Here is a 135,874-nt window from a genome sequence, read left to right as displayed (position 1 = left end):
TGTGAGGAAAACATTCAGTGCTTCCCACAGGCATATGCCCGCTTCCTTCTCTAAGCCACAATGTCTCTGAGGCTTTTGAGTGTTGCCCACCCGCTTGAGCAGGTGGCACAGGGGCCACATTTCCAGGAGTACAGAAGGGGGCCCAAGTGTAGGCTGAAGAGAAATGCTCCCTGTGACCTAACAGCCACAGCATGCCAATCACTGAAATGACAAGGTTTACAAAAGAAAGAGTTATTGACAGGCGGCGGGGAGAAAGGAGAATGAGTCTCAAATCCAGCTCCCTGGGAATGGGGTTTGGGGCTGTCTACAGGCTGAGCCTGGGAAAAGGTGATCAGAGGACCCAGGTGGCAGAGGTGGTAGCTGTAGTCCACTAAAAGCACGTAGCTAAGAGCAGGCGAATCAGGTTAAGTTGAGAGTCACAGGTAACAACACAGGTGCTGGCCCGGATTCGTCAGCCACCAAGAGCAGGTGAGGCAGGTGAAGCCTCAAGGTGTAGTCAGGTTTCCACTCAGGTTCCTTTTGGATCCCACCAGCCATCTGGGACCTGACCCCAGGCAGCCAAAGAGGAAAAAGCCAGAAAGGCCCAGGGATGCGGCTTCCAGGAAGACCCCAGATACGGTACAGTCCCACCTCTGCTTCTATCGGAATAGACGGGAAGGAGCAAGGACAGTGCCACCGGGGGGGGGGGGGGGGGGACTTGGAACCACCATCCCACATGAGTATTAAACACACACGAAGGAGGACTTCTCACAGGCCTCTGTCCTCGGCTTTCCTTGTGAAATGCCCACTGGGAGAGGAGATCGGGCGACATCTTCATGCTTCTGTGCTAGTGATTCATCTGAGCTGGGCTGAGGGCAGGGAATGAGGCTCAGAAGACTCACTGCAGCTCCTGTCCCCTGCTGCCCCAGCCTGAGTGATGGAAACTTAGGCAGTACCCTGGCCACACGGAGCTGCCCAGGGCAGGGAGTGAGAGAAACCAGATTGCTTCCACAGTTTTGCAGCTGTGTGGCCAACTGCAGTCGGCCATTCTCTTCTCAGAGTCTTATTATCTCATCCGGGCACTGAGCATCCTGCCTTATCTTCTCCCCACAACTCCCCACTTGCTGATCAGGGATGGTGAGCTTGCCGATCAAATGAGACTAGAACTGTGAAAGGATATATAAATGGTGAAGGACACCATCAGCCTGCTCTACAGCCCAGGAGAGCTAGACCTGGTCCTAACCTTCATGGCGCTCCCAGCCTCTTGGCAGGGGAGGCCCACTGCTAAATCATGCCAGTACACAAGAGTGAGAGTTGGAACGGAAGAACATGTCAAGTGCTATAGGCATGCCAGGCACAGTGGCACACACCTGTGATCGCAGCTACTTGGGAGGCTGAGGCAGGAGGATCATTAAGTTCAAGGCCAGACTATGCAATTTATTGAGACCTTGTCTCAAAATGATAAATCAAAAGGGCTGGGAATGTAACTCAGTGGAAGAGCACCCCTGGGGTCATTCTCCAGTATTGCATTTAAAATAAAAAAGCTGGGGGTGAGGGCAGAGGGGGGAATCACCATGGTGAATTGTAGGAGGTTTGAGGGTGGGGCCTGGAACACAAGATTGTGGATCGGCTAAGTGCTCAGTCCCCGCCCGTCCAGCCGATGATCAATCAGCTCCACGAAGAATTTAGTCAGCTTTGCTGCTGTCCAGAACACAGCCTGGCACATGGCAGGTGCCTAATAATTGCACATTACATCAGTGAATGAATGAACGAACAGAAGAGGAGAAGGGAAGGATGGACCACAAAGGATGAGTCAGAGGGGGAAGAGACAGCATTCCAGGGAGAAGGAACAGCATGTGCAAACACTCAGAGGCACCATGGTGTCCAGCCCATCTGGAGGTGGCTTCTAGAAGAGGGAGATGATGGCCATGACTCTAGGTTTGGGCATCTGGGTCTTTACCCTGAGGATGCTGGTGGTGGAGTAGCGGGTAGCTGCTACATAGATGTTGCAAGTCTGGTCTTTGGTATACATTTCACAAAGCATATTATCCACCCATTTAAAGCATCTAATTCAGTGGCTTTTAATATATTCACAATTAATTTTAGAACACTTCATTACCCTAGAAAGAAACCTCATGCCCATTAGCCCTCATCCTCCCACCCTCCCATCCCCTCAGCCTTGGGCAAGGCTAATCTACTCTCCATCTCTCTAGACTTGCCTATTCTGCACATTTCATATAAATGGAGTCATACGACATGTGGTCTCTTATGACTAACTCCTTTCCCTTGGCATATTTTCAAGGTTCACCCACGTTGTAGCATGTGTCTTTCTTTCTTTCTTTCTTTCTTTCTTTCTTTCTTTCTTTCTTTCTTTCTTTCTTTCTTTCTTTCTTTCTTTCTTTCTTTCTTTTTTTTTTTTTGTACCGGGGATTGAACCCAGGGACACCTAACTATTGAGCCACATTCCCAGCCCTTTTTATATTTTATTTAGAGATAGGGTCTCCCTAAGTCACTGAGGGCCTTGCTAAGTTGCTGAGGCTGGTTTTGAACTCAGGGTCCTCCTGTCTCAGCCTCCCGAGGTGCTGGGAATGCAGGCATGCGCCACTGCACCCAGCTAATACTTCATTTCTTTTTATTGCCAAACTATAATCTGTTGTGTGGATTTACCACATTTTGTTGACCCATTCACCAGTTGATGGACATTTGAGTTATTTAGATGTGGGTTTTGAAAACATCCTCCAGTGGTTAAAATGAACAAGACTGACAATGCCAGAGGCTGACATAGATGTGGAGCAACCAGAACTTCCACCTGTTCCTGCTGGAGTTCATAATGGTACCGCCATTTTGGAAAAGTTGGGCAGTTTCTTATAAAAATAAACATATATTGACTACACATCCCAGCAATTCAACATAGAGCTATTTACCCATGAGAAATAAAAACTTGTCTATGAAAGGTCATCACAGCATTGTCCAGAGGAGTCAGAATCAGGGACAGCCCAATGGATAAACAAATTGAGTTCCGATCATAAAATGGAAACCTACCCAACAATAAAAGTCACAAAGATGAATGGGGGGGGGTGGGAAATGCCCTGGGTGAAAGAAGCCACACCTTCGGGCATATTACTATGTAACTACTGTGAAATTCCGTTCTTTGTGCAAAACTCATTTGTGATGTAGAAGTCAGCAGGGAAGTTGTTTGGGATGCAGGCTGGTTGCCTGGAGGGGTACAGGAACTTTCCCGGGGTGTCGGTTGGCCAGGGATAGGAATTCGTGGAAACTCTGTAAGCTCTCCCCTTAAGATCAGTGCATCTTACTGAGTGTCAATCATCCCTGAGCACGGGAGGGGGAAGTGCTCCTCCCGGAAGCTCCGGGCAGGCGTTGAATTGAGGGCTAGGGCTGGAGGACAGCAGGGCTCCTGCGGGGTGGAGAGGCCACAGCCTGGACCTAGGGAGGATGGGCGGCAGGCAGGCTGAGGAGGTACCGAGGGCACCGCGGGCTGCCTAGTCTGCAGGAGAGGGAAAAGGTGAGGGAGGTGAGGGTAACTGGAAGTTTCCTCTCCTGGGATCTCTGCCCAGTCCCACTCCGTGAGCTTCCTGCCTGAACCAGCCCAGGTCATGACTGCCCCACAGATGACAAGGAGGCCTCACCAGCTGTCACCTGTACCTGCATCTTGTGACGCTCCCTGACTCATGGGAGGAGGAGCTCAGGTGACTTTAGCTCCATGAGGTCAGCGGACCGAGCCCTCAGGCTTTCCAGATGTGCTTGCTGCTGGCAGAGTGGTGGGGCCTGGCGAGCCCTCTCAGCTCCAGGGCTCGGGAGAACCACCTGGAAGGTGCAGCACAGCCTCCCTGAGTCACAGAGGAGAGGCTGGCGGGGCAGGGGAGCAGCTATGGCGCTCCTTTCCCCACCTACTCCTACCCACCTCTGATTTCAGCCGGGCAGCTGGGACAGAAGCCAACACAGATCCTCCCTCCCAGGAGCCCCGTAGGAGAGCGAGGTGGGAAGCACATGAGGGGTCACCACCCTTTGAATGGAACTTCGAGGGGCAGGACAGGTTGGCACAGAAGCCCCTGACAGGCTCCCTGCATGTCTCAGCAGGGAGGTGTGTGTGGCCAGAGGCATAGCTGGTGGGAAGGTCCCAGGTGTGTGTTACCCAGTCCTGATCTTCCCCATCCCGAGGACTTCCCTATAGAAGCCTCTTCCTCGTCACCTGATCCAGGACTTGCCTCGGACAAAATTCAGCCTCTTCCCACAAAATTCCTCTGAGATATCTTGTGCTGAGTCCTCCATCTTTGAAGGGCAGAGATAATGCTGCTTTGGGCTCCTTGCTTTTCTCTGCTGCATGCTGAATTCTTCCAGAATAAAGGAAATGTGCCTGTTTTTGAAAAAGTTTTATTGAGGTCTAACATAAAAATACAGTGCATGCACACATCATCCATTGTCAAGTTAGAACACTCACACACATGCACACCACCCAGATCAGGATGGTAGCATTCCTAGGACTCTCAAAGTCTCCCTGTGTTCTTTCCCAAGATCCCCTTCCCCAAAGAACCACTACTCTGACTTCTGTCACCATAGATAAGCTTTAGCTATTTCTTGTACTTCCTGCAGATGGAATCATGAAGTATATATGCAGGTTAATTTTCTTCCTCGGCATTATGTCTGTGAGATTCATCTATGTTGCTACATGTATCCATGATTTTTCTTTTTTATTGCTAAGTAGTATTCCATTGCATAGGAAGTACATTTATTTACATGTGTCCATTTTACTAATAATAGGCATTTTGATTGCTTCCAGTTTGAGGCTCTGATGAATATTCATGCACACTATTTGTGGGGACAAAGATGCTCATTTCCCTTGGATACATGCCTAGGAGAGGAATTTTGGGGTCATAGGAGGTATATTTTTAGCTTTACTAGATAAGGGTCATACAATCCTCCACAATGATTGTACCAATTTATACTCCCACAAGCAATGTAGGAAAGTTCCAGTTACACCACATCCCCACCAACCCTTTTTAATTTGAGCCAGCCTAGTGGGTCTAGAATAGTATCTCACTGGGGCTTTACTTGGCTTTTCCCTGATGATTAATGATGCTGTGTACCTTCTCACATGCTTGTGAGTCATTTGGATACCTTTGTGTGTGTGTCCGTGTGTGTGAAACTCCTGCTCAAGTCATTTGACTGCTGTCTACCAGGGCGTTTATCTTTTCTTATTGATTTATAGGAATTCTTTACATGTACAAGATACCTTTGCTCAGATGTACATATTGTGAATATCTCCTTCCACTTATGACTTCGTTTCTTTTTCTTTTCTTTTTTCTTTTTTTTTTGGCACTGGTGATGGAACTCAGTGGCATTTTTTCACTGAGCTACATTCCAGCCTTTTTTACTTTTTATTTTGAGAGAAGGGTCTCACTAAGTTGCTGAGACTGGCCTTGAACTTGCAATCCCCCTGCCTCAGCCTCCCAACACGCTGGGACTACAGGTATGTGCCACCTTATCCGACTCATGGCTTCATTTATTAATTTCATTTCTAAAATGAGGTCTTCCATGGAATGGATGTTACCAGGGTTAATGAAATCAAAGTTGTCCACCTTTTCTCTTGAGTGCTTTTGACGTCCTCTGTAAGAAACCTTTGACAAGCCTAGGTTTTGTGCCAGTCAAGGTCACACCAGCTTCCCTCCTATCTTCCCTCTGGCATCAGAGTTATTTACTCACCCATCCTGGTCCATGCAGCCATTTGTCCATCAGTTCCCTGCTCACCCATCATCCACGGGCCTCCATCCATGCGCACACTCATCCATCTACCCACCTATTGATCTAGCCAGTGTTTATTGCGACCATCCTGAGCTGAGTGATGACAGGCAGTGAGAGTGGAGTCAGTGAGAGGAACAAGACCCCCAGGAGCATCAGACCTGATGGGGGGAAATACAACATACACAAAATCCTTGACAGGAGTCTATCTATCCTCATGCTGTCCTGAAGTCCTTAGCTTTCCTTTGTCTCTGAAACTTTCATTTATTTGTTCCTGTTCTATGTCACTCCTTTCACTATTTGTACATAGTCTGATTTCTGCAGGTCTGAGCTGCAAACAGAAAAGATGGTTCCTTCTTTCCTTGTTTCAGACACGTGGGCTTTATGGATGTGGTCTGAGATGGTTGGTAGCCCTGGCCCAGCATTGGCTTAAATCTTGCTTGTGACTAGGCTGTGCTCAAGAAGTGACCCCCAGAGGGCATCTCTGACTGATCAGTGTGTGTGTGAGGGCTGGCCCTGTGGGATGGGTAGGCAGCCTAGACTGGCAGCAGAGAGGCAGGCAGTGGACCTGCTCAGGAGTTTCAAGGGCTGCAGAGCAGGCCAGAAAGGAGACAAGAAAACATGGGAGGAAGAACGGGAGGGCGGATGGGGACACAGACTGCCCTGTGAGGGTGCAGATTCCTTCCAGTCTTGAAAATGGGGTAGTCTCCAGCTCTTTGCTGCTGTGCCTCAGGTCAAGCTGGGTCCTAAAGGCTTGAAGTAGGGCCAGGACTGGGAGTGGGGAGGGAAGAGAGCCAGCGTCCCTCCTTGGGAGGCCCCCGTCTGGCCACTGGCCACCATCCTGGCAAACGCACCTCAGCTCCCTGGCCTGAGCCCCAGCCTGCCTCCCTGACCTCCTCCTAGGGGCAGTGGCTCCAAACCAAAAATATCAGCAAAGAACCTGCCAGCCCTGTCCTCGACCTGACCAGGCCCTGGTTCCTGCTCTGATGTCTGACTGCCCAGAGCTCCCTGCCAGGCCTGGCCATAGTCCTGCTTGGGCAGCACCTGCCCTTCCAAGGACACTGGCCTTTTGTTGGAGGAGATGGCATGTGGGGACACCCTGAGGAAGGGCTGAGCTGCGTGGGACAGGCTGGCGCCAGGCAGGACCTGGAACTTAGCAAACAAGGCTCCTACACAGTGGCCAGTGGGCAGGGGCAGGACAGGACTGTGAGTGACTGTCCAGCCACAGAGACCGGGGGACTGGAGCTGGGATCAGGACCAGCGGGGAGCAACCACTCGTGCCCAGAGCAAGTTCCTCCCCTTCCCCCCAGATCTCTCTACACTGAGCTCAGTCCCTCTCACAGTGGCTCACCACCTCTGGTTCCAGGACCACACCCACGCCTGTCAGGAATGCCAGGCCCCCATCAGGCAGGGAGGCTAACAGTGGACACTCTGCTCGCTCTTCTGAGCACTTTACCTGTAGCCTCTCCTTGGACCCCTCGCCATCTTCAGAGAATGTTTTAATAATAGCAGTGTCCAATCACTTCCCCAAGGTCATCCTGAAAGTCAATGTGGACCAGCTGTAGGTCAGGCTGTCAGAGGCCCACAATCCACTTCCCTCCGTGGTAGTGTAGCAGCGGAGGCTGGTCAGGGAGGAATGTGCCCTACTCCAGGAGGCGAGGAGTGTTCCATGAGTTTCCTAGGGAGAAGGCTGTGCTTTAGAACTATTGCTCTAGGCATGGAGTTTGGGCAGAGGCGGAGAGACCAGAGAGAAGATCGTTCTGATAATCCAGGAGGATGATCCACAATAACCTATAGCAGGTGGTCCCCGGGGTGTCCCTTCAGAAAAGAACTCACTGCCCACCAGCAGAGTGCAGAGAGCCAACAGCACCTTTAGGAGTCACCTCGAATGTGAAGTCAGGCTCTCCTGGCAGCCCCCAAACAACTGAGCCATGGGCCAGGCCATCGGAGCCCAGGGTAGAATGGCGCTCCTCCATCATAGCCTGTATTCAGGGGGGCCCAGGCTGGGACAGACCAGCATCACCTTCTGAGACTTCCCTGCCCATCCCTGTCTTCCAGGCACAGCCGCACGTGACTGACCAGGACTCAGGACAGGAAGCCAGTCCATGGGTGGGTGTTAGCAGGGCCCTTCCAGAAAGCAGACACCAAGGCAGGAAAGAAGGCAGGAGAAGAAGACAGAGAACAGTCACACAGAGTCAAGTGGGACTTTGAGTGACGGAGAGAGTGAAGGAAGGAAGGAAGGAAGGAAGGAAGGAAGGAAGGAAGGAAGGAAGGAAGGAAGGAAGGAAGGAAGGAAGGAAGGGAGGGAGGGAGGGAGGGAGAGAGGAAGAAAGGAAGGAGGTCCAGTGTGTGTGGTGCGGATCATAATCCTAAGAGACGATCCTGAATACCATTCTCTTCAAAATTCAAATTCCGAAAATCATAATCCTGGAAGATTAAAATCCAGAATATTGAAAACCTGAAAACTACCATTCTTGAAAACCTTAATTCCTATGGGAGGAAAAGTCTGTAGAAAAGAGCAGAAAACTGGACCCCACTGAAGGCATTGGCCATGCCATAAGCCAACTATGAAAACTTCAGTTTAAAAACGCATCATTTGTCTGCATTGATGTTTCTTCTAGCTGATGAGATTCTGGGGACTTTTAATGAATTAAAGTCACATCTGCCTGAAGCCTCCAGTGAAGTTACTGACTGGTTGAAAAATAATTATGTGCACAGTAGGATAAGAAGACACTTTGCAGTGATGTTGCAGACCCATCACCGGGAGGGTTCTAGGCACATTCTTGGTCTGCACGTGAGCGCTTGGGGTGGGGGATGGGGGTCCATACCCACAACCACAGAGTCATGGCACAGAAGACGCAATATGTAATAGGAAACACTCATGTCAATGATGGAATCAGAGAAGAATGTCAGAAAGAACAGCACCCGTTCAAATGAAGGTGAGCAGACTCCCTGAGGAGAGCCATGCCTTGAAAGAAAGGGGGAGAAGCAGGTATCAAGCAAGACTTTAAAATAAAATGATCCTGAAAGTCCACCAGCTCTTGGGAATAGCTCTGTGTAGTTGCCCATAATCTATCTCTTGAATTCACTTTGCCATAGTTAGAATGTTCTTTTGGGTTTTTCCTTTTTTAGATTTTTCCAATTATTTAAATTGTCAGCATTCAAGTTTACAATTCTCTGTGCTACGTATTTCATCTTTGCATCATTCCCAGTACTGAAGATATAAACTATATAAAGATTTTAGAGAGTTCTAATTCATTTTATGCATTTTTTTTTTTTGCAAATTTGGCCACACAAAGGGCATTATCACAATGTTGACTTTATGTCCAAGCACTGTGCATGCATGTAAAAATGTCAAAACTTCTTTAGTAAGTGAAGAGAAAATTTTTGTGTGTATCTACATTTGTGAAAGATAAAATTTCTTGAATACTCAGCTCTTCGGGCAATTGTACATGTAGTAGTGACCCATTAAGGTTTTTGACCAACCTCATTATGAGACTTGGGCTGCATTCAGATAAAACCAGTTATAAAACTGGGTGCACACAATTACCAACTGTCGTGAGAGAGTGTTTCCACATGTTACTCTTTAACCTGACTCTTTATGAATACAGTTCATCTGCTCATAACTGTTATAGCTGTGTGACTGTTGTTAGTATACCTTGTTGTTAGTATACCTATTGTTAGTATCTATGCTTGCAAAAGTCTGCATGCTATTTTTGCCTATATTATTGTGTAAAGTGGTCTATGAAGAACTCAGTCATGTTTTTATGTTTCTCAAATCAATTTCCTTTTTACAAATGTAAACAAAGTTTTTTATAAAGATTTTTAAAGATGATTCTTTCCTGAATTATATTTTTGGGATTTTGATCTTCCTGTATTTTAGACTTGATGGATTTTGCTCTTCTGGGATTTCAACATTTGGCATGATGGTGTTTTGGGATTGTATCTTTCAGGATCATGGCCCCAAACTGGTTGGGTTTGGGTATCCTTTGGGGAGCCCACTAGCTCAAATCAGCCATCAGAGGGATCTGTGTCTCCCAGTAAGGGATGCCTTAGGATGCCTGCTATACACAGCCATTGGCTCAGGGGCAGACACTTGGGTCATGGATTTCAGAGTGCCGCAGCCTGGTCGCTTCTTATGGGCAGGGATCTGAGTGATGCATCCTCACAGCTGCCACATCGGGTGGTCACAAAGGGAGCGTGGGCTGCAACAGAGAACCCACAGAGAACAAGCATAAGGTATTTTAAAGATAAACGACAGACACTGAAAAGGGTCAGTGATGCCCAATGACATCACATCCCTTTCATGGACATTGCTTTGACTGCCAGAGGGTTCCAACATTCTCTTTCTAATGATTATTGGTCATTGATATTTTGCATTGTGTGGATGACCTGATCATGCTCTCTAGGTATTTCCTACCATAGTGTTAACATTTTCCTTATTGATTTCCATGAATCATTTTGCATTAAAGTTACACACATATCACAGATATCTTCCCTGGTTGCTTGAAAGCCCTTTTAATCATGCAGTCCACAAATGTAAGTATGCAAGAAACCAAACTAAATTGACTTTTCTATAACTATTTTACTCAGCTTTTTTGCTGTTATGACTAAACGATCTGACCAGCACAATTGTAGAAGAGGAAAAGCTTATTGGAGAGCTCACGATTTCAGAGGTCTTAGTTCATAAAAGGCCGGCTCCGTTCCTTGGGGCTCGAGGTGAGGCAGGACCTCATGGCGAGAGAGCATGGCAGAGGGAAGCAGCTGGCATCATCAGGAAGCAGAGACTCCACTCTCCAGATACAAAATATATACCCCATAGCCACACCCCAATTCCTACCTCCTCCTGCCAAACCCTACCACTTCAATTAATTCCATGAGGGATTACTTCGCTGATTGGGTTAAGACTCTCACAACCTAATTATTTCTCCTCTGAACCTTCCTTCACTGTCTCACATGTGAGTTTTTGGGGGACACCTCACATCCAAGCCGTAACAATAACTGAACTGATTTTCTTTGGAAAGTTAAGTGATTTGGGTGAAGCCCTATCCCTGTTTTTTCTCCAGCATTGCCTCTCAGTTCCTGGGGGGACTCCAGGGGCGCCCAGATGGCAGGGCTGAGGGCATCTGTCACAGCTGTCCTTCTTGATCCCTCTGGTGTCATCTGACATCCTAGTTCCATCTGGCTCTGGTCTGTTGGCACAGCCCCCACTGTTATCTCCTAGGCCTTCGGGTCTTTTGGCTTGTGGGTTGTTCTGGGCCCTCCTAGGTCCCCAGGAAATCTGTTTCTTGCTGCCTCTGCCACACCATGGCTGGGGGAGTGCTGGAACTGACCTTCCCAGATGCACCACGCAACATTCCTAAACGCGTCAGGAAAGGAGGCTCCAGCGACCTCTGCTTTCAGATTTCTCATCATCTGGGGGGCCCTCATGCTCCCTCTGTGGGTCTCTTTCCATGCTCTTCTTCTTCCTCCAACCTGAGAGTCTCTGGCAGGTTGGGGGAAGATGGAGGTAGAGGGCAGGTGGGAAGACTGGCTGAACATCCATGCATAGTTTCCAAAGCCAATCTAGGCCCTAAGAAATTTTTTGAAAGTTCAAAGCCAAGTATTGACATCCTTGTCATCATTTTTGAGGTACACATGCCCCAGTGATGGCTGTGGTGCCTTTGGAAGCACAGGTGTAAAGTTATACCACCAAATAGTTCCACATTTTTCCTTATATTTTCTTCCATTTGCTTCTATGCTTAGAAAATTTGAACCATTTTGAAATCAGTAACCATATATCAATATTTTCTTCTGGCTTTTATGTCTCAAGTTATACTTTATTGACCAAGCTGTCAATAAAGGACTTGGATATTGCACTTGGAGATCATACCCTGGACTTCCTTCTTCCTCAGGCAGCCATGACTTAGGGGGACTAAATTACAGAGTCTCAAAACTAGAAGGAATCTCCTGGGTCACCGGAACCTACCACCCACTTCTCTGTTGGCATCTCTTCACACACCTCCAGCCATGGGGAACATTACTTCAGACTGTTGTTGTGCAATACCATTGATGATAGAAAGCTTCCTCATCTAAATTAACCCAAATCTGGCTCCACTGGACCTGGCTGTGGGACCTCGTGCCATGGCCTCTGACTCAAGGCACCTCTCATCTCTTTGGAGGTGCAACTGTGCCCACCCCACCTGCTTCCCTAGTGAACAGAGAAGCCAGCTTCCCTACTGCACATCCCTGACGCACAGGATCCTTGCCCCCATCTCCTTGGATCTTCTGCTGAATTTGCAAGGCTGTCCCCATGGAGCTGAGGTTCTGCTGTGCTCCCCTGATGTGCCTGGACAAGCCCAACATCAGGACCTGTGGCATGGACATTGTCTTAGGAATGCAGCCTGTGAGGCAATCAACTGTTTAAGCCACTGCTCACTTAAAATCTTAGCTATTTGTCACATAAACAGATTTCTCTCAGCCTGGCCTGCTGACATTTTATACTAAAATTCAATGACACTAGAGATCATGTTCAAGGCAGGAGCCAAAATCTGGGCTTAGGCAGAGCAGGACCAAACACCAGCTACTCAGTCACTTATTTACTGAGGGAAGGCCCATGTAAACCTGGGATTGCTTGTGCCACTTCTGTCAGCTTTAGAGGCCACATTTATAAAGAACAGTTAGTGCTAGTTCTCCAGGGCCATGCAGGGATTAAGAAATAACATTATAAATGCTTGCTGTGTGCAGTTTATTAAGTTGCAATAAAGGTTGCTGTTCTTATTGTTATCAAGCACTTAAGGCTGCAGTGCTTATTTTAATTAGAAGAAAAGATAAACACCTGTGATCAATGGTGGGCAATATCGATTAGAAGGCAAACATCGTTGATTAGAAGAGGATTTATTTTAACAAAGGAAAGAAAGTTCTCAGTATTAGTGAGTAGAGAGTAAGAGGGTCACGTTCCTAGACTCAAGAAAATTGCACAGATCAACAGACCAAGAAAGGGAGAGGAGACTGCAGAATTACGGGCTGTTTGCCTCCCTGGGTGGAGAGCCCAGTCAGGTGAGGTCTGAGCAAGTCAGGTTTGGCAAGGGCTTGGGCCCTTTCCCTAGATAATGAGGTGTTGAGAAAAGCCACTGAAAATCAGTAAGCAGTAAATAAGGGTGGGGATGAGGCATGCACAAAGGGTCACTCTAGGCTGGCTTGGGGACTTCTTGGGTCCTGCTGACCAGCTCCTTTTCCTGTTGACCCTGGGTGGGAATTGTGTGAACAGTTCAGAGCTGTGGGTTTGCCTACAGTTGAGCAGTACACAACCCATAGCACCTAGCTCTTTACACAATTCCAGCCCAGAGTGGGAGGCTGGCACTGCAGGGCTGAAGGCCAAGGGCAGACTCCCTGGGGCAAGAAGACCCAGGCAGTGGGCGAGAGTGCAGACTTTGGAGTCAGCCAGTCCTGGGGTCAAGTCCAACTCAGCCACCTGAGATCTATCACATGGGTACCAAAGACCCTCCCATGCCGTTATCATTGGGAGGTCTGTATTACTAAGCACAGTGTCAGGCTAGCTGGAAAAGGACTTCATGGAGTAAATGATGTCTGCCATAATCCATCTCAGAGGCACCACCGGAAGCCCACCAATCCCACGAGTCAAGATGGAATTCCATTCTCTGCTTTGTCCTGGTGCGAACTTGGGCAAATCAGTTACCCTCTCTGGGCTGCCATTCCTTCACTTGTAAGACAGGGCTAACAATCTCCACTTTGCAGTGTCATCCTCTGGCTCAGAGGTGACATTTTTGTATGGAACCCAGGACAGAGTTATAAAATGAGGCTTGAGCCCCCTCGCTGAAGATTTCCTCCAGCTCCTTCCCTCTGGTTCCATTCATTCGTCTTTGGAAGAATGAGACAAATTAGCCAATCTACTCCCTGTCTTCACAAAGACAAGGAAGTCCTGTCTTGCAAGGCCAGTTCTTCCTGACTGTGCCTGTGGAGTCTCAGAGGCAGCTGGTGACCGAAGCCTGATGAGATGGCAGATCAGCTACTGGCTGTATGTGAGGCAGTGGACTCATCAAAGGGCTGTGGCTGGAGTGAGTGGGATGCTTTGTGTATTAGCTGTCTGTTGCTGCCTTGCAAATGATCCAACGCCTAGTGGCTTAAAACAACAAATGTGGATTATCAGTTTCTGCAGAGCAGGTATCCAGGTGTGGGCTAGCTGGGTGCCTCTGGCTCAGAGCCTCTCAGGAGAAAGCAGCAGAGCTGTGGGCTGGGACACTGGAGCCTGGAGCCAAAGGATCCACTTCTAAGTCCATTCCTGAGGCCACTGGCAGGCTGTAGAAGCTCCACATCCAATATCACTGCTGGCATGCATTGGGTGCTCACTATCCTGACCTCCCCATAGGCTGCCCGGTGTCCTCATGACATAGGAGCTGGTGATGTGAGAGTCTGTGTATGGCGAGACGGGGTGTGGGGAACATCCAGAACAGGAATCGGTCACTTTACAACCTAATCTTTGATGGACCCTTCAATGCCAGTTGAATTGTATTCCTTAGAATCTGGATCATTAGATCTACCCCACGCTCAAGCCAAGGGACTGTCCCAGGCTAACTCCTCCAGGCAATGCTGGGAGCCACTTAGAAACTGTCAGTAAGGGTGGGAAAGAGGAAAGGGGGCATGACAACGTCCTCTCTGTAAAGTGGAAAGAACCCAAATCTGAACTCTGGCTCTTTGGGCTGCCCCCCAACTACTTGGAGCCCCATCTCCTCCTTTATCAGACAAGAGTGCAGCCTCACCCAACTAGCCTCATAAGCTGTGTGGATCAAAAGAAGTCACCACACTGGCTTTCAGATGAGGAAAACTCCAAATGTCACATGCCAGTCAGAAGTAGGGATGGCATTAATAATTCACTAAAAGCCTGGGTGGGAATAGTAAAAATTCACCCACAAACCCCCACAGGAACCCATTCATAGAGTACAATGTCATCCACTCAAATCATCCTTCTCTGAATCCTCAGCTGACCTTGGCTGGGCTGTGTTCATTCATTCATTCACTCACTCACTCACTCATTCATTCATTCATTAATCCATTCATTGATTCAATGAGCTCCTAGTAGGTTCAAAGCCCTTTGTAAGGTCATTCTTCCTAGTATGAACAATTCAGTAAAGTAGGTGTTATAAACTCCTCGTTGCATATGAGGAAACTGAGGCACAAACAAAACAAAATAAAGAGAATACCCCCTTGAGCTCACACAGCCACCTGTAACTGTGTCCAAACATCTAGCATGGAGCCCACAGCAGGGGCTAGATAATACTGTGGAATGAGGCGATGGACTCGCAAAGGAAGGAGCAGGAGCCAGGTCTCCGTCAGAGTTCTGCTCTCTCCAAAGCCCACACTGCCAGGCCCTGGGCCGGTGGACAGCTGCCCTCTCCCAGAGGCCCGCCTCTCCAGTCCTGCCAGCTCTTCCCCTAGGTGGAGGCTTCTCAGGAAGTCTTCTCGGTCCCTGGGGCCACCCAGCTCACAGTGGACATGCTGAGACCTGGAAGGGGAGTGCCCAGACTTCTAAGTTTGGGGACCTGGGTTGGGCAGATTGGGTCAGAACTGGGCAGCTAGAGTCTGAGCTTCCCTGGGGCCTGCAGGGACCTTGATCACACAGGTGAGTGACTCAAGGCACAGCTGGACTCTTCCCCTCCAGGATCTCCCTGGTTATTGTGTTCATTGCCAACCTGGGCCTCAAGGAGGACCCCGGCTCCTGGCCTCTCCCTGCCTTCCATCCTGATCTGGTTCCTGGAAGCCAGCACGGACTTTGGCTTTCATGTGAACTGCACAAAGCCAGGAGATGCCCCAGGAGCAGCGCTGGAGAGAAGCTCTCACAGTCGCCCCAGCAGGGTCACCAGGAGCCTCTGGGCCAGGTGCTGTCTCAGACCCCGAGCCCCTCAAGCAGGACCAAGAGAGATGAAGGCCTCCTCAAGGGCTACTGTGTCGGCAGCAACCCAGGGCATGACACTCAGTCTGATACTGACACGCTGCCTTCAGGACAGCCCCTTGCCCACCCCAGCTCGTCCTGGAGGGCCTCTCTAGCACAACCCTAACTTCACCCCACAACGACCACAGCATTCACCCCTGCTGTGCAAACTGCCACCTGCAGCCACAGTCACAGCGCAGTAACTGCCTGTCTCCAGGGTGAAGTTCAGGGCCCCGCACACAGGATGTGAAACTCTAAAAAGAATCCTGGCAAGAGGGAAGACAGGTGTGTGGCCACAGTGCTGGGACTTACTGCTCTGGTCGCTGTGCCTCTCTGAGCTTCAGTTCTCTCTCTCATCTGAACAATAGAAACAAGAACTATGAACTCCTGTCCCAGAGGCCTTATCTAGGTTGTAGATACATTGTGTGTGGCTCATTCGTGGTTAATTTTATTTTAAAATTAGTTCCCAACATTTAAAAATTAGATTTTCATGACACCTGAAGTCTTCAGTTTTTACTGGAGAATGAGAAGACCTGGCTGGCTACTCTGGGCCACAGTCTCACCTATAACTGGCTGACCTGGCCGCAGCAACCCTTTAACTGCCTTAGTCATTTGAATGCAGTGCCCCCTCCCCTTGTTACCTGTGTCTTCCCCACCTGTATCACAGTTAAATCATCTGCCCAGCGCCCACAGGCACCTGAGTTTGCAGGTGCCCAACATGAACCTGAGCCCGGCACAGCCCAACCTTCCATTCTGTGAAGTCTACAGGCACTGTTATAGGATCACTAGGTGACAACAAACATCAGCACCCTGGACAAGAAGTCACTTGGATTGAGTGGGAAAAACCCTGCTGTTTCTGAAGATGACGCAGAGTCTGTAAATAGCTGGGGAGCCAGGTAAGTGTCAACACCTGTGTGATCTCACCTGGGCTCAGTGTCCTCAAGGCCTGGGCATGTGTTATGCATTCAGCCATGGCTCAGCCTGGGGACTGTCTCTCTTCCTGATGCCACTGAGGACAGCACAGGTAGGGATGACATCACAACCAAGCCTATGGGGAAGGTGGAGCTTTTCTCTGGCTTAGATAGGAGGCAATGATGATGTTTGGTTTTCCAACGCGGGAAGGAGGATTAACATGAAGGAAGGAATCTGGGGTTGGGGGTATAGCACCTTCTATGACTCTCTAGTTCTATCCCACAATGTGTGACCTCAGCCTGACCTTCAGGCTCTGTGATTGGGCTTCTACAACCCTTTGAGCTCATGCTCAAAGTGCCGTGACCTCTCCTGGTTTGGGCTGGCAATGGCTTATTCCCCTCTGGAACCACCTCATTCTATCTTTGTGTCTCTGTCTCTCAGACATAGTCATGTCGGAGCTGATCCCCAGGTGGACATTTCTCCCTGATCCTTGAGATCCACAGCCTCTGGCTACCTCTTTAGCTTCAATATTTCTGTGTTAAAAAAAAAAAAATTTCTTGCTGTCTGTCCCATACTTCTCTCTTGCCCACCCCACTCTGTCCCAATTCCCAGCTCCAAGTTGATGGTAAGGAGGACTGACATGCAATAACCCCAATCCTGATGTCAGATAGACAGGGTGCAGCTCCAAAACTGCCTTGGGCCATTCATTTCCCCCAACTCTTGGGACCTGCATTCCCCATCTGCAAATGGGGTTGCCTCTCAGGCAGACGTGACAAGCAGATGAGCTCAGGGCTGGAGAAAGACAGAGTGGAAGTGGTTGCGTGAATGAAGAAGCTCTCCTGGGGCAGGGCTGCTCATGCAGCAACAGGGTGGGGATAAACTAAGGCCCCAAGAGCATGCTTGAGAGATAGCAGTGAACCTACCTGCAAGTGCTGTGCATTTGGGCAGGAGCTCTATTATTCTAGGGCGAGTGTTGGTGGGAGGGATGCCACCTGGCTGGCCTGAATGGTGTGGAACAGAGCTGTCAGTCTTTGGGTTTGGGGAGGAAGAGTCAGCCCCAAAGGGCTTCGGACCTGGCAGGAGCGCTGCAGGGCCACAATGCATTTCTAGTATTTCTGGAAGAGTGTCTGATCTCTAGAAGCAACTTGAGAGAGGACAAGATTAGGCCAAGGAGGCCCATGGTCATTAGTGAAGTAACTTGGGAGGTGTCTTTGCTTATCTGCTTCCTCCTACCTGCCCTCTCCCTCTCTAATTCGTTCTCTGATCTCCACCTTTCTTTAACTCTCAGTGCCTTCATCTTTCTGGATTTCTGTCTACAGTGCCTCTGGGGAGAGGGATGGCAGGGGGTGGTTTGGCCTGAGTCATCGATGTAGAGAAAACACAAAAGTAGACTTCCATTATATTCGAATAAAAGCATGGATGGTCATATTTTGCAGTTAATCATGTTTCAGCATTTCTTCCTTTTAAAAAAGTCTGTTGAGGTCCTCACAAAAATGAAGCTGGCCTTATCTTGCACGGTTGTGTTTGTCCCTCTAGGTCTCTGGCTCCTGTTGGGGGCCCATTCAAAAAACTTGGCTGCTCCGTCCGATACGGCCAGTAGGGGTCGCCCGCAGACAGGCCCGGAGGGGGCGTGGCGGAGGCGGGGCCTCGAGGTCGTCCCGGCCAATAAAGGTGGCGGCGCGCGGCCATCAGGGACCACTTCCTGGGTGCGTGCCCTTCGTTGCCGCGGTCTTTTCTCCCACCACCTCCCGCCCCGATCGCGCCCGCGATGCTGGCGCTGCGCTCCGGCTCCCGCCTACTCGGCCTGCTCCCTGTCTCTCGCTCCGTGCCGCTGCGCCTCTCGGCGGCCCGCACCTGCAGCGGCGGCGGCGGCGGCGGCCGCAACCCATCCTCTTCCTCCTCTGGGAACCCGCTTGTGTACCTGGATGTCGGCGCCGACGGGCAGCCACTCGGCCGCGTGGTGCTGGAGGTAAGACCACTGGCCTGGACAGGGCTGGCCTGGGCGTGGGGGACCGTCCCGGGGCAGCCCTGTACCCGGCCCTCCGCTGTGCCTGGCGCGCTGCATGACCTTGAGCCTCCCACCTCGGGCTCTGGGCCTCAGTTTCCCCGTCCCTGAGAAGGGTCGTCAACTTGGACTCATCCAGCCTCCCTTGGAATGGTGGAGGCGGGAGGAAGGGCAGGTGTGGAGGCGAAAGCTCAAGGTCATACGGTAGAGGGTGAAGGCCGAGCGCCCCGCCGCTGGCCCGTGCTGGGGGAGGGGTGCCGAGGCCCGAGTCTGAGCGCAGACCCCCAGGTTGGGGTCGTGTCGGGAACCCGCTGCGGGCCGCTGGGCTGACGTGGAGGCCCTTGCATAACAGCGAGTGCTCCCAGGGTCCGCACCACGTCCAGCCCATGCGCGAGACGCGGAGTGCTGGGTAATGGAAGTGAGAAGTGGCTTTAGGCTGTGGCCCTGCTCCTCTGGGTAATTGAGTACCAGGCAGGCCACGGCCCGACCACCAGAAGAACACGAACCCGGGGTGGCCCTCCTGAGAATGGGACAAGAATGGGGCAATGTACCGGGAGCCCCAGTGTCAGCCCCCTTCTGGGGGTGGACACTCAGCACCTGCCTCTCTCGCTTTAAGATGCAAAATAAGAAACACTTAGTCTACAAAGTAATGGAGAGGAAGCCCTAGTGTATCCATACTTTGAATCAAGGGGCCAATTAGTATTGATTATCTTGTTTCCTGGAACTGTTGGTATTTGATCCTCAGCTTCCTCTTTTGGAAAATGGGGAGTACCTTCCATGCTCTCATTTGCTGTAAGAATGACCCTTGTAAGAAGCCGAGAGGCAAGATGCCTCCTTGGGTGGAGCTCCAACCTCCCCTTCCTTACCCATTCCTTCCTGCCTTTCTCGGCCTCAGTTTCCCATCTGTGTGTCCAGGAGCTTGGTCTGGTTTCCTCCCTAGTCTAGGCCCTGAGTCTCTGATGCTTTGGGCCCAGCCCCTCTGTCATTTTTGCCCTGGAAGGGGGAAGTGGGCCAGGGTGATATTGTCCTCCCTTCTGATAGATTAGGAAACTGAGGCCGCCTCCTCCCAGCCTTGGGTTCAGGAAGCGTCTGCCAGAAATGATAGCTGCTTAGGCTGCCTCCCGGAGGGAGGGAAGGCTGGAGTAACAGGAGTGGAATGGCCATGTGGTTCCTTCTCACACTTCCTTGGCCACTGTGGGCTTAGGGTGGTGAGGACGCTCCTTCCGGTGCCTGCCTCTGGACTAACCATCTTCTTTTTCCCTCTTCTCTCCCCACAGCTGAAAGCAGATGTCGTACCAAAAACAGCAGGTAAGGGTAACTGCGGCCTTCTGAGTGGTCCAGATGGAAGGGAGTGGGCAGAGTAAGGCCTGTGGGCTGGTGGGAGGGGTTTGGGCTCAAAAACTGTGACTAGGTGAGAGTTCCACTTGAGGCTCAGCTGCTGGGTGCCATGGGGTGACCTTCTATTCCTCTGAGCCTCATGTTGGCTCTGCCCACCTGTCTAGTAGTAGCTGGGAGCCTCAGAACCAGTGGAAGGCACATATGTAAATTCTCAGACAACTCCCCACTCCTGCCCAGTGGGCCTATATCTCCTGGAACTCCTGCCACAAAGTTTCGGCACTGGAATTAGGGAGGGAAGCAACTTCTCCCAGTCATAGGTGAGTCAGCCAGAGCAGAACCAGGAGGTGGGCCAAGGTCTTTCCACCCCCAGCTCACCTCCTGGGGGACCCAAGGGTGCTGGTCCCTGGTGCTGGGGACTGGTCCCATTGATCTGCCTCTCCCTCTACCCCTCAGAGAACTTCAGAGCCCTGTGCACTGGTGAGAAGGGCTTCGGCTACAAAGGCTCGACCTTCCATAGGGTGATCCCTTCCTTCATGTGCCAGGTAACACAGACCTCTGTGCCTCCTCTGTGTGTGTGGGTGACAGCAGGAGCTGCCTCCCAGGATTGCTATGAACATTATAGAGTGGGTGCCTGGTGCATAGAAAGTCAGGGACAGAGGGCTGCTCTTTCACACCGAGAGGCTTGTCCAGGTCGCTGTGACCCTTGTCTGCCCCAGAAGTTAAGCAACGGCGCCAGTGGCAGGACAACCCTACCTAGCTGCATGGGGAGGTTAATGGCCTCAAGAGACAAATGGGGTTGGGGTATAGATGTGCACAGGGAATGGACCTTAAGGCTTTGAAGGACCAGCAGACTCAGAGTCCCTGACCTTGACCTTTTATATACTCCCTCGAGCCCGGGGCAAAGGAGACAAAGAGAAAGAGGTAGGAGGAGGAAGACAGGGCCCAGAGAGGAATGTGCTGCTCAGACATGGAGCTTCAGTTTCTGTGAAGGGCATTTTTCCCTGTTAGGTGAGTGTGCTTTTTAGTAATATGTCCTATCTGTTTTTCAAAAGAATTAGTATTGCTGTGTCAGAGGCTTGGGGATCAGTGTTGACAGCAAGGACTTCCCCAGGGGTCAGGACCTAGGCAGTGTTGTTGGGATTGCCCTGTATTTAGGCAGACTTTCAAAGTCAGGGGTTAATGTCTAGAGCCAGGGGAAGCTAGAGGCAGGAGCATGGATGGTGTGATCTTTCTGAAATTCTGCCCAGAATTCTGTCCCCATTCCCTCCACCCTGACCCAGTGACTGACATACCGTGTTGAGTGGCAGTGGATTGAGGCCGAGACTCCTGACATTCTGTGATGCCTAGATGTGTGTTGAATGGGGAGGAGCAGGCAGGGCTGTGGCTGTGGGCCCAGCTGGGTGCAGCCCTTTGCCTGCAGAGCTTACAGTTCTTCCTTTGGGTAAAGGGTGAAGCAGGAGCTAAGGTGACTAAGGCCAAGATAGGGCTTCCAAATTTGGAGAGCTTTCTGTGGCATGAGGTAGTGGCTCTCAGAGATCCAGACCAGATGACTGGCAACTGGATGCTTTAGCTGGACTAGGTAGGTTGCCTCTCTCACCTGAGTATCCCATCTCAGGAAAACTGCAGTGTGACCATGGCCAGAGACTGGCACAGGGGTGGCTACGAGGTTCTTCTGGTCACAGCACTCCGAGGAAGTCCTGGATCTTAGGCAGTCTCTGAGGAAGGATGTCAGCCCCGGGGGACCCTGTTCGGGGTGTACCAAACTCAGAACCACTGGACTTAGTGAGGGGGACGTGATGCCAGGACAGGAAGTGTGACTTAGTCTGGGGAACTGACCTGAGCCAGCTGCTGTTCCCCTAGGCCAGAACATGGCCCCTGGCTACTTCCTTGTTACCTCTTAGAGTTGTATGTTGAAAATTGTGGGTCACTTAGAAGCAACTCAGAATGAGTTATTTGAGGATTTAACTTAAAAATCTGCTCAGACAAAAAAGTATATTGTTCAGAAAGCAGGGTTGTTGTTACGACAGAAAATACTTAGCTATGCCTCATTGTTGCTCATTTTCCTCATTATTTTATTAGCCCTTATTTTATTGGATGCTTATTGGGCTGGGTGGGCCTTGAGTGGGTTGGGGGCTACTCCCAGTGCTACAGAAGCAACTCCCGCCATCTTGGTGTGGAACCACTCAGAAGGTGTTTTTGTGCAGGCAGGCGACTTCACCAACCACAACGGCACTGGGGGCAAGTCCATCTATGGGAGCCGCTTTCCTGATGAGAACTTCACACTGAAGCATGTGGGGCCAGGTGAGTGGGTGCTGCTGTCCTCCTCCATAAACTCACAGCAGGCTCCTGGAGGCTGCATCTGACCTCAGGGTGCCCCTCCTTCCTTCAGCACCCCTCGGCTCAGCACTTCTGGCTCCATAGGTCTCCTAGAGCTTCTCATTCCAGGCTCCCACTTTGGAGGACAGACTTCCCTTTGGGAACTTGGGTGGGGGAGGGCCTGTAAGCAGAAACCCTGCATGTTATTACCTGTGAGACCCCCGGTGGAGTATGGAAAAGGCTAGAGGTCAGGGCTGGGGATCCTGCTGAGCGCCTCCATTGACAGCTTCCCTAAGGCCCTTTCCTGGAAGGCAGCAAGGGCAGACATGCCCCTGGGGATCTGCCATGGTAAGCTGGTTGTCAGCCTGCTTCTCTTCTGGTTCTCTGATCAGCAGACTCAAATATCCTTGATGTGGTTTTGAGCCATCTGCTCTTCAGAGTGCCTTCCTAGGTGAGATGCCCCCTGGGGTGTGGCTCACCTCTGCTTGTTTTTGCAGGTGTTCTGTCCATGGCAAATGCGGGCCCCAACACCAATGGCTCCCAGTTCTTCATTTGTACCATAAAGACAGACTGGTGAGTTTTCCATTCCAGGCCCTCTGAGAGTGAGGGGTGCCCTTTCAGCTTTGTGCATGTCTCCTCTGGGACACCGGCCCCCTCCTATGTGTCTGTATGAGAAAGAGAGTTAGTGAAAAAATTGAGGGAGAATTTGGGTTATCCTGCAGCTCTGTCATTATTAGACTTCCTGTCATTGCTGTTGGCTGCTGTGTGTTCTGCACACGCACACAAAAGGGTTCCTCTGCCACACACTCTTGGAAAATGCTGCAGCTGTCAGGCCTCACGGTGGCCTGAGTGCAAGTGGATTCTGCTGGCTTAGTCCAGCATTTCCCAGGCTACCACCTCTCTCCATGGGCTGTACCTTGGAAAACACCGTGGTGGATGCGCAGATTTCACAGTAGGTTTTCATTGAGCATCGCATTAGCTAAGACCTGCAGAGAACTTCTTCGGCTCCCTTTCCCACATGCCTGTGGGCTCCAGGGATGTCTTTTCCCTGGAAAATTTTCCACTAAGAGATAAGTTTCTTCACTCGGAGTCCCTAGTGTCCTAGCTCTGGGGCCACTGAGATTGAAGGGACAATCGCTGACTGTAAGACTTAATCAGGCCCACTTCCAGGATCTCCTAGGTGAGATGGACACCAGCTAGTCTCTCCCTATCCATCAAGAAAGATGGGACATCCAGGCTGGGCAGGTCCTCTTTCTCCTTCCATGGAGCCTTTAATGGGCCTCGCACTTCTACCCTTGGCTGTTGCTGCTCTTGGCTTCACTGGAGCAGGACTAAGTGCCTTTCACATTCTTGGAACTTTCTCAAGTCAAGAGCTGCTCAGGGCTTCTGTGTCCCTCCACACCTGTTATGTTGGCTCTCTCTTCAGAGTTCCTGACTGTTAAAGAGGTTCCCTTTGTATAGACGTCTTACTTCAGCGTAGTTCAATATCCTGTCATCTCCTTGGGCAGAACAAAGAACAGCTCACTTGTCGTAGAAAGGTTACTAGGGCTCAGGCCAAGTGGCCTGGGGCAAGGTCACAGTGTGTGGCAGAAATATACTGGGAGCTGGGCAACCTCTGGAGTGTGTGCGGGGAGCTCAGCAGGGCTTGGATGGAGAATTGGGTGAGCCAGCTACTGGGGTTGGGGGTGCCTATCAGAATTGGCAGATGTTCCCAAGACAGAGTGGCTGGGCTGTTGAGTGACCTTGTGCTGCTCTTGTGTCTGCTTGTCCTGTTCCCCCTCCCCACAGGTTGGATGGCAAGCATGTTGTGTTTGGCCACGTCAAAGAAGGCATGGATGTTGTGAAGAAAATTGAATCTTTTGGCTCTAAGAGTGGGAAGACATCCAAGAAGATTGTCATCACGGACTGTGGCCAGCTGAGCTAACTCAGCCAGGGTGCTAGGACGGCAGCTAGGACTTGCCCAGGTTGCTGCCCAGGGCCCTTGGTGAAGGTACCCCCATGAGCTGCCTGTGCTGGCTCCACCGCCACTGTGTGTGTGCTTGAGGAAGGCTGCCTGGGACATGCCCCTCTGCAGGACCCCAGACCGCTTCCCTGACGGTCCCCTTCCTCACCACCCTGTTTCTTGGCATCTAAGATGACTTCATGCCACACACCCCATCAGGCATTGCTGATGATCACCTTGCCCAAGTTCATCTGCAATGTAGGTGGTGGAGACAGGTCAGCATGCAGTAAAGGTTTCTACCTTATCCTTCACCTCGGGGACAGCCGTTTGCTGTAAAAGGGCTTTGATACCTGTTCAATATTGTCTTCCTAATTGTAATAATTTTATAAAATTGCCTGGAAATGAAGCTGTGACACTATACCATGCTGTGATGTGACTGAGTTGGTGGCACAGGACTCAGAACCTCAGAGCCTGGCCTTTGAGACACAACTCGGGGCTTTTATAGAAGCTCCCAAGATGCCTTTCCTTCCATCACTGTGAATCCCATTGGTTTGCTGCTCTCATTTTTGAGGAGGATCTGTGGGTGGAAGCGGGTGAACCTGGGAACAAACCTGTTGCTAGCTGTGCCTAGTCAGTGTGAATCACTGTCAAAAATGGAGCCTGTAAGCGCCCTGTGCTCAGGAGGAAAGTATTTCTTGGTGGGCTTTGCTTTTTATGTGTGTTGAATAAATTTAATCTACTGATGATGTATATAAAAGGTTTCTAGAACATTCTGTGTTCACCTTAAATGTGATAATAAATCCTATTTTCTATAAAAGATTCGTGTTTGTGATTTTAGAAAGAAACTGGAGCAAAATTTTGTTGTTTCAATTTCTTTGAGTGTCATGTACTATGCTAAGGACTTTTTTTGTTTGTTTTTGACAATGCTGGGGATTGAACTAGGACCCTAATATGTACTAGGCAAGGGCTCTACTGCTGAGCTACAGCCCTAGCCCTGTGCTAAGGACTTCTGTGTGGACTGTCATTTAATCACCCCAGCAACCTGGGAGGGAATTTTTGTTGTCACCCTCCTTCAGAGATGAAGCAGATCCCAGACATTATCTTACCATCTATGCCCCACTATGAGCACTGGTTCCAAGTAAGTCCTGGCTCTGCCTGTTAGTGTAGGGGATGGTGGGGATTAGGTATGATCCATGTGAGGTGCATAGCACATACTGTGATTAGGACTCAGTGGCAAGGATGGTGACATGTCCAATGGGTCAGGGTCTTAGGAAAGGAGAGAAATGCCTAAGCCAAGAGCCTCCATCATCTAAGGTAAAGAGTGGACTTTCCTTTTGTGTGTGGGTGTGTGTGTGTGGTGCTGGGGATTGAATCCCGGGCCTCATGTGTGCTAGACAAATGCTCTACCACTGAGCTACATCCTTAGCCCTTTTCCCATCCTTGATGTGCGACTCTTAACTTGGAATTCAGTTGTTTCTGAATTCACAGGGAGGGCAGAATTGGGGGTATGAGGGGCCGAGTTAAAAGTTTTTAAGCACTAGAGCGCTATGTGGTCAGGGAGGTGGGGGTTCAAGCAGGCAGTCCTCAGAGAAGGACTTGCTTTCTTGAGGCATCTAATACAGTCCTTCCATGCACAGTTCCCTGAGTCAGGTTCTATGAGGTCACTGGCCAGTGCAGTCACTGAGGTCATGGTGATAGGTTGGGTCCTTGAGTCATGGAGTTCCCATGAAGTCAGGGTTCAGCTGTGTGGGTTGGGAGCTCAATGGGACTGGGAGTTTTCAAGAATTTCTCAAGGGCCTTAGAGTAGAGAGGGTAATGGGTCCTGCGTTCCATTCACGATCATAGATATTCTCCATTTTTCTTACTTGGGGCCCTGCAAGGGATTTCATTTGAAGAATGGGATCTTGAACCAAATAATTGGTAATTGTTCATCCAGTCCGTGTTACAGATGAGTAAACTAAGCCCCAGGAGTGATGGTAATATCCCCAGCTGACCCCGTGAGTCCATTGGCAGAGCAATGGTTAAAACCCTGATTGTCCAGAGGGGTGGCACAGGCTCCTTTTGGGGACATATTGCCAAAGGTTTGGAGTCACACACGTTCAGAGTACAACCTACTGGAGGTCAAAGCCATGATGTTGCTCTTGACTTGGAGCACTCCAGGTAGCAGAGACAATTTGAGGGGCAACCCCTTAGAACCTGAACTACTGGCTCCCTACTAAGTTCTGAGGGGTCTCTGGATGACAATCCCTGGAGGGCTGTGGTGAGTCACTCATTTAATCACCCAATGTTTCCTTCTTACTGAGGAGGGGGTGCATTTGTCTCCATCCAGAGGTGTCTGGCATGGGGTGGGGTGGGGCAAGCATTTTCTTAAAAAGTTCCCCCAAAGCAAATTCATTCCCTGCAGTTCTCTTCCTGGTGCTCTGTGCGAAGTCCTGACCCTGGTCTTACTACTTATAAAGGAAGAGCATAGGTAATACACAAAGCAAGTATTGGCTTGTTGTTGGCCCTATGTACTCAATACTTAAGGCATAAAAGGAGCAATGAGCTGTACACCTGCTCTGGTAGATATAATCATATGTGACACCATGTAAACATGTTTTTAAAAGTCTGAAATAGCATTTTTTTTTCTAAGACAGGATATCTTTTCAAAATGACTTCGCTGAGGTACAATTTACATATAATAAAATTCGCGAGTTTCAAGGGTGCATGTCAATGACTTGTCAAGCACATACATTGGTTAATCAGTACCATTTAAGATATAGAACTCCCCATCTTTCCAAAACGTTTTCCCCAATCTCTTCCCAGGTGTCACTGAATTCTGTCATTATAGGTCACCAGTGCCTGTTATAGGACTTTGTAGAAACATCATCAAACAGGATTCACATTTGCCTGACTTCCCTAGCATAGTATTGGTGACATTCTAACACACTTCTAGGTTCTATAGAATTTTGCTGCATGAAAGGAATTTCTTAGATATTTCCTAGGCCTGGCAAAGCCTAAAACAATGTTTCTAGGAATCACAGGTCTGGTACAGCCTGCAGATTCTTGGGCCATGCTTGGGACCTAATGAATACCAAACCATATGTGACTTATCCCAGGGATGCAAGGTTGGTTTAATGTCTGAAAAAATCAATTAAAGGAACACAATGTATTATAATATATTAATACAATATTAGAGTAAAAAATAAATGTTACATGGCATCATAATAGATACAGAAAAGCATTAAAAAAACCAACACCCTTTCATGATATAAAAAAGAAATCCTCAACAAGCTAGTAATAGAAGAAAACTTTCTCTAATAAAAGGCATCTGTGAAAAACCCATAGCTAACATCATATTTAGTGGCAAAAGATGAAAGATGATGTTTTCCCCTTTTACAATCAGGAACACGACATGAGGTCCTCTTGGAACTCCTATTTGAAGTTGTACTGGAAGTGTTCTTGCCAGGGCAATTAAGGCAGAAAAAAAGACATCTATTATGGAAAAGAAGAAGTGAAACTATCTATACTAGATTTCATAGTATTATGTATAGAAAATCTTTAGGAGTCCCCTACAAAATTTTAGAACTAATGAGGTTCCTCAAACTTGGAGGATATGAGATCAACATACAAAAATCAATTTTATTATAATATACTTGCAATGATGAATCCAAAAATGGAATCAAGAAAATCCTATTTATGATATAAAATGCTTAGGAAAAAATTGACAAAAAAAAAAAAACCCAAAACATTTTGAAAACTATAAAACATTGCTGAAAAATTAAAGGAATCTAAATAAATGAAAAAAACCCATATTCATGGATATGAAGACTTTACATTATTAAAATGACAATATCCTTAAACTGATCTATAGATCCAGTGCAATATCTAATACAATCTCAGATTTTTTTTTGTACAAATGAATGAGCTTATTTGAAAATTCATATGGAATTATAAAGGACCCAGAATAACCAAAACAATCCTGATAAACAAAAATAAAGTAGTAGGACTAACACTTCCTGATTTCAGATCATACTACAAAGCAATGATAATTACAACAGTGGCATAGACAGAAAGATAGACATAAAAGTCCACGGGATAGAACTGAGATTCCAAAAACAAACCCATTCAGGTGTGGTCAACTGATTCTCAACAAGGTTGCTGAGATCACTCAGTGAAAAATGAATTAACTCAAAATGGATCAAAGACTAAATAAGAGCAAACATTACAAAATTCTTAAAATATAGAGGTATGTGGGACCTGAGGTTCACCAAAGAATTCATAGCTATGACACCAATGCATAAGCAACAAAATGTAAATGGGTAAATCAGGATGCATCAACATTGAAGCAAACTTGTGCTTCCAAGGACATCATCCAGAGAGTGAAGAGTCTAGCATGGTGGTGCACACTGTATTCCCAGCACCTCAGGAGGTGGATCGCAAGTTGGAGGCCAGCCTCAGCAAATTAGTGAGACCCTGTCTCAGAATAAAAAATTTAATAAAGCGGGGACTAGGGATGTTGCTCAGTGATTAAGCACCCCTGAGTTTAATCTCTGATAAAAAAAAAAGTAAAAAAAAAAAAAAAACCCATGCAAAGGAAGAAAATATGTACATATCATATATCTAATAAGGAATTTGTATCTAGCAGGTATAAAGATACAAGTAGAACTCAACAATTAAAAAAAATTTAAAATTGGTCAAGGGATCTGAATAGACATTTATCTAGAGAAGACATACAAATGGCAAGTGAGCATATGAGAAAATACTGGACATTGTTAGTCACCAGGGAAATGCAGATCAAAACTACAACAAGATGCCATTTCAGGGCCACTAGGATGATTAGTATAAAACAGATAATAACAAGTGTTTGCAAGGATTTGGAGAAATTGGAACTTTTACACTGATGGTGGACTATCAAATGGTCCAGATGCTTTGGAAAATAGTCTGATAGCTCCTCAGATAATTAAGCGTAGAGTTACCATGTGACCCAGCAATTCCATCCTAGATACATACCCAAAAGAAATGAAAACATGTTTGTACAGAGTTGTATGTAAATGTTTATAGCAGCATTATTAATAATAGTCAAAAGGTAGAAACAAGCCAAATATCCATCAGTGGGCAAATGTGCAAACACAATATGGCATGTTCAGATAATGGAATATTATTTGGCTATGCAAAGGAATGAAATATTCATGCACGCCACAGCCTGGCTGGATCTTGACATTATACTAAGTGAAAGACTACACATTAGATTTCAGTGCATATGAAATGTGCAGAACAGGGATATCTACAGAGCCAGCAAGCAGATTAGTGGAACTCAGGGATGGTGAGGGTAGCTGGGGAGTGTGTCAGAGGGAAACAGCTCAAGTATATGAAATGTCTTCATGAGGTAGAAAAAATGTTCTAAAATTGACTCAGGATGGTTGTGACCACAGGGTCAACCATTCTGAAGGGTGAGCTGTATAATATGTGAACTCTTTCTCAATAAGTCTGCTTACAGACATGTATTAGCCAAGTCTCACAGTTCTTTGGGCTGTGTCAGCTGTTTCCTCTGGAGTTCTGTTTTTCCAAAATATGCTCTATTTACGTAGAGGGTGATTGTGGTGGGTCATAGTGTGCTTTCTCAAAGCATCTGCCCCAGGTGAGGTTATCACAGTATTTTTAAACAAAGAAGTATATTCTCAGGCACAGAAGAGAAAGTTAATTCCACTGGCAAGGGAGGACCAGAGTTACTTGAGGGTTCAAGCTGTTGCTTTCATTTGGATCCAACCAGATATCCCCATTCCAAACTTCAGGATCCCATTCTTTCTTGTCAATGCCCTTTCACATGAAAAACTTGATAAGACTGAATTCAAATGATAGTGTGACTCATCGACCTTCACAATTAAGTTTTTGTTTGATTTCACCTGTTATCAGCCCAGTGCCTACGAGAAACTGGAGAATCTTTTAGGGTTATCATGGAAGATTTTTGGTCCTCAGACTATTATTTACACTGAGAATTAAAGGATATGTGTATTTCATTTTCATTTGGTAAGCAATCAAACATCCACAAAAGAATTCACCACACATCATGGTCTCCCTGATCATTATCAGTCACGATGGTCAAGTGCTGCAGCCGACAGGCCTCAGCAGGCACATGCTTTTGACACTTAGCCAGAGGTGGTGACATGACTAATTTGGATGTCACTGCATGCTCTGAATTATTAGGATACTATTTCCCATTGGCAGGTAGTTCAGCTTGCCTTCAAGTTCAGGGGGACAACCAAACAAATCTCTGAATCCTGGGACCACCCCTGGTATCAGTTTTATACAGTCAGGAGACAGACAACACAGTAATTTGAAAAGGAAAGTGTAACACCCAGGAGCAAACAGAAATGTTGAAGATTCTCTGCAGTGCCCTCTGCTGGTAAAGCATGATATATTCCAAGTGGCAAAGGAGAACTGTCAGGTCACAAATGGGTGCCAAGGATGGATCTAGAGCCAAGAGACGGTGGAATCAACAGTGAACTGACAGCCACTGTGTTGGGCATTACTTTCTTACCCAATCTAACATTCAACTAAATATTTACCCATTTATATTTAATGCAATTGTACATATGAGTAAATTTAAATCAACCACCTATTTATTTTCTGCCTTCTATTCTCTTCTTTTGGATTAAAAATTTTCCCCAATGATTTCATTTCTACCTCCACTATTGACTCATTAGATTTAATGCTTCATCTTATTTTTTAGTGATTTCTTTGGGGTTAATTACATATTGTTTAATGTACCACAGACTTATTGCAAATAACAATTTAAGTATAAAATGTAGTTATACATTTTACTTAAATATAAAAAATAGTTTTATATTCAGTATAGGAATCGCTGGACCCAACGTTAACTTTATCTTTAGCTTTCATAGGAATTGTCAAACTGTTTTCCAAAATAGCTACATCTTACAATTCTACCAGCAATGTGTGAGGATTCCAATTCTCTACATACCTCCCAACACTCGCTATTACCTTTTTTATCCTCGCCTTTCTTGTGGGTGTGAAGTGGTTATTATTAAACCACAGTATTAGTATTGTGGTTTTGTTTTTCATACCCTCCAGTGGCTAGCGATGTTGAGCATCTTCTCATGTGCTTACTGGACATTTGTATATGTTCTTTGAAGAAAAGTCTATTCGTATCCTTTGTGTGTTTTTAAATTGGTGATTTTGTCGAGTTGTAAGATCTCTTATTTATTACACATACAATTCCTTACTGGATACAGATGGTCCTCAATTTAGGACGGTTTGACTTGTGATTTTTCTGAGGTTACAATGGTGTGTAAGCAGTATGTGTTCAGCAGAAACCATACTTGGAATTTGGACTTCTGAACTTTTTTCTGGGCTAGCAATATGTGGTACAATACTCTCTTGTGATGGGGGGCAGGGTACCAAAATCTGCAATCAGAAGGTCAAACAACCAGTGCTTTAGTATACCAAGTTGCTAAGCTATGATGTTTAGTAGGTTACATCTATCAAGTGTATTTTCGAATTACAATATTGTCACCTTACAACGGAGCTGTTGGAACGGACCCTATCATAAGCAAGGAACTTTGGTATATGACTGCTTATATAGTCATGCCTCACTTAATGAAGGGGCACATTCTGAGAACTGCATTGCTGGGTGATTTTGTTCTCGTGTGAATGACAGAGTATACTTACACAAGCTAAGGTGGCCGAGAGGGCCCGCGGCAACACGATCCCATGGGCCCATTGTTGTGTATGAGGTCTGCCCTTAACTAAAACTTCATTGTGCAGCACGTGACTGTATATGTCTCCCAGGCTCCTGAGGCTGAGGGGTTTGCAGACCCTCAGACTCAAACTACGCGGATGACCCCAGAGCAGCCTGGAGGCTCCGCTCACTCCTCAAAGATTTAATCACAGGTCAGGAAGATTGCCGGGGGAAGAGTTCTACCTGGAGCCCAAAGCCCTAGTTAGATCAGTGGGGAAACTGAGACCTGGAGGGGAAGAGGGATGTGAGCTGCCCCTCTGAGAGCTGCCAAGTTGAACCCTGGCTGTTCTGAGTCTAGATCTTTCCACCATGCCAAACAGAAAGGTGATTAAGAAAAAAAAAAAGATTGACTTTTACAAACAATAATGGTTCAATAGGGAACTGATAAATAGACTGTCAAACACACACAGCTGTGAGACAAATGAGATAGATCTGTGTGCTAAGGAAAGATGATGAAGACCAGTAAGTTTACAGAAGAGCATATCAAGTATAAGCCATTAGTATATGTGTGAACAGCACACACACACACATTCCTATAAGCAAAAAGGCCATGGAAAGTCATGGCCAAACTCAGGACAGCGTTCTGTGGGAGAAATTGGACTGCCGGAAGTGTTCCACATCTTTCTGCCTATTTTTGCTGTTTTCGCTTCGCATTATGCATGCATTGTTTTTATATTCAAGGGGAGAAAGCCCAATATTACCACTTGGAATTTTACTCAAGCACAAATGCATGAGACCTGGGGAGTTCAGGGCTCACCTGGGATTTGGGGGAAAAGAAAAAAAAAAAAAAATTGCTGTACGTCTCCTAGCCAGTACAGGCTTGCCTGCCGGCAGACAGTTGCAGGTCTCAAATTCTGCCACCAGAGGTCAGCAGGGGACCGACTGATGGGTGCAAAAGGAAAACACAGAAATTTCGGGCTAGCTAGTTTGTGGAGGGGGAGCAGACTGCACGGTTTGAAGCAGTCTCCACCACAGTGCAGGACGATGGTCAGGTTTCCAGGACACGGAGGACCAGAAAGTTACAACTACAACAGAACCAAGGCAGAAGCTCAGTCAAAAGAATTGGACTAACAGAATGTGGGTACCTGGGGAATGGAGGGGAGTGGCCTATAGGCCAAGAAGAGCCAAAAATCCAAGTTCCTGCTCTGGGACAAGGAGTGGGCATGGTCCTGCAGCCTGTCAGGGCACAGAGTTAGAGTGCATGGCTCAAGAGGTGGAGGGAAGGAGGCAGAAGCAGAGAGAAATCCCGGGGCCGGGCGGCCATCACCTCCTCTTTGATGAGCACAGCGTAACAGTTCTTTAGCGTTAGGGACCAAGCTCTTGTCGGCCTTGTCTAGTTTAATCTTAACCACAACACTCTGTTAGGAAGGTGGGTATTATCATTTCCATTAACAAGGGAAGAAACTGAGTTAGGTGATCCAGTGTCCTCGCCCAGGATGCGGGTGGAGAAGCGGAGACCCAGGTTACAGCAGGTGACAAGGTCCTGGACATACAAGGCAAGAGGTGAACCCCAAACTGTCCAACAGGATGCAGGAGTTGGGATGGCAGAGGGGCTATGGAGCTGGACTCAGCTTAGCAACCAGAATGGGGAGCTGGGGATGGTGAGACGTGGAGGAGGAGATGCTGCTCAGCTCCCAGCTCTGAGGTCTGGAGGCTTCTGCACCAAGGTGGAGACCGTGGGAGGGCGACTGGTTCACTTCAGGGCTCCAGGAGGTGGAAGGAGAAACAGAACAACACCTGGGCTTTGTTTCCAAATAATCCATAATGGTGGGAGTCCAGGTGTTGTCCTGTGTTCACCCGTAAACTCCAGTGTCAAGGACTTCCTACAGGATCCCGATGCCATTATCACACCTCACGCAATGTGAATTCCTTCAAGTGTGTGAAGTGGGGGCACGGATTTTTGCTTGCTGAGTCAGGCTGAGGTTTGGGGCTTGGCTTCTCTCACCTACCTGGGTTTTTCAGCTTTCAGTAAGGGACACAGGCCTGGGGGAAGGAGGTGGCCAGGTTCACAGGAAGCTCCTCTCCTTTCTGACTAGGTGATTCCTCATCCCTAAAAGTGAGCATTGGCCAAGAGGGGTTGAGGGAGGGTTGCGGGGTGTGGGTCAGGGACCTGCCCTTAGCAGAGCCTCACTGACCCCTGATGCAGCCCCAGGCTCTCCGCATGAATGTGTGTGTCTGCTTGTGTGGTGGTGTTAGCGTGTGCCAGAGTGGGAGGAGGTGAACGTGTGTGTGCACCCGCAAGTGTGTCAGGCGTGGCGGGGGAGTGCTTCTAACCTCTCTGCTGGGAACCCAGCTTCAGATCAATGGTGGAGCAGAGTTGGAGGGGCCTTTGCTTTAAGGACAGGCTGTTCCTGGCTCAGGCTGGAACTCTGGGGAACAGCCAGAATGCCTGACTCGGAGAGGCGAGCCCACCCCCAGCCATGACCAGGCCTCCTCTTGGCCCCTCCTTGCACCCAGACACCCGGGGAGGGTGACAGTTTGAAGGACAGCAAGCCTTTGGATGTCTGGCCCTGGGTTTTCCAGGCCCTGGGGAGCCAGGGTCAGGAAGTCTGAGGGCAGGTGAGATTCTGACTGCCTAGCCCATGGGGGGCCAGCCCTAGCCAGGCACCAGCCCTGGTCCTGAGGACAAAGGGCTGATAGATGGCAGTTCATGGGAGACCCAATGGGCTCATAGACAGCCACTCAGCCCCCCTCATCAGGGTCAGAAAGAGCAGACTGTGGAGGTTGGAGGGTGAAGCAGGGGGCTGTCTGGCTTCCCCAGCCTCAGTGTCTCCACCTGTCCTGTTGACATATTGTTCCCCCACCTGGGCTCCTGAGGTACTGTTAGGAGGCTGCATGAAGCCAGAGAGTATGGATGGCCATCTAGGCACAGCCTCCTGGTATGAGGCACCGCCACACCACAGTGGGAACCTGAGGGAAGAGGGTGGCCATGGCTGATCTGCGGGCGGGAGCGGCCTGGCTGTCCACTGCAGACCTCAGGGTGCCTCAGTTGCCCCCAGTGCCTGGGGACCCTGAACCCCCAGTGGTGGCTGGGGCTGTGGTGGTTGAGCCCTGCTCATCCACCGCCCTGGCCAGGGTACTGGCCTGGTCTCTGGCTGTGTGTCAGAAGCCAACACAAAGGGGCTCCATATGACCTTACAACCATCACAGATTAGAGCTGCCTGCCCCCTCCTCTTCTGCCTGGTCTTGTTCCTCGAGGTCACCCCTGCCCCTGGGGCCTTTACTCCTTGTCCCACCTTAGCAATTCTGGGTTTGAGTTGCTAGCTGGAGCTTAATTCCAGATCTGTCTCTAAAACATTGGACTGGGAAGTGAGAGCTTGAGAAGTTCCAGTTTTGGCTCTACCACATGTCCATGGGTGATCCCAGGAGAAGCCTTCCCAGAGCAGGGCCATCCTCCTGGGTTCCTGAAGCCCCTTCTCTAATGGACTCTCTCTCTCCTAGGCCCCTCAGCAGCTGGCTGCACTGGATGTGGGCATTAAGTCCAACAGGAAGTTCTTCCCGTCCAGGGGAATTACTGGTTTCCACAGCTCCACCAGGCAGGAGATGTCGAAATTCGGGCTGTGTTTGCCTTAGCTTTGTTTTCTGGGAAAACAAAACACGCAGGTGCAGGCACGTGGAGGCACACACTCAAGGCAGCACAGATGACCCCACCAGTCTGGAAGCCTCGGGCTGGGCATCTGTGAGGGCTCAGGCTGTGTCTGAGGTGAGCACCATGGGGTCCTGGGTTTGAGGCCTGGCCCCCCTCTCATTCTCCTGTGTGATCTCTGGCAAGGTGTTTGTGCCTGAGCCACAGCCAATGGGAGCAAGTGTTCACCCCCCAACCCAGGCCCATCCTGGGTGCCCAGCAGCATGCAGGTGCCCTTCACTGGGTGTTTTATCTCATAGATGTCGGGGGACAGCCAACGTCACACATCTGGGGGAGGCAGAGTCCTGCTGGCAGGAAGGAACCCTGCAGAGGACTCAGCACTCTCAGAGACGGGCTCTGTGTCCTACGTGCTGCAGCCCTCTTGGAACTCTGGAGGGTTCCCCTACTGACAGGGAACTGCTGTGGAGTCCCCTCCTCTCACTCTGGCATCGGGGGTGTCCTCTCCACTCACACATTTGGCTGGATTGGCTCCTTCTGCTTTGGGGCCTGCTCCAGCCCTGCCTGCCTCTTGTGCCCTGAGGGCAGGCACCGGATGGGAATTGTACTTATGCCAATAAGCAGAAAGGGTCTGGGTGGTCTCTGCACCCCAAATCAGGCGAGGGCTCCTGTTTCTAGAGCCAGGGATCTGTTTCTGCCTGTCCCACCTGCTCCTGCATCCTTAGTCCCTGACCCCAAAGGATTTGTATTTTGTTTTTTCTGCTCCATCTCAGAGGCTGTGGTCAGGAGGCCTGGGTTTGTCCACAGACAAATGCTTTGCCCTGAACCCGCTTTAAAAACTTCTGTCAACTCGTTGCCAAAACGTAAAACTTGGAAAATTTCACGTCAACTGGGATTTCCAGTTCTCTCCCACTCCCTCCCCTCGGGGTAGTACCATTCTTAGATAGCGACAATTACTGGTCTGGGACAGGATGCCCCTCAGTGGGGCTGGAACCCCTTGCCCACGGGCCTCCTTGATGACACCGCCATCAGCCCCCATGGAACCTGGGGGGACTGCCTCAAATCCAGGGCTGATAGATGGCAATTCATGGGAGACCCAATGGGCTCATAGACAGCCACTCAGCCCCCCTCATCAGGGTCAGAAAGAGCAGACTGTGGAGGTCAGAGGGTGAAGCAGGGGGCTGTCAGGCTTCCCCAGCCTCAGTGTCTCCACCTGTCCTGTTGACATATTGCTCAGAGTTGGAGGCGCTATGTACTCATCTGGAGACCCTCTGAACCCAAGGACATGTCCAGACCGATTTCTCAGCATCTCTGGGGTGGGACCAAAGCCTTGGCATCTTTAAGGCCTCCCAGAGGTGACTCTGGTGAGCGGGAAGGTCGGGAAGGCCAAGAGCACTGATCCTGGGCTGCAGGGCTTTGCAGACAGCTGGTCCTGTTCTCTGTGGCTCCCGTCTGTGGCACTCTACAAGAGCCCCACTTCTGAGAGTCCTGCCAGTCCTGGCCTTGCTCCTGGAGGAACTCCCTGTTCCCTCTCCCCTGGACACTTCCATGGGTTCAGTGTGTGATGCCCAGTGTCGGGGGCCCAAACCCCCATCTCAGCCGAGAGGACCAAGTGTGAGCAGCCGCAGTGGCGCCCAGGACTGCCCTCCCCGTAGCAGATTCACTCCTATATATGGTTACCCGGGAGTCCCATGGCCCAGCTAATGTGTGACCTAATCTGCTGACAATCTCTCGCAGTCTGGGGCCTGACTTGGGGAGAGCCCTCACCCTGGCGAGCGTCCACTTGGGGGCAGAGGGGTTGAGAGGTGGCAGGTTGGGCCGTGGAGGCAGGGCAAGGACAGGCTGGAGGGCGGCCCCAAGCCCCTCCAGCACGGCTGCGTCGTCCAGCTTCCTCGGTGCTTGGCGTAAACAAGGAAACCCCCAGCCTCTTTGCTTTCCAAAGTCTTTTTAATACAGCGCGGAAGGCTACATTTCCTTAGGCAGGCGTACAGTCTCCAAGGAGTAAGGCACACAACGGAATGCCACCCCGCGGGCGCCCGAGGAAGCGGGGGCTGTCCCTCGCACCCTCGAGCAGGGCCCACGGGTTCTGTTTGTCTTTTTAGCTGGACACACACACACACATGAACAGACACGGACACGGACAGGGTCACCACCTGGGGTGGAGGAGGTCCGACAGTGAGTTTGGCCATGAGAGCGATGATCCCCCCTGCCACCAGGCCCCCAGCCCCAGGGTGGGGGCGCTCGGCCACCTCCTTGGAGGCCGGAACACCCCACAATTCAGGGTTAGTTGTTGCACTGGCTAGAATGTAGTGAGGTTGGATTAAATATTTGTTTAGAGTAGGTTCAAGTTGATTAGATGCTGGAGGGCAGGCGGAAGGGCTCCGTGGACAGCTCCAAGTTCAAAGAGCATGAGGCTGGGCTTAGATGAGAAAGCTCCCGAGAGGGGCCAAGGGGACCGAGCATCCTTTTTCCTCTTCCCTCCTTGGGCACTGCCGACCAGGCCAAGGGGTAGCAGATCCCAGAGGGGCTGGTGCGTCAAATGCTTCCTCTTCTCCTGTCCATTCCCGCCCAACCCGTGAAATTAATAAAACCGTAATAAATTCCTAGCAAGAAGGAGGGGTGGGACAACAGATTACAATGCTTGTGATCCTCGGCGGAAAAGGCACAAAGGGGTCACCGTTCCCTTTTTCCATTTGTATCTAATAATAGCTCCCCTTTAAAAAGGCAGTACTTTCCAAAATACACATATGTATAAATACAAGAAAAGCGCATATTAATAAGTCTAAACATTTGAATAATATGCTGGCTACTTAATACTGATATTTTCATCCATGGAAAACAATACAGAATAACAATAACATGGCTTAAAGAATTGCAAAGATTTTTTTCTCATCAGAATTATGTACCAACTTCATATAATATTCTATGTAGACAATATTTCCTTCTTAATGTAGTTCAGTTGCATACTTTTTACAGACCAAAGCATAGTAAAAAAAAAAAAAAAAAAAAATCCAAAAACCAGTAACAGGAAAAAGAAAAGTAAATTTATCACCATAAATATTTTCTTGTTTCTCAACCAGAAGGTTGGCAAAATACTTCCAGAAATTTTTGTTTGATAGATATTCTATTGCCCTCCTGAAAGTTCTGAAATTTTGAAAATGCCTCCTTTTATTTTTTTTGTCTCAAAAAATCAAGCAAACATATTTTTCTTTTTCTTTTCTTTTCTTTTCTTTCTTTCTTTCTTTTTTTTTTTTTTTTTTTTTAAAAAAGGCCCTCAAATATATACAGACAAAAATCACTGTGAAGATTTTTCGGGAGAAGCTACCAAATTCAGTGTTGTGAGAAAAACTGGTAACTGTGCAGAAATTTTAACATCTATGAGTTTTTTTTTTTTTCCAAAATACACACATAGTATTTTTGTTTTTTAAAAAAAGGAATTCTGTGTCAAGTATAACTCAAAATAAATACAAATTCACAAGTAGAGCTACCGAATACTTCATGTGGGGTAAACACCGTTATCTCCCAACTAGATCGCTAGATCTACTGACTGCAAGCGCTGTCCCTTTTGAACATACGAAAATCCTGCCACTTTCTTGTCTCCTGGGCTCTCAGCTCCACTGAGCACTCAATTCTCACAGCACCGGCCTGGGCAGCAGTGTCTCTTTGCTGACCTCAGAGACCGCCCCCCCCCAAATTCAGCCAGAACAGTGCAACTAGGAATGCTGAGGGGCCACCCCAGGAGGGACAGCCCAGCCCCTGCTTCACAGATGGCAGGGCAATGGCTACCAGCTGGGCAAGCCCACCAAAAAGGTCACTTTGGGGTGACAGTCTGTCTCTTGTTGGCCCTGACCTCCTGTGCTCTGGAATCCTGGTTCTTTTTAGGGTGTGGACTTCCCCACCTTTGCAGCCCAGTTGGCAGTCCCCAGGCATCCTTGGGCCAACGCTCCCCATGCCTGGCATGTCCTCCCAGAGGAGATTAGCACACTGCCACCACTGCAGACTTTCTCTTTGGAGGCCCAGGAGGATGATTGACAGCAACAGCTTTTCCTTGGGGACAAAAGCTTTGGGCCAAGGCCACCCAGCTCACCCAGACGCAGCAGCTGGGCTGGGGCGTCCCCAGAGGCAGTCCCTAGAGGGGGTGGGTGCTCAGTCCATCCCCCACCTCCACACGCTGGCCCTGGTGGGCAGCAGGGAGGCAGCTCACAGACGGCTTTTAAGTGCTCAGAGGATGTGGCCCTGAAACCTCCCCCGCAGCCACCAGGCTGCAGATCCTCTCCTTCTCGTCCACTTGCTCCCTGGACCCTTGCTTAACACTTCACTGTAACTCTTCAGTTGCACAAAGCATTTTCATTTGAAAACAGAAGGCGACGGGGGCACCGGATGGGTGTCCTCGAGCCGGGTAAACACTGAATTTCAAGCCCATTTCATGGTCTGATTTTTTCTTTTTCTTTTTTTTTCCCACAGAGGCAAAACATTGGGGTAAAATCAAGCGACCCAGTCCTGACAGCGACTCTCCCTCACCCCAGGGGAAAAACGAGGACAATAGGAACGGGGTTCTCACTGGGGAGAGAGGAGGGCGCGCTCCTGCCTGCCAGGACGCTCGCTGGTCTCCCTGACCATGTCCTGTGCCAAAAGGCCTCTCTGATCCCTTGGGAGGTAGGCAATCATTGTCCCCTTTTTCCAAATGAGAGGTTCTGTGGCTTGTCTCAGGGTTGCCCCACTGAGGGCTGGGGAGACCTAGGTAAGGACGAGGGGGATGCCCCCCATTTTTGCAGGGGAGGGGACAAGAGTCAGGGCAGAGCTGCAAGGGCAGCAGGGGAGAACTTGACTTCCCAAGTGACACAGTGAGGGGCAGTGGTGTGGAGTACAGGGCTCCTGGAGCTGTCCCCGACCATCCAGGGGACACTCTCCAAATAAAGCTCTCTGTTCTGGAAGATGGCCTGGGGCCAGCCTATTCGTGGAACATCAGAGCTGGGGACACTTGGAGGCATTGTAGTGTCACTCTCTCGCTTAATTCATGGGTAAACAGGTTGGAGATAAGAAGTCCTTGCCCCGGGTGGCATGGTACATCTCCAGAGTGCCAGGCCTGTGTCCTTCCTGTCAGAGTAGCTTCTCTGTTACTGCCAGCAGCCCGGTAGGATTGCAGCACCCGGTGTGGGCGGGAGAAAACCGGAAGGAAAGGGAAGGTGCTCATAGAACGCGGCCAGCAGGGCAGTGTCAGCTGGGGGTCGCGGGAGTCTGCCCCAGTGCCCCATGACATGTCTTGGAGCATCGTTCAGAGCCTCCCCTATCACAGCCTCTGCCCTCTGGGTCCACAGGGAGCAGGTCCTGGGTGTGACGCAGGGACATCAGAGACGGTCAGAGTTTGGGGCTCAATGTGGGCAGGGGACAGAGGCCCACTCCCCAGCAGCTGCTGGAGGATACCTCTGCTCACGGTGGTTAATACCTTAGGACTGAAGGATAGGGTTTTCCAAAAGTGGCTTTCCACACAGGGCAAATGTGAAGGTTCTGGGTGGGGGAAGCTGGCCTGGCTGGTCTTGGGGAGACAGTTCCCTGCAGGCTTTGGGATTCACAGTAAATTTAGTGCACTTGTGGCCAGTACAAGGCTGCTCACTCCAAAGGGACTCTCAGAAGAGAAGAGCCTGTGGGAACACCAAGGGCTCTGTGGGACCTGCGGCTCTGGCCTCCAGCACCTCCACAGAGCCCCCGGGCTGTGAAGAGCCCAGCGCCCCTGCCTCCCGCAGCCTGTCGGGGCAGCAACGTCAGTAACACTGTTTGTCAACACATATGAGACAAAGAGCGGAAGAGCCCCCTGCCCAGGGGACACCCCGCCCCTCGGAGCAGCGCAGGGAGGCAGCGCGGACGGCAGGGGGCGCTGCAGGAGGCTCACTGGACGCGGCGGCAGTAGTAGCCCAGGACCTTGCACTTCTCGCAGAGGTGCTGTGGGTGCTCCTTGCTCTGGTCAGACACGTCCAGGCCATCGGGCTTCTCCAGGGGTCTCTGCAGAGAGGAGGAGGCAAGGGCCCGAAGGGTGCAGAGACAGAGAAGCACAGAGACACACAAGAGAGCGAGACAGATGCAGGGAGAGGCCCAGGAAGAGAGGTAGAGATGGACAGACAGACACAGTGACAGAGACACAGAGACAGAGACACATACAGAGATACACACCCAGGTGGCAGGGGAGGGGGCGTGAGAGACAGAGAGAGAGAGAAAGTGTCACACAGGCAGTTCAGCCCCGGCGCCCAGGGCCCTCCTGCCTCTGGGGTCTATGATCAGGTAGGCGTGGGCTGAGGCCCTGGGCTGGGTATATATATACACCAGTTTGACCTTCCCCCAGTGCCACCACCTGAAGCTCACAAAAGTCCAGGATCAAGGCACAACAGGGGTCCAAAGACATTTCCAGATGAGGAAACCACGTTTCCAGGGGACCCCAACCCCCATCTCTCGAGTCACAGCATCTAGCACATCTTCCCTGGCCAGGAGCCACACCCACACCCGACACAGGTGGCCTTAGGATTCAAGGAGAGATTCATCTGAACACGGTCACAGCCTCTGGCTCCAGTCAGTGAGCCATTGGCTCTGTGGAGACAGCAGCCAGGGCTTGGATTCTCCCCACAGCCCAGAGCCAGCCCTGTTCGTCCAGTGACCGTGTACCTTCACTGTTTTTTTTTAACAGGGAAACTGAGGGACCGTGGGCGCCTCAGTTTCTGCATCTGTAAAGTGGGCCACCACGGCACCTTGTTGGCAGGGTCTGGGAGGGTCCAGGAGGCCTCCGGCTGTTTGTAACTGGGCAGGGTCAAGCAAATTTCTGACAGACAGGGAGCTTCCCTGCTCCCTCGTGTCCTCCCCTCCTGGCCCTCAAGAGCCAGCAAAGACCTGTCTCCCTGGAAACATCACGGAGGCCCTTAGCAGTGCCCCCAGCAGACAGCTTCTTGGCTCCTTCACAGAGACGTCGCTTTTCCTCTAGTGTAGCCCCTTCCCAGACCCTGCAGAAGGGTCCCTTGAGTGGACTCAGAGGAAGCTGGTCGTGGCCAGCTAGGGCCACTTGCCAAGGAGAAGGGCCAGGAGCCGCAGGCCAGCGTGGGGGGAGGGACCTTGGACTGCAGTGACAAGGCCCAGGTGGTCAGGGGAGGGCGACTGAGGTAGCAGATGGTGATCTGCTCGGAAGTAGCTTGCTGGCTTTTCTGCTCAGTCCACTCCTGGCCCCGAGCTGACACTGGGAACGGCTGGGGGATGGAAGGGCCGGAGTGTTCTAGAAGGTAAGGCTGAAAATGAGGGTGGAGAGGGTTCGGTTCACAAAACCCATCTCTGTGCCTCCAGGCTTTAAGCCACCAAGGAAAGGCCCGGAGGAAGGCGGGAGCCTGGGCCCCAAGTCTAGGGCTTTCAGAGGATCGGCCTCCCCGTCTGGATGCTTTCCTGGCCAGTGCAGAGGACGGAGTTTGACTTTGTGTTGGATCTCAAACGCGAGTTCTGTCCCTGCAGGACAAGTTTCCACGCCCCAAGGGCTGGGGAGCACTCCCTGGGCTGAGCCCGCTGGCTACTCGCTGCCGTGCTGTAGGAAGGGCTGCTTGACCTTGAGCTGAAATCTGGGCACTTGGCCCGCATGCTGGAGATCCCAGACACGGGGGCCACATGGGATTCCCACTCAGTCTCAGGAACATCTGACCATCTAGCCAGATGGTTCTGGCCACCTTTGCGCCCCCTTCTCCCCCACAGCCTACTGACCAGGACCCTCCCTCAGCCAGTGGCTCAGAAGGGTCCAGAGAGGCTGCAGTGAGCAGGCCTGACCCTGCCTTATTCCCATGGCGTATTCTTTACATGGCTAAGAGGTGCCACCTAAGTCTGGCTGCCCAGCGGGTGGTGTATGGCCGTCAGCCTTACAGATGAGGAAACTGAGACGCACCAGAGACTCAGCCAGGGCCTGCAGGGAGGAAGTGTGCCATACCCTGTTCCACGCCCCTAGCTGCCCTGGCCCGGGTTTCAGGCCTGGCTTATGGCCAGGGTCCACTCCAGACCTCACGCACTCCTCTAACTATCCCAGGTCCCTGGCTTCCTGTCCCAAGGGCAGCATCCTCCTTGGACACTGCTCTGCCACCTGTGCTGGGAGGCATGTCCCCTTCACAAGCACAGGGCACCCCTGGGGTTCACCAGCACCGGCCCAGTTGTGTCCCCTGTGGGACATCTGCCTTCCGGTCTCATTCCAGGGGCTGGCAGTGGCTGAGCAGGCCCAGGAGAAGAGCAGAGCTTCCCAGGAGTGTGGGAGACTCTTTCCAGCTCATCCTGAAGACTTTTCTGGAAAACTCCTTTGTTGGTGTCTTCTGCAATGTCTCCATATGACACAAAACCACTAGACTCAGGCAGAACTTTGCATACCAGCTCAGCCACCCACCTGCTGAGGGCTCCTGGGAAGGACTTCTCCTCCAGAACTTTAACTTGCCTTTCTGTAGCCTGGGTGGGAGGTTCATAACATTGGCTGCCTTTTGCCTAGGTGTGTATGTATGTGTGCGTAATAGAAGGTGAATGAGATGGCTGTCTTAAAGATTTTATACCCACAAAGAGCTCTCCAAGACTTAGTAATTGCTGTGTGACCATAAGCAAGTTACTTAACCTCTCTGTGCCTCAACTGTCTCTTCCATAAAATAGGGCATAAGAATATCTACTTGATAGGGTTGTTGTGAAGAGTACATAAGGTATACAAAGTGATTGGAACGGTGCCTGGCATATGGAGAGCATTTGGAATGTTGGCCAGTATTAAAACCATGTATTATCATTAGTATTATGTAGGATTAGGGGCAAGATGGGGGCAGGGGAACCCTGGAGTCCCTGTGGAAATGCTCTTGTAACATCCCGGCCCGCCCCAGCCCTCAGCTCCTCCTTCCTTGGCCATGACCTACTGGGGCCGCTTTCCTGTGTGAGCCCTGGCCTGCCTGCTCAGCCCTTGGCCTGCTGTGCCCGTGGGAGCTTGGGGGAGCCCTCAGGATGACTTCCCTCCGCGGAGGGAAACACGGCAGCTGGGACTGATCTGCGCGGTCACCCCACCCCTGCGGGAGGCAAGCCCATTAGTGTTTTCTTCTCCTGGGGGGCAGGGTCTGCAGGGGGAGCCACAGCTGGAGCCTGACAGGAAACAGATGTGGCTGGGGCAGGCAGCAGGGCTCTCAGGGGCTGCTGCCCTGGTCAGCGGGGACGGGGCAGGAGAAGTCCGCCACACCCCTTCGCTGGGGGCAGAGGGAGGAGCCCTGCCCCTCCCCTCGGCTCTCCAAAGGCTCCTGACTGCCGGGAAAACAGGAGGGGTGCCATCCCTGAGCCTCCTCCAGCTTGCGACTTCCTGAGCGAGAAGCTCCAAGGCCCAGAGGAGGAGATGAGGACAACAGAACTGGGTCCCCTCTGAGCTAGCTGGCTGGGTGCCCCTGTTCAAGGCCCATCTCTTCTGGGGTCTCAGTCTTCCCACGCACACAGTAGGTGCTCCATTAACACTGACTGAGCGGCTGAGAGAGGGCAGGCAGAGCCACGCGCACTGGAGTGATCCTTCTAGATTGGGCTTTGAAGGCTCCAAGCCTGTGGATGGAGATGGAGGTAGGGTGGTCCCCCAGGCTGTGCGGGCAGGACGGAGGTGATGGGCAGACCCAGGGGTGGTGTAAAGTCCGGATTGGGCCGCCCTGGTAGAAGGGACAGATGCTAGCACACATGATCCAGGGCAGGGGCTGAGGAGACAGAGCCAATGCTGGGGGCAGGTCCCACCCGCCGCAGGTGATTAGCTGGACCTGGTTGGTTCCCATCTCCCCTCCCCAGCCAGCCACGTGGCCTGTCCTCACTGCTCCCAGGTCCCATCTGCCTCCCCAGGTCCCACGCTACCCTCCAGCCCTACACTTGGTCCTTCTTGATGAATCCCACCTTCGCTCCTGATCTTGAGTAAGTCCCTTACACCCCTGTGCCTCGGTTTCCCCCTCTGTGAAATGGGGAAACAAGCCCTACCCTCTGGGGTGTCTGAGCGAGAACACACAAAGTCTCGGAGTGTGCCTGGGAGCGGCGAACACCAGCTCACCCAGGTGCGCGGCGGCGGAGCCGCGATACATACCGAGGCCCGTCTGGTCTCCGGGGCGCCCAGTTCAGTAGACTTCCCAAACACAGGTGCGATTTCAACTCAGCAGTGCCCTCTCCCACCTGGGGACCCTTCCCAGACTAATCTCTGCACACCCCCTAGGTAATCGTCTTAAAATGAAGTCGAAAGTCCCGTGCTCGGGTCCTTGAGGTAGCTGCCCCAGCTCCGGTGACCTTTCCATTTAGCTCTCCACTCCATTCCTCTCCTTCTGCTCCCTCACCCAGATTCGGGCTTCAAGTCCCCAGGTCCTAAAGCCTCGGACCCTGGCTCCTACTGCGCTCTTCCTAGGATGCGCCCCCAGCCACTTGTGGCAGGTCTAATCCCCTCCCCTCGGTCCCCAGGTACAGAGCCCTCCTCTGAGCGGCTGTCTCTTTGCCGCTTGCCTTAGGTCCCCGCCACCCCTGCCACCCGTTCGCACGTGAGCACGGGATGGGCACAGAGGTGGACGCTGCGCTCTGCAGCACCCTGCTGCCCCACCGGCCGGGTTGTCTCAGGGCGGCACCCCATTCATTAGGGGCCTCGGCTCTCAGGCTTTTCCTGCCGTCGCCCCTTTATCCTCATTTCTGTCCTGGGGAAGCGGCTGTCCCTCCCCTTCACCCATTTCAGATGAAACAAGGGAAGAAAGGACGATCTGGCCTCGTCCTCACTGCACGAAGTAGCAAAATGCGGACCAATGAAGGAAGAGTCCCCCGCCCCCAGGGTCCTCGGCGTGCCCCGCCCCCTGCGGCCGCGCCCCCCGCCCCGCCCATCAGGCCGCCGCTCACCTGCTTGTGCGGGTACACGTTGATGTGGCACTTGATGCACTCCTGCCCCATGTTGGCCCAGGAGTTTCCGCTCATCCATTTTCTTTTGCACTTGGGACACTTGTACTCGCCAAAGCAGCGCTTTTTGCCCTGGTAAGGGGTCAGACCCTCGCCTTTGGGGCGTGCCTGGAGGACAAGAAGCAAACACGGGATTAGCATCCATGGGTCCCCAAGTCCCCACGGGGTCCCCATGGCCTCCACTTCCGTCTGCATATCCTGTGTTTGTGTGCGCAGGCCCCTTTTATCCCCAATCTAGAGATTACAAGGTCACCTCCTGAGCACGGTCAGGAATCTCACGCCTGGGAGACCCCTCCACGCACACAGCATGGAGAACGGGGCGGGGTGGTGGGCAGAGGAGAAGAGTACTCAGGGATGGCCAGGGGCTACGTTTTCTTTTCTTTTCTTTCGTTTTCCCTTTTCTTTTTCTTTTTTCCTGGTGCTGGGGATCGAACCCAGAATCTACTGCAGGGTGAGCGAGTGCTTACTCTACCACTGAGTTACACCCCATCCAACTAACAGTCTTAATTGCAGTCATTTCCCCTTAAATGTAGTTTTGCTTTCCTTGGTTTCAGTTATTTATGGCCAATATTAAAAGGAAAATTACAGAAATAAATGTTAAATCACACGCCATTCTGAGTGGCACGATGAAATAGCCCTCTGTCCTACCCTGAACATGAATCATTCCTTTGGCCAGTGTATCCATGCGGCATATGCGACCCACCCATACTGGTTATCAGGTTGACTGCTGAGGTACCAAAGTGACTGTTCAGGAAACCCTCATTTTACCTAATAATTGTCCCTAAATGCAAGAGTAATGATACCAGCAATTTAGATATGTCAAAGAGAAGCCTTTAAGTACTTTCTTTAAGTGAAAAGATGAAAGTCATTAAGAAAAAGAAAAAAAAAATTATTCTGACGTCCCTAAGATCTATGGTAAGAACAGATCTTATGACTGACCATTGACCTGTGGAGAAAGAAAAAAAAAAAAAAAAAAAAAAAAATTCATGCTGGTTTTATTGTCTCAACTCAAATTTTAAAAGTTAGGGCCAAAGTACACAAAAAGTGCTTAGTTAAGATGGAAATGACATTAAATTATAGGATCTGGTGCTGTCCATGGAATCCACTGAGGACCCTGAAATGTATCTCCCTTAGGGAGGGGGGACTATGATCTCAAAGACAGAAAGTCTTCTCAGAGCTGCTTTGACTTGTGCATCTTTTATGATGAGCAAGAGGGAATTTTAAATGTATTTAAGAATCATCAGACAAAAAAAGGGAATAATGGTGGAATGAACCTGACCTATGTACATATATGAATCTACACAGTGAATATCACCTTCATGCAGTTCCAAAAGGCACTAACTAACTTAAAAAATGATAAATAAATAGCAGAAAAATCAGTAGAGTAGAGGGAAGGGAACAGGGAGAGGGAAAGGGGAAGTACTGGGGACTCAATTAGAGCAAATTATATTCCATGCTTATAAAATTATGTTAAAATTAACCCTAATATTATATATAACAAAATGAAACTAATTAGAAAAAGAAAAAAAGGGAAGAAAACTTTTTCCTTTTTGAACTATTTGTTCATATTCTCTGTGATTGTTTTCCTGTTGGGGTTTACTTTTTTTTCTTGTTGATTTGTAACTGCACTTTACATATTAAAGCAGCTAGTTCTCTCCTGCACAATGTTTTTAAAAATGGCTCCATTGAAATGGGATTCACATTTCCTACATTTCATTCATTTAAAGTGGACAATTTACTGGTTTTTAGTATATTCAGAGTTGTTCAACCTTCACCACAGACTAATTTTAGAACATTTTTGTCGGTCCCCAAAAGTAGCCCTGAATCCATTGAGAGTTACTCTCTATCCAAGCCCCTTCTCTCCACATACCCAGCCTTAGCCAATCATTAATCTATGCTGTCTCTTCATATTTCCCTATTTTAGATATTTCATCTGAGTGGAAACATACAATGTTTGCCCCTGTGTCTCTGGCTCCTCTCGATTACTGTTTTAAGGTGCTTCCGTGATATAGCACATGTCAGTACTTCATTCCGAGTTGCCAAATCTTACTCCACTGTACAACTATGCTGCTTTATTTACCCATTCATCAGATGAGAGACGTTGGGTTGTTTCTAATTTGGGGCTATTATAAGTAAAACTCTTCTGAGCAATCAATTATGCATTGTAGTGTTTTTAAAAGATGGCTTAGTTACCCCTACATTTAGAAATAGGCGATTCCACATAGAAACAAGACCATGCTAATCTAGTACTCTTGCTGGCTGAGGCCGAGGAGTGACTGACCATCCGGTGGCTCACGTGCATCCTCTATGTCCCCTCCTCTCCCACCAGCGGCTCCCTGCATCTCTCTTGCCTGCTTGGCCCTTGCAGGCTGTGAGTTTGGGATGAGTTTAAACACAGGCTCTGAACTGAGACCACGTGTGGTTCCCAGATGGCAGAGACAGCATCACCTCATAGCCTGTTAGAAGTGAAGGCTCTCAAGCTCCACCTCAGATCCATCGAGTCAGAACCTGCATTTTGAGCCCCAGGAAATTCCCATGCCATTAAGTTTAAGAAGGCTTGGGCCACGAGATGATCTGTGTCCACAGTAGTTTCCCTGAGTAATTACCCAAATGCTAAGCAGTGCATTGTGGTTAAGAGCACAGACCCTGGATCCAAACCTCAGCTCTGTGATCCTGGGGCAGTTAGCTCCCAAAGATAAGCCAAGTGACTATCACAGTAGGCTGTTCTGAGGATTAAATGAGATAATACAGACAAGACGCCAAGAACAGTGCCAAGCACACTGAGGGAAAAACAGGAGCATTAGCACTATGATTATTGTGTATTACTATAGAACAACAGTGGTATAGAAAATAATAACTTCTTCCTCTGGTAATCATGTTTTTTTAAGTTTTTAATTTTTTTTTTTTTTTAATTTCAGGAGGCATTATACCACTCGATGATGGCCTACTAGAATTTCAAGCAAAATACTAACAAGGAACATATGTGCTGAATGTGTAAATCTAAGCTTAGAAAGTGGGCAGCAACCCTGCCCTGATTTGGGCCCACTTCCTTCTGCCTCTGTGATCCACGGGCGAACCTCCTGGCCGCTATGCTACCCGCGGGAGGAGGCTCAGTCTGAGCTGCGGGCAAGTCTGAGAGGGGTGGGTGGAGCCACAGGGAGTAGGCAGCCTGCAGGCAGGGCGCTGGATTTGTGGCACAGGGGTTAACCTGGATCTCTGATGAAACCTGATCTCTGCAGCAGTCCTGTTGGTGGGTGTCCCTCTGACCCTTCCAGGGTCACCCTCTGCACTGGGGCCTGCTACCCACAGCTCTGAGCAGCTTCTACAGCCTTCCTTCCCCTCCAGTCTACTACAGTAAGACACCACAGCTGCTGGCTCTCCTCCCTGCTCCCAGTAGCACCTACCTGTTAAAAGGGAACAGGGGTGGGTCCCTTAAACGCAGTACAGTCTGAGACTCCTTGAGGAAGGCAGGAATTTGGGGCAAGTCCTCTGCCAGGCCTGCTTCCGCAGGGATCTGCTCTGTGGACTTCTTGGCTCACAGAGCCGACAGGGCCTGGCGCCTCACACAGTCAGGGCAAAGGGCAAGGGTCAAGGTACCAGAGGAGAGAGGTCAGGTCATCCTAGGACTCCCAGCAGAGCAAAGCATGAGGACTGGGGCAGGATTAGAGATAGACTTCATAAACTTGGATCCCAGGACTTTGTGCTTCAGAAATGACGGGGAAGGAAACCACACAGAAAATGGGGTGCAGAGTGTGGACCAAAGGGAGAAGCAGGAAGATAAAAGAGCAGAGTGCGGGTGGGCCGGGAGCAGGCCCCACCTCTGAATTAGATAAGCTGCCCTTCTAGCCGCTGGGTCCAGGCCCTCGGCCTCCCGCAGGCCCAGGCATCCTTGGCATGCTGCTCCCATGGCCACCAGGCCAGGCCCTGGGAGGGCCCTGCACTGACACCCCATCACTCTGGACGTGGCTCAGATCCTACGTCACAAGCTGGCTTCACATGTGAGCAGATTGACATTGTGTCCCTCAGCAAGCCACTGGACAGCTCGGTGCCTCAGTTTCCTCATCTGGAAACTGGATGACGATGGCGCGCCTGCCTCCCTGTGGTGCGGGGGCATTCAGGGGTGTGACAGCTCAGCTCAGCTCAGAGCCTGGCACACTGCAGCCCCACTCCCTCGGCTGCACAGGGGAGCTGAGGCTTTGCAGGTGCTGCAGAAGCCAGAACTGAGATCTGCAGCCTTTGTCCTAAGAGGAAGGTTCCAGAGACTCGTGGGACACCTGGGTAGCAGGTGGGCTACTTATCCCAGGGTTGGAGGGGAAGGATCAGGTGTCTTCACCTTCTGGAATTCTCGGGGAAGCACCAAGAAAGACAGAGGGAGCTTGGAGATGTGCTGGCGGAGGACAAGAGGGAAGGGGACTGAACTGTGTGGCTCCCTCCCTGCCAGTGCCCACACCACTCTTCCAGAACCCTGTGGGGCAGGGAACAGTGTCACGTGGCTTAACAGCTGGAGACACGGAGGCACAGGGCACAGGCAGGACTGGCCTACCAGCATCCTTATTGGGAGGGGCTAAGCTTGCAAGCGCTTCCACAAGGCCACACCTGGCTCGCCCCTTTGTCCACCCCTCACACGTGTATCCCCCCCACCCCCCCGTGCAATGAGGCCACAGCCTGCACTTGGGAGAAAATTCCCAGGGCCTCCAGCCCAGCCCAGACAGGGTCAGGCCTTGGTCTCACCCTCTGCAGGACAGAGGGGTAGGTGGCCTGCTGGGCCAGGAGGAAGAGGCAGTAGATGAGGGGAAGACAGGCCAGTCCGTGGACAGAAGGTCAGTCAGTGGACAGCAGCAGTGAGGAGCCACTTCCTGGAAGGGCCCGTCCTGACATTGTTTACGCTTCCCAGTGAGGGCAGGACCGAAGACAGAAGGCATTTTTAGCAGAACAAAGGCTTCTCTGCCCGGACACCCTCCCCTTGCCTTTGTCCAGAAACGCATGACCTCTCATAAACTTCAGCAAGAAACATACAGTCCTGACTCTGCAGGGGCCACCACTGGCCCAAGCTGGGGAAAGCTGCCAGGCCTCCTGACCCAGGCCCCTGTCACATCCCCCCTGGGGAACCACTCTGCCAGGAGCCTGGCACAGCTCACTGGGGCTCAGAAATCACCCCTGATGGCACAGACAGGCCCTCTGGGGACACAAAAGGCAAGGGGACTTGCTTGAGGACACACAGTGAATCAGGGACAGAGCGGGTTGTGGGAAGTGACCTCTGATCTTCAGATTGGGGCTAGAATGGCTGCAGCAGGGCAGCCTGGGAAGTGGGCGGTTGTGGCTGGGGAGGAGCAAAGGAAGGCAGAGTTGGGCCGGGGACAGGGAGGAGCCACCCAGGCAGGCAGCAGCCTGGGATATGGTGGAGGATGGGGACACTCTTCGGAATTCAGGTTCCATGCTTTCTTTCCTTTGGTGCATGGCTCTCTCGAGGTCGGCCAGGTGGTGGGGAGCTTCCTGTAGCTGGAGGTAGGCAAGCAGAGACTGGGTAAGCAACTCTCAGGGGGCCTGCAGAGGGGATGTCTGTCCTGGTCAGGCAGTTGAGCCCGGTGAGGTCACTTCCGCTAGGGCACTTCCAACTCCATCATCCTGACCTTGGGGCTGGTGAAGGTTGCCGGTTCAGGTGGGAGAGTGGGCACTGTCAGATGCTACTTGGGAGGGGGCTGGCCAGATATATTCTCCTACTCTATTTCTATCCAGATACTTAGCTAAGAGGCTTCAAGCTTTAAAAAGCATCCATTCCTCCTTCCAGGAAAATCCACTTCTGGGTGACTGTCCTCATGAGATGATTAGAGGTGTGGACCAAGGGGGTGCTCCAGATGTTTGCCACAGCACTGTTTAGAACAAGGAGACCCTGGAACAAGCACCACGTTCCACAACAGTGCCCTGGTTCTCTAAAGTGTTACACCCATTGGACGGACGACAACTTAGCCATTAAAATGGTTAGGATGACTTTTGTTAGAACCACACCATGGAAAGGAAGAAGCAAAGAAGGCCAGCAGGAAGCCAGCCAGAGTTTCAGAGGTCGCCTCCAGGAGCCAAGGCTGCTGATGGCGTTACTTCTGCTGATGGGTCTACCCTAATGAAGGGACTGTCTTCCATGAGTGGGCTCAACTCCTTGAAGAGGGTGATTGACCAGCCCATGTCCTAGTCTTCAGACCCTTCCTGCCCACCAGGGGGCGCCCTGTCCTCTCCCTGTGGTGGGAACCCTGTGGGGGCAGTTCTGTCCTCACTCCTGCCCCTTGCAGTGTGGACACTGGGGCTGGTGTGGGGCACTGTTGAACCTCTGTCTGCTGGTTCTGCGGGACCGTATTCATGTCCTAAAGCTACCCCGCCCCCAGCACAGAAGGTAGCCTCCACCCCTCCTGCTCCTGCCAATGTTCAGGGAAGCCAGAAGTAGTCTCCTTTGTCCTGTGACACAGCCTGGTCTCTCAGCTGGTCATGATGTCCTTCCAGAGTCAGCCATTCTCAGGGTGTGGTTGGACCCCCCAGGGGCCCTTGGGACTGGGAGTCCCTTTTTCATAGATGACCTTTATGGCCTTTGGTGGCTTGGTGTGGAGCATCACAGGAATGCTGGACCCAGGAGCGGGTGGCCGGAAGTTGCTGAAGGCTTGTTACTGTCTGACTTGACTTTCTCAACTTCCGGAACCAGGGTCACACAAAGGAAGGAGTCCAAGTCAGGATGGGAAGAAATTGGAGAGGGCTGCTGTCACTGGTGTTGGCAAGCTGGGGCATCCCTTCCCCGCTCTGGACCTCAGTTTTCCCACTTCCAGAATGAGGGGTGGAACTGACCTCAGGGCAGGGCCACTTACCTCCCTAGAGGCCTGCAGCTCAGCACGTGCCTGGCAGCCCTAAGGTGCTCCCCCTCCACAGAGCATGAGGTGGTCCCCTGCATCCAGCTGAGAGGCTCTGGATGAAGCTGAGAGTGTCAGGGGAGGAAGCAAAGATGGGCTTCCTGCAGCCCCTGCCCAGCCCCTCTGTGTGCTCTCCTGTGGCCCTGGCCTTGAGTCCAGCATCCCAGACAGGAAGAGCCCTGGGTATCAGGAGTCTCCAAGGGCTCTGCCCGCTGAAGACACAGAGGCCAAGGGGTCGGGACCTCTGGCCCACTGCTTTGAGGGGTATCAGAGGAGGTGGAGGGTGGCCGAGCACAGACTCGTGGCCCAGCCTGGGGCTCTGTGTGGACCTGCTGGCCCTTCTTAGAGGCCTCCCTAGCAGAAGTAGAAACTTCCTCTCTGGAAACCCTCTTCTTGCTCTCCCTGCTAACTCTCCTTGAGCCTGAGGTGCTGGAAGCTAGATGCTCAGCTGGGCCCTGGCTCTCCCAGGTCCACCTCAGAGCCTCAATTTCATATTCTGCCAGGTGAGAAGACTGCTTTGGAGGAGCTGGGGACACTAACCTTCAATGAGCACCTACTATGTACCAGGCACTTCCTAAGCTGCCACTTTACCACCCTCCGCTTGGCAGGAGAGCAGAGGCCCAGGGAGGCCAAGCAACCTGCAGAGAGCCCCAGTACTGATGCCAGAGTGTCAAAGTGTCGCTTTGCACCTAGTGAAAGCCAGACAGCCGGGCCCTCTGAGGAACACAACCCACCTCTGACTGACACCTCAGCATGCATTCGTTCGTTCAGGGGACATTTTTTGTGCACCTCTGTACCAGGCTTTGTGGGCAATTCCAGAAATATGGGAATAAGCGAGGCAGCTGAGAAACACTGTGCCTTCAAGGAGCTCAGTCCAGGGCCTTCCAAAGGGTCAGCTGGCACCTTTCCCATCCTGACCCACACCCATCATACACCCCTCAGTGGCTCACCCCCAGGCTCAAGCCTGGCTCCGACTCGAATATGTGGAAACGTGTTAAACCCACATCCTCAGGCAACGGCCACCCAGGGCCCCTAGGTGATAGGCACGGGGCCAGTCCATGACACCCGAAGTCATCTCTAATCAGTGCAGCAACCCCTCAGAAGCAGCACTCTCCGCCCTAATGGCAGGTGAGGCGCAAGGCGCAGGAGGGCGGGCGGCCGGCTTCCGACATCACATAACTGGTGAGCAGTGGGGACAGATCCGAAGTCAGGTGGGTTAGTTACCAAACCTGTGCTTCCCCCTCTTCTCTGCGCTCTGCTGCACTGCCTAGGGACCCTCCCAAGACCCCCACAATCATGTGTCCCCACAACACACGTCCTGGGACGCCGCCTGGCTTTAGCCCGCCCCAGGCAGCTGCAGGCTGCAGGCTGCCCCAGAGGAAGCAGCCGGTCGGAGGGACAGGTGGGCTGGGCCGCCGGGCCCGCAGGATGCCGGGAGGGAGGAAGGACGCAGTGAGCGGCCATCCTGGGCTTCCTCCCGAGCCTCAAGGGCCTCCTTGTCTGAGCGCAGACGGCCTGGCCTCCTGGCTGCAGGCCCCCTCCCCTTCTCTGGGTTCCTGCCGCAGCCCAGCATGGGCCCGGGAGGCTCAGCCTCCTCGGCACCCCTCCCACCCCTCAGCCCAAAGCCACCGCAAAAAGGCCATCCTGGTCCCACAACGCTAGGGTTTGTCAAAGTGCAGGGAACAATGGGAGCTTTCACAGGGACAGGAAGGGGCCTCAGGAAAGCCCTGGGGAGGGGGCTTCGCTGGGGACGGGGTGGCGAGGAGGGAAGGGGCCAGATAGAGAGGAGCAAAGAAGGGAGAGATGAGGGGGGAAGAGACCCAGGAGGGGTGGGAGCCAGAGCAGCCAAGGCTGGAAGGAGGGACAGGGTGGGGGCGGGGCTCCACAGAGCAGAGGGGACCTGGGCGTGACAATGACAGGCAAGAGGTGATGGGGAGTCAATCAACCTGAGGGAAAGGGGACACAGACACAGAGACCAAGAGGTGTCTTCAGGACCTGGGGCAGGCATGCAGGGACCTCTCGCACCCTGGCATGTCTCCAGGTGCCGTGCCCAGGACGCAACAGGAACCCCTCACTCCAATCCCCCCACCCCCCACCACCACCGCCAGGCCATCTGCAGGACTCTCAGGCAAAACCTTTTGGAAAGTGAGGACTGAATCACACGCACAGGCAGGCACCCCCGGGTTATCTGCTTCCTGCCTCTGGCTTCCCTCCACCCGCCAACCGGGGGAGCAGAGCCGAGGGCAGGGAGGGGGAGAGGGGCCAGGCCAAAGGGTGGAAAACATCAGAATCACAGGCGTTGCAAAAGACATGGGCATCCTCCCCTCGTGACTGCTGACTGTGGTGGCGGCACAGGGGTGGATCTGAGATTTGCAACCGCCCTGGAGTTTGTCGATCCCTTCGGTGGCGCTGAGTGGAGAGCCAGGTCCCTGTGCATCCTTGTCAGCATCCCCATCTGCTCAGCAAGACCTTCCTCCTCATGGTACCCCTCTCTCCTGCTGCACCCCAGTCCAGCCAGGCTGAGTCCCCCTCAAGTACTCTGACAGCCCCTTCAGGCTTCGGGCCCCCATCACCGCGGGACGGAGATGAAGTGCCCAGGCTGCTGGAGCCCCTTCTCCATCTTCCCCATGCTGACCTTCTAACCTTGGCCGCTGCTGGTCCCATCTACAAAACTTAAGCTTGAGTAAAAACCCAAGTCACTATCTCCCCCCATGCCTTTGCTCTTGTGGTTCTCTACGCCCCCCACAGTGAATGACCAGATGTCCTTCAAGCTCAAGGGCACCCCTTCTCACCTCCCCATCTCAGTGTCCACTGCCCTCCTGGACGTCCTTACTCCTCTGAGTCCCATGCTAGCTCTCCAGCTGAGAACCTCCTGCAGTGTCCCCTGAAGAAGGCTGGGCTCCCCAAACTCCCAGGAGACAGTGTGGCCTGCATCCCTTGTTTGGCTATGGGTCATGTCCTGCCCTGACCTGGCCCTAGCACATCAGGCTCACAGATTTCATCTGAGGTTAAGGAAACACCGCGACCTTCCGTGCTGCTTCCCAGAGCCTCCTTGTGCGTGTGTGGCCCCCTGGGGCCCTCACTGCCTCCCCCTTCTCTTGGGGTCCCAGGCCCGGGTCAGATCTTAGAGCCCATCACCAGCTAGAGGGGTGCCCAGACCTGGGCTGATATGATGGGCCAGGTGCGAGGTGGACAGCAGAGGCAAGGATCAGGCAGGGGCCTCTCGGGCAGGAGGTTGCAGTGTGGGGCTGACCCTGGAGTGGGCCCTATCCTCTCACAGGACGCCCCTCCTGGGCTGCACTGAGCACTCTGTATGGCAGCACCATTTCCATAAGCTGCCTGGCCCTGGGTCTGTGTCTGAGGCGTCCCTGGAGAGGCCTGGAGAAGGTGGCCCAGAGAAGCCCAGCTCTCTCTGCCGGGGCGCCTCCACACAGCAGCTCCCAGGGGCAGGAGGCGGTGGGTGAGGAGGCAGGCCGTCCTCAGTCTACAAGGAGGGCCACAGTGAGGGAGGAGGGGACAGGGGAGCTCAGCTGAAAATAGCAATGGGGGAAGGGCGTGGAGGGTGGCCCAGTGCCAGAAAAGGGATCTGGTCTGTCCTGGCTGGCGAAACGCTGGAGTCAGCAGTTTGGGGCGACTCTGAAAGGAGCGGGGGGCTGGGGCTTCTACGGCTGCCTGGTGCAAGGCTGTAGGTCTGCCTTCCAGACTCCACTCCGTCCTCACATAAATCACCTCTTCGTGGGGCCTCTATTTCCTCATGTGGCCAGGGAGGGGTAGACAGAGAAGCAAGCCTCCCACCTCTGAGGACTGGTGAGCTCAGCTGTCAGAGCTCAGGACAACTGGACACCCAGGGGTACCGGCAGCACTACACCCACCTTGTGCAGAGGCTGGCCATGCAGTAGACACTAGGCAGCTCCAACGTGAACTGGTTCCAGATGAGACATTGAAGGCCCAGAGAAGTTAAGTCACCTGTCCAAGGTCACAAAGCAAGGACCTGCTCTGACCTGGCCCTAGCACATCAGGCTCACAGATTTCATCACAGATTTCAGGCCTTGGAACCTGGTCCTTCTGGCTGTTGCCCAGTTCACTCATTACTGCATGAGCTACCTGAGGGCCAGAAGGCCAGGCACTGGCGTCCAGGTCACCTGTGGTAACTGGACTCAGGCAGAGCAGGGGTTAAGAGGTTTCTATGGCCTATCCAAGCATTTGCCAGCTCTTCCCATGATTCCTTGGAGTTGGCTGGTGTTGGAAATCAGAGATGGAGTTGTGGGGAGCCACGTGTGCAGCACAGAATGCACAGTGTTCTTCTCCCCCCCCCCCCAGGGTGGGGCCCGGCAGAGCAATGACCTTTCCAGGGGGTCATCTGACATTCCCTGCCCTGCAGCTTGGGCTTCACCTGACCCTACTTCTTCACCTAAGGGCTGGGAAGTCATTGCAAAACTGACCCCTTCCCACTGTCCCCAAAGGCCCCAGACGGTTCCGTGCAGGCAGCTCTGTAGGAAGCAGGAGACTGGAGTACCCCCGAAATGTCTGGTTCCCCTCCTGGGCCCCAGGTTTCCCCAGAAGCAAAAGTCCCACAGCTGCTGTGGGCAGGGTCACCTTCAATAGCCATTCCATCTTCCCTACAGTCCCTTGAGATGAGGAGTCCCAACAGAGAGGTTGGGAGATCTTCCTAGGGTCACACAGCCAGAAAGTAGTAGGGCTGGGATCCAAACCCAGGCTTGGTTGGCTCCCACAAGCTTCCTGCCTGGTCTCCAGCTCTGACTTTCTTTGTGCCCTTGTCTGTGAGCAGCGCCAAACCACACATAATCCTGCTGGTGCCCCCACAAGGGAAAAGAGAGAGTGTATACCCATCGTAAAGGTGAGGGGTGGCTGGCTGGTGGTCACTCTTACATCTGCTTTTGCACATCCCATCCCCCTAATATCCTGCCCCCAGCCAAATTCAGTAGAAGTTCTAGAAACTTCCTTGACTGTCCTCCCTGTTGACTCCTCTAGTCTCTGCTCTCCCTCGGAGCCCCTAGCACCTGCCAAAGGAAAGCGTCACACCCTCCTCCGCCACCTGTGCCCAAGCTCCTCTGCTGAGGAAGCCAGCTCCTTCAGTGCTGGTGTGGCCATGAGGCCGCCAGCCACGAGCGTAGGGCGCCTGTCACAGAAGAGCACCCAGGCCGTGGGAGCTGGGCCAACCTGGCTGGGTGCTGACCGCCTCCCAGGGCCAGTGTGGTCCCTGTGCCACGCACCGTGGAGGGAATTTCAGTCCACTTTCCTCACCAGGAAATAGGCTGGCTCCTTCCCACGCCACACCGCCGCGAGGTCTGCTCCTGTCTGTCTGACTCCAAGTGCCCGAGGTGTGATTTTAGGGCACAATTTGTCCCTCACTCACACTTGAGCCTGTACCTGAACCAGCTTGTCTTGTGGCCCTGCTGTCACATGGACGGCTGGCCTCACCAGTAGGTCTGGGGTGGTCTTGAGAATCTGCACCTCTAATCCCACTTTGGGAACTATTGACGAGTCCGTGGAAGTAGCAGTGTCTGTCAGGAGCTGCTGTCTCCACGCTGCCCCCAAGTGCCCATTCTACAGCTCAGGAAACAGTCACAGAGAAGGCAAGTGACTTGCTCAAGCCTTGCAGGAAGTCAGGGTGGGAGGGAGCTGGGAATGGGGCCAGGACTCCTCGCCCAGCAGCAGGCTGGTTGCAAGTTTGGGAGGGCCACAGCCCGGGCTGGGGCAGAAGGGCCAGCTCTGTAGTGGCAGGACTGGGGGAGGTGGAGGTGGTGACTTGGCAGCAGGGTGCTGGGAGAGGGCTGGCCTGGCACTCCTGGCCCAATGCCAAGCCTGGGACTCCTTGTCATCTGGAAGCCATCGCTGCCAACGACGATCATGGAGCAGACCTGGCTGCTGGGGGCCGCGGCTCCGTCTGCTTGGGACAGCGAAGGAACGCAGCCTGCAGGCACCTCCTGCCTCCACCTCTGCCAGAGATGTTTGCCTTGGCACTGGCACACACAGCTCCCAGTAGGCCCAGCTGTCGGGAAAAATCAGCCCTGGAGTGACAGGCATGGGGGCTGCTGGCCAGGTCGGGTGCCCAGGGGCCTGGACCAAAGCCGGGAAACCCAGGCTTAGCTCCCTGCTCTGCCTGCAAGTCTCTGGCTCTTGACTTAGCTCCTTGGGCCTCAGTGTCCCTGCAGGAAGTTCAGGGGCTGCCCTGGCTGGGCTGGAGGCTTTCCACATACTGGCACGTGTCTGATCAGCCTGGGCCCAACTTGCCCCAGGGGTCCTGTCTGTCCTCTGCAGGCCAGTGGGGACTACATGACCAGCAGTGGAATGGGGAAGACCCTGGGGTGACTGTCACATACACCATTATCTCACTTTCCAGGTGGCCCTCCATTCGTAACCTCAAAAAATATATATTGGGTACCACTAAGTGCAGGGCCCGAGAGTAAGGTGGTCAGTGAGACAGACATAACCCATCCCCGTGAACTTACAGGGAGCCAGAAAGAACAAAAACAAGTATCTCTTGCAAATAAGCCAAGTTGTTCTGAGAGCGAGGAAAGAACAGGGCGCTAGGGCTGAAGCTTATGGGTCCTTCTTTGGAGGGGAAATCCACATTGCAGGGTCTGTCCAGGGCGATCTGGGCCATTCCCAGTCTCTGAAGTTTTACCACTTCAGCCACTTAAAGGTGAGAATTTCTTACCTCCTTCCTGCCTGCGACACACCCACCAGCACCCTCTGTGACCGGGGACGAGTCCCTTCATGACCCGGGCTCAGTTTCTCTGCCCATCCCCGAGGTGACGGGGTAGGCCAGGGAAGGCAAGCCCTTCGTGTCAGGTGCCCACTCTGATTGCCAGTATGGGAGCACTGTGTGGTTGGCACGGGTGGTACGACTGGGACGCCCACCTCCCCACAGCTGGGGGTCGGTGCTGAAGGCATACATGGCTTGTGTTGGCATTCCTGGTTCAGCAATCCTAAAGATCCTTCTGGAACAAATATCCCACCACTGGACAAGGCCCAGGCTGGAGAAGGGTGTGAGTCCTGGCAGGGGCCTGGCCATCGTGTCCTTGGTGCTCTGGCCCTGTGACAAGGCTTGCTCTCGCCCTGCTTACATGTGGGTGCTAGGCCTTCTGAGCCTGACCCTGGCTGCAGAACGGCTTCACGACTCTTCCTCCAGGAAGCCTTCCTCCCACCTCCCGCACATCTCGCCTGCCCTCGCAGGCCCTTGCAGGCCTCTGCACTCTGTGCCTCGGGTAGGAAGCACGGGGATGCCCCAGGAGGCTGGTGTGTCTGTGGCTCCTCCCCAGCCCCCGGGCACAGAGACCACGCAGGGCCTCTGCTTCCCTAGTCCAGCATGGGTGTGGCACAGGGCAGGGAGCCTCTGGGGAGCAGGTAGGGGGCAGAGCGGTCATTCTGACATTACTCAGCCCAAGACAAGGAGCTAAAGGAGAGAGCCAGAAAGAGTTGGGGCGGCTCGCGGAAAGGGGGCAGGCAGCGGCCTGGCGACTTCCTGGACAAGCATGCCGGCCGATGTTCCCGGTCCTCAGTGTGGCTATTGTCCCTGATGGTCCAGAGAGAGGGCTCAATAGGCCCTCTGTCCCTCCCTAAGCAGGCTGTCCTGGCTTGGTGGCGTCCCACTCAGGCAGCTGGGAGGCGAGGGCCGACACTTCCTGTCCCCACTGCAAGTGTTCAGAGTGGCAGGAGGAGGGGGGAGCTCTCAAGACAAGCACCCATCTGTGTTCCCCAGAGAAGAGCTGCCCAGCTGGGGGAGGAGGCGGGAGAAAAGAGGGTCAGCGGTGGTGGGGACTTTTCCAACCCTGCGCCTCAGCCCCTCCCAACCAACATAGGCTCTCTCTGAGCTGGAGCTGTCAGGCCATGCACATCCTGGCCATACCTCAGTGCCTTTGCACTGACTGTTCCTGCCCAGAAATACCCCTTCCCCAGATCACCATACCATTTGCTCCTTCTATTTGTCTCTTCCTAGTTGTCCCATCTTTGGGGAAGCCATTCCTGGCCGCCCTACTTGAACTTGACCTACAGCATGGCATATTCATTTGTGTGTGTTTCTTTACTGTCTGTCACCCCACAAAAATACTAGCTGCATTCTTTCCTCAGGGCAGAGCTAGGTGCATAGTAGGTGCTCAGTAAACACATGATGAGTGAACAGATCAAAGTAGCACATATGAGCATTGGTTTACGTGCTGAGGGACATGCTCAGGAAGAGCAGAGCCCTGTGTTTGGGGAGCTGGGGAGGCCAGAGGGGGTGCAGGAGGAGCCAGGTGAAGTCACAGTGGAGAGGGCTCCATGTGGCCAGAGCAGCTGCTATAAGGGCTGCACTTCAGAATGCCTTGGGGTAGCAGCGGGGGATGGGGAGGCCCCTGGGACTGAATCGCAGGGTTGGATTTTAGCTCAGCAACAATGGTGAGCCAGTGTGGCTACTGTCTCTAATGGTCATCTGAGCCTGTGCAAGGTGCCCTGGGGTAGGGTCCACGTCAAAGCTGCAGGGGCCCAGGCACCGGCACAGTGTTATATTGACATTCTCTCACGCCCACATGTGTATGACACACTCACACACTGCCCTGCAGGTGGGCACAGAGGCTCCGGGCAGGAGAGACCACCCTAGAGACAGCCAGGCCACAGGAAGAAGGGCCCGAGGCAGGCCCAGGGCTTTCCCTACCGTTCCCAGCTGCCCACCAGGCCCTGGAACATTTCTTTTGAGCCAAGTAAGAGGAATGGATGGAAGCGGTGCCAAGTACACAGTGGAAGAGAACCCAGGAGGGAGAGAGCAAAACTGGAGCCCAGAGGGCAGGACAGCCTAGGCTCTGCTGTGGTCACCCGACACAAATGGGGCACCTACAGAGTGGGAGACCATCAGGGTCTGGCTGAGCTTCCCACTGGCCCTGCGCTCAGCAGACAGGGTGGCTGAGGCTGGGGTGGTGAGAGGCCTCCAGCACCAGAGCCCGTAGGTGGCAGGAGTAGCTCAGGCCTAGACCGAGCCCGGCGCCAGGAGAGAGTCTGAAGCAAACGTGGGGAGGAAGGGAGGAAGGGCCAGGCTCCTTCCAGACCCTGACACCTCCCGGAGCTGCCGTGCTCTGCGGGGACCCTGCCACAGGCCTGAGAAGGCCTCAGCCCCACAGCCTGCCAGGCCGGGCCACAGGGGAGGGCTCTTCAGTCTCCACCACCCACCTCTCCAGGAGCATGTGTTCTTTCCCTGGCTGGCACCAGGACAGAGACCTGGCAAAAGTCCCTAGCAAAGCCAGTGTCCCCAGACCCTGGAGCTCACCCCAGGTGCTCCTTACTGGGCCCCGACTGTCTCCAGCCTCCGTCTCACTCCCACTGGCTCAGAAGACTGGAATCCCAGGAGTGGAAAGAGCCACTGGGGATTCTCGGCACGTGGAAAGGCTGGAGCCACATGGGGAAAGCCCACATGGGGCACTGAGCCTATGCCCAGAGCTGAGCCTGGCCAGGCACGCAGGTGCACATGCAGGGAATGACATCTAAGGCGCTCCCCGAGCACTGATCTTCAGATGACCGGCCAGATTCACCATCATCACCACCACCACCATCACCACCGTCATCACCATCACCAGTGGAAAAAGGAGCACGTGGCCAAGCACAGAGCAACCGACTCCAGGACCCCAAGGGAGGTGGGAGGTGGAGCTTCCAGCTAACCTCCAGATCCAGGCTGGGCTGTGAGGTGTGCCAGGGTGACCCCTGGGAACGCACACAGGTGTGCGGGCGAGGGGTGTCCAGACCCACATACACTCTCACCCCTGTGTGCATGTTTGCATGCAACCCCCTGTTCTGGGCCCACTGTCACCAGCCAAGGCAGGCTGGGACTAGGCTCAGGACTTGTCAGTCACAGGCAGCTCTCGATTTCAAAAATGACAAAAAGAGCCACACAGAAAATTGAGGAACATGCTGAAGGACAAAATGCAATCACTCCATCTCTTCTGAAAAAAAGTCCTCTGTCTCCATGGTGTGTGCTGCTGTGGCCCCACTGGGAGCTGGCCATTGTCTACCTTGTGGCCCTGCATCCTCCCATCCAACCACGGGCCAAGGGAAAAGAGCTCTGGCTGTGTAGCTCTGGAGACCTGGGTTTAAATCCTCTTTCTGCCATTTATTGACAGCAAGCGCTTGGGAACTTTGTGAATCTCTCTGAACCTTAGTTTCCCAACACTCAAGTGGGGAAAGCAATAGCTATCAGGGGGACAGTGGAGAATTTCTACACTTATGAGTGCAAAGCACTTAGTATGCATTTGGAAATTTGGTAAAAGTGGCCATTATCACCACCATCTTCATCATCGCCACTACCACCATCACTACCACCATCATCGCCATCATCACAACCATCACCATCACTAACACCACCATTATCATCACAACCATCACCATCACTACCACCACCATTATCATTACAATCATCACCATCACCACCATCACCACCACCACCACCATCACCACCCCCACCATCACCACCATCACCACCCCCACCATCACCACCATCACCACCATCACCACCCCCACCATCACCACCATCACCATCATCACCACCACCATGACCACCACTACCACCATCATCGCCATCATCACAATCATCACCATCACTATCACCACCATCACCACCACCATCACCACCATCACCACCATCACCACCACCACCACCATCACCACCACCATAACCACCATCACCACCTCCACCATCACCACCATCACCACCACCACCACCATCACCATCACTACCACCATCATGATCATCACAACCATCACCATCACGATCATCACCACCACCACCCCCATCACCATCACCTTCACCATCACCATCAATACCATCACCACCATCAACACCATCATCACCACCTACCATCATCACCATCACCACTACCTGCATCACCATCGCCATCATCACCAGCAATGTCTTCATATTTGCCTAAAATCTCAGCTATCCAAGGCCTTTTGACCCCTCCTGTGCTGGCCCGCTAGCCTTTTGAAAACCCAGGGGAGTGTGAGATGCCTAATTGCACCTATGACGAGCATAAGTGAGCTCACCCAGTCTCGCAAATGCAAGGCCCTCTTCAAGAGGGGCTCTGCGCTGAGAGTGGCCAGCTGGCGGTGGACATGGCAGCCACTGTTCCCTCCTAGAGTGCCAGAGTTGCCTGTGCGGGGCCTCGTTATATCCTCACACTGATCTGTGAGTTATGATCCACCAGCCCCCAGCAAGGAAAAGCCCAGCAAGGTGCAGGGACTTTCTCCAGGTCACACAGTGAGTAAGGGGCAGCCCACACCTGACTCTTCCCAGCCCACCTGTCTCCTGACCTCCAGGCCAGACGTGTGCTGCACACCCGTGCACCAGTCCTGGGGGAGTGGAACGAGGACTGTGTGGCCGGTTGGCGGGAAATGCCCAGGAGGTCACATGGGACTGCAAGATCCCCTCTTGTGCCTGGTGAAATCGCCAGGCTATAGGCTGTACGTGAGTAATCCTGAGTCATGGGGCTGGTTTCTGTCACCTCAGGTGGACCTGAAGGTCATCTCTACAGAAGGCCGACAGTTCTGTACAAATGATCTGGCCCGGGAAGGACTGCATGCAAAGGGCCATACCATGATAGCCAGGTATTGGGGTCCTGGGTTTGGGCACCAGCTCTATCAAGCAAGTCACCTCCTCTGGGACCTCAGTTTTCCCATCCAGAGTCAGGGTGTGTGTGTGTGTGTGTGTGTGCAGGGAGGTCTCAAGATGGAAAAGCCTCTAATGTCTAAGCTCGACCTGCCACTCTGGGGATTGACAGTTGTGCTAAAATGGAACAGATGCAAAAAGCAATTGAGAGATGATGCTGCACATCTATCCTACTGCCTTCCTGCTGCATGTTCAAATGTGCCCCTCTCACTTGCTCTGCCTTTCATTCCTCCATTGCCAGTGATGGAGGAAGAGCCAAAGCCATGGGGTCTCTGCTCCCCGCCCCACGTCTTCCCCCAAGAGAGGCCCTGCAGGCCAGGAGGGAGGGGGCTCGTGTCTAAGCTTACACAATCACCACCTTGTCTCAGGGAGACAAAGGCCAGGCCCGAGGCCCTGGCTGCCTACTGCCCAGATGGAATGATACATCGCAGAGTTGCTGAATTTAGAATCTCACAAAATGTTAGTGCCACAAACACTTAGATTCTTGGAATCTCTAGAATTTAGGCTAATTATGTGTTAGGATCACAGACGGGGAGAATCTTCATTTCAAAGAACAATAACAACAGCACATTGGACACCCAGAAACACACGGAGAATCACACCATCTTGATGTGTATTGACGACAGAACACAGACTCAAAACCACAGGATGCAGAACAACTGTGTGTCAGAGTCACCCCGAGTGGGCAGCCCGGCTTCCCAGAGCGATAAAACTTAGTGATCACACAGTCTAAGAATCTGGGATGAACATGGTGACAGAAGTGGGACCCCCCTGGGACGATCACTTCTGAGTCTCGCTGCCAGGAGGATATCATGGCTTTTGTTTGCCTATAGAGCCCTGATCACCCCTTGCCTGAGCTCCACCCCCTTTCAGACCTGGGCATGTGCTTTTGCCCAGCTGCACATCAGAATCACTCAAAAAGCTGAAAAAATGCCCATGGTCAGGCCTCCCCCAGATCTACTGAATCAAAATTTCCAGCAGTCCCCCAAATAAACAAACCAAACACCCCAGGATATACTGATGTGAGGCCTCAGCAGAGAATCACTGATCTAGTCCCACCTCTCCACCGTATTACAGATGGGGAAACAGACTGCAAGTAACCGGCCCGAGGACCACAGTGACGTTCCCCAGCCCCTACATCAAGATCACCCCCTAGGCCTCTTGCTTCCTTCACCTGTACCTCTTTGGCTCCAGGGGTTCTATCCTCAAATCACTGCCTCTGTCTCAGAGGACCCCTGCCCCAAGGGTGTTCCTAGGGGTCTTAGGTACCAAGCAGGCCAGATCAGAGTGGGCCACAGAGAGTCAAGAGGCTCCCTCTCCCACCCACATGCTCAAAGCCCACCAGGAGGCCTGGGGTAAAGAGGAGCCCAGGTACGGGCAGTCAGAAACCAGGGTCCTGGCCATCCACCACCAGCTTACTGTGTGGCCACGGACAAGTCACTAGAGTTGCCACCCCTAGGTCAACAAGGTCTCAAGGTGTAAGGTTGGACAGAAGCCTGCTGGGAACCCCTTGTGCCTCTGCCTTCCAACCTCTCACAACAAGGCCAATATTTAAGGGGGTGGAGCCCTCAGGATCTTTTACTGCTTTGTTCCTGGTCAATTAGGAAGTTGCTCCTTGTGTCTAACCTGAAACATTCCAGCTGCAGTTTCTCTGTGCCCTGCTGCATGAAGATGGAGACTATGTGGGCAACAAATGACCTTGGCTTGCTCAGAGGCAGCCCTGCCCTCCTGCCCCCAAGTCCCAACCTTGCAGCCTCATTGACTCTGGTGGGGGCCACACTCCCAAGTAAATGGAGGCTTCATTAGGGACTGCTAGATTGACAGAGGCTGTCCAGGCCTCTGGACATTTCAATTGCACTCTGACGCAATCCTGGTTCTTAAATGGCTTCCAAAACAGGGGTCCTGCTGAGCCAGGGTGTATTCTCCAGTGAGATGGGAATTTCCAGCCAGGATACCCTATTAGGCTTCAGAAAGAAGGCCCAGTGGGGTTGCAAATTAGTGCAGCCACTCTGGAAAGCAGTATGGAGATTCCTCAGAAAGCTTGGAATGGAACCACCATTTGACCCAGCTATCCCACTCCTTGGCCTATACCCAAAGGACTTAAAATCAGCATACTACAGAGATACAGCCACATCAATGTTCATAGCTGCTCAATTCACAATAGCCAGATTGTGGAACCAACCTAGATGTCCTTCAATTTATGAATGGATAAAGAAACTGTGGCATATATATACAATGGAATATTACTCCGCCATAAAGAATGATAAGATTATGGCCTTTGCAGGCAAATGGATGAAATTGGAGAATATCATGCTAAGTGAGATAAGTCAATCTCAAAAAACCAAAGGACGAATGATCTCGCTGATAAGCGGATGATGACATATAATGGGGGGTGGGAGGGGTTACGGTTAGGGTTAGGGTTAGGGTTAGGGAGGGGGGACAAGAATGGAGGAAGGAAGGACTGTACAGAGGGAAAAGAGGGATGGGAGGGGTGGGGGGAAGGGAAAAAATAACAGAATGAATCAAACAACATTACCCTATGTAAATTTATGTCTTTACTCCATGTACAGAGAATCAACATGTATCCCATTTGTTTACAATAAAAAAAAAATGTAAAAAAAAAAAAAAAAAGAAAGAAAGAAGGTCCACGAGGTGACCCCCGGGAACAGGGAAGTAGGAGCCAGGGTGCTGCTAAACTTGAATGCAGCCCCGAGCGATCCAGGAGCTCATGAAAGCCTTGCTCCCGCAGCCTGGGGGGGTGTGTGTGCGGGGGTGGGGGTGGGGGTTGCCCAGGGCTCTGCATCTCCGAAGAGGATAGACTCTGAGACAAGACTTTGGATGTCCATAAGTAAAAGTCTTTTCTTCTGAGGATCCCTTCCTTCACTCAGCTTTGCCTAGGACTCACACTCTAGCTGTAAGCTCAAGGGATCCACACAGCAGCCCAGGGGACAGGCTGGGGGCATATTCCTGGGTCCACTATACAGAGGGAAAACTGAGGGGGAGCTAGGGGCTGGAGGTAGGAGGGCTTATCCAAGGCCACCTGGCTCTCCTCCTACCTCTAAACTCCCTCCTGGCTGGCTGGACCCCAGCACCTTGGCAATGAGCAGCCTGATTCCCTAACTCCCTGCCTGCCTCCAGCTGGCCGAGGCCTCCGGCAGGGACTGTGCTAGCAACTGCTCTGGCTACCTGAGCTGTGGGATGTGAGGAGGGAACCAGGACTCGAGGCCACAGCCAGGCTCCTGAGGGCCTCGGGTGGCTGGGGAGGGAGGACACCAGGGAGGTGGTTCAGCTGGGCTCTGGAGGGTTAGGAGGGAGACATTAAGGAAGGGTGCTGGGGCACTCCAGGCAGGTGGCAGAGCAGGAGCGAGAGCCTGGAGGCTGGGAGGAGCCCCAGTGCCGCACCTCGCAGGTGCCTGTGCTTAGCGCTGCTGGGCAGGAGGACAGGAAAGGAAGGGGAGTGCCCTATGCCGGCTGATCCCAGGCTGCTTCTCATGCCCTCGCGCTGACCCTCACACCAGGCCCACCAGCCTCAGTTTACAAATGGGGTGGATAAGACTTGGGAGGCCCAGTGGCCTCAGGTGTGATGCTACCAGCGAAGCCACCGCAGACAAGTGCTTGCAGGTACCAAGTGTTGCGTCAGCATTCTGCAGAGGTCAGTCCCTCGCTGACGGCAGATCAGGAGAAACCAGAGAAAGCTTCCGGCAAGAGGCACGGTTTGGAAATGGCCAGTGTCACCACTGGTCAGTATGTTGGCAGTTTGGTCGTGGGGGTGGTGGTATTGGGGGTGGAGCCTCAGGTCATTGAGGTGTGCCCCCGAAAGGCATCAAAGGAGTTCTCCGGGACCCCTTGCTGGCTCTGAGAGGGTGGTTATAAAAGGCTACAGGCCTGGCCTCTCTTTCCCGGCCCTTGCCAGAGCCCGCGCTGTGCCACCTGCACGTCCACCCTCCAGGCTCTCTGCCCAATAATCTCTGTATAGAGTCAGCAGAGTCAGGTGCTGCATTAGAGCAGCAAAAGCTGACCGATGCAGAGGCAGTCTCTGGACCCAGGGCCCCACGCCCTCGGCCTTACAGGTAGTTTAAGACCAGGGATGGATTCCAATGCCCAGACTCTGCTCACGTTCCTGTCCCTCCAGGCCTAGGGCAGAGGATGGAGAAGGCGAGACCCTGACACGTTGCAAGTCCTGGGAGCTCCTCGCCATCTGTGATCCTTTTGAAAGCAGAACTGGCAGCTGAGGATGTGAAACTGGCCCTCCTAGGCTCTTTCCTGCCCTCGCGACAGCAGGAAGGACGGCCTGTGAAGCCCACGCCCTGCGCTCCACCTCTGCGTCCCCTCCCCCACCCGGCAGCTGCTCCCTCTTTCTGCGCCAGGCAGGGTGGACACTTGGTGAGCCCACCCTCGGCCTGGCCCAGAGGGGCATGACAGCCACAGGCAACACCTTCCAGTCATGCCCCATCTGCCTCCTCCTGAGACACCCATCCCGGCCAGAGCAGAGCTTCCAATCCATGTCCCGGCAGCAAACCTGGGTGACCTGAAGTCACCAGAGCCTTCCCAAGTCCCTCCCAAGCCCCCTAACAAAGAACGGCCTCATCACAGGGCCTCCCTGCTCACCCATCCCAGAGTGGCAGGCCCCTTCTCCAGGAAGGAGGGTATGAGGGAGCCCGGAGGCCCCTCTGTGGACCCCCAAGCCCTGAAGTGCTCTCTGTCCTTGGGAACCTCCCAAACCTGTAAAAATGATAGTACCTGATGGAGTGCACGGGAGGGGCCAGGCACTCCTCTGAGTCACCTGCCGGTGACTCATCAGCCCAAGCCTCCCAGGAGGCAGGATTTTTGCCTTTGTTTTATTCAGGGGGACACTGAGGCCCAGGAAGACTGGGCTGCTTTCCCCCGAAGGCACACGACGAGCGGTGCTGGGTATCATGCAGGCCGCGTGGCCCCAGGAGCAGAAGGCCTCCGTGGGGGTGGGGCAGTGCCCACAAACCTCCACCTTAGCACCTCCGCCCAAGCCACCACCTGCCACGCAGCAGTCACCCTGCAGCCCCCAGCAACGCCCATCCCCACTGACATTCTCCAAGTGCTTAAGGCATTCCAGGTCCTGTGCCAAGTGCCTGCACACCACAGCCCGGCCCCTGGGCCAGCCAGGATCCCCAGCAGCACTACCTGCGGAGTGACGGAGTGCTGCTATGCTATGCACCGGCCCTTCCTCCTCCCTCCTCCCCGTCCTCTGTGTGTTTTACAGCGTGTAGAGAGCAGCTGTAACACTTTCTCTGCTAATTCCATTGTCTAATGGTAAAAGGGCCTTTGTCTGTGGTTTTCTTTCTTCCTCTACTTCCCTCCATTTCCTCCTTCCTTCCGCCCTTCCTTCCTTCCCACCTCCCTCCCTCTATAGAATTTTTTTATAACTTGCAGTCCTCCCAGGCTCTGTGAAAATACCCAGTTTTCCCACAGCTTCATTGATGGGTCTTGTCTGTTTTCTGTTACTATAATGAAATACCTGAGGCTGGGAACTTCTGAAGAAAAGAGATTTACTTAGTGCACAGTTTTGAAGGCCCAAAGTCCAAACAGTCCGGCCCAGGTTCTGGTGAAGGCCTTATGGTGGGGATACCAAGGTGGGAGCTCAGAGGGAGAGACCACAGGGCAGCCACAGGAACCAGAGTGAGGGGAGGGGCCGGGCTTGCTCTCTTACAAAAACCTTTTCCCAGGAGAGTGACCTTAAGCCCCTCCAAGGGCAGTGCCCCAGTGACCTAACCACTGCCCACCAGGCCCCACCTCTTAAATGTCCACCACTCTCACCTCACGACACTGGAGACCAAGCTTCCAGCACATGAACCTGGGGGACACACTCAAACCAGGTCCAAGCCATAGCAGGTCTGAACTAACCCAGGGCTTTAGACTTCTTTAGCTTGAGAACCTGTCCTCACTTGGACCTCACTAAGGGACTGATGATGTGTGAGGCAGGCTGCAGCCCTGGGCCCAAGTTCTGCAGGGGAAAGCTCACATATCCTCAGTTCCTCTCTGCCTGTCCCTGGCTGCAGCCCCTCTGAACCCAGAGAATACCCAGGGATGCCCTGAGGGCTGGGTCCAGGCAAGGGTCAGATGTTGGTTAGCCAGCCCTGCTTGCTGTCCCTGGACACCTCAAGGCTTCAGGGGCCAGCCTGCCTGGGGAGGAGGCCTGGCCAGCTTCCTCTCTGCCCCTCCCCCAGCAGAACCCTGCCACCATTTACACCCCTCACACCCCGCCTGGAAGGTTTCAGCTGCTCTGGGATCCAATTCTCTCCCTGCTCTATTTTTCTTTTTCTTTTGCAATCTCCAAGAAACCCGAGCTGCCAGATGGGTGGGGGTGATGATTGTGTTCTCTCTGACATCTGGATTTCATTAGCAGCCCTGGGCAGGCTGACTCAGGAATGGCAGCTCCCCTGGGCTTGGCCTTTCCCCATGCCTCTCACGGTGCTTGTCTCTTAGTGGGACACAGGAGACACAGGTGACAGCCCCCCGCCAGACCTCCCTCAAACCTCCCTCAAAAGAGTAACCACTATTCCCCCAAAATACCTTGGGCCTGATGGAGGCTGAGGGTTTGGGGGATTTTCGCTCCCAGCTTAGTATCTGAAGGGTGGCCGCCAGGTTGGAGGTGGCGGGGAGGAGCAGAGGGAGGACTTAGGGAAAGGACACTGGATTACTTCCCCCAACCCACCCCAGGCTCCGTTCTCACACAGGTGGTGAGTGCTTCATCAGCTCCGAAATGGAGATGAGGAAAGGTGGCCCAGAAATGTTAAATGATTTGTTCAAGGTTGCAATATGCCGAGCTGGAATCTAAACTCTAATCTTTGGTCTATAAATCTGAGGCTGTTTCCTTGGAGTGCAACAAGATGCCCCCCTCACCAGCATCAGGGTCCTTACTAGGTGACATGTGGACTCTGAGTTTTAGAGGAAAGGTAGCATTTTGAGTTTTCATGTCCTATCGACAGAGAGGCCCACCATATAGAGTCGTCTGATAGAAAGCAGCCCTTCAGGACGGCAGCACGAGTGTGTGTCCCTAGGTACTTGTGTCTTTGTGGGTCCCTTCCTCCATGTAACATAGCTCCTGTCTGTGTAAGTATAAAGACAAATATCCAAGTTGGAGTCATAATTCTATATTCATTATTGTTACAGTCACTTTCTCTTCTGGCTTTAAATACAAATGGAAACATTTCTGTGGAACCCTGAAAGTGTCCAGGGCTTGGGCACTGTTTCTCTAAGGAAACCACCCTGGTAGGGCCTATCCAGCAACATTTTCACAGTCTCCATTAGATTTGATATTTCCTGTTTTCTTCTTGATTTGCACTTACGGTCCAACTTCAACAACAGAGCACAAACTCAAGAGTAGGGACCTTTCCTTTTCTGCTTATTGTGATATTTCCAAATGCCACTCCTCCAACCTCTGTGCACCCTGCCTTGGACCAGGTCTGACCATCTCCTACCCCTGCTCACGGGCTGGTTTCTACCCAGCTTTCTCCCTTCCAGCCCAGCCTCCGACGGCCACCATCATGATCTTTCAAAATCCGAATCCAAGCCTGTCACCTAAAACCTTGGATGGCTTCTCCCTGCCCTCCAGGTTCAGTCCAAGCTTGTGCAGCCTGGCATGCAGGCCCTTCACCACCTGCTCCAACCACACCTCCCACTCCCCCTGCCAGAGTGCCAGTCATGGCCAAGGGCTGGCGCTGCCCAGAAAGCATATTCCAGTTATTTACAGCCTGGCCTGGAAGGCTGCCCCACCCCAGGTCCCGCCTCCTCCTCTCAGAGGCCTCCCGGGAAGCCTAGGCAGAGCTGGTCTCTCAGCAAACCTCACTGGTCACCCAGAACGGCCAACACTGCTCTGCGTGTCTCCCTGAGGATGAGGTCGGGCCTCCTCCGGCGAAGGTTCAGCGCCCAGCAGATGCCCAGATGCCCAGGAGGGCTGCATTTGAATCCCACTGCACATTCACACCACACAGGCAAGTGCATTTGGGTCAGAGCAGGACATTACACCTAGAGTCCTTATGGTCCTGCCCCATCGGTGTGCAGAAGCCAAGGCAAGACACCCAGGAGACCCTGCAGGCAGCCAGCAGATGCCAATGGTGCCTCCCTGCTGTTGATGCATTTCTGCTGCCACCAGAGCCACAGTGTCAACCCATCCCTGACCTCTATGACTCTATGAGGGCAGAAGTCACCCTGGTGTTGGACCATTATTGAGCATGCAGACTGGATCAGACTCGGGTAGGTATGGCTTCTGTGGACATAGTCCTCAACCCTCTTTATTTCCAGCAGCTCATTTTTCAAGAACCCCAACTTTCTTGGAATAACAGTGGAGATGGATGTCTGGATGCAAAGGATGGCAGCAGGATGTAATTGAAAAAATTTGGGCTTTGAGACTGGCAGGACCAAGTTCTAGTCTCAGCCTTGAGATTCACTTGCTGCGTGACCTTGGGCAAATCGTGTCTCTGGGCCTCAGTTTTATCAATGGCAATTGGGGATCACTCTACTTGAGAGGCTTATTGAGGGAACTAAATGAGCTAATGCATATAACATGCTAAACTCAGTGATGAACTTGTTCAGAGGCTTGTAGTATTGTTCAAATACTGTTACCTCTAGGCAAGTGGCTTTCACATCGTGTGGGGAGCACAGAGCTTGTTTTTTTTTGCAAGAATCAAGAGGTAGACAATCTTGGCTCCTGAGACTCCTTGGGTCAGTGCTGACATTAGCTAGAGATGGACATGGGTCCAGGTGCAGCCTAAACCCATGAGGACAGAATATCCTTCAGCAACATTTAGAATTGGTCTCCAGCACCTTCTACCTCTTCTTTAGGGGCTCCCTTTGTTCCTAAAGTATCCAGTCCCCATAACACTGGCCCTAGGAATGTGAGACACCCTATTCATCAAATGACACCTTTATCCTATTCTTAAGGTTGGAAAAGAATCGATTCACAGGCCACCAGCCCCGGCTCCTGGGCTCCACTACCAGGGCCGCTGCCGCCAGTGCGTAGGCCTCACCTCTGCAGCCTCCCTCAGACCCTTAGGCTCATGGGCAGACTCAGTACTGACCAGGGGAAGGCGCATTTCACCCCAGTTAGACAACTGAGGATTCTAAGAATAATTGAATCATTTAAAAATCACTCCACAGAAGAGAAGATCTGATGGAGCAGAAAGAAAATTTAAGGAAATAATGGCTGAAATTTTCCCAAATCTGATTTAAAAAAAAAAAAAAAAAAAACTTTAATCAACACATCCAAGCAGCTTGACAGGCTCTAAGTAGAGATGCCCACAAAGACTCAGCACAGTGAGATGACTGAAAGTCCAAATAGAGACTAGAGCTAGAGAGCAGAGCTATGTAGGAGTGATATGTCAATATGTCACTCTGGTAAGTTAAGATGTATAAGATAAGCCCTATAGTGACCAAGAAGGAAATAACTAAAATAATCATTAAAAAAAAATTAAAGAAATTAAAATGTTATACTAGAAAATTAGTGACAAAGAAAGCAATAAGGGAGAAATGGAGGAACAAAAACATGAGTGATTTAGGAAATGAAAAGTAAAATGCTAGCTATAAATCCAACTTCATCAATAATAGCATTAAATATGAACAGATTAAAGAATCCAATCAAACGGCAGGGATCTTCAGATTATGAAATGGAGCCCCTTTAACATTGGAAGCTCTGAATTGTTTTAGCTCCTGAACTTCCTCATGCTGAGAATGGAAAAGGAAAACTACCCCCTGCCCCAGGTGGGCATCAAGGAAACTGAACTGGTCCCGTATGCTCTCTGACTCTATGCCTAGTTAAGTCTACATATGTGGATCTCCTGGGCTTTGTTTCTACAAATAATAACCACTTCAGCAAAATCAAGAGAAACAATCTGTTTCTCTCAGGTTGATCAAACTGCATAAAATTCATTTTTCATTTTTGCATCCTTATATTGCAAGAAATATTGCTTATTTCTTATGTGGTGAGGGACATGGCTGGAAGAGCTGAATCCAGTCAGCTGGAAGGCAGGCAGTTTCCCTGGTTTGGTTGCCAGTAACAACGGAATAACAAAAAGCAATTGCTATATGATGTCCCCAGGAGACACACTTTAGATTCAAACACATGTATAAGTTAGAAGTAAAAGGATGGGAAAGGCCAATAGTAACATTGAAAACTGGAAATATTGCTATCAGACAAAGTAAACTTTAACACAAAAAATGTTACTGGCGATTAAAAAAGAATATTTTAGAATGATAAAGGATCAATCAGGAGACAAAACAATCAAACATATGTGCACCTAAGAACAAAGCACCAAAAATACATGAAGCAAAATATGGCAGCATTGAAGAAAAACAGATACTTCAGAAATAATAGTTGGAGACTTCAATATTCCCACTTAAAAGAATGGATAGAATGGACCAGAATATCAACAAGGAAGAAGGAAACATACACAGCCCTCTAAGCCACCTAGTCTCCACAGACATCCTCAGAACACTCCACCCAGTAACAACAGAGTGCATTTGTTCCAAGTGCACACAGAACAGCCTCCAAGACAGCCCACATGCTAAGCTCTGAAGCAAACCACAATCAGTTTAGAAGGGATGAATAATACAAAGTATGTTCTCTGACCACAATGGAATAAAGTTAGAAATCGTTAAAAGATATTTGGAAAATTCACAAATATGTGGGTAGTAAACAATACACTCCTCAATAACCAGTGGGTCAAAGAGGAAATCGCATGAAAAATAAGAAAATACCCTGTGCTAAATGAAAATAGAGACACAACATACTAAAACTTATGGGATGCAGTTTCATGGGAAACTCCTAGCTGTAAACATCTAAATTGAAAAGGGAAGGGTGCAAGGTTGGTAACCTAATCTTCCATCTCAAGAAACAAGAAGAACAAACTAAATCTAAAACAAGCTCATGGGAGGAAATTATAAAGGTCTGAGTGGAGAATCAAAAGTAAGGACTTGAAGAGATATTTATACACATTCACAGCACCACTATTCACAAATGCCAAAAGGTGGAAGCATTCCAATTGATGAATGGATAGTGGGCAAACAAATGTGGTATACCCATCCAATGAAATATTATTCAGCCTTAAAAATGAAGGAAATTCTGACATATGCTAAGCCATGAATAAACCACGAGGACATTGCGTTAAGTGAAATAAACCTGAGGACAAATACGGTATGATTTCACTTCTATGAGGCAACTAGAGAAGTCAAACTCATAAAGACACAAAGCAGAATGGTGGTTGCCAAGGGTGGAAAGGGGAAAGGGGGTTGTTTCAGGGGCTCAGAGTTTCAGTTTTACAAGATAAAAAGAGCTCTGTGGATGACAGGGTGATGTTTGCACAACAATGTGAATGTATTTAATGCCACAGAACTGTGCACTTGAAAATGATTAGGATGGTACATTATAGGTTATGTGTATTTTACCATAATTAAAAAAAAAAAAGGTTAGGGTGGAAAGCAATGAAACAGAGAACAGAAAAACAACAGAGAAAATCAACTAAATCAAAAGTTGGTTCTTAGAAAAGTTCAACAAAATTGGCAAACCTTTAGTTAGATTAGTCCAAGAAAGGAAAAGAGAGAAAACTCAAATTACAAGAATTAGAAATGAAAGCGGGGGACATTATTATTGACCTTACAGAAATAAAAAGGATTATAAGAGAACGCCAGGAATAATCATAAGTCAATAAATGAGATAAATTAGATGAAACAAAGTCCTAGAAATACACGAGCTATAGCAACTGAATCAAGAAGAAATACACAATCAGAACAGATCCAGAACAAGAGATGGAATTAGTCATCAAAAAATCTCCCCACAAAGGAAAGCCTAAGCTCACATGGCTTCAGAGGTGCATTCTACCAGATCCCTAAAGGAGAATGAATTATCACTCTCATCTCTTCCAGAGACTAGAACATGATAGAATACTCTCCAAACCACAGAAACTGGTGCATGTGGCAAGGACGAGCCTGGAAAATGTCATGCTCAGTGAAGGCCAGTCACCAAATACACATGTTATTATACCACTCCATTTCTCTTGAGGGAAAGAAAGGAGGTGAGCAGTTGCTAAGGATGGACAATCACGAGATGATTCCTAAGAGTATGGAGTTCTTTTTCTGAGTTGACAAACATATTCTGTAACTAACGGTCATGGTTTACACAATTCTGAATACACTAAAAATCACTGAACTATGCAACAGCTCCAAAGGGTAAATTACATGGTGAATGGATTCTGTCTCATTAAGGCTGTTACCAAAAAAAGAACATTCTAGAATCTTTTCATATTATTTATGTCAAACTCATATAATCACTCATTTGAAACACAGGCTTCCTTCTGTGGTTTTATAACAACTTTGTCAACCCCATCTTTCCTTCATGAGCACTTGTGCTGAGCACCTACCTGCTGGGTGATGTATCCTGGGCTGTCCCTGAGGGTCAGACAGCAAGGTAGAAGGGATGAATCTAGCCCAACGCCAGCCCTACAGCTTGTGGTCTGGTGAAGAGTGGACACAGTCCACTTAAATTCAGCCTTGTCAAAATAGCCAGTACTTTGCAAGGTGGATGCACTCTTCAAGGTGACCCAAAGGAGAAATAAATTAAGCTAGCCAGCATTTATTGAGTGCTTCCTGTGTACCAGGCACTGTGCTAGGCATTTCCTTGCATCTTCAAGCACTTGTGTGGCTTAGTGTTCTTACTAGTCCCATTGGACAGGGGATGAAAGAAGGACTGTGAACCTCTGTCCTCCCACACTCATGAAGTGGGCAGGGGATCCTCGGGCCTTCAGGGTTCCAGGCAGAATCAGGTTTGGGAATCAGGGGCCAGGAAAAGGTCTCAGCCAGCTCAAGGAAGAGACTGAGGCTTCCTAGACCACAAGAGACAGCTTGGAGTGGCATGGGTGCTCAGGGAGGAAGAGCACAGAGGCCTCAAGAACAGAGTTCTCATACCCATCTTTCCCGGTCCTCAGCACTGCATCTCTTAGAGACTCAGTTTGTTCAGCTGTGAAATGGGGCCACTACTCCTACTTCTGACATTAAGAGATAATGATCCATTTATAGGAAGAACCAGTGTTAGCACTGGGCTGGGAAGGGAGGGACCCTTTGCCCCAGCTTTTAGAAGACCCGGCCTGCCCAGGTCAAAATTCCAGCTCCTCCATTGACCAGCTCGAAGATCCAGGTGTGTGAGTCCTTACCTGCCCCTTTGCCCCCATCTACCCAGAGAACCCTGGCAGGGGGTCAATCTCTGCAGGTGCTCCTCACGCCAAGGGCCTCTTGCTTACTGCATCTATTGAGAAGGAGATGGCGCAGCAGGGGTGCCAGTTTTCGAGGAAGGCCACTGTGGGCAGCTCCCACTGAGCAGGGTCCAGGTGCAGGGAGGCTGGGCATCTCACCCAAACGCAGGTCTGAGTGGGTCTGGGTGTTTAGCAAGCACCCAGGAAACACTGGTGCGGTGGTACATGGGCTGCATTCTGAGTAGCAAGGACCCAGAGCCTGGTATGGCCGTTCCTGAGGAGAGCTTTGGGTGTGTAACAAACCACAAGCACATCTCAGCCTCCAGTGGCTCTGGACCCAGTCCCATGGGGCCACACGTGCACTCCCCAAATCTGGAGGCTAACACTATGTGGACCTTCAGAGTCTCCAGGACTCCATTTCCATTACAAATCAAACTAGCACCGCATCATAAAAAACTGGAAAAAATGAAAAAAAAAAAAAAAAAAAAAAACCAAAACACGTGAAAAAATCACCGGTAATCTCACACCATATTTAAAGACAGCTGCGGACTGCTTCCCCCAGGATCCCAAAGTCACATCTATGGCAGAGTCAGGGGATGTGCCCCAGGGGCCCCCCTTCATCACGGTGAAGTACTGCTCCCCAACACCTTCCATCTCCTGGCCCCCATGCACCCCAAGAGAAATGCCCAACCCGTTGGTGCCTGAGCCTTCCTAGACCTGTCTGGGGAGTGGGGAGAGGGGCAGGACCCCCTTTCCTCATCTTTACAGGCTGAGGAAGCAGAGGTGGGGTCCAAGGGAGGGGGCGCACATCTGGCTTCCTGGCCTGGAGCCCACATTCCTTCCTAGTGAGTGTGAGCAGATGGGGCCTCCAGAGAGCAATGAGGAGGCTGCTGGCCCCGTCCTGCCCCACCGTAATGGGACCCACCCTGCAGGAGCTGGTGGAGACGAAAAGGTCCAGAACCTCATTTGGGGGCCCAGTTTGGGTTCAGGATCCCCCACTCATTTCCGCCCACTAGTATAGGTCCAGGCTGGGCCTCTGTTCCATCCACACCAGCAGCAAGAGCAGAGGGGACAAACAGCGGCAGCCAGAGGGCCGTGGGAATGCTCTCTGGGAGGAGGGCTCCTGGGGAGGCTGCTGTGCCTGCCCACGGGTCAGCGCTGTCCTGGCTCAGCGAGGGAGCCGGCGAGGGCTGCCTTACCTGGGGGCAGTCCTTGATGTAGTGTCCTTTGTTGAAGCACAGGTGGCACAAGTAGTTGGGCGGGGGCCGCTTGCTGGGCTTGCGGGCCTCGGCGGTGAGGGTCAGGTCCGAGAAGTGCTCAGTGAGGGAGCTGAGGCCGTCGGCGATGTTGCTGAGGGAGCCATAGGGCGAGCCACTCTTGTACACGCTGCTGCTCAGCGCCTGCAGGGGACAGAGGCACACGGTGGCGGTGGCAGCCGGGTGAGGGGATTTCCATGGCCCAGCACACACACACACACACACACACACACACACACACACACACACAGGAGCTCATGCTCAGCCCTCAGATGCCCAAGGGCTCTGAGCCCTGAGTCCAGATCCCAAATCTACTTGTGTGTCCAAGGAGAGTCAGTGACCCCATTGGGCAACAGTGGCTCTGTCTACAAAATGGGCACAATGACAGCACTCTCCTAGGGCTTCTACAAACCTTACGCAAGGTCAGAAATGTTTTACCTCATGCCAGTCACTTAGGAACCTCTCAGTACATGGTGACGATCACAATGACTGTTATTATTATTATTACGATTCATTCTCCTTCACACACTGCCACGAGGTAAGAAGGTAGGGTAGAAAGCAACCCATCAGATCTGGGGTTCTGCCACTCGCTGGTAGAGAAGCTGTGGTCAAGGCCCTGCTGACTCAGTGTCCCCATCGTGTAAGGAAGAGCCATGGCAGCTAGCAGCGTGGTTTCCATTTTACAGGAGTTTGGGGTCCGGGCCTCCAGCTGACCTCCTGTGGCGTGAAGCCTACAGTCTGCGCCTGGGAGCTCAGCAGGCCCAGGCCACCTCTCCCACCTCCAGAGGACAGGAACCAGACACGCTGCTGAGCTTCACAGCGGACACGGCCCAGGCCCCCCCTGGTGCACACAGCCTCTATTTATAGGAGTCATGGGCTCCAGGCCTGGCATACTGGAATTTAGAGAAGGTGGAGCCCCGCCGGGAGGCTGGCAAAGGATGGCCATGGGTTCCCTTGCCTGTGGAGAGGCCAAGGCTAGAAAGAGGGAGATTCCACAGGCAGCCCAAAAACAAACCTGGGCGTGGGGCTTGGGCATCCCCTGGCTCCAACACAGGTGCCCAAGAACTTGCAAGGGTAAGCTGTGGATCCTGGGGAGCCGTGGATCTGATGGGAAGATGAGGACTGGTCCTTGGGAGTCCTCGGGCTGAAGGGGAAGCAGGGTCCCTGGAAGGAAGAACCCCAGGCTCCCTGACAAAGATAGGGCACACAGTGGCCCAGAGTGGGGACAGTTCTTTTTGTGTCCCCTCAATGTAGGAGGGGGAAGGAGGAGAGTTGAAGTCTGTGCCCAGAGCATGAGCCATACCCTCCTCTACTCCATCCCCAGTGCAGCTCCCCACCTCCTCATCTGACTCCCTACAGTTTCCATCTTTAGAGGTCTGCTTCTCCCCTTCTGGAAGACAAAGCCCTCATCAACTGGGTGCCACTACTGATCTTGGTTCCTCAGGACATTTTGCTGTGTGACAGTGGGCCAACGCTTTCCCTCTCTGGGCCTCTGTTCCTTGTACGACTTTTCCATCCGATCCTGGCATGTAGAAGGAAAGACACAAACAGCATACCTGAAGCAGCCCAGGCCCACAAACAACCATCCTACAGTGACTGGAAGATGGAAGTCAATGGATCCTGACACCCCAACTGTCCACCAGGACAGCCAGCACAGCAAAGACCGCGCGGGCCATCGTTCAGTCTAGAGTGCCTCCTCCAAGATGAGCCCAAGATGGAGTGGTCCACCCCAGGGTCAGAGGGCCCTCTGCCTGGAGAAGTCCACCAGGATCCCCTTGCAGGGTGCCAGGAGGGCTCAGATGGATTTCAGACTGGATCTCGGTGACAATCAGACTCTTACCCCTGCAGCACTGGAAACACCACACATATTCAGATAACTGGCCTCACCAACACTCTGTGAGTCACTGTCCCCATTTTATAGATGAAATGAGTATGTCCAAACTTCTATTGGATGACCTGGGAAACCTGTAACACAAACGGTTCTCTAGGCCCCACGTCGGACCCAAAGCAGCCACTTGGCACTGGGGCCTGGAATCTGCATATTTCACTGTGTGGCCGGATACACATGACCAAATTAGCCATTTTAACCATTTTAAAGTGCACAGTTCAGTGGCATGAAGACCATTTACACTGTTGTGCAACCATGGCCACCACCCACCTCCAGAACACTGCCATCTTCCCAAACTGAAACTCTGCACCCATCAGACTAACTCCCAGCTCTCCCCTCCCCCAGCCCGAATCTGCAGTTTTGCAGGCTCCCAGGGCAATTCAGGTGCCAGCAGCTGGGTCCACCCCTGGGGAGCGCCTGGACTTTCCAGTCTTCAGGCCTCTCCTTATCTTCTCTCTGAGGCTCTCTGCAGACCGGAGACCCCCACCCCCACCTCCAATCAGCCAGATGGAGCCCAGCATGGCCCCAGCCTCTCCGAGAAAAGTTCATCCAAACAAGAAACTTGAAGCTCCAAATGGTGTGACTCACCCTCATGGCCGGGAAGTGCAATTTCACAAATAACAACCCTCTTATTTTTCCCCCCTTTTCCTTTTTCTTTCTTTCCTTTTTTTTTTTTTTTTTTTTTCTGGAGAAGGTTTAAGCAAGTCCACAGGAATCAGAAGTGTCTTGGCAGTGCACTGTCTTGAGGAAGGGGAAGTTTGGTGGATGTCCAAAAGTGCACTAATTATACCCAGGAAAAAGTTCTGTCCCCATCTTGTGACCATGCTCCCCTGCCCACAGTGGCCTCTCGGGCATCCCGGGCAGCCAGAGGCCTTGAGCAGGCTGCCCTGGCCTCGCAGCTCCACACCCCACCCGCCCCCCATCATGAGGATCACAACTTCTCCCCTGCCCACAGGCAGCTTTATAGGCAGAGAAGGGAGCTCCCCTCCTCCCAGCCTCCCCCACCCCCAGTGTCCTTCAGCCTGTCCCGGTGACTGGTGCAGCTCTCTGTCCCTAGCCCAATTCAAGACAAACATCAACTATAAGCTGAAAGAACAGAGTGATCAGCTGACCTGACATCATTTCCATGTTATGGATGGAGAAACTGAGGCCCAGAGAGACAGAAGGAGGCAGACCTAGCCAGACAGAGTCAGGAGAGCCGCCCGCCCAGCCAGTGCAGGGCGGGTGGGGCAGCGGGTGGTTTCCTCTCCAAAACCCTGTTTGAGCTGAGGCCATGGAGGTGAAAGGCGAGCCCTTGCTGTTTCCACAGCCTGCAGGGACTGGACAGAGCAGAGGTCAGGGCCTGGCCTCTTGGGTTTCCCATCTTCAAAACATAAAATGGAGTAGCAGGAAAGGAGGGCACATTTGACTGTCCCTGTGGTCCTGAGATCTTTGGGTACAGACAGCATGTACTGAGAGATGGCCCAGGGCCCAACATGCAGGCACTCATCCTTCCAGCAGGTGGAGGGCAAAGTGGGCATGGAAGCCTCTGTCAGTCTCCCCTAACTCTGCAATGCCAAATGACCCTGTCGGTGTCCCCACGGAACAACTCTGCTTTTCTCCTTGTGGCTCTGCACATGCTGCCCCTTCCCACAAAGCCCTTCCACCAAACACCCGCCACCACCCCATACCTAGCTCCAGATCTGGCTCTCATCCAGTGTCGTGCCCTTGACCCAGCCCTCCCCCTGACCCAGGCCTCAGCCTCCAGGAACAGTGTGCAAAATGTCCATTTGGGGGATCCTGAGGCCCTACTGCCCGTGTGCTGCTGTTCTCCTCCAAGGACCTCCCTGGGCCCTCACCCCTGCCCTGACTCTGCCTACAATTGATTCCACATCTCTATTCTCTGCATATGTCATGTGTCCTCATCTGTCCTACAAAGCTGGATGTCCCTGAAGGCAAGATTCTGTGGCCTTCATTGCCCCAGAGTGCAGATGGGTTTTGCTGCTCCTTACACCCATTACTATCCTGGGTGCAGTGTCCCAGGTGGGGAAGAGCCTGAGTCTCACTGGCCAGGTGAGGTGACACCTTAAAAGGATTAAGCTGGGTCTCAGAGCTTTCATGAGCTGGTTAGGCTGCTCTGGGTACTGGGAGAGGTCAGCCTCACATGTTAGGTGGAAGCTTCCAGGCTATCGCCAGCGCTGGGGAAGAGGTCACATCTCCTCCTCTCTGGGTCAGTGATCCCATCAGCCAGCAGAAAGCCTGGGGACCTTACATCACATCTGGGGGACTGAGCATCAAACTCCTGCCCACCATTGGGACTTCTCCAAGATTCTCACTTGGCTGACGTGGAAGATTAGATGGGATAACACCACAGTTTGTTCTAGTCGTATGACTACTTAACCAGATTCTTTCTCTTTTTTATTTCCCTTTGCCTGGCAAGAACACATTTAGATGAGTAGAGCTGGTTTCATTTTACAGAGCTGGAAACTGAGGGTCAGAAAGGCTGAGTAACGTGCCCAAGGTAACACAGCCAGTATGTGTTGGCCTGTTACATTTCAGCCTCCATACAGCCTTAAGGTTTGGCTTCCCCTACAGGAAGGGGAGCCAGAGGAAAATGCCAGGTGTGACATCATATGCTAAGCCCCTTGGCCCTGGCAAGATGAGGCACCAGCTTTTCTGGGCTGCATGAGAGTTCTGGACCCCAGGGATGGTGCCTGCACTGTGGAATATGCAGTGCAGAGGCAGAGGTTTCCACAGCTGACTCCAGTGTTCACCAGAGTAAGCCTGCCAAGCTGAGGTCGCTCCAGGGACAAGAGGAGGGCAGTGGAGAGCAGGAGCAGGTCAGAGTTCGCACAGGTGGGAGAAGATTCTGAGAGCAGCCCAGAGGAGAAAGATCTGCACAGAGATGGGGCCAGAGACAGGCAAGGACAGCAGGGACAGCAGGCAGACCTGGGGAGCAGCAGCTGCCAGCAAGGACATGGATGTGTGTGAGCCATCAAGGAGTCAGTGCCCAGGACCTGGCTGTGGCAGGGCAGTACCCAGGAGCCCAGCAGAAGCAAAAGCTGAGTCCTGCTCCCCAGGACTGACAAGGAGGACAGACTCTGAGTCCAGGCACCAGCTTGCAGGGGTCCCTTTGGACAGCAGACAACTTTCTTATTCCCCAAAACCACCCCTCACCGTAGCACACCCACGGATGTGTGCACACGGGCACACGTACCTGCACCCCACTCCTCTGTTTCAGACAAGAAATCATTCATTTCACAAATGACTCACCCCTTCTCCCAAGGGAATCTGTACTTCTTCTATCCCTAGGGCCTATCTGGAGTTGAGCAAGTGCACATGACGCACACATGCACACACAGGTGGCCGGGGCCCGCCTCAGGGAGAGGAGACCGCCTGTGGACCCAGAGGAAAATGCAGCCACAAGCCGTGTGGGGGTTTCCCTCCTGCATTCAGTCGCAGCCCTGCTCTGGTTTCCAAGGTCTAAAGCTGACCTGGGGGTCAGGAAGGGGCAGGGCTGGCCACGACAGGGAGGGCAGTCCTTCAGCAGGACCCTGAAGGTGCCGCCGCCCATTCACCGAGGCCCATGCACCGAGCACAGGTAAGCACGGCGCCCTGCACACCGCCAGTGCCCGTGGAAAAGATTCTAATCTAATCAACACGCAGGTGTCCTGATGACGGGAGTGGGCAGAGAGAAACAGGTAAAGGACTAGGATCAGGGGGCAGACGGCGGCAGCAGGACAAAGCAGAGAGGACTCAGGGGGCCCTCTCTCCCCTACCTTGGTTCCTCTGGCCCCTGGGGACCAGGTGCCTCTCTTTTCTATTCATATTTGTCAAATGAAAGCAGAAAGCATAGATCTAAGAACCCATGACTGGAAAGGATCCTAATATTTAGTCCCAGGTATCACCCAGGTCTGTAGCCTCTATAGCAGGGGGCCTGGACCTGGGATGCATGGTCACATGAGGGTGTCCATGACCCACTCCATCTGAAATCACATGTGAACTGTGTGGTCACGTGTGCACACGTGCTGGTGCTCTGTGCCCTGGGCTGACAACAGGAATTTCAGCTGTCTTCAGATTCTCAAAGAAGTCCATACCAAACAAGGTAAGGGCCATGAGGGCATCTGAGCCTGAGGGGACACCTCTGGGGCCGGACTTCACTATCTCCCAAGTCGGCTCATTCCAATTAATCAAACAATAAACATTTCTTCCTTGAAATGAAACAGGAGCCTAAGAGACTAAGGAGAGCGTTCAGACTAAGACTGAACATGGAAGCAAGGAGAGGCTTCAAGCCAGCCCTTCACTCACCCACCCATCTGTTCAGTAAACATTAGCTGATCACCTAGTATGTCCCTGTGCTGACTGAGCATCAGATACTACAACTGCTAAGTGGAAAAAGACAAGATTCCAGATCTCAGAGTGCTGACAATCTAGCTACTGAGACAGATACACCTGTCGCATACTGTACAGCAAGACCAGCTGTTAAGACAGGCTGTGCTGGAAACGGCTACGACTCACCTGTCCCGAGGCCAGAGCAACTGGAGGGATGGTTGCTCCCCAGGGCATCCAGGTAGAACCTTTCAGAGGAGGGATCTGTCCACTGGACAAGGGTTGGGGATGACCAGGATGGCCACAGGAGAACTGAGTGTACTCCATATACACACAGGACACAGCAAGTGTCCTGGTCCCAGGCTGGAATCCTGGGTCTGCTGCTGACATTCTGGATGCAGCATATTTGTGGGTTTTGTGCCTTCGTTTCTCTATCTGGATGATGGGGCTGCCACACGCAGGCTGCAGTGCAGGAACAAAGGTACTAGAGGTGGTCCTCTCCTCTGCTTTTCCTAAACCAGGACAGCCAGAGCAAGAACATGGGAAGAAACCCAGCACCCATGACTGCCCACCACTCCTCAAACCTCAAGGATTCAGGACAAAAGGTCAAAGGCACCTCTGCTTGACAAGAGGACCCTGGTTACTGCCTGCTCTGCAGGAGCAGGACCAGAGAATGATCCGGGTGAGAGCCAACCTGGGGACCAGCTGCAGGCTGGACCATGGACACAGCTCCTGGCTGGAACCTGGAAGAGGTCTGAGTCTGGCTCTGCCACTGGCTTGCTGGGTGACTTGTCAGGCCTCTATTTTGCCTTCTATAAAATGGGAATTATGAGGGAAGAGATGCCAGAAGGAAGCACCACCCGAGTACAGACTACTGACAGCACCCTGCTAACTGCTAGTTACTAATGCCGCCTGCTTTGCTCCCTCCCACCTGACTCAGAAGACCCATGAGGTGTGACCCCCTTCTTAACCCACAACTGAATCTGGTGGAAGGAGGGTCAGGCTTCTTGGCCAACAGACTCCCAAGCACTGGCCTCCTTGCCTGAGTCACCATTCAGCTTCCCGGCTCCTTGCTGGGCTACCATGACCATTCCTCCCCAGCTCCAGGACTCCCTCTCCACCCATCCCACAGAGATCACAAAGGCTGCTGGGAACCAACCCTAGTCCCTGGAGACCACTCTCAGTCCCTGCCAGGCAAACTTATACCTTTGGCAGAAACATGACTTCATTTCACACATCCGCACCGCTGGCCCTCTGGCTCATCTCCATCCATTGCAGGCACAGGTGTCCCATCTAAACTCTAAGGAAACTATCCAAGTTAGGACCTTTTAAAGCAGTTTGCCATAGCTGCTCCTCTAAGGGCTATAATAGCCGTGTCTGTAGAACGGCTAAAGATCCTGGGAAGTGCCACTGATCAAGCCTCACCACAGCCTTGCTGCCACTCCCAAATTTCCATCAGATGGACCACAGAGGCAAATAGGAAGGGACCAGTGGTGCAGAAGACACTAGAATCTGGGAGGGCTTCAGAGTTGGACTCCAGGAAGAGCTTCCTGCAGTTTGGATCTATGCAATGAAGAAAGGAGATGTCTGGCTCCTTGTAGCTTCCCGGGGTCTGGAGATGTTAAAACCCGCAGGATTTTTCAGGACCATGCCAGCAGGCATTGTGTGAATCCAAGAAAGGACAGCATGCTGTGTTTTCCAAACAAATTTCACCCCAAAGCCCTTCCCCCAATCACCCTCAAAGTACAGATCACTTGACAGTAGGGCTACGCCTCCCAGCTACTTCTGTCCCTGGAAGGAAAGGGAAAGAAAAAGACTGCCCTGATCACCAGACCTGAATGGAGAGGGACAGCCATATTGTCCCCAGTGGTGGTGGTGGTAGGGGTACAAGAACTAGCCAGGGCAGGATCTGGTATGCCTTCAAGGGACCCAAAATGTAATGCTCAACTCTACTTTTTGCAGAAGTGGAATCCCACAGTCCCTACACTGCTGTGAATTTAAATTCCAAACAGAACATGGCAGGGAGGATCCCCGCCTCACCCCGTGCAGCCCAACCCCCACTCCTAAGAACTGCCTTGCTGGGCACCTGGAGAGAGAGGAGGGGCTTAGCCAAGGACCCAGGAGTCCCTCTCCAAAGACATACTTGTTGCCACAAATCAGGTTTCTGAAACAGGATTCACATGGCCTGGTCTGTGGACCCAGAGATCTTTTGAGAAGCTGTATGAGATGCCTGTTCTGCCTTAGGTCACCTGCTGGTACTTGCGCCTACACTTACATGTGAACTCTGCCATCTCCTTCTCGGTTCCCAGGGCCAAAGTGCCACTCAGAACCCTTGGCTTATCTTCAGCTACCAGGGCTGAGGTTCCAGGGGCACAATGGGCTTCTGTGCCCCCATGTCCTCACCTCCCCCCACCCTGGGGTGCCAGCTGCATTCATGGTGTTTTGCTATTGTGGTGGGAGCAGCCTGGGGGCGGTACAGGAGGGGGTGGGCTCTTGGCACAGGGGCTGGCGCAGACAGGCTGTGGTCAGCGGTCAGCATGCAAGTCACATCCACAGGCACTGCCACCGGGCCTGCAGGCCTCTCACAGAATGGCAACGCTTCTGGGCCCTTAGGTCCCTTCATAGAGTTGCCTCTAGCCCACACAGGAATTGACGCTTCTCTGACTAGCCCCTTGGTGGCACTGAGGTGGTGGGTATTTCTTCTTGTCTTCTCAGCCAGTTGCTATTCTGAAGCCATATTAGGTCACTAGCTAAGCCCTATAGGCAGGAAAGGCCTGTCCCCAAGAGCACAGCTGGGACTCTGAGAGGGTTTAAGAGGCGCAGTGGGTGTGTGTGTGTGGGGGGGGGGGGGGGGGATAAGGGAGACTGAAGCCAAGAGAGCCTTCCGGAAGTCTTCAGGCACAGTCCTCTAGCCCCTCTAAGGAAGCCACTGGCCTGTAAGTGTGAGAGAAGCCCTCCTTGCCTCCCCAGCCCAAACCATCTGCAGGCACATCCTCGCTCATTTGTACAGCTCTCCAGTCTCAGACACACCTCCCTGGGAGACAGGAGGGACTAAATTTAACAGACAGGCAATCTGAGACCCAGGGAGGGTCAGGAAGCTCCCTAAAGCCAGTCATGAAAGAATCTTCCACCATTGGCCCTTTATCTGCTCCTTCCACATTGCTGTGCCTCTTCATGGGGAAACTTAGGCACGCAGAAACGAAACAGCAGACAGCTCGCACTGAGTCACAGCTGGGATCCTGGAGTCCAGAAATTTCCAAGAAGAGGCACAACATCCTACTACCACAGGAGACCCCTAATGGCCCCAAACTCCCAGGACCCTCTTAGCAGAGACCCACATGTGGAACACAAGGCCACCACAGGGTGGGAATAGAGGGAGGCTCCTAGGGGTTGATAAGGGACCCTGCTTGACCTGCAGGTGGTGATCATCTCCTCCCTGGATAAGACACTCTTGGGGCACACCCCCATTCAATCACCCACCATCACAGCATCACCATCATGGCCCCCCACCCAATCACCTGCCACCATGGCTCCCATCCAACCCCTCACCATTCACACATACTGTGTCATCTGCCTACTTATCTGTGGCCTCCACTAGCCTGTGCCCAGGAAGCACTATGGGCCCACACAGAGCTTAAAAAATGTTTGGTAAGAGAATAAACAACGGAAACATCCAGGCACTGAGGAACCACTCCACAGTTCTCTAAAGTCACTGGCCACCTGAAGCCAGTTTCCTGAGAGGCGGCAAAGTTTCTTATAAGAAAGAAAGATTCCTAGCCAAGAGCCATTCCTCATGTAGAGAGCGCTTTACAACTAGTTTCCAAAGAACTTTGGCATACAAATGCTTTCACCTGGTACCAAAGGATACTTTTCCAGACTCATCTCTCTCCACCATGCCTACTCTCCCCTACCAGTTCTAGTCACACAGGGCCACAATTCAGGAGGTGCTGGCCTTAAGCTAGCATTTTATATGTCCATGAATCCCCTGGTAAATAATGGTCAGTCAAACACATCTATGAGACCAGAAAGGTCTGCCTCTTTCACTGACCTTAGCACTCCCAGGCACACACAGGCCTTCTTCCCCAACCCTCTCAGGACTCAGACTTTCCAGGTCTAGAAGGAAAGTGAAAGTGACCCTCATGTATGACCCCAAACACCTCTGCATCTTTGCAGACAGCCACCACAAGGCAGGTAATTGAAAGCCAGTGACGGGTGTCTGCAATTCTCAAATAAGACTGGAGTAATTGGGGAGTGCAAGAGGAGGAGAAGTCCAGTGGGAGAAAGGAATGGAATCTGGGAAGGCTCTGGAGAAGACCCCTTAAAAGGTACGAAGAGGTCATGGCTATCTGTGTGTTTATCTAGCTGGGGAAGAGGCACTGCCCGGTAGACTTTGTAACTGAATCCACCAAACAGGCAGACTTTGCGACATAGGTGGCCCAGGTTTCTGGAGAAGGAGCTGGGCAGCTGGAACTGCTCCCCCTATCTAGTCCTCCCCCACTCCCCCTAAGGATTTCCCTTTCATTTCCTTCCAGGCTGGGAGGGCAGGGGACAGCGCAGTCTGCCGGGTCAAGCCCTCAAAAACCACTTCCTATGTAGCTGGAGGAGGGCCAGCAGCTGAAGGATGGATCTGGGGGTCCCCGTGTGGGAACAGTAGGAAAAGCCCTCTGGGCGAGTCACTGTTTTTCAGGGCCGGGAACCTCCGGAGGTCGGAGGAGAAAAGATTTTAGGCCTTCCCAAGAGGAGTTCGGAACAATCTGCACTCGGTCTCAATCAGCGGTCGCCAGGAGGGGGATAGGATTGGGCGAGGGAAAGTCGCTTGGAAGGGGCTCCCCGCCCTGGCCGCACCCCGGCTGTCTGGAAAGAATCCGGAGACACCCCCCCCCCCCGCGCCTCAGCCTGCTTGGAGCAGGGCTCCCCGGCTGGGAGAGGGGGCGGGAGGGCCCTGCCCGGGCCTGAGCTGCTCCCAGTCGTGCTCTGACGGGAGGTGACGCGCTCCCGGCGCCCCAGGGACTTCGGGCGGCAAGTTTGGCAGAGCTGAACGAAGTCAAGCCAAACTCGGTCGGGCAATGAGGAGCCGGCCGGGGCCAGGCTAGGAAGAGTCGGGCAGATAGGAAACGGTCTGGCGCAGTGGGGTGGAGGGCGGGAGCGCGCGGGGGCACCCACCTCTCCGCGCTGCAGCTGGAAGAAGCTGTTGAGATAGCTGGAGTGCAGGGGCGAGCCCAGCTGCTCCGGGCGGCCCTTGCCGAAGGCCAGCTCCGGGGGTGCGGCGCCTGCGGGCGGTTCTGGCCTGAAGGCATCGAAGGCACTAGCCTGGTGCGTGTCCTGCAGCGACAGGTAGACCCAGTTGAGCAGCTGGGCCGGCTGGTACACCGAGGCGGCACTCGTGTCGATGGCCGACAGCAGGCTCATTTTGCCGCGGCTGTGCCCGGCCCCTCCCCGGCCGCCCGCTCGCGCCCCCCTCCCAACGGAGGGGCGGGCACCGGGGAGCCTGTGCCCACTGCCAGCCACCCAAGCCCGGACGGCGATCGCCTCGCGTCCTATGCCCTGCACCCCGAGCGCTGCCCGCAGCCGCCGCAGCCACCGCCTCCCCCCGACTGCAGCCCGGGCGCGCGCGGGCGGAGGAAGGAGGCAGCGAAAGTTGGGCAGGAAACTTTTGGTCCCGCCCCCTCCCGCCGTCCGCCCCGCCCCGCCCCGCCCGCTATCCGCCTGCGATCCGCTATCTGCCTCAGTGCTGACCCCTCTGGCGGCCGCTCCCAGGGTGGGGTCCACAGAAGCTCCGCCCCGTCCTCGTTCTCCATTGGCTGTCTCATTGAATATGGGATAGCGGGGTGGGGCGAGAGGGGAAATGAGGCTCGACTACACACATGCAGCACTGTGTAGGCCCCGCCCCTGGACGGCCCCCTCGCACTCCCTGCCGCCCCAGCCCGGCCACCACTGGCGCTCGGTACCGCCCCGCCTAATCCCTACTGTCCGCTTTCTTCTATTGCTTTCTGCATCCTCTCCAAATATTTTATTTTCACTTGCTTTTCCTTGTTTCTCTCTCTCCTATGTCCCTCTTCTCGCTGTTGATCCGTTTTTCTGATATTCTGTCTGTCGGTCAGTCTCCTCCCCTGGCGTATCTTCTATTTATGTCCAATCTGATGCTTTCTTCTCTGTCCCCCCCCCCCTCTCTCTCTCTCACACACACACACACACCACACACACATTCTACTTCCCTTCTCTTCCTATCACCGTAGGACCCTCCCCTCCCACTTAATTCCTTCCATCTGCAGAATCGCTTTGCGGGCCGGCTGCGCCAAGGGGGGCCCGGGTTCCTGCCCCAGGAAAGACTCCCCGCCCCTTCCCTCCTCCTTCTCTCCCTTCTCCTATTTCTACTCTGGTCCCGCCTCGCTTCTCGCCCCTCTCCACCTTGGCGTTACTCTCAGCCAGCTCCAGGCCCTTGGCGAGTCGCCAGGACTCCAGAGTGGGGCCTGGGGCTCTCCCAAACCAAGATTTGCCTGGGGGAGCCCCGCCCTGGTCTGACACCCCACGAATCCCCCAGGCCTTAGCTCCGTGGACCTAGCTGCAAGCCTCAGCCTCACCGAGCCCACGCAACGGAACTGACCTCCTGGCGAGGACCAGAATCACCTCTCCCACCTCCAATCAGACTCTGAAACCGTTCCTCCTAGACTTCAAGTGCCAGCTCGGCCATCTTCCAGCTGAGTGACCTCTAAGTGACGCCTGACTTCAAGAGAGCCTGTTTTCTCCTCTGTAAAATGGGAATGGTCATTATGCTAACTGGGGATATTTGTGAGTTTACCAGCTCGAGATTGGTAAGCCAAAAATATGCTGTACATATGTATGTCTGTTCTCCACCAGACCACCCACTCCTGGAGGATTTCTCCCATTGTAGGCAGGGCAGCTGAGCACATCTATGAATGCTTGGACCAGAATGACCTTCGGTGGTGACCAAGTGCTACCCTGTCCCAACAACCAAGAATCCCTTTGATCTCAGATCTCCATCTTTTGAAAGAGTTTGTCTATCAAACAATTTGCAAATTTTAAGGAAAATGATAACACAAATACCAATCATCTCAATATTTTTATTCATCAAAGACATCTAGACAGTACATCCTGTATTTTAAAACAGTGTTAAGCATGTTTGTTTCAAGAGGAGTTATAAGATTGTTGGAAATAAATGCGATAACCATTTTAATCTCAGAAATATTGGAATTTCCTCTCTTGAACTCTGCTACTGTCTTTGGGCTCCCAAAGGTAGGGGGAAGGATTTGGAGCCACCACGCAGACCTTCCATAGATTTTAGAAAAGAAAACTGCTTTTCAGAGAGGTGATATTGTCCAATTGCACAAGTAAGCAGCTGGGAAGCCCAGAGGAGACCCTGAGTCACCCAGCCCCATCCTGGGCCCGCTCTGCCCTGACTCTGCTTACCTTCTGGATGAAGATAGCCTTATTATGTCAAATGCTAAAAATTTTCCCTAGTATGGATTGCAAATTCAAATTCCTTCCAGGGTCAGGGAGGTAACTACCAGGTATAGGACAATAAATAGGTAGTGATGGGATTCATGAACATCCAAAGTGCTGGGCAGACAAAATACTTCCATCATGTTGTCACCTGGTGACTATGAGATGCCTTTTCTGGCCTTCTCTGTCCTCCAGAATGATTTGATGTCATGAGGGTACTTGTCATACCTGGTGACCCTACTAATGGCCCCTGTCTCTTTCTCTCCTCCCTCCTCCCATATTTCCTACACAGAGACTGGTGTACCAGTAGTGGATGGTGGGGAATCATTAGCTGGGTTGATGACTGGATGGATGGGTGGAGAGGGGTAGGGCCAGTTAGCACCCTTTGAAGCCCAATTGGCTTCTTTGGTTTTATAGTTTTCTACTCTCCTCTTGCCCACAGAAAACCTACTCAACATGTGAGCTCATTACCCAGTAGGTGATCAATTAATGTGTACAACTTACAGGCAGTTTGCCTGGATAACAACTGGTTGACCTGAGATCAGCCTCTCAGAAGGCTGCTGGGGACATATGCTTTTCCCGAGGCAATATGTCCTATGGGATGGGGATAGTGGGTATGATTGACCAGGCCAGAGGATTGGGCCAGGCTAGACTCTGTGCCTTCCTACCCTATCATGTACAAACGGAGAAGCCCTGCATAGAAAAAATTGCCCAGAGGTTCTAGTCCAATGCCCCACTTCACAGGGAAGGAGGCATCAAGTCCCAGACCAAAAAAAGGACTTTGCCAGGGTCACCCACTAAACCTGATGGCTAAGCCACCTGCTCCTAAACACATCCTAGCTCTTCCTTCATTGGTCCCAATCTGGCAGTCTCCTAGTGTGCCAACCTTGGCCCCAGATGTTGACCTCACAACTGAAGGTGGGAAAGAGCCTCCCAAATAAGCCTCTAGTCCCTGCCTGCTTTTTCAACAACCCCAACCACCCATGTTCTCCAGAATGGGACAATGGAGAGAAGATGCCTGGAGAAAAGACACCTGATGGAGTGTCCTTGAGCAGGTGTCTGCCCAGTTAACCAATAAAAATGTGTGACCCATCCCTATCTACTTCTCCAGTGACTAACAGGGTCAAATGAGGATCTGAGCAGGCTCCGGGTGCTCAGGGAAGAATGGTACCGATCATTTCAATCATCATAATATGCAGTTTATCTAGGGAGATGGGAAAGAGGGAGCAGGGATATGTCTGCCTCCAAAGTTGCCCAGGCAACAGTTCTGACAGGCATGTGGTGGAGTTTCCAACCAAGAACTTTGAGCTCTGAGGGGCAGGAGAAGCTTGAGGGAGAAGAGGAAGCAGGGAATCTGTGTGAGGGCATCAGCCTTCAATTTGGGCCTGGGAGGCATAGATGAGCAGGGAAGATGTGGCTGCACAAGGCTGTGCAAATTGATGCTGCTTCTTTCTCTGAAAAACACCTCATGGTGATGCATCCTGCAAAGGAATCCCTGACCTACTTGAACTCTTTGCTCCCTGCATCAGGAGTAAACAGCAAAGCATACACAGCAGGGCTGCGATTCCCTGTCCTCGGTGCCTGGGCGGGCATTAGGTGCCTTTGGACTGTGTGTTGACACAGAAGGTGTCAGCTTACAGCAGAGGGTGAAATGGCAAATACTCTCCTTGCCAGCGCCTGTCCCCTCCCCCTACTCAGGACCAGGACCAGTATGCTGAATGCAGATCTCCTGCCCAGACCTGACTTGGCTTCCTCCTCCACACTGCCTTCCTGGTCATCACCGACAAGGACCCACGAGGTGAAATTCATTTGCCACCTCAGCCTTTTGCCCACCCTTCCAGGACCCTTACTAATCTACAGGATGATTCAGAATTAGAAAAGAAGTGAGACCACCTCCAGTTACACCACAAGGTCGTTTTCGTCTTGCAGATGCAGCCCCTTGTTGCCAGGGCATGCAGTTTGGTGAACCCACTAGTCCCAGATGTCTTGCAGAGCACAGATGGCAAAACGATAAGGCCCCAGCTCCCAGGCTCTTGACCAGCTTTTAAGGTAGTGGCAGAAGGGGATCTCAGTCTGCATTGCATGCAGGTTCTGATTATGGGAAACACCTGTGTCTTTGGAGACTGTCCCCTTCCTAGCTGTGTGACATTGGCTTCTCTGCAGAATGATGCTGGGAGGGAGGGATCCTCTGAAGGCCTTGGTGTCTGGAAGGCCCTCAGAGATTGCCTGCCTGGATCCATGGCTGCTGGACAGTGTGAGGTGGGCACAAGGGGCAACAGCCTGGATGTCAGGGGGTTAGGGCTTGTGTGTGGCCTGGGCACCTGCAGATCCCTAGGCTTCTAGCTACTTGAATTCCCAGGAACAGGGCTAGTAGGTTCCCAACCATCCTCAGAAAAGCAATGGAATTGGGACAGACTGTTCCATACACTGGAGCCATGTGTGCCGTCACTTCCTCCCCTCCTTCCAATTCCACATCCACTTTTCTAAAAAACAGGAAGGAAAGAAGGAAGGGAGGAAGGGAGAGAAAGAGATGGGCCAGTCATATACAGTTTCTCAATGGCCTCCCAGCAAACCTTACCTGGGGGGGACTGCAGGTTTCCAGGGTCCCTGGCCACTTCAGAAGATGCCTGGTCACTCCGGACAGTGGTCAAATGGTAGTGTGTCCCTCTGTGGAGGACAGTGCTGGGGGGATCATTCTGGAATTTGTCTGTGTTCCAGCTTCTGGGATACCTGTTTAGGAGATAGGGATTAAAAAACTCACCTTAAGTCTGAGTGACAGATCTCCCTACATTGTTTTGAGAAAAGCCTTGTCCATACCAAATAACAGAAGGGAAGCCAGCTTATGGAGACTGCTTCCTAGGTCACTTGTGGCCTTCCTTTCCATTTAGAGTCTGTATTAGTCAGGGTTCTCTAAAGGAACAGATCAACAGGAAGTATGATTTATAAAAAGGGGATTTATTAGGTTGATTTACCCAACCAGAAGCTGAATAGTCCACAATGACCATCTGCAGGCTGGAGAGCTAGAAGAACCAGTAGCTGTGCAGTCCATGAGGCAGAAGCCCCAGAACAAGAGGGATCAACAGTACTACCCTAGTCTGAGACTGAAGGCTTCTGGAAATACCCTGGAGAATGACTGGCAGAGTCCACTTTGGAAGAGTGAAGAAGAGAGTCCAAGATCCTCAGACGATGGAAGCAGCAATCAAGAACCCATTCAAGAAGAGTCGAGCTTTCATCTGCATCTGCTTCCTTGTTCTTCCAACTTTTATTCCATCTAAGCCACCATCCTATTGGATGGTGCTGCCCATCTTAGGGAGAGTCTCCACTTCAGTTGACATCCCACATGCCAATCATTCCTAGACACACCCTCATCGACACACCCAGAAGCCTCTTAATCATTGGTATCTCTTAATCCAATCAAGTTGACAATTCAAATTGACCATTGCAGTCTTTCCATGCCCCTTGGATAAATGCCCACTAGGCATAGCATTCAAGACTTTTTCTGTATTTGACTCCTGACCACCTTTCTACCCAAATTGCAGGTACACCCTAGTCCCCAGCCCCAGGCCACAAGGATGCCCACTCTCCAGCAAAGTGAGATGCTGGCCTTTCTCCACAGGTGTGAGGTCTTCCTTCCTTCTCTCCTCTGCACGTGCTGTTCCCCCTGTCAGGAAGAGGAAACTTGCTTAGTCCTGCACATTTCCTTTTGCCCTTCAAGACCCTAATGAAAGTGACCTCGATCTTTCATGATCATCCCTGCCTCTCTCATCACGAACCCATTAGATACTCCCCTTTTATACTTAACTCTGGGGTGTGCATGATATCATGACATTCAGAAAACAGTTTCCTCCCTCCCTGGCTCAGCTTGCCACCCAGCACAACCACTGAGCTGTGAGTTCCTTAAGGAACTGTAAGCTCCTCAGCCTAACCCAGGGCAGGACCAGAGCAGGCCCTCTGTTCACTTAAGGGACATATGAATAAACTCAGAAAGGCTTTATGAATTGTAGACTGAGAGGAGACTGTTGGATCTGTTCTGGAACAATTCCGAGACAGAGGACTATGGAAATGCAAGGGGCTCTAGCAGGGACAGTCGCTGTGCACTGAGTTTCTATGTCTTTGGCTATGTTTGAATTTGTCCCCAAAGTCCATGTGTTGGAAATGCAATCCCCAATGCAGTGTTGAGCAGTGGGACCTTTAAGAGGTGGTTAGGAACTTGGGGTGTAACTCAATGGTAGAGTACTTGCCCAGTACATACAAGGTCCTTGTTTCTAGTTCATTAAAAAAACAGTAATTAAGTCACAAAGGCTCTGCCCCATAAATAGATTAATGTCATTTTTGAGGGAGAGGGCTTGTGATAAAAGTCAATGCCTCCCCCCAACACACACTCTCTCACTCTCTCTTGCCCTCTGACCCTCCATAGAGCAAGATGCAGAACGAGGTCCTGGCCAGATGCCAGCATCTTGCTATTGGTCTTCCCCGCCTCCATAACTATAAGGAAATCTAATTCTGCTCTTGATAAAGTGTCCAGTCTCTGGTTTTCTGTTACAGCAGCACAATACAGATTAAAACAACCCTCTTGTGTAGCCGCACTTGGTGAGCCTCTTGGCACGGGCCATGCCACCTTCCTCCACACTGCTCAGCTGCCTGCAACTCCCACCTGTTCCTAATGGCTTCACCCCAGGGCCATTGTCTTTTCCTCTGTCCTGAGACTAAGCACCAGGCTCACCTCGTGGCTTGCTCAGTGTCTATTATTCTGGGGTGGATGATGCATTAATAATGCCTCCCTTCACTTCCAGAAGTGGACAATAAATTAAATGATGACTTATCACCACCCTGCCCGCTTAGTTCCTTAATCGCTTCATCTCCAGGAACTGTCACTTCCGCTGCACTCCAGTCCTTGAACTTCCCTTGACCATGCTCTGGGCTTTGTCACTCAGAACTGCTCCACCTCTTGACATTGAAAACGCAAACATCTCCCTTTGACCTCCTCTCGGTCTGGGTCTGGCTCGGTCACACAGCTTCCCTTTACTCCCATTTTCTTCTTTGCTTGTCCACCTTACTTGTCTTGGTACACCTGGTCAATCACTTTTATCAGCTTCCCTCTGTCCCGTTGACCTGGTGTCCCACTTGCCTGGAGATTTCCAGTGTAGGTTCATCCTTTGCCTGTCTTCTCTGGACTGGCCTTGGCTCTCTAGGGATGCTGGAGACCTTTGCACAATCACACAGACTGGGACCACCAAATTCTTGGTTTCTAGTTTATCTGGCCCTCAACAGACTTCAGACAGCCTTCCCCTGCTTTTTAACGTTTCTCAAAGCCTATTTAAAACCTCTCCTCCACGTTTTTTCTCACAACTTTCTATCCTAACATTTTTTTTATCCTTCTAGGAAGGTCATGCTAGAGACTAAATAGAAGCCACTGGATGGAGGGTCCCTCCCCATTCTGCCACCACCTTTGTTACTTACCTGTAGTGGAATCTATTTTTGGAGGTAGGGGAGCTCCTCCGGAGCTTGGGAACCCTTACCTTCTTTTTGCAATCACCCCATATCTTCAACCTTCCTTTCTCTCCTGTCTCTCCACCAACAATTATGCAACCTTGAGTCTCCACTGAAGGGTTATGGAAAAGAATATTCCTATAAGATAGCTCCCAAAGAAAATGGAGGGACAGTGTGGGAGGGGATATTGGCCAAACGTTAAGCCTCTCCCAGTGCATTCCTGATAACAATGGACCCTAAAGGAAAGGGGAGAATATGGAATGCCAGGCCCTAAACCTTGACCTTCCCCAGGTCAACTTAGTCCTGAATGACAATGAGCAAGATTTGAATAGTCATCCCCGGGGTCTGGTTTTAACTAGCCGCTGATGGTCAAAACTGCTCAGTCAAAACTGCACACGGTTTCCAATGGTTACATCCTCCTCCTCCTCCCCTATAAAACCAGACTCCCCTCTGTAACTGAGGGCCACTTTCCCATCCAGATAGCTATTCTATCACTTCACAGTCAGACTAGGAGGAGTTTCTGCCCTTGTCTTTCCCTGTTTCGGACACCCACTCATCCTCAGATCTTATGACCTCGCTCCTGCTCCTACTGCTTCACTGAAAAGGCTTCTATGAAAGACAGAATTGCCCTCCCTGGTGTTAAGTCGTCCAGTGTTCGGCTCTGACCCACACCTCAGCTCTCCTGAGCGGTGTTTGATCGTGGTGCTTGTCTCGCCCTATAACCGCCTGCTTTCCTTCCCTCTGATGCTTCCTTGGCAGGCTCTCCCTTGTCAGCCTTAGCCATAAGTTTCCCAGGATACTGAGCCTTCCCTGAGGAACCCCACCATTTGCACTGTCTCAAGGACTCTTGGTGATTTTCTGTAGCTGGCGTAGCAACTTACCACACACTAGCTGGCTCAGAACAACAAAGATTATTCCCCATGGTTCCTGAAATCAGAAAGCAAGGTGTCAGCAGTGCACTTGGACAGAATTTGTTCCTTTCCCTTTTAGCTCCTTGGTGGCTGTTGACATTCTTTAACTTGTGACCCTGTGGCCACATCAGTAGGCCCCTGTGATCACATCATTTCTTCTACTTTATGTCTATTCTCTGAGTGTCTCCTAAAAAGATAGTTGTCATTGGATTTAAAGCAACCTGGATAATCCAGGAACCATCTTAAGAACCTTAACTTAATTATATCTGCAAAGATTCTTTCTTCAAATGAGGAAATATTCACAGGTTCCAGGGATATCTCCTGGGCAAGGGCCACCATAACTCTTCTCAATAACAAATAGGTCCATTTTCACATAGGAGAAAACCTCAACCTAAACACATCTTAAACTCATAGAAGTTTATTTCTCTCTTACATGAAAATAGCATGGAGATAGGTTACTTTCATACAAGAGAGATATATTATGCCAGTGTGAAAGTTGCAGGTGTCATCAGGGGTCCAAGTTCCTAGCTTTCTGCTCCATATCCTATGCATTGGCTTCGATCCTTCGAATCACTTCACAGTCTAAAATGGCTGCTGGAGCTCCAGCCATCATGCCATGATGACTTGGAAGCCAGTACTTAGTCACATTGCCATAGCTAGTTACAAGGGAATATGAGAGATGTAAACTTTTATTCCAGACTTAATATGCCCATCTAATAATAAGGGTTCTTATTCTAATAAGGAAGGAATAGATGATGGGTAGATAATTCACATCTCCATTGTTAACTCTGAGTTCAAAATTTGTACTCTTGTTAGAGATGACAGAGACAGGAACATGTTTCTCTCCTATTGGAGTTCCACATGCCCCTTAGATGTATTTAAACTGAATTTTTCCTCCTTTACACCCCACCCTCTCTCACTTCCTTTGTTCTCTACAGAGTGAAGGGACCGTGATTCACAGAACGGACTTAGAAATGGTCCCTGCCATCTGATTGCCCAATGCCACAGGGCCAAGATTCAGCAAAGGAAGGAGTCATCTGACCAGTCTTCACTGGGCCCCCCCACCCCGTCAGTGCAGCCACAAAGCTTTCACCTGCTCCTGGCACCCAACCTCACTGGAATCCTAGCCTCAAGTCAGTATTCCTGAATTTACTCAGTTCTGAGATGTGGTCCTGGAGAGAAGCTTTGAAAACAGAATGAATGGCAGGGGGTCTTCCAGCCCCATGCAGATGAGCCTGCCTCTCTGAATCTCAGGGGCCTGGGAAGGGGCAGTCCTTACAGGGGCCACAGCTCAACTCAGCTCTGATGAATGGAGGCTCCATCGGCTCTCCCAAATTTACCACCCCTGAAATCTTTCATATGGCCTGTGTATGAATGACAACAAGTTGACTTGGTTTGTGCTTGTCCAGGGTCTTGTTGATTTTAGACTAGGAGATCTTATCTGTGTCATACGGGCAGAGTAGTTTGTGTGTGTGTGTGTGTGTGTGTGTGTGTGTGTGTGTGTGTGTTTTAATTTTTATAGTTTCAGGGTGGAGCAGGAGGAACTGACTTGAAGAGATGGGTAGGGCCCAGGCCATAGCTGGTCTCAAAGAGTTGGGGCTGGGAAATGGGGAGCCACTCACATGTGCTAAGGGGGAAAGTGGAATGGCCTGTGTGCTTCTGACAGGCTTCCTTGCTGCAGCATGGAGCACAGACTGGAGGGGAGGCCCAGCCAACAGGAGAACAGAGAGGTTATTCATTCACCAAAAACTTACCAAACACCTGCTTTATGCAGGTACTGTTCAAGCTCCTAGAAGTAAAACAGTTAACACAGAAAACTTTTTGCCCTCATCAAGCTTACATTTTACTGGAGGGGTTAGACAATAAAAAAAGTAGATACGTAAGACAAATAGCATATCAGAAAATGATGAGTACTGCTGGGTGTTGTGGCGCACCCCTGTAATCCCAGAAGCTTGGGAGGCTGAGGCAGGAGGATCTCAAGTTCAAGGCCAGCCTCAGCAACTTAGTGAGGCCCTGTCTCAAAATAAAAAATAAAAAGAGCTGAAGGTTTGGGGATGTTTTCAGTGGTAAGGTGCCCCTACGTTCAATTCCTGGTACAAAAAAAAAAAAAAAAAAAAATGATGAGTACTAAGGAGAAGAAACAAATAGAGCGAAAGTAGAAGAAAAGTCAGCAGTTATTAGAGATGGGGCAGTCAGGGAGGACCTCTCTGAGAAAGTGACAAGCAGGGAGCTGAATTAAGGGAAGCAGTGCTGTCTGGGGACATCAGGAGAGGAACATTATAGGGACAGAAATTGGGAAACTCAAAGGCTTCAAGGAACGGGGTGGGATATTGGGTAGGACTTGGGTAACCGGGTGGAAAGCAGGAGGTGATGACTTCGGGGGACACAGGGGTCTTTGTGGCTATTGTAAAGGTTGTAGCTTTTCCTGGGAGTGAGATGGACAGGACTGGAGGGTGCTGAGTGGAGCGACTCCTCCTCCACTGGAGGCTCCTGTGCAGGCTGGGGTAGAGGAGGCAAGGACGCTGTTTGGAAGCCACCTCGGGAATCCCGGCAAGAGATAGTGGTGTCTGGGAACACAAGCGAGCTGGTGAGCTGCTGAGAAGTGTGGCTTCTGGCAGGTTCTAGAAGTAGAGCTGGTGGGACTTCCTGGCGGAGTCCTTGTGAAGCATCAGAGCTCCATTCATCAGAGCTGAGTTGAGCTGTGGGCCCTATAAGGACTGCCCCTTCCCAAAGCCACTGAAAGAACAGAGCTGCCACTTGCTGAGATGGGAAAGATGGATTGCAGGAGAACAGGCTTGAGGAAAGACGAGAGCTTGGCGCTGGAAATGGTCCCCTGGAGATGTCCATTAGACAGAACAGAGGTACTAAGAGGCAGTTAGATATGAAAACTCAAGAAAGATCAGGACATCGCTGCAGTTTGGTTAAGTGTCCCTCAAAGGCCATGTTTGGAAGTCTCTGTGGCCAGCCTATAGTGCTATTAGGAAGTGATGGAACCTCTAAGTGGTGAGGTCAAGTGCAGGGCTGTTAGATTATCGGGGAGGGAAGCTGTCTTTGAAGCCAGCCCTTTCCTCTCTGTTTTTGCTTCCCAGCCACCATGAGGTGAGCAACTTTGCTCCATCCTACACTCCTGCCATGATGCTCTGCCTTGCCACAGACCCAAGTGCAACTAGGTCAAACAACCGTGGACCAAAATCTTGGAGACTAAGAGCTAGAAGAAACTTCTGTCACACTGATGGAAAACTGACGAACATAAACATATAGACAGTGTTTAGATCCATGGGGCAGAATGAGATCCCCCAGAATGAGATCCTTACTAAGTAAGAACAACTGGCCTCATACTTATAGGTTCCACATCCACAAATTTAATCATATGCAAATTGAAAGTGTTGCGGGGGGAAAGAAAAACCCTGCATCTGTACTGAATGTGGACAGACCTTTTCTCCTTGTCATTATGCCCTAAACAATATACCATAACAACTACGTGCAAAGCACACATTGTACTAGATTGTACAAGTAATTATAAGCACAGTAATTGTAAGTACTCTAGCAGTGATTTAAAGTATACAAGAGGAGGGGGTAGGCCATGTACAGACATGTGTAATTTATAGAAGGGGCTTGATCATCTGAAAATTTTGGTAGTCTTGGAGGACCTAGAAGAATTCCCGAGAGAATACTGTAGGATAACTCATAGGTAGAAAATATGAGTTAAGAACTAAGATCTAGGGAACTCCAACACTTAGTCTCAGCAAGAGAGACTAAGGAGATGCAGCTAAGGACTACAAGGGAAATCAGGTAAAGGCAAGGTCCTGGAGAATAAGTGAAGGGGTGTCTCAGGAGGGGAGTGGTCCATCTGGTCAAATGCTGCAGATGGCTCAGGAAAAATGAGGACCAGGTATTGACTGTTGGTTTTAGCATCTGGAGGTTTTGGGAATCTTCAAGAGGGGACCCTGGGGAAGTGTGGAAGGCGGAAGCCTGATAGGAGTTGATAGGAAAGCAATACTAAGACATGGAGGAAGTAGTGTGTGAGGTGAAAGTGCCTGGGAAGCCCTGAGGGGACCCTCAAAGCACATGAGTCATGGGCAGAGAGAGCAGGGTGGGGTTGGAGATGTCCCAGAGGGTCTGCTGTCTGACTGGATCTGGGGAATTCAAACAAGCAAAGCTTTAGGATGACACCCAGCTTTCTGGCTTGGGCCACAGGCTGGATGATGGGGTCTTACTGAGATTGCAAACCTGGGAAGAGAAGCAAGTTTCTATGGGGAGATGAGTTCAGCATGGAGATGCTGAGTCTGAGGGGCCTCAAGACCCCAGGTGAACATGACTGGGATCAATGAGCTAGTCAAGTCTTCAGGAGAGAGATATGGGCTCAGGTGCTGATTTAGGAGGTTAAAGAAGATCTAAAAATAAGATCAGGATGGAAAGTTGGCTCTATAGTTAAGGATAACGATATTTTCTATGTATCAAGCCCATTTTATCAGTTATGCTTTGCCTTAGACCCTTATATACATGATGATAAATTTTAGGTGTCCATGTGACTGAGCTAAGGGGCACCCAGATAGCAGGTAGAACATTATTTCTGAATATGTCCGTGAAAGTGTTTCCAGAAGAGATGAGCATTTGAATCAGTAGACTGAGTAAAGAAAATCCACCCTCACCAGTGTGGCGGGCATCATCCCACCCATTGAGGGCCTGGTAGAACAAAAGTGTAGAGGAAAGATGAATTCCCTCTTTCTTCTGGGGCTGGGACATCCACCTTTCCCTCTGCTCGGGTATCAGAGCTCCAGGTTCTCAGGCCTTTGAACTGGAGGACTTAGACCAATGCTCTTCCAGATTCCCAGGCCTTTGGCTTTCCTGCTTCTCCAGCTTACAGATGACATATCAAGGGACTTCTTGGCCTCCATAATCAAGTGAAGTAATTCCCATAACAAATCCCCTAAGATTTATGTACTGATCTATCTCTTGGTCTCCCTACCTACCTGTCTATACCCATTGTCTCTGCTTCTCTGGGGAACCCTGACTGACACACACACCTGCCTCATCTGCTGACACAGGCACCCCTTGACACCAGCTGTCATGTCCCTGAGGTGGGAGTGACTTGTCCAGAATCACACCCGGTTGAGGGGTCATCCAACATGAGGAGCCTGTGCGCCTCCCATGATCTTGGAGTTGAGCAGGGATGCTAGACGGAAGCACCAGAGCCTGGTGGTCTGGAGCTGAGGCCCTAGGCGGCGGGTGTCATGGAGTCCAGCAGGCACGTGGTGGGAGCTCTCTCAGTGACGACAGCTGGCTCATGTTGAGTTTAGCCAAAGCCCACAGGGGTGGGCAGCCTGGAATCTTAGGCCGGTCCACTAAGGCTCCTGTCCCCTGGCAAAAGATGTGCCTGCTTCAGGCTGCCTTGCCCTTTTTCAGCCTGGGAAGATCCCCAGAGACAAATATCTGGCAGGGATCAGCTCCAAGCTTGCTGACCAAAACCAACTGAAGCTCACGGGAGCGAGGCAGCCTCCTTCCTCAGTTCCCTGCTTTCTGCTGCCCTGCCTGGGTTACTGCCCTTAGCCCAAGCTGACAGCACCAGGACCTTGACCCCACACAGCCACTGTCCTCTGCTCTCTTGGAGTGGAAGAGGTTGTGCCAGCTCCCAGCCCCCACCATTGTCCGGTCACAAAGTGCTGCCCTGGGCTTGGTGGAAAGCCAGGCTTAGAGGACATTTGCTACTGATGGTCTTGCTCCAAGTTGTGCAGCAGCTCCAAACTCCTCCATTGTGTCGGGGTCTCCCCTCTGTCCTTCACAACCAAGTCCTCTGCAGAACCTGTGAAAAGGAAATGGATTTATTCTGCAGTATGAGGTTAGACCCAAGGGAGAACTTACAGACCCCCCGGGTCATTATCATGATCTTCAATAAATAGCTTTAATTCATTGCACAGTGTGGGCTTGTTTTTTTCAGATTCGGTCACTGTTCCTGGGGGAATTTGTTATCTGAGACAAATAGACTCATTCAAGATGCAAGTAGTAGAAAAGATATTTGCAAATAGCTGGCCAAATCTGGAACTCAACAGATGGAAGGAACCTAACTGAAGGAAAAGATGGGTATCTTATATAGGTCATCAAAGACCCCAGCAACGACATCAAAAAGCAGATGTTATGGTTTGAAGTGAGGTGTCTCCCCACAGCGCCTGTATTAATGAAGGAGTGTGACATCATTGGATTGTGAGAGCTGTAAGCTAATCAGGCCATCTGAGTTTGAATGGGTGGTGACTGCAGGCAGGTGGAGTGTGGCAGGAGGAAGAGGGTCAAGGGGAGAACGCCCTGGAAGGATGATCTCTGCGGCCCCCTCCCCTCTCCCTCTCTGCTTCCTAACCTGCCACGAGCTGAGCAGCTTTTCTCTGCTAGGCCCTTCCCCTGTCAGGTACTGCCTCACCTTGGCCTCGGAGCAATGGAGTCAGCCATCTATGGGACTCAGACCTCTGAAACCATGAATCCCAAATAAACTTTTCCTTCTCCAAGTTGTTCCGGTCAGGCGTTTTGCTCACAGTGATGCAAAACCTAACAGAAACAGTAGACAAATGAGACTTCTTTAGTGCTTCAAACAATACAGTCAAGGAAGAGAAAGGGCAATACACCGAAGGGGAGAAATTATTTGCAAATCATATATTTGGTAAGGGACCTGTATCCATAATATATAAAAAATTACTACAACTCATTTATAAAAAGACAATTCAATTTTTTAAATGCACAAAAGATCTGAAAAGACATTTCTCCAAAGAAGTTGTGCCAAAGGCAATAGGCACATGAGAAAGTGCACAGCATCATTAGACACCAGGGAAATGTGAATCCAAACCACAAGGAGACATCACTTCACACCCACTAAGACTGAGGAGGGTGTGGAGAAATTAGACCCTCAACATTGGTTTTGGAAATGTGGAACGGTACGGCCACTATAGACAACTAACTCCTCAAATAATTAAACAGAATACTATAGGATCCAGCTGGGGTCTATGCCTAGATACATACCCCAAAGAATTGAAAACAGGTGCTCAGCAAATAGCTGTACATAAATTCTTGTAGTAGATAAGAAGGGAAAACAACTCATCAACTGATGATGGGTAAAAATAGGTGAACATTATTCAGCCATAAAAAGAAATAAAGTACTGATACGTGGTATAGCAGAGGTAACCCTCGAAACAACAGGGGAAGGCTCAAGTCATACAGAAAAGATCATTTTTTTTCAATTCCATTTATATAAATGTCCAGAATAGGTAAATTCACAGAAACAGAAAGTAATTTTTTTGTATCTCCAGAGTTGGAGAGGAGTAGGGGGAAAAGGCAGGTGATAGTCAACAGGCATGGGGACACATTCTGTGGTCTCGAAAATATTCTGGGTCAACTATTCAACATGGAGGCGGAGGTCGATAAGCTCGAATTGATGTTCCAGAAAGCTGACTCTGATCTGGATTACATTCAGTATAGACTGGAATACGAACTCAAGACAAATCAACCCGATTCAGCAGGCCAGAAAAATCCAGTTACAGTCTTAAAGGATTTGTCTGCGATAAAATCTCGCTATCAAACTTTATATGCACGTTTTAAACCAGTTGCTGTTGAGCAGAAAGAGACTAAGAGCCACATTTATGCTACTTTGAATAAGACTATGACCATGATACAAGAACTACAAAAGCAAACAGACCTGGAGCTGTCACCACTGACTGAAGAGGAGAAAACTGTGATAGAGCAATTAAAATCTCACATAACAGACTTATGAAGAAATGGACTTGCAAAAGGAAACTAATGAAGAGATCTGTTCCAGAGAAATTTAGGACAATGTCTTGTTAACACTTGATTATTAGAGGTGGGGGCTGGTAAAGGAGAAGGAGGTTTGGCTTGAGTGACAGGGTATGATGCCTTTAATCTGAGTGGAAATTATAAGAGCAGATATTATTTGTATAAAATTTAGCTGAAAAAATAAAAGGAATGGGAATGCAGGGATTTAAATATATATTTACATATATATCCTTAGTTTTGTAGTTTTAACTAAGGAAGTCCCATAATATTATTTTGGACTTGTTTTCTTTTTGTGTAGTTGAGATAATGTAGATACTCTGTCTTGTCATAAAGTAATGTTTATGTATATTTCAGGAGTCAATGTGTAAATGAGTATGATTTAGAAAGTAAAGAACAAGCAACATTTAAAAAAAAAAAAAGAAAATATTCTGGAATTTGACAATGGTAATGGTTGCACAAATCTGTGAATGTATGAAGAAACAGTCAATTGTATACTTCCTTTTTTCCATTTTTTATTGGTACATTATAATGGAACATATCAACTGTATAATTTAAAATCGTGAATTTCTGGATGTGAATTCAATCTCTGTTTAAAAAGAAGACTTGAGTGAAACACTCCCAGTCATGTCAGGGACTCACTGCCCAGCATCCCTAGGGGTGACCTTGGACCCTCTTCATCTTGGATGTGGAATAGGATAGCTATGGCAAGGGACAGGAGCCCTAACTCATCAGCATAAGCAAAGGAGAGACTTCCAGATAGATGCAGAGTATCTCAAGGTGCCCGAGGGCAGGAGGGGTAGGACTTGGGAAGGAGTGGAAACAGAAAATGGGCAGCCAGCCAGCTCCAAGGCAGCCCCTCTCCCAGCCTCCCTCCGGTCTCCACTCTGACCTCCTTGGGCTCTGGGAGTCATGGGGAGCTATTTCTTTGCTACATAAGTTTCCTCACATCTGCCCTGAAAACTTTGTCTCATGATTTGGATGTGAGGTGTCCCCCAAAAGCTCACATGTGAGACAATGTAGGAAACTTCAGAGGAGAAATGATTGAGTTGTAAGAGTCTTAACCCAGTTAGTGATTTAACCCCTGATGGGATTAATTGAAATGATAGGGTGTGGCTGGTGGAGATTGGACTTAGATGTGGTTTTGGGTGTTATTTTGTATCTGGAGAGTGGAGACTCTCTATTTCCTGATCACTGTGATGTAACCTGCTTCCTCCACCACCCTCTCCTGCCTTGATGTCCTGCCTCACCTTGAGCCCCGAGGAAAGGAGCTGGCCTTCTATGGACTAAGACTTCTGAAACCCTGAACCCTCATGTAAACCTTTCCTCCTCTATAGCGGTGCTGGTCAGATCATTTAGTCACAGTGGTGAAAAAGCTGACTAAAACAGTCTCCATGACTCACAAGCCCATATCTGACTCCACCTCAGTGTTGCAATTCCAGGAAATACTGGACCCGTCTGATTTCTGCATTAATTTCCCTTGGTCAAATGTCCTCTCCAAGTCCACCCAGTGAGACCTCAGGAGAGGATGAGAAAAATGAGCTGCTGCTCATGTATCCTAAGCATGCTTTGGGCCACTAGCCTGTGGGAAAGACAGGGCTGGGGAATGCCTGCACCAGGGCCTCAGATATGGTGTGTCTCTGGGCCCTGCTTCTCTCTGTGCATCAGTTTTGTTCCCTTAATGCAAAGTGAACTATCTGTGAAGAGCTCTGTCTAACCCAGATTAGGTTATGAGGTCACTAGAGACCCAGGGGATGAGAGACAATCCAGCAAGGAGCTCCCTCTACGGACATATGACTGGGATGGGGACAGTTCCCAAGAAGAGGGAGGGGAAGACAGAACCACAGTTGTCTATAAAAGCTGGGGAGAGGGCAGGGCCTTGGCGCACCTGGCCAACCGGAGAGGGCTTCTTGGAGGGAGGCAGGCGTGTTTCCTTGGTGGAAAAGTTTCAGGGTCTTAGTGACCATCTCAACAGATTCGGATAGTCAGGGCAGCATTATGGGGAGACTTCATGGATAAAGCACTGAATCCACATACCTGTGAAGAACCTACTGAGCGCTCTGAACTTCTGCATTTCCAGAGTATCTCCGCAGATGAGTTCCTTTTTTTTGCTTTTCAGGTGGGAAACTGGGGATCTGAAAGTCAAGGTCATTTATCCCAGCAGCACAGGATTCACTGGGGGATGCTCACTGCAGCGGCCCTCAGGTCCCGAGGGCCTGGATGCCTGTGGCTAGACGGACGCCACAGAAACTGAAGCCATGGGGCACGTGGCCATCCCCAAGCTCATCAGAGTTCCTGAGGGAGCTGACGGGGTGGGAGGCAGGCGGGTGTTGGCATGTTGGGGAGATTACACCTCCCAATAAACATCCCCGGGGGAGCTGGGCACCTCCCTGTGATGGAGGCCGTTTGTTTCTGAGCAGTAAACTGGCTGACCTGGAGAACAGCCAACACTTCTAAGAAAAAGCTCACCAGATGCCCCACCCGTCCAAAATGCCTCCTCCTGGACTTTTCCAGGTTCCCATTCCAGATGTTGGGGCCCTTCTGTGGCCATCGTCTCTGAGGCAACAGGGCTGGGAGTGGTCGATTTGTTCCAGAGAGGTCCTGGGGATACAGGATCACTGTTTACATGCCCCTGTAGGACTCAGATTGAGGGCACATGAAGCAGATGTGTCCTGGACATCCCGGAGGCCTGGCTGGCTCCATCAGGAGAAGGCATCGAGAGAGACTTCTAGGGGTCACAGATGTCTCTAGAACCACTGTGGGTTACCCTGTAGGTTTGTGGACTCCCCTTTGCTGGAGATGTATTAGCTGAGATCAGATGTCACCTTGAAGGACAGATGAGCAGAGGACCACGTAGCACATGTGATTGAAGCGTGTGACAGCCGTGTGTTCTCTGAGTCCTGAGTTCCCAAGTTCCCATATTCCTCCTCTTTCAAGTTTTATTTTCACTTGGTTACCTTTTCTGTAGGAAATGTTTCTGTGATGGACATTGTCTCTTGCTCCTCAGAACCTTTCCCACCATCCCAGCATTCCAGAGCAGCTGCCACCCAGTTCTGAGGGGACCAACCCCGCTGCCATCCCTGGGGATGCCCTGGCTGGCCTCGCCAGTCAGCATGGCCCCATCTTTCACCACAGTGGTGAGTTCTGAAGCAATCGGGCTGAGAGTTCCGCTGAACGTAGGGGTTGGTTCGGGTGTTGGACGGGACCTCAGCAAGGCACTCCAGAGTGAAGCCCAGGCCTTCCCTGGGACGGCTATGGGCAGGATCTTCCCCCCTGCAGTGGGCTTGACTAGGGGAGCACACTCCCTGGGGTAACAGATGCCTTGGTGCCCTCACCTGGACTTCTTGTCCTCCTTCCAATTATCCCCCCACCTTTCGTGAATTTTGGTCTGAGCTTTTCCTGGCTCCCGGAGCCCCCTCTGCCTGCTCCTGAGGCAGGTTGGAAGTGCCCGGTACCATTTGGTGGGATAATTCTGACACCTGGTTCTACATTGTTCCCCAAAATTTCTCAGAGAGACCTCACTCTAGCTTTTAGAGGTACTTTTCTAGGTAGCTCTTTATGGGCTCTCTCCTACCAGCGTTTCCAGGGATCACCTCCTAAATCACCAACTTCGCTTCATGTCCTTGTCTCAGGATCTAACAAAACAACCCTGACTGCCATGGACGGCATCCTGAGCCCACTGTGGGAGCCACCGTAGGAGAGACAAGGACTGCGGGAGGAGGCAGGGCAGAGGGGACGATGATAAGTGGGCCCCCGGGATACTGGTGAGCCACTGGGCCCAGCTGCCTTGAAGTTTCTCTCATCCTGCACGCTTCATTTTTATGAACACTAAGTTCCCATTCCGATTGAACCCAGCTTGAGTCGGGTTTTCTGTCACTTGCCACCAAAAGCGTTGTAAATGATACCACTGGCAACAGGGAGAGCCCGAGCATGGCTGCTGTGGCTTGAATGAAGTCCCCAAATGCAACAGGGTTGGCAGATGGGGCCCAACGGGGCGTGTTTAGGTGACGAGGACTCTGTACACATAACTAGCTTAACTCCGTCATCACGGAGTGGGGGTGCTCGAAGGCCAGTCGGGCCCCTTCTCGCTGGCTCTCTCTTTCACCCGCATGATGCCTTCTGCCCTGTTATGAAACACAGCAGTGACCCTCACTGGGTGTGGCCCTTCCCTCATGGACTTTGCAGCTTCCAGAACCATGAAACAAATAAACTTCTATTGTTTATAAATCACCCCGTCTGCGGCATTCTGTCAGAGCAACGCTAAGAGAACCAAGAGAATGACCTCACAGGCCGGGTGGTGGGCAGTGAATACCTGGTGATAGGACAGAGAGGGACAGCCTGCCACGGGAAACAGAGTCAGAGGGACACAGGGGAGCCCCCAGCTCCGCCCCTGAGCAGCAGAGCCATGTGGGCCTCTCCAAGGCTCACTTTTCTTATCAAACAGGAATACTGTTAGTCGCCGTTCAGGGAGTGTTGTTGCAAAGGTTAAAAATAGAATCTTTGAGAAGTAGCTAGCACCTAGTCAGTGTTCAAAAATGGTAGTTATCATTAATAACACAAGAAGGAAACAAAAGGAGAAATGAGGGAAAGGAAAAGTTAGACAAGAATTTAATCTCTGCCCAAGAGAAGTTTCAGGGTTGGAGAGGGGAAGAAGAAGAGGTCCTGCCAGACATTTGGGGAGGTGGAGGGTGAGGACAGAGGCCGACATCCATAGAGCACAGCTGCTGTTCTGAGCCCTTCTGCTGCACCTTCCTAAAAGTTCATTTAATCTCCCTAAAAGCTCTTTGAGGAGCATACCGCTACTGTACCTTCCACAGAGGACACTGAGGCACAGAGAGTTACAGTGCTTGCACAAGACCTCACAGCAAGCACGTGGCGGTCAGATTTGAACCCGGGTGATCTGGCTGCAGACTCACGCTCCTAATCTCTGTTCTACTGTTGTCTTTGCAGCCTGAGAGAAGTCTCATGTTGCAGATGGTGGTGGCTTTGAGGACAGGATGGGGCACTTGAGCCTTCTCCTGTAAGCAGGAACAGTTTACTGACACAGGCCTGGCAACAGTGAGAAAGTTGCATAAACCCCTGGTTGTTGGTTAGATAGCTGACCAGATTCGCTTCCCATCTTTCCCATGGGAATAAAACCTCCAGTGTGTTTTCAAAAAGGAAACCAGGGAGCTGGGAGGCTTTTGACCCCAGTGAGAGATGAGCTGATGATGCAGGAGAAAGAGTGAAGGTTAAAGTGAACTCTAAGAAAAGCATCCAGGTGGTGGAAAGACCATTACCCCTCTGATGAGGGACTGGGAATCATCCTTTCCTGAACAAGACGGCCCTGCACTTGTGTGAAGGGGTTTCAGGACTGAAAGGAGACCCCGAGGGCCTTTGAGCATGGACCCCAGGAAAGGAGAGACATGTTCTTTCATTCTCAAGTCACATGGTTTACTTGACCCCACCCAGAGACCTCACAAATTAAAGCAATGATAAAGGCTACCAAATAAATACCTACAGTCCTCAGAAAAAAGAGTGGATATGGAAGGAAGCCAGAAACGTTGAAACCCAGAGCAGAAGGGGCGCCATCTGAAGAGGGCAGAGTGGCATGAGGTACATGTGGTCATAATGCCTGTGACACATTGAGAGCAAACCTTCTCCACCAGCCAGAGCTCACAGAGGGCACTGTGTCTGGAGACGCCCCTGAGAATCCTCAGAACACTGGGATAGGTGAGGGCACTGAGTATGTGACATCACCTGGGGGAGGCTCCTTGGGTAGAGAGAAAGGAGAGAAGAGCAAGACCACAGGCCGTCATGGCAGCAGGAAGGAATTCCAGTCAGTGGCCAATCACTTAATGGGTTGGCTCCAACTGCAGACTTCCTCAGGAGAAGACTTCATCACTCGCCCCAAAGGCTTGCTTCAGGACAGTTAGGAAAATGAGGTGGAAGTGTCAGAGACTAGAAAAGTGTGGGTCAAGTTTATTTGCTGATGGGGTTCTTGCTGCATCTCTCCCACCCCTCCATTTGGATCACTTCCGCAGGCTGAGCCGTGGCCGCACAGGACTTTGCTATGAGGCTCCAGCACAGAATATGGAGCTGAACCCCCTCCACAGGTGTGGGCCTGCAGGCCCTACGGTGAGAGAACTGAGGCCAGGCCCCATTTAGGATAAGGATTGGGGGAAGGGCTGGAGGCACAGGGCCCTATGCTTGGAGTCACAGCAGACATGATTTTATTTATGCTGCCTCTGTCTACTAGTTACAGTTCGGATATGGTCTGTCCCCACAGAATTCATGTGCTGGAAGCTTGGTCCTGAGTGTGGCAGAATCGGGAGGTGATAGAGCCTTTCAGAGGTGGGGTCTAATGCCAAGTAATTAGGTACTGGGGGTGCCACCCTCCAAAGGAATTAATGCTAGTCTCTCTGGAGGGGTTTGTTATAGAGTGAGGCTATCCCACATGCTTGGTTCCTTCTATATGCAGCCAGGTCCCTTTCCATGTTTATGCCATGTTGGAATCCACCAGAGGGGACCCTCACCAGAGGCCAAATGGATGAGGCTGCCCAGTCTTGAACTTTCAGACTTCAAAATGGTGAGCTAAATAAACCTATTTTCTTTAAAAAGTACCCAGTCTCAGGTGTTTTGTTACTGCAACAGAAAACAGACTAACACATTATCCCATCTCCAGGGAGCTCAAATCTGTCCTTCTGAGAAAGGAAAAGGGGAGCCCTTCTGGTTGGGGATGGTGCCTTGAACACGTTAGGATTTATATTACATTACACTGCTCTGGAACAGGCAACACCTCTCTCCTCTGGAAGTGTGCGAAGGTGGAGCCAGAAAGAGAAATAATTGGCCAAAAATCTATTTAGGTAGGCAACTGATGTGAAACCTAAACCTTCAGAAGATCTTGCACACAAATATTCATAGCACTTTTATTCATAACAAGCTGGAAGCAACCCAGATATCCTTCAATAGGTGAATGGAAAAACAAACTATTGCACACTCTTACAATTGAATATTGTTCAGTGATAAAAAGAAATGAGCTCTCAAGCTTGAAAAGATACGAATGAATCTTAATAGAATATTGCTAAGTGAAATAAGCTGGTGTGAAAAGGCTACCTTCTACATGATTCTAAACACACAGCAGTCTAGAAAAAGCAAACTACAGAGAAAGCAAAAAGATGAGCAATTGCTGGGGGGAGGGGGAATTTGAATGGGTAAGGTTCAGGAAGATTTTTGGACTGTGAAACTTTTGTTTGATACTGTTAAGGTGAATTTGTCAAAGCCCATAGAACTTTACAGTGCACAGACTGAATCTACATGAATGAAAAAAAAAAAAACTTTTGAAAATCGTTTAGGATGAAATGAAGAATGTGACAAAACAATTTAACCATATTACAAGTTCAGGATCCCAAATGACTAAAGGGATGGGGGAAAGATGCTCACATAAGTAACTTTGGAAATGAGTCCACAATACTAATGGCGAAAAATCCAATACATGATCTGTGCACTCAATTTATATTCTAGCTTTCTCCATAGGAACACAGGTTAACAATTCTGATACTGCTATTCACATATACTGGAACTGAACAATTAGGTAAATAGAGTCTGGTTTTAACTGTTGGAGTAGAAGGTTACAGATCAGTAGAGGAAGAGCCTAGAATGATCTATTTGTTAATGGATTAGAGAAACACCAGTATGAACCTATGTTTAGTTTAATATAGATACAATATAAATGGTTACATACAACAATACATACATGTGATGTGTATTCACAGGTAAACACACATATATTTCTTGCTCCGTCAGCTGAGCAGGCCCAGAAGCAATGACATCTCAGCATCATTGAGCACCCCAAGCACCCAGATCTTGGTTACTAATATCATTTTTCACAAAAAATGGAACCAGGGCTCCTAGGACCAGAAATACACAAATAAGCCTGGAGCATCTTTTCATGCCCAAAAGTAAGGAAGTGCTCAATTAAACACATGTGTGCACACACAGTACACACATAGCAATAGGTGCCAGCTGTAAGGGCCACCAATAGCCAAAGCTGGAACAATTTGGACATTGAAATAAAGTGGCACTGGATTATAACTCAAATATAAAATAGAAATCTGTTAGTCATTCCGACATAAATGATGATCAAATACATAGATGGGGAAGAATAACACAATCTCCTGTTTAGAAGAATTCCAAATAATTTATGTAGACACCCTATGTTCAAACAGGTGAAATATAACTCCCCAGTGTACAGTGACGTTCTTCTGACAAGTCCAGTATGAGGGGGTTGATGGGGTAGGATGGGAAGAGTAACTTTCAGTGGAGAAAACTGCCAAACACCTCGACCAGTGTGCGTGATGGTGTAAATCATTGTGTAGTGCAGCACCTAGGCACAATGAGAACAGCATTATGTCACTACCCTCTCTCTCTAGAATACATGCCCCTGTCTAATCCCAAGAAATTCACAGACAGATCCCCCATTGCAGGACATTCTATAAAATACCTGACTCCTCAAAATAGGCAAAGTGATGAAAATCAAAGAAAGTCAGAAACTGTCACAGTCAGAAGGAGCCTAAGGAGGCATGATTCCCAAACAGAAAGTTAATTTTAAACAAAATCAGTGGAAACAGTAAATTCTAGATAATGCTAGCTAGAATCCAGAACAGCCTGAGGAATTTTCTTGATTAAAATCTGGTAGGAGTGTTTTGTTCAAATTCCAACACTATAGCAAAGGTTAGGGGTAAGAAAAAGTTGGACATATGTATGCATAGATGACCAGAAAGTAAAAATTCTAGTAAAATCTTATTTTAGGGTAACAAAAATTAATTCTAGCCTATTTTTACTAAAAGAGAGTTATTAGAAATTAACAAGATGAAAAGATATTAGACATTATTCTTGTATGCTATTAAAACACTAGGGGAAAGTGAAATTATCCTTTTAAGAATAAAATATATTGTGTCCCCCCAAAAGTCTAAGCAGTCATTGGACCCCCCCCCCAAACTCATCCCCTCTCACTGTACAAGTGGGGGGATGGTCAGTTCTCCACCTCAGCAGAAGCACAGAGGGCCATTATCTGAGGAGGATAGAATGAAGGTATTTGAATGGGAAGACACTGGGTTCAGATGAGTGTGGAGTATTCACAGTGGGGAGGAACTGCAAGTTAGCTTGTTGCAACAGCTATTCTGGAAACAGAACTGCCATGTGATCCAGGATTCCCACTATGGGGTATACATCCAGAGGAAAGGGACTCAGTATGTCAGAGACATCTGCATGCCCATGTTTACTGCAGCATGAATATCCTGAAGGAAAGAAGAGTCATTATTGCACACCCAAGACAAAAAGAAAGAACTATAAGAAAAAACATTCACGGAACAAAATTCAGAAGTTAGAAGTTCAACATAAACTAAAGATAAAAACTCAGTAGATTAAGGAAACACAAAGACATGCAAAGTCTGGGAAAACGTGTTTGCAAACCACATATCCTGTTAAGAACTTCTATGCCTGAATACGTGAAGAACACTTAAGACTCAACAAGAAGAAAACAACCCAATTAAGAAATGGGCAAAATACATGAACAGTTACCTCCTCAAAGAAGACACACAGTAGTCTCTCCCCTTACCCTCAATTCCACTTTTTAAAGTTTCATTTATCTGGTGTTAACTAGGGTCCAAACATATTAAAGGGGAAATCCCAGAAATAAACAATTCATAAATTTCAGATAACTTTTATTACAGTATATTGTTATGATTGTTCCATTTTATTATTCATTGTTTTTGTTAATCTCTTACTGTGCCTAATTTAAAAGTTAAGCTTTTTTATGGGCATGTAGGTACTATAGAAAAAAAAAGGTAATATATATAGGATTTGTTGTTACCCATGGTTTTAGGGATGTGCAGAACCTCTTGTATCCCTGTTTGTAAAAGGAGACTACAATATGATGGCAGATAAGAAAATAAAAAGATGCTCAACAGCATCATGAATTTAAATAGCAATGGGATACCATCAGGCACCTATAGGAATGGCTAAGTCTAAAACATTATGACACCAAATGCTGGCGAGGATGTGAAACAACAGGAACTCTCATTCACTGCCAGTGGGAATACAAGATGGTCTGGCTACTTAGGGAAGATACTCTGGCAGTTTCTTAAAAAGGTAAAAATATTCCTACCATATGATCCAGCAATAATGCTCCTTGGAATTTATCGAAATGGGTTGAAAACTTAGGTCAATACAAAAATCTGCGTACAAGTGTTCACATTCAACCTATTCACATTTGCCCAAAACTGGAAGCAACCAAGACACTGGATAAATAAACTGTGGTGCATTCATACAGTGGAATATTATTCAGTGATTAAAAATATGTTACCAAACTAAGAAAAAACATGGAGGAAACTTAAATGCTTATTACTAAGTGAAAGAAGCCAGTCTTAAGAGACTTTATGATTCTAATTATATGACATTGTGGAAGAAGCAAAACTAGAGGTGTTGGAGGAGGAAAAGAATGAAGGACATTTTTAGAGAGGAGAAAATATTCTGTATGAAGTATATAATGGTTGATAACAATATGTATTTGTCCAAACCCGTAGAACAGGCACCACAAGGAGTGAGTCCTAATGTGAACTACAGACTTCAGTTAATAATACATCACTGGGTGTGGTGTGGCACACACCTGTAATCCCAGGGACTCAGGAGGCTGAGACAGGAGGATCTCAAGTTCAAAGTCAGCCTCAGCAAAAGTGAGGTGCTAAGCAACTCAGTGAGACCTGTCTCTAAATAAAATACAAAATATGACTGGGGATGTGGCTCAGTGGTTGGATGCCCCTGAGTTCAATCCCGAGTAACACCCCCCCCCAAATAATAATAGTAATAATACATCAACATTGGCTCATCAATTGGAAGAAATATACCACACTAATGCAAAATGTTAATAATAGAAGAAACCACATATGAGGGAAGAGGATCTTTCTGTACTTTCTCTTCAAAATTTCTGTAAACCTGAAATTGCTCTAAAAGTAAGCCCTGTTAATTTTAAAGACAGGGAGATAAAAAATTTTAAAAAGTAAAGAAATTAATTAGAAAGGAACATGAAATTTTGGAATTCTCCCAGAAAGAGGGGTGAAAATACAGAAATGGAAGTCAGGAAAGAAAAAAATGAGAAAATTGGAGGAACAACTCAAGGTTCATCTGGTTTCAGGCCTGAAACCACAGAACAGAGAGAACACTGGGGAAGAAAATCATAAAATAAATGATTCAAGAAATGTTCCTAGGGCTGGAGTTGTGGCTCAGTGATAGAGCACTTGTCTGGCATGTGTGAGGCCCTGGGTTCACTACTCAGCACCACATATAAATAAATAAAAGATCTACTGATAACTAAAAAAAAAAAAAAAAAAAAAAAAAAAAAAATTTAAATATTCCTAGGATGGAAAGACATGAATTCCTAGATCAAAAAGTCTCAGCACGTGCCTTGTACAATGGGTGAAAATAGATCCACACTAAGAAGATAATGGGATGAGATAGATATGGAAACACCTGGAGTAAAGAGAAGATCCTTAATAATTCTGGAGACACAAATAGGCTTATTAACAAATATCCAGTCATCAAATGGCATTGACTCACAGAGGATGAGAAGGAATGTCTTCACATTTTCCAGAGGAAAAATTATTTTCAAATTATAATTCTATGCCCAGCTAAACTATCCATCTAGTGTGAGGGGAGAATCAGAACATTCTCACATATTTGCCTTATACGCTCTTTCTCAGCATGCTACTAGAGAGTTTGTCCCACCAAAAATGAAGGTATGAGCCAAAAAAAAAAGATTTGGAATCCAGAAAGCAGGAAAGCTAACACAAGAGAGGCGATGATGAAAGTAAAAGAAGATTCTGTAGCCAACACTGCAGTGAGCCCAGGAAGCAGCCAACCAGAGGAGCTGCTCAGAGGGGCCGGGAGGGACTTTTCCAAGGAGACTGGATTCTCAGATGTGGCTGAACACAGGGAGAGGCTTACACAACAAAGTTAGTGTCCAGGTAGATGAAGCAAAGTACACCAAACGTTTAAAAATATCAATTGAATAAAGTGGATAATTATTAATCCCAAAAGAGAAAATGCTGTTCAGAGGATAAAAAGCAACTGTGGTCTAAATTATGTCTCAACTGTGGATGGTGTTTACATAAGAGACAGGGACCATAAAAATGACTCTAACCAAAACCATGACACAATCATAATGGGAGGATGGGGGACAACACAGGAAGTGTGTGTGTGTCTATGTCTCTGTGTGTGTGTCTGAGAGAGAGAGAGAGAGGACTCCCATGCTAAAATAGTCACTCGGAAAGGTTTAAAATAGAAAATTCAAGAAGTATCAATGCAAATAGTTATTTCAAAGTATGAGAATAAATACCAGAAGAATTGTTTTGTAAAAAAGTTGCCTTTAGGGAAAAAGAAAGAGGGGAAAGAGGGTAGGATGGTGTTTTTATTTATTTATTTATTTATTTTTTTGGTAACAAAATGACAATTTGTTAATATAACTATGTCCATAAATAATCGTGATGAAAAATATGAAGAAAAAAAGAAGAGAAGAAAGTTTGCATGTAGACTGAGCACTCTCTCTGAGCCCGGGCTACTCAGAACACCTCCTCAAGCTTTGCCTCATGTATCCCTACTCCTATTATCTAGGTGAGAATAGAGACCCAGAGACTGTGAGACCCTGCCTGGAGACACACAGCTAGTGAGCCATCTGCTCAATAACCCATGCCTTTTCTCCTCTCCCTGGGAGCAGCTCTTACCAGCACATTGTTCTCCTGAGTTAGCTTGTCCAAGGAGGAGAGGTCTGGTCAGTTTCCCAAAGCCTTCCTCCAGCCCCTGCTGACTGGGGGACATAACTCTGTCAGTGATTTAATTCAATCCAGATGGAAGGCTCCACTTGGCTCTCAAGCCTGCTTTCTGTGAGTGTTGGGATTTGTAGATAAGCCTTGGACAAGGGAGGGGGACAAGGAAACTGGAGGGCTAGAGCCCAAAGGCGAGGGCTGGGAGAGCCACGTGGGGCTGAGTTTGGACCTGATGAAACAAGCCTCCCCCACAGCTGTCAGGCCTGTGGCCAGGGCTCGGGGCTCGGGCCACCAGCCCAGAAGCTTCGAGTCAGAGACGCACGCGCTCCACCCATTCACAAGTTCACACGCACTTTTGAGTGCCCGGTGGCAGGCATTTGGGTGAGAGCGGGTACAGCGTTGAATCAGACACAGACTACTGCCTTGAGGGATCCACAGGCTGGCAAATGGGATGGCAAGATGGACAGACAGATGGAAAAGCAAATATTTATGACCTCATGGGATCATTGGAGCATTACTGTAGGGCAGGGGAGAGCATAGAGGGAGGACAGAAGAGGGACACCGTCATGGAGGAATTGACATGGGGCTGAGTCATGAGAAATGAGCAGGCGCACGCCAGGGAAAGAAGTTGGGAGGGACCCACTAGGCAGTGAAAACAGCAGGTGCCACGGCAAAGCAGCCTGAATGGATGGTGAATCACAGCGGCTGGGAAAGAGGGACTCCGAGGGTTTCTTTGGGGCTGCCCTGGGAAGCATCCAGGAGCTGGTGTCAAAAAATAGAGCATTCATTTTGTTCCCTTTTCTTCTGAGCATTGTGACCTCAGGAAAGAGAGTTCACCTCTCTGAACCTTGGTGTTTTCATCTATTTGTTGGAGAAGGTCATTTTCTAATTAAAAAAAAAAAATGAAAGTAATATATTATATTGTATTTGTTTTAACCAAGAAGCATTACACACGTTTATGATGAAAAGAAATTTTCTCAGTCCAACCCTCCTTAACCTGGATTCACTTCCCCATGGCAACTTCTTTTAACCATTTGTATTTTTTATTTACCTAGGTGGTCAGCCTCTGCAACTCTGAATAAAATGCTTATAGGTCCTCTTTGTGCTCCTCCTGACTCAGCCTCCCAAGTCACTGAGATCTACAGGCTTGTGCCGCTATGCCCAGCTGATTTACCAACTTTGGATAATGAAAAATGAGAATTTAGTTCACACAAACTCCTTTTTTCTCTCTCTCTTTGTTTAGTCAGTCGGTCTATCATCTCTTTCTCTCTTACCACTATAATCACTACTGCTGCTGTTGCTGCTGCTACTACTACACTATGACTACTAGTAGTTACAGTTGAATATTTCAACAAAATACTTATATTTCTATTTTTAAAAATTAACTCTATTCAATATCCCAATAACCCTGTATGAGAATTAAACTATTAGCTTCTCACCTTTTCTTACTTTTTTCCATCTTGAATATTCCACTTACTATACATGTATTTTAATATTTTTATTGGTTATTCCATTGGCTACACATTTATTTTTGTATTTTCAAAATAGTTTCCATTTACATTTCTTTCTTCAATCATTATTAAGCATCCAAGCTTTGTCTACAAGTTGTTTAAAAAACTGAAAAGCATTTACACTCTTAAGATTAGGTAAATATTTCTTACCATGTAATCAATAGTATTCTATGATTAAATTGTCTTTATTGTTTTTCTTATAGTTTATAATTGCCTTTCTTTTTTTCTTATATTGGCTTATTTTACCCTAACCTTAGCTTCTTCCAGTGTCTTAAGGATAATATAAAATCTATAGAATTTCTACCTTGTGAACTCCACAAAAGTAAGCACTTCTGGTTTGTTCACATGTCCTCAATCTACCATCTTAAATCCAAAGTCAGATAATGTTTTACCTCTCAATACTATTTTGAAATGCAGTTATAATAAAACAAGTTGTTAAATGTCGTATACTATAATCACAGAACTATTATTTTTATTTAATTTCATTATTTTAGTTTAAATGTAGTAATCTTTTCTACCTCTTCTCAAATGACTATCCAAACTCTGTATTCAGTAATAAGAAGTTCATTATCTATACTCATTAGTAATTCCTAGACTTCTTTTTTTTTTTTATAAGCTTAAATGTGCCTTTCCATCACTTCTCCCCATTAGTCCCAACTTTTCTTTCTAAACTCTAAGAGCTCAGGCAGCCTGCTGCTTCCCGGGCCAGTTCTTCAGAGAAATGAAAACCATATCATGACCTTCTGGGGATTCATCTTCTGCAGAGGTCACTTCCTTCTCCCCCCTGCCGGTCAGGGACCCACCCTTCACCAGCCTGACTAGACTGCTCAAAGGGCAGCGCCTACAACTTTCCACTGACAGCTGGTCATCTAACCCTTCAAGCAGACTCTGTGTGCAGCCAGAGATGTTACTTCTTTCTTGAATTTTCATAAACCCTCAATCCTTGGCTCAGCATGAAGATCAAGGGTAGAAGAGAACAGCAACAGGATCTCCCTTTCATTTAAGATGTCAGGTCTTTATATTACATGGAGTGTGTGCTGGAATCCCAGAACCGACCTTCAGTCTTGGTATTGCAACCACAGGGGTTCCCAGCGCGAACCTATGCTCACAGTAGGGGCACATTGACTCTTGCTTTTCAAACCCTGGCTCGAGGACACAAGCTGGGGTAAGGTTTTCATTTGTTTACAAAAAAGAGAAAAAGTTGAAGAAAACACAGTGAACTTTCAATAAAGTTAAATTTATTTACGTGGGGGGGGGGGATTCTGAAAATCTATTCCTTTTATATTTTTTGGTCTTAAAAATATTAATACTAGGGACCAGGGTTGTAGCTCAGTGGTAGAGCATATGCCTAGCATGTGTGAGGCACTGGGTTCAATTCTCAGCGCCATGTATAAATAAATAAATAAAAATAAAGATTCATCCACGGCTAAGTATCCTCCTCCTCCTCCTCCTCCTCCTCCCCCTCCTCCTCCTCCTCCTCCTCCTCCCCCTCCCCCCCCCCTCCTCCTCCTCCTCCTCGTGAGCCGGGAATTTACAGAGATCAGTATGCTTCCCCAAATTACAGCCCCTTTACCTGCCATGAAAAATGGCGAGAGAAGTGGGAGGGACTGAGATTAAGGAAAGCCTCCATCCTGAGGTTCTCAGTCCATCCCGTGCCTGAGAGGAACATGGGCCCAGTGCTAAATATGCAGATTCCTGGAAGTGACATGTTTAATGAGCTGATGCCATTGCAATGCCTCAAACCACCACACTTGAGAAATCGGGAGCGCAGATGCGACAATACCAGTGAAAAGCAGTGTAAACCACAGCTTTGAACGGCATTCATTGACTCGAGCCTCCAAGGGACTGGAGGCCGAGACCCCAGCGTCGTTTCCCCTCCAGCTGCGGCTCCTGGCGATGTGGGAGCATTGAGCAGCAGAGGCCTGTAGAGCTCAGGCGGGCCCAGCACGGCTCCTCGTCTGCCCTCTGGCGTCCGCAATATGGTACAACAGTTCGGTCTGGTCTCCGAGAGCCGTCGGCCGCAGCTGCCTGCAGAGACCTAAGTGGACAAGACTCAGGGCAAGCCCGCCTCTTCCAGAAAGTCTCTCTTAACTTCCGCCCCTCCTCTGTGCGCATGCAGCACCCATTCCTGACCCACAATTCATTGTACCACACCTCCTCCTGAGGTCTCTAAAATGATCATTTTCGAGTGTATGTGGAGAGTAGGGACGGTCCACAGCTGCAGATATGCCTTTTACTTAATGTTATGAAGACAGAAACTAAGGATCAGATACCAGTGACACTGAATAGGGAGGAAGGGAAAAGGGAGGTCTCTATCCAGTCATCTCTCTAAAGCGAATAAATCTAGAGGCTGCAGAAAGGCTCCATACTGAAAACCTCCATTTATATGACATGGTGCAAAAGGAAGAATCCCAGGGACATAAATCATCAGATCGATGGTTGCCAGGGAAGATTCGAAGATGAGCTGAAGAAGGTAGGAGGTCTGCAGTCCAGATGAGGCCAGGAGGAGGGGGAAACACTGAGGAAGGGGGTGCGGTTAGAGCAAGCCCCCTCCCTCCATAGACCATGCAGCAATCATGGGGGAAAGCTTAGCCTGCTTGGCTAGTGCAGATTACTCCCAACCCTGCCCTGGCTGCTGACTAATGTCTTAGGGATGTGAGAGGCAGGGGAAGGGATGAGGCCAAGGCTTCCAGGAGGGTCACAGGAACTTGGGTAGGAATGGAAACAAGAAGAACAACTTGATGAGGGCTTGCCATGTGCCAGGCTAGTGTGCCACATGGACTTTATGCATAGGATTTCATTTAATCCTCCCAGCAATCCAATGGACTTCTTATTATCCCGACTTTATGGAAAAGGGGACTGGAGCCCAAAGACATTAGATAATCTGAACATAGTAACATAGTAACACAGCTATTGAGAGAGAACAGAGTTTGCACACAGGTGCCTCTGACTCCAGAGCCCTTGCCCTTGGCCACCCTGAGCTGTCACACAGTCTAGACCAGTGATGGCAAAGAGGCTTGCACCACGTTCCTGCATCATGCCCATCCCACCTTGGCCTACACACCTCTGTGGATGGGCACTCATGGTTTCCCTGGGAAGGTCATGCTTAAGTGACTCAAATGCACTCACCCACAACCCCCATCATCTCTTTGGCCCTGAGGTGGTCATAAGTGCTGTCCATCAGACATGTCCATCTGCTCTGGGGCACTGGGTGGGGTTGGGCTTCCTGGCACCTGAAGTTAGATACTGCCATATACCATGGTTTGAACAGGTGTCACTCAAAGATCCACATGGTAGTAGCTTGTGGTGCTACTAGGAGTTGGTGGAACCACTCAGCAGTGGGGCCTAGCTGGAGGCTTTCCAGTCATAGAGGAGCATGAACTTGAAGGGCGTAGTGAGCCCCCAGGTCTTTCTTTTCTTTTTTCTTTGTTTCCCTACTACCATAAGGGAAATAGCTGCTAGTGCCACGTGTTCTTCCCATCATGATGTGCTGCCTTGACACCTATCCAAGAGCAACAGGACCAGCCAACCATGGACTGAAACCTACAAAACTGTGAGCCAATATAAACATTTCCTGCTTCTGAGTCAATTATCTCAGGCATTTAGTCACAGTTACAGAAAGCTGACTAACACATCGTGTGACTTCCTTTGGCCAGTGAAGTGCAAGCAAAAGATGTAAAAGTCATGGTGCAGTTTACCTCTTTCCTGTGCCCCTGTTGCAGGGTGTGGACAAGCCCATGTCTGAATGAAGCCTGACTTGATCCAGTAGGGGGAGCAGAACCCCCTGTTGACCTGAGCTAAATAAGTAATGTAAACAAGAAATAAGCCTTTGTTGTGTGAACCACTGAGATTTGGAGATTGTTTGTTATTGCAGCAAAGCCTTGCCTATCCTGGCTGAGTCAGGTCCCATGGGATAAGTCATGATGCTCAGTACCACAATTATCCGGCCTCTCTAAGTCTTTTCTAAGATATCTAGTCCATTTTGTTTGCTCATTTGTTCTTGTTTCTGTTTTAGTTGAACCTCCAGTTTGATGACTTCTGACTTGATATTTTCTTTGGGACTCACTACAATGTGAGAACTGAACAGTCATCCAGGAGCAATTTGCAAAGCAGGTCACCTCTTCCCTCTTCTCAGCGTGCTACCTCAGTAAGGCAGCCATTGACTGCACAAAGCCTTCAGCATGCAGACAAAGCCAACCCCACCCCTGGCTGCCATCCTGACCTGCCCCCATTTTATTCTTTTAGCTCCAGGTAAAGTGGGGACTCAAGGTTTATAACTAGGTTCACCCCAACCTGGATATTTATCTTGCCACTGATTTACTGAGTCATGATGGGCAAGTTTCTTAACCTCTCTGAGCCTGTCTTCTCAAATGAAGCATGGAAACAGTAAGACTGACCTTGAGATAGTCATAAGAAGTAAGTAAAGTGCCCAGCATGGCCCTGCTGCCTCCTGGGCCCACACAGGTGTTAATTCCCTTTTTTCCCTTCACTTCTTTCTCCTTCAGGCTCACCAGTCTGCGGAAGGGGAAGGCGTTTCTGGGATGAGGTGCCAGATGGCTCCTATACTGTTGCTGGTTCCCATCAGAGGTCTTAGGCCAGTCAGCCACCCCTCCCAACCCTGCTCCAGGACACAGCTGTCTGTCCCCCTCCCCAGTCGCAGGGGGCTGCCCCGCGGGGCTGAGAGACAGGGAAGTGGACTCCAGGCTGCAGATGTTCAGAGCTCAGAGAAGGCTGCTGTAATCCCAGGCTGCTGGCGAGGCTGGGCCAAGAGCTCAGAGGTAGGCTTTCCAGGGGCCTCTCCTGCCTGCCCTGGCGGCCTGTGACTCAGCTCAAATTTCCCAGGCCCCCAGCTCCGAACAGCTGCGTGGCTTCCCCTCCCTGCCTCCCGTTTTCCCTCCTCTCTTCCCTCAACACGAGTCAAAGAGCCAGCCGAGCAGGGCTAGCTGGGGGTCTGGAGGGCATCCAGAAGGCTCCAGCCACTTCACCGGGTCTCTCTGAGGCCGCTGGGAACTCGGACACCTGGGGTTTCTTGGGCCTTTCAACTCAAAGACCCATTTCCTGCTGCTCTTCATTTGGCCAGAAACCTCTGGCCCAGCTTTGATGTCTGGATTTCTGTCCACCCCTGACTCCTTGGCCAGCCGTGCCTCCTGGTGTATCTTCCACCCCGGGGGCGGGGCCAGGCCTGACTCGGGGTGGGGATCCCTCGGTTTAAGCAGCACCCCCACCTGTAAGCCTTCACAGCACCCTCCTGACCCAGGTTCCTTAATGCCCCTTTCATCCGCCTCCCGGGACACTGGCCCTCTGACCACCCAGTCTTTGTCCCTATCACACCCTTTCACCCCCAGCCGAGGCGTGTGTGCACTTGTGTGAGTGTGTGTGCGGCTCACCACCATTTCCAGAATGCTTGTTACATGAGAAACTTGTTTCATCTTATGCTCGACCATCTTGCTTTTTTTCTCTTTGACAAATAAGGAAATGGAGAGTCAGAGAGAGTAAGGAACTCCACTCGTTTATAGAAAAGGGATGTGGCAGAGGCAGCATTGGAACCCGGCTGAGATGACTTGAGCCCAGGCTCTTTCTACGTCCCAGTGCCCGCCCAGGAGCGGGCGGGCAGCTGAATGAGTTACCACCTGGACACCAAGCACCACGTGAGCCCCGGCCTCAGGCCATTTTCCAAGGGTGAGAGTGGAGACAGAGAATGACTTAGGGCAGGGGACCCCAGCTGCACTAGCTCTCCTCAGGTTCAGATAAATGAACTCATACAAGACGTGACTTTTGTGTTTGGTTTCTTTCGGAGAATAATGTCAAGGTTCGATTATGTGGTAGCAGATAGGAGTACTTCATTCCTTCTTATGGCTAAATGCCTTTCCATTGGATGAAAGAACTCCATTTCATTTACCCGCTCGTGTGTTGGTAAACATGGGGGTGGTTGTGTGTTGGCCCCTTTCGAAACCAAAGTCGCTGGAAACCTGAATTAGGTCCCACGTCATGGCTCACCCTTTGGGATATCGTAGCTCATCCAGAGTCTTCCTCATCCTAACACGTGGGTCCTCGCAGGAGCCTTGCCCAGCCTGCTGGGAAGCTGTCTTGGTGGCGGGTCCTGAAGAACACCTCTGCACTGATTGACCTCTATTTAGACTCCATGACCCAGGACAGAGAAAGAGGATGAACAGAGAAAGAAAAGGGGCCGGGGCAGGATGAGAATAAGCTTCCCCAGAAACCTCTGGTAGCTCTTGGCTGGTAACTGGAGTCCAATAGTGCACAAAACCTAGCTGTGTTCAAGTCTCACCGAAGCCCCCATCCAATGCACCATCAGCTGGACAGCTCTTGGCTTGTCTAGGGGTCCCAGGGACAGCAGTGTCTTGCCTAATTTCCAGCAGAGCTGGGGATCAACCCTTACTCTGGGTCCCAGCATGGGGTTTGCTCTGCATTCCTGGTGTCAGCATAGGGCCTGCTGCAGGCCTGGAGAGCTACCCTACCTGATTGGAAGGCCAGTTGCCCATTCATTCCATGGGAAACTGACCGGCGTATCAGCTCCTTCCATCAAACAGGATGGAGGAGCCAGCCCCGGGGCCCAGTGTTCCTGAGAGATGCTTCACCTTCTCCTCACCTGTCAAATGCACACTTGACTCCCCAATGGTGGTCATGAGGCCCAACTCAGGCCACACCTGTGAAAGTGCTGGTAGGTTATAAAGCCCCAAAGTAGGGAAGATGAACACACCAACTCTTGGGCCCCTGGCCTCCCAGCAGGGTAGAGCCAGCAGTCTTGTTCTTCTGGAAGGATGATTGTTGACCTCAACCTCCCCTGGGCCTGGCTTCAGGCCCCTTTAGCCAGTAACACCCTTGAACCAAATGCTGGCTCTCAGCTAAGCTGTAGCTCCAGCCCTGAGGAGAGAACAGCATCTGACCTGCACTAATCTGCCCTTGCTTTGCCAGACTAAAAAGTCCACCCCTGGCCAGCATCTCTGTCCCCACAGACAGAGCACTTTCTTCCTCCCTCTTTCCCTCCCTCCCACAGCTGTGCCTTCCCATCAGGTTGGACCATGGCAAGCTGACAGGACCTCCCAACCTCAGCCACCAGAGGCTGTCCTCTGACCGTGGCTGTCCCAGGCAGGCAGTGGGAGAACAGCATCCACACTCCTGGACCGCTGGCTCCAGCCCAGAAGAGGGCTGCTGCGAGGTCCTTCCCTCCTTGTGCACACATTTTTTTTTTAAATCTTCTTCTATAGGTCACACACTTTTCTAGGCACTTGGGAAAACAAGACAAAGCTGCCATCAGGGAGCTTCCAGTCTAGCAAGGGGACACCAGTGTAAAATCCGCAGAGGCATAAACCACAGAGAAGGTTAGGAGGTGATGAGGACGACTGAAAAGAAAACGGAAGTGCAGGGGTCAGGAGAGTGATGAGGAGGGAAAGGTGGCATTGCAGGTGTCTGTGAGAGGATGACAGGCGGGCTGGCACCAGAGCTCCCCCACCTGGGTACTGATGTCAAGCACCAGCGTCAGGTGCTAGCATCGCCTTTTCTAGGAAGGAGAAGAGAAGTAGTTGGTGTAACTCCTCTGTCTGGGCCAGCTGAGAGATGGCTGTCCACCCCCAGTGTGAGGAGGCTCTTGTGCGGGCAGAAGTCCTGCCAGAGCTCAGGGAGGCTGGTGTGGCCGAGAAGCAGTGGGCAGTTTCCACCAGACAATGTGAAGTCCAGGTCTAAGCCAAGCATCCTGGCCTCGTCTAAAACAAAAGGCACCAGGTTGATACACTGAGAGGCCCCCGCTGGGCTTGCTGATCTTACTAGGAAGTGATGCCAGGGAGGGTCACAGGGCACTGTGAGCCACAGCTGGGGAAGGTGCCGTGGTCTTCCTGGAGGAGCGCAGGCCACATGTGCTACTGGAGATACGGACGTCCCCTCCAGCCCAGACCTGCCTTCCCCACAGTCACGCACGTTCATACACCTCACACACACTGTTCTGCACACCTCCACGCTTCGCTCACGTGAGCCCCCACGCGGGACTCAGAAGGATCCCTAAGCACACATCACACACACACACACACACACACACACACACACACACACACACAGACACGCACTTCAAGTGAACATACCCACCACGCACACGCACATCCCAGACACATGTCCTGTTCACCCACCACCCTCACCCAGCACGTGTGCCACATAGGAACCCACACACCTGTAAAGCACAGGCCAGCTGCATCTGGACGGGCTCTCCAGGACCTCCCTGTCACTCCATAGAGCTGGATGGGTTCCAACTGCCTGAGAGCTGATCCCTATGAGCTATCCACCTGACAGCCATTTTGTCTCTACCTCCAGGGAGGGAAGAAGCAGGAGGTCACTGTTTTCTAAGTGTCAAGAAATTCAAGCTCTCTTCCAATCTGCACAACAATTATGACCACATCACTCCCTTCATCCAACGAGAGAACACATGCTTCTAGCACAGAAGAGTTCTAGAAGACACCAAGACTTTTGAAATATGTCATGGTTTCAACAAAAGAAAAGAGATGAAGATGTAGTTCCTGCCAAGAAGAAAATGAATGAGTCAATGAATGAGTCTAAGACACTGTAGTGTTATGTGGTCCCTCCATCCAAATTTTTGAAATTCTACACTGTAATCCCAGCAACTCAGGAGGTTGAGGCAGGAAAATTGCAAGTTCAAAGCCAGTCTCAGCAACTGAGTAAGGCTCTAAGCAACTTAGTGGGACCCTGTTTCAAATAAAAAATATAAAGAACTGGGGATGTGGCTCCCTGGTTAAGCACCTCTGGATTCAATCCCAAGTACCAAAAACAAACAAACAGGCAAAAACAGCTCAATTGAGAGACAATGTATGTACTATTTAAATGCACAATTAAATGTTTCTGTGTATTTACAGAGTAAATCTCTACAATTTTAGAACAATGTCACTGCCCTTAAAAAGAAACCCTGTACCCTTCAGCAATTACTCTTTGTTTCTGCTGAATCCCCTTCAGCCTGAGGTAGCCAGTAATTAACTTTCTGTCTCTCTATATTTACCTGATCAGGATATGTTGTGAAAATGGAGTATAATATATGGTCTTTTGTAAATGCCTTCTTCTTCTTAACATGAGGTTTTTGAAGTTTATCGGTGTGTTGACAGATATCAGTATTTCATTTCTGCTTATTGCTGAATAATATTCCATTGTAAGGAATGATCACATTTCACTAATTAGTGGATGGATATTTGAGTTGTTTGTACTTTGGGGTTATTATGAATAACAATGCTATGAACATCTGTTTTTGAGTGGACATGTGTGTTCATTTCTTTTGGGTCAGTACCTACAAATTAAATTACTGAGTCAAATGGTAACTCAATGTTTAATTTTTTTGAGGCCCCACCAAACTCTCTTTCTTACATTCTCACTAGCAATGTAAGAGGGTTCTAGTTTCTCCATATTCTCACCAAACATATGTCGTCTTTATTACAATCATTCTACTGGTAGAGAGGTGGTATCTCACTGTGATTTGGGTTTGCATTTTCCTAATGGCTAGTGCGGTTGAACATCTTTTTATGTAATTGTTGGTTAGTTGTATATCATTTGGAGAAATGTGTCTTCAGATCCTTTACCGATTTTTAGATAGGATTATTTGTGCTTTCATCATTCAGTTCTAAGTGTCCTTTAAATATTGTGGATGCAAGTCCCTTTAATGATTTGCAAAAGTTTTCTCTCATTCTGTGGGTTGCTTCACATTCTCAATGGCACAAAATTTTTAATTTTTATTAAGTACAACTTGTCTATCTTTACTTTGTTGATTGTGGTCATATCTAAAAAAAGACTTTGTCTAACCCAAGGTCACAAAGATTTACTCCTATGTTTTCTTCTAAGTGTTCTATGGTTTTTAACTCTCGCACTTGGGTCTAAGATCTAGCTTGAGTTAGTGTCCTATATGGTGCGAGGAGGGCACCCAAATCCACTCTGCATGTGGCTCAATAGTCATACCAACATCATTTCTTGAAAAGACAATTTTTTTTCCCACTGAATTTTTTTGGCACCCTTTTCAAAAATCAATTGACCACAAATGTAAGGGTTTATTTTTAGACTCTCAATTCTGTTCCATTGTCTCATGTCTGTCGTTATATCAGTCTCATATTGTCTTGATTACCGTTGCTTTGTAGTCAGTTTTGAAATTTGGAAGTGCTTTGTTCTTTCTCAAGACTGTTTTGGCTATTTGGGTCCCTTGAGTTTCCATACGAATTTTAGGATACGCTTGTCAATTCCTGAAAAAGAGGTGGGTGAGCTTGTGATAGTGATTGCATTGCATCTGCAGATCATGTTGAGGAGCACAGGCATCTCAATGGCATCGAGGCTTCCAGACTGTGTGCACGGGGTCTTTCCAGCTATTCAGCGTCACCTTAAATATCATCTTCTCTTTGGTGCTATTGTGAGTGGAATTGTTTTTTAAAACTCGGTTTTGGATCATTGATTGCTAACATCCCGAACACTTCTCCTTCTAAGGGCATAAAAAAAAGGATATAAATCCAGGGATGGAAGAACCTTCTAAGTACCTGATTTTATGCTAAGGGGAAGTTTAGTTGGTGGAACTAAATGAGGGACTATATATACACATAAGCCATATTTGCATGAAGTCCTCTGTCAGTGAAGCAGGGCAGAGAAGAAAGATTGTGCAATGTGAACAGCCCTGCAACTGACAAACTCTGTTGGCCTGGAAAGAGGAAAGGCCAAAATAGCTCAGACACAGCCCTGTGTCATAGGGAAGGTTCCCACTATTCTGGAACACAGCCCTCCTCTCCTCCTCCTTCTTACAAATATCTAGTTGAAGAACAACTCATCTCATTCACAGATAAGTAGTAATCAAAGAAGACCACAGCAGCTATAAAAAGATACTCCATAAATATAAGAAAATGTCAGAATATTCAGTAGATGAATGCTCAAAAAATATCCCTACACAGAAAATGAAAATTGGTTCAAATCAATCAGCATATTGGTAAATAAAGCAAATGTCTGTATTATGCAAAATTTTTGAGCATATCCTTAAGAGCTCAGGGAAGACCTGGACAAACAGAAGAGAAGATAAGACATGAGCTGTCAGAGATCTTAAAAAGAGTGCAGGAGAAAAACTTCCAGAAATGAATGACACCCTGCAGCAGCAAAAGAATCAACCCTGGAAAACACAAACATAGGTGGAGAATTTTTTCTTATCACAAACCAAGAGATGCACTTGGAGTGAACAATTTAAAAGGTTGGTGAGAAGAGTATAAATGTGGAAGACAGATGAAAAATATCCAATGCAGGGGAAATTGTATACCCCAAGACATAGTAGAAATTAAAGGAACCTAAAGAAATACATAAAGGTGTAACTTAAATCTTGTAAAACATAGAAGAGTGAACCTATGAGTATCTTCTACTCCTTCCCTCATACGATTAATTTGCTCAAAAAGCCATAAAAAGGACCCAGGCCCAAGAGATCAAGGAAGAGGCAATAGCAGAGAAGACATGCCTGCAAGATTCTGGAGGCTGGAAATAAAGATGTGTGGCAACTGATATAACAGTCAGGAGAAAGAACGTGAAGTGCTTTCTCGGGGAAGAAGAAGTCAACGGGCTCAGTCATATAGCAGAATCCTGGAAGGGTCAGGAATTGGAGGCACCAAGGAGGGTGTGGCCGAGAGGGCTAGGCGAGTAACAAAATCTATCTCTTCTTTCTATGTAATGCAATTCTGAGAAATGCAATTGTAGTTAGGCATGTTATTGCTCAGCTGGATGCTGTATTTCACGTCTTCCCTTACGTCTAGCTGAGGCTATGTGACTAAGTAACCAAATGCACATCAGGTAATATACACTGTTTCTGGGTCAGGAAATTAATGCATCATGTGACTGCTCCTCTATGATATTTATCCTTTTCAGAACCAGAACACACAGGCACCTCTGTCCCTGCTTTGATGGTGTAGATGAGGACCATGCTTTAGGGGTAGCAGAACAACAAGAGAGAAGACCCTTGGTTTCCTGAATGACTGTGTGGAGCAAAGACTCACCAACCTGGATGACTCACCATGGGGAAGTTTTATGTAAGAACATGAAAGAATTTTCTATTTCATTTAAGCTGATCTATGTTTCGTTTATGTTGTTGTTGGTGTTGCTGGTGTTTTTGTTTATTATGCTGGTTTAGCTGTTGTTCTACTGCAAACTGGGTAGAGTGTGCAGCTAAAGTCAGGAATACTGACTGGGAATATGAATAAAATAAGAAACAGTCCTAGATATCCCCTACCTCCAGGCGTATCCCTCTTCTACATTAGCAAAATATTGGAAGTTTACACAGTGAAAATGTCGAACCCTCTGTCCTCAGGGACACCAGGCACTCAATGGGTGGCATTAAGTGCTGGGTTGAACATGGAATATTAAATATAGACTATTGAGGCTCCTGTCCCCTCAGACCACAGACCCCACTCATCTTCTGTTCTAGGATTCTGGTCTCATACTTATTGTTCCAACTCCACATCCAAAGCACAGAACTAGTGGATTCCAGTCTAGGAAAAAATGTTAGCTCTCACACTCCAAAAGATGTATAGGAATTCAGATTGATGGTCCCCACCCAAACACCCTACAGAGAACCCCACCAGTTGACATGCTTATTCCTGCCTACAGATCTTCCAATAATTGTTTCAGTGTGCCACTACATAGCCGAGGATTTCCCGAAGTTGCCAGAAAGCATCTAATATGAACAATGGAGGTAATGAATAGATGAGAAAATAAATAATAACAAAAAAATGCACCTTGAAAGCATCTTGCGAAAGACAAGCACAATCTGTGTAGGGAAAATCCTTAAAACTAGATCACTGATGCATTTAGGAAAGTAAAAGAAGATTGTATACATGAAATAAGCAGATTGTTTTAAAAAAAACTAAAAGAAATAGTCATAGGCAGAAAAGAGCCAATGAATTTTTAAAAGTTAGAAGCAATGAAACTTCCATAGAAACAATATAAAGCTGTAGAAGTCTTTTGGAAACTAGTATGAGGAGGAAAAGAAAGAAAATAGGAGAGAAAAGATGAGGAAATTAGAAGGTGAGTCAGTAGGTACAACATTTGATTAATAGGAATTCCAGAAAGAAATAACAAGGAAAAAAAAAAAAAGGTCAGAGAAAAAAAATTAAGGTAAATAATTTCATAAACAATCATCCCAGAACTGACAGACATGAGCTTCCAGATCAAAAGAATTCATGAAGTACCTTGTAAAATGGACAAAAAACAATTCTCATATAACCCATCCTTGTGATGTTCCAAAGTTCCAGGAATTAAATGAAACTTCCAGGAAAGAATATTAAAATTAGAAAGATACAAAATAATCAAGAAACAAAATAATATGGAACTTTTAATGAAGTCACTGTAACCTAATATATCATGTTGGGATGACTTCAAAGCTCAAAAGATCCAGTCAAAATATCACTCAAGTATGAGAGCAGAGATATTTATCCACATAAAGACTTAAAAATTTACCTCCCAAGCATTCTTTCTCAAGAAACTATTGGAGGATGTACTTCAGAATAAAAAGGGAGTAAACCAAGAAAGAAAAAGTTATGAGATCCTAGGAAAACACTGGCAATGAGAATGCTCAGAATGATGGCAAAAGAAAATTCCAGCATAGAAACGATGCAGTGAGCCTGCAGGAACCAGTTCAGAGTGGAGTGGGCCAGAGATAGCTCCAGGACTGTTAAATATGTGCATCCTTTATGTGGAGATAAAAGCTCTTAGTAGACTTGAATTAAAAATACTAAGCACATACAAAATGTGGCTAATGAATACAAAAAATGATTTACTCCAAGGCAGTTTTTCAAATGTTAAAAATAAATAAAGCAATTATTATGCACTTCGGAACTCAGCTGTGAGTAGCATTTAGAGTCATTGTGGAATGTGGACCTGGAACAACATTATGATGTCAATAAATTGGGAGAACAGGAGAAAGGGAAGTGTGCTTATGAAAGGGTGGGATAAAGAGAGTCCCCGAATCTTCCTGATATAGCAGTAAAAACAAGTTCTTTAAAGATGCTGAAGGAATTACAGGAAGAAATACCTTAAGAGTTACCTTTGGTGAGGAGAAAACAAGAGAAGTCCTTTTCATAAATGTTGTAGATCTGATTGACTTTTTAAGAATATAAGAATATTGAACTTCAATTTTGAAAAGTCAAAATGAAAACTAAACTCAGATTAGTGAATTGGGTGAATTCTGCTTTTGCTGTAACTGAATAAAAGGGGTCAGACCTCCATGACATAAAGAGTTAGAAAACTGGCAAAATATATGGCAAACAGTGGGCAAGAAGCGACAGAACCATG

General features: G+C 50.1%; 3 protein-coding genes and 1 long non-coding RNA gene across 4 annotated transcripts; 2 read left to right on the top strand and 2 right to left on the bottom strand.

The window, feature by feature from the left end:
• The first annotated feature begins 18,226 nt into the window (after positions 1–18,226).
• On the top strand, positions 18,227–24,994 carry PPIF (peptidylprolyl isomerase F). Its single transcript, XM_079136920.1, has 6 exons — positions 18,227–18,545; positions 19,859–19,889; positions 20,373–20,461; positions 22,124–22,220; positions 22,733–22,808; positions 24,024–24,994. Exons 1-6 carry the CDS (start codon positions 18,345–18,347, stop codon positions 24,157–24,159), a joined length of 630 nt encoding a protein of 209 aa, XP_078993046.1. The 5' UTR covers positions 18,227–18,344; the 3' UTR covers positions 24,160–24,994.
• A 12,432-nt stretch (positions 24,995–37,426) lies between these two features.
• Positions 37,427–91,235, bottom strand: ZCCHC24 (zinc finger CCHC-type containing 24). Its single transcript, XM_079136919.1, has 4 exons — positions 90,788–91,235; positions 79,372–79,572; positions 46,362–46,526; positions 37,427–41,498 (listed from the first exon to the last, which is right to left on the bottom strand). The coding sequence occupies exons 1-4, from the start codon at positions 91,031–91,033 to the stop codon at positions 41,385–41,387; spliced, it is 726 nt and encodes a 241-aa protein (XP_078993045.1). The 5' UTR covers positions 91,034–91,235; the 3' UTR covers positions 37,427–41,384.
• Positions 91,236–106,865: 15,630 nt separating this feature from the next.
• On the top strand, positions 106,866–107,548 carry LOC306658708 (SKA complex subunit 2). The gene has a single exon (XM_079135900.1). The coding sequence runs from the start codon at positions 106,874–106,876 to the stop codon at positions 107,237–107,239; it is 366 nt and encodes a 121-aa protein (XP_078992026.1). The 5' UTR covers positions 106,866–106,873; the 3' UTR covers positions 107,240–107,548.
• A 7,455-nt stretch (positions 107,549–115,003) lies between these two features.
• Positions 115,004–120,937, bottom strand: LOC306660626. Its single transcript, XR_013763696.1, has 3 exons — positions 120,700–120,937; positions 120,015–120,093; positions 115,004–115,621 (listed from the first exon to the last, which is right to left on the bottom strand). It is a non-coding gene; the product is annotated as an uncharacterized lncRNA (long non-coding RNA).
• Between the last annotated feature and the right edge of the window lie 14,937 nt (positions 120,938–135,874).

Source organism: Sciurus vulgaris (genome assembly GCF_902686455.1).
Source record: "Sciurus vulgaris genome assembly, chromosome: 4".
Lineage (NCBI taxonomy): Eukaryota > Metazoa > Chordata > Mammalia > Rodentia > Sciuridae > Sciurus > Sciurus vulgaris.
The sequence above is the reverse complement of the archived record's forward strand: the minus strand, read 5'-3'. Positions and strand labels throughout refer to the sequence as shown.

What these genes read in the sequence shown, in the direction of transcription:
- PPIF (XM_079136920.1), top strand. Translation starts at nt 18,345, where the DNA reads ATGCTGGCGCTGCGCTCCGGCTCCCGCCTACTCGGCCTGCTCCCTGTC. An exon ending in ACTGAAGCATGTGGGGCCAG is followed by an intron (nt 22,221 to 22,732) that starts GTGAGTGGGTGC and finishes TTGTTTTTGCAG; the next exon opens with GTGTTCTGTCCATGGCAAAT. An exon ending in TGTACCATAAAGACAGACTG is followed by an intron (nt 22,809 to 24,023) that starts GTGAGTTTTCCA and finishes CCCTCCCCACAG; the next exon opens with GTTGGATGGCAAGCATGTTG.
- ZCCHC24 (XM_079136919.1), bottom strand. Translation starts at nt 91,033, where the DNA reads ATGAGCCTGCTGTCGGCCATCGACACGAGTGCCGCCTCGGTGTACCAG. An exon ending in TCCAGCTGCAGCGCGGAGAG is followed by an intron (nt 79,573 to 90,787) that starts GTGGGTGCCCCC and finishes TGTCCCCTGCAG; the next exon opens with GCGCTGAGCAGCAGCGTGTA. An exon ending in ACATCAAGGACTGCCCCCAG is followed by an intron (nt 46,527 to 79,371) that starts GTAAGGCAGCCC and finishes CTTGTCCTCCAG; the next exon opens with GCACGCCCCAAAGGCGAGGG.
- LOC306658708 (XM_079135900.1), top strand. Translation starts at nt 106,874, where the DNA reads ATGGAGGCGGAGGTCGATAAGCTCGAATTGATGTTCCAGAAAGCTGAC.